The following is a 144,179-nucleotide window of genomic DNA, read 5'->3' on the forward strand; positions in this document are numbered from 1 at the left end:
CTCTCTCTCACTGGTTGTTCCCTGAGTCAGCACTCTGCCTCAGCTCCAGTTTCTCTACCCCGGCCCGCCTCTGCCCGCCTGCCTGCAGGACACTATTAGGACATCACTGTGTGTGTGTGTGTGTGTGTGTCTACGTGAGCTCATGCTTGTGTGTGAGTGAGTGAGTGTGTGTGCCTTTTGTGGGAGAGAGCTACTGTTGCATTTACGTGGTCAGGTCCTTTCACCATCTTATGCAATACGATATTTTTCACTTTGCGAGTAACCCTGGATATTTCTGTCTGCTCCACCGAATCAGCTATTGTACCAGTGCACCATAAAAGATGCACTTCTCCTCTCGCTCTTCCAAAACACTCCCAATGGGCTTTGCATGTTGTAGTGAGTGTGTGTGTGTGTGTTTCTGTGTGTGTGTGTGTGTGTGTGTGTGTGTGTGTGTGTGTGTGTGTGTGCTGGATACTACTAGTTCTGCTAACATGGCCCAAAAATAGCAAACTGGAGAGGTGTGAAGTAAAAAAGGAAAGGACACTTTAGTAGAGGAGTAACTGACACGGGGTGAGTCACTTTCACACACACACACACACACACACACACACACACACACACACACGGTGTGCTCATCCAAACTCCTGCAGCACACACGCATATACAGTACATACAAAAACATGTAACTCACACAAAGAACTGTAAAATTTTCTCACAGACCGAACACAAGGCAGCTGAGACGCATCGCTGTTCACACCTGTGTTTATAAAGTATCTTCAGCCGATCGCTTGTGTTCAGATTTTGTTACTGCCTACATCACTTAACTCTAGAAGGTCAAAGTGCCCAGAGCGCAGTTATTATGTTCACACTCTCACTGGTCATGTTAGTGGTTGTGTCGATACAGCTGGAGATATCGCTGTCAGCGGAATCCAACACGTTACCTTCCATAGGGCAAAACAATGAATGGTCACGCAGCACTTGATCCAACTTGTTGTAAAATGGGCAAGTTTCAGAGCGTGGGTGGGCTGTCAGAAAACCACCACTTCCTGCAGTGATGCTATTTTCCTGTTACGTTCTTGCTCGGGGTGCATTAGGCTGTATTAACCTGGTCATACACTGAACAGTTTGAGCCCTTTCTGACCCTATTTTTGAACCGCATTTGTCAGATGTTTTTTGCTGTGTAGTGTACAAGGGAGCGTGAGGACCAGTCATAGCCCGATTAGCTGCTCCCAACCAGCTGGAGGATGTTCAAATAAATTCCTGAAATTTTAGTCAGCCACTGTCAGGCTCTCGCACAGCTGAAGCAGACCAACAAATCAGTTCCCAAAGGACTGTGCCTTTTCTTTAACCCAATTGATTGTTTAGTGCATACCCAGTTTGTTGTCTCTGCTAACTTGCTAACTCGTGTGTTTGTGTGAGAGTGTGAAAGAGAAGGAGGCCCAGACAGAGAAGGAATCAAAACTTACACTGACCCATTCTTGCAAAAATTAACATTCAAGCTCTTTTTGGGACATCTGTCTCAACATTATTGCAAGCAAACAAACTTCTACATGCCCACAGACCCTGGAGCTTTCAAGCAAATCTTTATTGACAGTCCTCAAGAGCACAACGGGCTGTTTTATTGTCCATTACACACACAGTGTAAGCACTCAGGTCGTGACTTGATGATCCGACCGCACAGTACAAGCACATAAATTGTGAAGCTTGACTTTACATCACAGGTGATTTACTTGGTAGTCAGAGTTGAAATTAAATAATTTTAAATCGTACCTAAACTATACAATGTATGCCCAGCTTTAGTGTTGACACTACAAAAAATATGTGGTCAAATGTGTCTCAGACGACCTCAGCAAGTGGTCTGAGTGATCTGATCACAACACATCCTGGTGATCGTTTACACTTGTATTTAGTGCTGTCTACTTGTGATCCGATCGCTAAGCCATATATCAAAACCAAGTGTAAACAGGGTCACAGTTGCTTTGTGACTGCTGAGTGTGTGTGTGTGTGTGTGTGTGTGTGTGTGTGTGTGTGTGTGTGTGTGTGTGTGTGTGTTGGCAGGAATGGTTACTGCCATTTGATTGACTCTTTTTCTCAGTTTGTGTGGTTCTATTTGACAAGATGGATTCCCCATCTTTGGCTTGAGGTTCACATACTTGCCGTGCCTTTATAAGCTCAGTTACCTTTTTCTCAGTGATATTTTCATTATTGGTTAATCTGCTGATTATTTTCTCCATTAATCAACTGATTGTTCTGTTTCAAAAAATTCTGGAAATAGCGGAAGATAGCGTCACACTTTTCCAGAGCCCAAAGTGACACTTTCACAATGTTTGTTGTGTCCAACCAACAGTTGAAACCTCAACATAAGAATTAGAAATAATAGGGGCATTGGTGGCTTAGTGGTTAGAGTAAGCGCACTATGTACAGAGGCTCCGTCCTCGCTGCAGCGGCCCAGGCTCGAATCTGGCCTGCAGCCCCCCGCCACATGTCTGTCAATTCAATAATTGAGTCATAGTTTCAGCTATACTTCACATGTTTTGAAATCAAAGGCTTAATTTGTAAAGTAACGAGTAACGCTACGTAAGTACGTAAGTAAAGCTGTCAGGTAAATCTAGTGGAGAAGAGGTAGACGGTGGCACGAGAAGAAAAGACTCAGATTTGTATTTAAAGTAGCTGAGTAAAGGTGTTTAGTTACATTCCACCACTAGGTGCAGTTTATATTATCTTTATAAGTTTGTGAGTATAACTTGACCTGTGACTTGCTTGACTTGACTTGCTTGATTTTCACCACAGTGACTTGGGACTTGCTCAAGAATTGAAGGTTATGACTTGAGACTTGCTTATGACTTGCACATGGGTGACTTTCTCCCACCTCTGGATTAGAGTTCTGTGTCAACCTGTGCAGTCTTCTGAGCTCTGTGGGCCACCATAGAATCAGAATCAATCTGTGACTGTGTGATGGCCCCTGACCAGTCCATTGGCATCTGGTCTCTTCCTGTTTATGTTCTTGAAAGTTGGTCAGTTTCACACCCAAGTGCCACACCAATCACGCTATCCACACATGCACTCATTGACTGTAGATCATTGATAAATAATTGTTTTTGTTGGTTTACGTTCCTACTTTTTCCTACTTTACTCACATTGACAGACTTACATCCTCCGGGGGTTCCTGTGCCTTTTTCGTCTGAATTGTTCGTGTATAGCTAAAGTGATTTGCCATTATTGGCTCTCTGACTCAGCAGTATCATCAGTGACCTAAAGAAACACGAAAAATAGGGTTATGTTTTTTCCACAACTCTCATTTTTGATCAATAAACAAATTTTTGTTGGGCGAGCAGCGCAATGTTTTTTCCCAGTTCTATTTACATCAATGTTTATAGGATGTTGTAGTGTGAATGCAGAAGTGAGAACGGGAGAGAGAGAAGGAGAGAGGAAATGATACTAAGACGTTTGGCCTGTGCAGTGCCTAATGATCACAAGAGCAAAAGATACACGCGCGCATATGAGCACACACACACACAGACACACACGCACACACCATGTGATCTCTCGATTAGTGCTGTAGTCACACCCTCCCACTCTCTCTGCTTGTTTGATCACAATCTCCCTCCTACTCCTGGCTCCAGTCAAACAGAAACTTTGAAAAGATAATGCTTGCTCGACATGAAATCAGTCATGACCTTTGTTGAAATAACTTAATATACTTATTTTTTTATGTTACGTGAGAGCGTTCGGCTGACAGTGAACAAAAAATGAATCTCCTTAAGCATATGCATCTTTACGTCTGTAAAAACAGTCGAGAAGTATGTATAGACATTTCAAGCTTGTGCCTGACTCAAGATCTGAAGATGTACTAGCTTACAATAGCTCTGACTATTACCAGGCTGATTAAAAGAGAATATGAGCGATGAAGGTTATACAGTTCTCATGAAGCTGTAATCATGGCTCTGACACTTTTGTTTGTGCGAAATGGCTCATCTTATCTTTATTTTTAGAGTTACCCAACTGAGCCTGATGATATCTGTCAAAGCAGAAAAAATAATGAACTATAGTAATAAATATGAGAAAATATAAGTCATTTTTAGTCATATTGCTTAATTAACAGAGCGTGAGCATTTTTCCTGACTGATACAATGCTCCTTTTTTTCTTTGTATTTTTGTGCATATTAGGGGTTGTTATATTGTCAAGGGTATCCTCACGTCATCGCCAATCCCTTATATTGATTTATGATCAACAGCCATGACGGATGACTGGATAAGCTTACCAGGCACAGGCCCAGGGGCCCACAGTGTTAGGGCCCCCCCTGGCCTTGACCTGCAAATTGTGACTTGATTTGTACCATCCAGAAAGAGACTCAAAGAGATCACAAAGAGACACAATAAGAGATGCAAAGAAACTGCGCAAGACACAAAATAACTACAAAAATGGGCAAAACAACCATAAGGAGACACAAAAATACTACAAAGAGACACAAAACAACCTCAAGGAGACACAAACTGATTGAAAAAAGACAAAACATCCAAAAAAGACACAGTTACATCGAAGAGACACAAAACAACCACGAGGAGACACAAAATAATAACAAAAAGACAGAACAACCACTAGGACTCACTAAATAATGACAGAGACACAAAAACAACCACAATGAGACACAAAATAATTAAACAGACACAAAACAACCAAAAAAAGACACACAATTACATCAAAGAGACACAAGACAACCACAAGGAGATGGAACATGGCTCCAAACAAATATAAAAATACTACAAAGAGACACAAAACAGCCACAAGAACTCACAAAATAATTGAAAAAAGACACAAAACAACCAAAAAAAAAGGACACACGATCACATCAGAGACACAAAATGACCACAAAGAGACACAAAACATTCACAAGGAGACACAAAATGGCCAGAAAGAGACACAGAACAAACACAAAGACACACAATGACTACAAAGAGACACAAAACAACCACAAAGAGACACAAAATGACTACAGAGACACAAAACAAACACAAAGAGACACACAATGACTACAAAGAGACACAAAACAACCACAAAGAGACACAAAATGAGTACAAAGAGACACAAAACAAACACAAAGAGACACAAAATGACTACAAAGAGAACAAAACTACCACAAGAAGACACAAAATAATGAAAAAGACACAAAACAGCCAAAAAAAGACACAATCATATCAAAGAGACACAAAACAACCACAAGGAGACAGAAAATTACTATGAACAGACACAAAATAACTACAAAGAGGCATGAAATGACCCAAAGATACAAAATTACCTGAAAGAGAAACTGAACAACTGCAAGGAGTCACAAAATGACAATAAAGAGACACAAAATTATCCCAAAGAGGCACAAATCAACCACAAAAACACACAAAATAATTGCAAAGAGATGCAAAACAACCAAAGGGACATAAAATTACCTTAAAAAGACACAAAACAACCACAAGCAGACACAAAAAAACTACAAAGAGACATAAAACAATCAAAAAGATACAAAATGAGTCTGTGTGTCTTGCTGCCATGTGGGAGAGGTGGTGGGGCCTTTTCCATATCTGTGCCCAGGGGCCCACTCATGTTCCGCCCATGTCAACAGCGTGTAATGTACCCAGAACATAATTTACAATTTGTAAGTAGATACACATTTAAAAAAAATCATTATAACTATATAAAAGTTTCAGAGTTGCTGCTTCATGTGCCCCTAGGAAGCAATGTTTTACATACTTATGATCAAGTATTTATTTATTCAACATTTTCCATTCCCAAGTTACATAACCAATAACAACAAAAAGGGAAATAAAATGACTGTGAGAAACACAAAGATTTTAATAGTAAAAGAAAGGAAGGATAAGCTTGATCCAGCAGTTGATCGCAGGAAACTAAAGATCCACTCAACTGCAGGTCATAGATTCCAGCTCCCTTTGACATTGTACCGTAGAGAGATCCCAGGCCGTGTAAGCTGCTCATGTGACTTGGCCTGTCCTGTCCTGACACTTCCAGCTCTGGACCTGAGTCAAATGTTTTGCCCATGATGACGAAGGGAAAAAGATAGTGAAAGGGCTCACCCAGGTGCAGCGTAAGGTGTCAAAATAAATATGAGTCAGTGAAATAGAAAGTTAAGATATTAATGATATTAAGAGTTCAGACACAGTTGATTATGATTTAACTCTGATAAACACTTTAATTATAATGTCGTCTAAGAGATTATTATACATGACAGATATTTAAGCCTCCGTCTACGGTTTACGCCGGGTCATATGTGATGGGAACTGGGGCACGCCGTACAGTAAAGAGAGCATATGACTTATTGCTTCATACACACAGGACATTCCCATACCTCGCAGTGGTTTCACAATAATAATGTGTGAGTGGTCTTTTGTGGTTTCATGCTTGAAAGAAAAGCACATGATGCCACCGCACGCACATCATGACTGAGTGATTAAGCCAAAGCAGAACTGACTCCTTATGACTGTGATGACACCCTCAGTGTGTCAGATTTGACCAGGCTGGTATTACGCTTCACCTGCCCTAACATGTCAATACTTAGTGATTATGTTTAGCTCTCTCACCTACAGTACTGTGTGCCTGGAGAGCACACCTTCCCCCCCCCCCCGCCATTATCCCTGCAGGCTGCGATTGGCTGGCAGGCTAAGAGGCTGAGGTGTTGCAGCAAATAGCACGAGCCGTGGGCCGGTCCATTCTGCAGCTCGAGGGAGGTTAATGAGTGAAGCCGCTGGGCTATCAGCCAAACAAGAGCAGCAATGCTAAGGCTCCCACAATGAGCCTGACTGTATTACCACTGAGCTCTGTCTAATTATACACTCCCAGAGAGGGAGAGACAGAGAGGGAGAGGCAGCATATTAGGCAGGGGAAAGAAAAAGTTATCAAGTGTCACTGTGTGTCAGAGAGACTTACTCAGAGGGATGAGTGTAGATTGAAGTTGTAAGGGTGAAGAGATAGAAGGTGTGTGAGCGAAGGAGAGAGAAGGAGGGAGGGAGGGGGTTGGAGAGATCAAGCAAGCCGGGGAGAGAGAAAGAGAGCGCACTCACGGGGAGATAGAGGGAGAGAGAGCAAAGAGGCGTTTAGAGAGTGAGAAGGAGGAGAGGCAGGAATAGGATGAAGGGAGGGGAGGCTGAGCAGTAGAGAGGAGGAAGAGACTCGCAGTCTCAAAAGTGGATATTCCTACGTGCCTGCTTGCCGCCTGATCCAATGAGTAAACTCTCTGCTACCTGCTACGCAAAGGCACCCGGCGAGGTATGTGACCACACCGCTTCCTCCTCTGAGCGTGTGTGTGTGTGTGCGCGTGTGTGTGTGTGTGTGTGTGTGTGTGTGTGTCTGTGGGAGAGAGGGAGCGCAGGTGTGTTAGCAACTTTGAATGAAGGGATAAACACACCAGGCTGTGTGAACGCTCTGAGAAAACAGGTTTAGGAGTTACAGTAGGTACATGTCATCCTGTGTGTGAGCTGGGTTAATTATAGGGAGAAAATATGTCTGAAATGTGTGTGTGTTTGTGTGTGAATGAGCGTGTGCTATACGCTCATGTAAGTCGGCACCTGTGTGTGGGGGTGTTTGTGTGCGTGGAAGGGCACAACAGAGAGAGTGTGAACAAGAGGGAGAGTGTGACAGATCCAGAGACAAGGAGCGTGTGAGGAAGACGGAGACAGACAGACAGACAGACAGACAGACAGACAGACACACACACACACACACACACACACACACACACACACACACACAGAGGAAGAGAGAGGTGGAGGTTCATCACTCAGCCTGACGGCAGATCAGTACTTTCAGAATTAGAGCAGTGGGCTTAAATAGCCCTGGTCCAGAGATAGCCAGGGGCCCTGGAGGAGCCCGCTTAAACTGGGAGGGATGGATATGAGATTGGTGAGGGTGGGGTTAGTCGAGTCGGGGAAAATTTGGAAAGACACAGAGTGAGGGAGGAGGAGGAGAGAAAATAGGGGGTGCAGATGTTGGGGGCAAGTCTGGAAAAGATCTCATGCAATCAAGGGGAGGATGTGCAGGTGTACAGGTGCATTTGTAGTCTTACTTCATATTCATCACAAGAAAACACGCACAGGGAGAACTTCCAATGTCACGTTTAATTTTTAATCACAACTTTGCAACCACAATTGGTCAAGGACTAAATGTGTCTGTTTCTGCATCCCTCTGTTGGGAACACAGAGCTATGTTTGTGGTTCTATTACCGGCTCTGCTCCTTGTTTCTCGCCATTCTCGACGGAGAAATACTACGCCAGCGTGCACGATTATGATTTCTGTGCGTCTATTTCTGCTCCAGCAGGCGCTGTCCTTCTGCTGCAGTGATACCCCATATGCTGCATATAGGAACACTTCACAGGTTCAAACAGTTCTTGGCTATAGATGTCTTTCAAGCGAGACGTACAACATTTGTCCCCGCTGACTTAATTCACTTATTTCAATTATGGGGACGAGCTGCTGGAGTGCACAGGAAGTCTTGTGTCACTGAGAGATTGCTTCAAGAAAAAGCTCGTTTGGAGTGCACAATTACAAAGTGCACCTCGTGTGCAAAGGAGCAATTTTTTTGCTTGGCATTTCTGGTACCAGTCACTATCTTGTCGAAGCAAGGACTCTGATGTATCAGCGAGAGTCTGTGCCAAGGCTTCAGCTGTAGTCAGGTGGCTTCAAAACCCGGATCTCCTGTGTTTAATATATGTTTCATAGTAACGTACTGATATAAACCTGGAGCGTTGTTTTATGACTGGCTATGTATCAGAGAAGTGCCCTCATGAATGATGTAAAGAGAGAAACTGAATGTAGGTATGTTTCGATGTCTCGTGGGAAACAGAAATACAACTTGTCTCTGTGGGCTGAATGAGAAATACAGCATGTTTTCCCATCCCATGTTTCTTAGAGTACTGTCACCCTGAAGAGCAGAACAGGCCTCTTGTGGGAGAAGGTTGAGTGGCTGCTGGCCCTTTAAGAGGTCTATTTTTACAGGGGCACACTCATGCATGGAGCGAGGCGCACAGAGGAGGCAGTGGCACACGGAGACTCTATCTGCTCTGCCTCACTTCTGTGACTCCACACAACACATCCTATAGGACCATAACCTTGTCACCGAGCAGCTAAAAGACAGATTCATAAAACTCGTCCAGCCCATAGATGGGCTTTTTTTCCCTCTTCGACGCAAGCTCGAACATGAAAATCATCAAAACTTGGAAGTTACGAGGTTTGCGCCCGACAAGGAGAATCAGCCCCTTTCAAGTGGATCTCTCTGAAGTCTAAAAGTGATAATGAGTGGGAGCTTGCAATAAAGCCACCCTTATGCACACTGTACACAAATGTGCCAACATTCCCACATACTTGTTTTGATATGCAGATAGCTATGAAAGAAATCTGAAAACATTCATGCCCCCTTCTTACAAACACATAATACACTTAGTTTACTTACACCCACACATTCCTCGAAAGAGACCACAAAAAATGAGCACATTTCAGAAGATTTTTACACAAACGCACATCCTTGCACTTAGAGATGCGCATGGTGCTGTACACCCACGTAAAAAAAATTACTTATACATCCTCAATATCTGGACCTAAAATAATCTTCTCCTTATGCAATCTGCATGTTATATAATGCATGGCCTGTCATTATCACAGCGCTCCTTCACGCCCTGCTGTGCCTCTCCACCTACAGCACCACACAGACAGGCGCACATACACACACCCTGCACCTTGTGTTGACAGTCATATACTCTACTCTAGCACTCTCACCCACGTTGAGTGTGTGCTCTCAAACAGCCAGCCAGTTGAGTGAAAGGGAAAGACAGAGAGGAAGACAGAGAGTGGGTGGGGAGGGGGGACTGAAAGTGAAAGAGACAAAGAGGGAAAACTTAGAGTGAAGTGTACATTCAGAGCAGAGACTACGCATTTGCATGATTACATGACTTTGTGCATGTGTGTGTGTGTGGTTTTTTGGGTCGTATGTCATGTGTTTGCTCTGAGAAAATTCCCATCTTTCACCCGATGAAACCCTTTGTGGGCGCAGCAGTTTAGCAGGTATTGGAGGCTGCATAACCTCATATAACCTCACTCGTGCATTCATTTTCTTTCACCACTCGGCTCCTCTTCAGGGTCTCAGAGAGCAGGGAAACACTCACCAGCTCACTGCTGGATGTGTGATGGATAATCACTCTCACTGTCACTCAAAGTCACACCTATGGGAAAACACACACTTGGATGTCATCCTCAGAACGGAAAGGGAGTCGAGCATCTGTCCTTCTTGGTGTTCGGCAACATTTCTAAAAACTATGCTGCCCTTACATGAGCTCGCCCGTACGTCATTTAATCGAAGCTACAGCTGGTAGCTTTCATGAAAATAACTTTGTGTCATATTTGCTGAAACTGTCACTGTATTCGGATGGAGTACATGAGACCGAACAAAATCATGTCCCTCCTCCTCTTCCCACTGCTTCTGATGGCATTCACTGGAATTGTCCATAGGCGTGGCGCACTAAAAACAACCAATCAGAGGCGAGAAGTCTCTAATGGAGTTGTCAATCATGTCAGTCACTGCTCGTGGACTGTGGTCAAACTGTCAAACTAGGCAGCAGTGATCAAACATGAATCAAGAGTCTGTTACTGCATTGCCTAACTCAGAAACATATTTTAGTGTACTGTCTAGCTGTAACATGACGACGTTTATGACCCAGCCGACATGTTGGAAACGGTCGACAGAAGCTGGACCAACTTTCTCCTTGTACAGCTAATCAGTACACTACAACAGTGTTCTTAGTCATTGGTTCAAGGTCCACACAGTCGAATATATTCAGCGTCATACTTGTGTTTTGCTAGTTTGCTGTCTCTGCTAAGTAGCGGCCCGTTAGTCACTCACTCTACAGCAGGAAACGGCACTTCATAATGAAAGCTCTGTGCCAGAAATTCGCTGTACTTAAAAATAAAGTGTGTTTTGTACAAACTTGACATATTTGAAAGTCACTTGCGGCCCATTCAGAAACATTTAAGGTGAGAAAGAGACACTGCAGTAACAGGATCTTGATTCATATCTGATCAGTGGCGCCTAGTTTGACGGTGTGACCACAGTTCACAAGCAGTGACTGACATGATTGATGACTCCATTGGAGACTTCTCGGCTCTGATTGGCTGTTTTTGTTCATATCAGTAAGGCCGTTGGAAGCACTACAAGGCAATGGAGCAGACAGAGTATGATTTTTTCAATCTGTCTCATTTAGTTCTGTGTCAATGTGGTGAGAGTTTTGTAATTTTTACCAGTTGTAGCTTTAATGTATGTGAGGTTTTAGTTATTCTACAGAGCACTGACAAGTCAACACAGGCATATAGAGCTTCACATCCACTGCCAGTTATTTAAGAAACAGTAGCAACTAAATGGTACTGCACAAATCTCTCTAAAGTACATGCTGATCGTGAGCTAATTCTGCGTTTACGGCATTTTTGAATCAGTCAAGGGGACCTCCATGCCTACTGTTCCCAGATCAGCACTCTCACAGTTGAAGGGTATGAGAATTGGCTTGGGAGCTCAGCCGAGGAGCCAGGAGTGTGATGAATAATCCCAAACACAGGCAGGTGTTTGAATACAGTTGACACCGCGCCAGACTACTTTAAGGTGACAGACACACCTGTCAGTGGGGGTGTCCCGAGAGAGAGAGAGAGAGAGGGAGGGAGGGAGAGGTGCAGGAAGTGGTATTTCATAGGATGTGTTTACATTCAGACACAATTAGGGGTGAGGTGATGATGTGTTCATGCGTGTGTGTGTGTGTGTGCATATGCAAACATGCACATACAATCTGTCAGTTATCTTTTCTTTGCTCTTTGTGTTCACACCGATCGTTTTCTTTGGCCCTGACTCGCTAACCCTTGTGTATGATCAAGCAGAATGTTCTCCTCCTCCTCCACACTTCATCTACAATAGGGGTCAACGACCTTTCAACCCTGCCACCCACCGCTTACACCCACAGTTTTTCAGCCAGGCCTGCATCTCTGCCTGCCGGAGCCCAGCAGATCAGTATATCTGCTCCCTCGTACAGACGGACCCAACGTGCACAAACACAATATATTTCACAGTATCGGTTTTGGTATCACTGTACAGAAAGTGTAACATCTGAGACATCCTGTAGCCTATAGCATCAATAGTGTCCTGAAAGCTTGTCCTCAAGTTGGATGTGTATTACCTTCCCTACCCTTGCAATGCTCCCGTATTATCCATTTCTTTTTTTATCCTTCGCTGAATTAAAATCTCTCAGCAAAAACATCTGTCTCTAATTTAATTTGACCTCCTTTTTTTGGCACTTATTAGCAGAGATTATCAAATAGCTGCGTGATAAAGGTTCTCTCTCAAGTGGGACTCTCCCTATTTTCATTTTGAAAACAAGCATTAAGCCCACTCAATCCCATTTCAATATAATTTGCAGTACCCTCTGTAACAAACAGCATAAGCCATGTGTTGAGTAAATGGCTGTGACCGTGTGTGGCTGGCTGGGCAGCAGATTTGGTGTGGGAGGGGTTGTAGAGCAATAGCAATAATGGCAGTGTATAGCAACGTTGCCTTGAATACCAGCAGTGATAAAGGTACTCCAGACAGTATCTGTGAAGCCAGTCTAGACAGTCTCTCTAAACATGAATGGCACTTGAGTTACCAACGGGAGACCTGGCCATGGTCTCTCAGTGGAGAAGTCATCACCATGTTTGCTTACAGCTTGCTGACATTTTGCTGCTAAACAAGAGAACCAACAGAAAACCCGGTTTGACTGTCAGTCGCCAGGGGACACCGCCAAAAACAACAAATCTTTGGAATGAAAAGTAATCCCCCCCCCCCTCCTCTTTCACACATGCACACACACTTGTCCTCTCTCTTTCAAGCTGTTTCTACCCCGTCACACTTTGTCTTGCTTCCTCTCTTTCCCCTCTCCTCTTCCCCGCAACCCCCCCTTTGTAAGCTACTGATCTCATAGCGTGAGAGTACTACTCGCATCAAGGGCTCTGAGTTGGGCTAATCGTGTCACAAACTAGTGAGAGTGACTGCTACCTGTGAGCCAGTGAAGCAGAGCATGTAAAAAGTTGGGAAACTAATTTGGGAAAACAAGTGAGCTGCACAAATTGAAACACAAATGCATGACTGTGCAGCAGCATTATGTGACATCACTACAGTTGCATAAGAATTGCTGTCACCTCACCAGTAGTGCCACATTTGATGCTTCTGTCATGTCTGTTTTTTTTTAACGTCTTGGTGATGCGCACAATGCCAGCGAATTGAAACCAAAGTCATCTCTTTGTGGTTGAAAATGTAGCTAGTGCAGATGCCGCATAAGAGGCATATTATCAGATTGACACAGTGGAAAAGTGCAGAGATGAAACTCCCATCAGAAGACGCTTAAATGTCAATGAATGACAACAACATAACACCCGCCTTTGAAAATGTCAGCCACAAGGTTTGCAGAATACCTGTTAACTGTTCCACTTGTTCCCTGCTGACCTCAGTGTGCACACTAGTATATGCAGTGTGTGTGTGTGTGTATAAGCAGAGAACACTGCGGTAGTCTGCCATGGTCAGAGGAAGAGCAGAACGAGGTGGAGGAATTTTTGCTTCTGCTGACTGGCTGACCTGCATGTAATTAGTCAAGTCATATTTTTAACTGATATTGCGTAAAAGCCAGCTTAAGGAGCCATAGCTGCCCTATTTATACCCTAGGGGCTAATGGCCTGTACCACTACACAGGGGGATTTCCTCCCAGAACTATACTAAGCCTTCCTTAGGCCGTACCAGTTAGGATTCACAGGGATTAACCCAGCAATACATTACAGGCGTCACCCTCTTGTCTGCATCACTCACGCTGTTCTACTCTCCTCCAATCAGCTCTTTTCTCACAATGTTTAGCATACTCTGTTTACGACTCAGCTTTTTTAAAGGTGTTATATTCCTCTATATAGTTGCTGCACTTATGGCACACACTGTTGATCTTGTTCTTAACCCAAAATCAGGAGACATTTTCATCGTGTTGTGCAAGTCTGTCATGAGTGAGCACATTTCCACAGAGAGTCAATGTTAGAATGAGTCTTTGCGTGCAGGGCTGCTGGCTCATCCTGCTGAAGAATGGGCCCTGAAGGCTGACCTGGCCTTCTGCCCAATAAGCTATCGCCCGTATCACCCTGTCCTTTTATCAGCTTAGCCCGGCTCCTTGTGGAGTAAGCCACCACACACGGCTAGTAGTACTCCCCTCCTCCCCTCCTCCCCTCCCGCCACCACTCCAGCTCTCTATTAAGACTGCCGATTAATCTGTTGAGTATTTCCTTAATTACCCGATTGGTTAATTGGTCTATAAAATGTCAGAAAATGTTGATCAGTGTTTCCCAAAGGCCAAGATGACATCTCCAGATGTCTTGTTTTGTCTACACCCCAAATATATTTAGTTTACTGTCACAGAGGAGTAAAAAAACCTAAAAAATATTCACATTAAAGAAGCTAGAGTCAGAGAATGTTCACTTTATTTTTATTGAAAAAAATACTCAAACAGATTAATCATTTATCAGTTTAGTTGCCGATTAATTTTGAGTCCAGGTAAAGCAAAAATAAATGCGTTCTGAGTTTGTCACATCACAGAAAAGTGTGTTATTAACCAACTAGCCGAATTTGAATGATTAAAAAATTGCCAAATATTTAAAATTAGGTTTCAAAATCATGAGAAAATAAGCCGTACTAGGTGCGTCCGCTGAAGGTGCTGGACTGAAGATCAAAGCCACAGACTCTTATTAGCTGTTAACATAGTAGCACACACACACACACACACACACACACACACACACAGATTATTTTCTTGCTTGATTGATCAGTTATTTGGTCTATAAAATGTCATGAAATTAGGAAAAAATGTCAATCATTATTTCCTAAAGCCCAAGATGATGTTCTCAAATGTCTTGTTTTGTCCGTAACACAAATATATTCAATTTACTGTCACAGAGGGGTAAAAAAAACCCAGAAAATATTCACATTAAAGAAAAAGGAATGAGAGAAATTTGACTTTTTTTCTAAAAAAAAAATTACTAATACTGATTATTAATTAAAAATTAGTTGGAATTTGATTTAAAGTCTGGGAAAAGCAAAAATAAATATGTGCTCTGAGTTTGAGTCAGAGTATTTTAACCACCCAGTTGAATTTGAATGATTAAAAAATTGCCATGTGTATAAAATTAGGTTTCATGAAAGAATAAGCAGTATTCTCTGCGCTAAGATGCTGGAGGTGTGTCCACTAAAGGAGCCAAAGAATGATCTTGGACACGAATATCAAAAAAAATCTAAATCACTGATTTTACTTTAACTGGATTTTTAAATTAGTTGTCAACTAATCGATTAATCATCGCAGCTCTACTATCTATCTATCTATCTGTCTATCTATCTATCTATCTGCTCTGTCCTCTAACCCCCCCTCCTCCCCTCCACTCTCCTCTACTCTCCCCTCTGTTCAGATCTGTTACATTCAGCAACAAATTTCTGCTGCATCAGACGTCCATCATAGATCCCTCACTCAGCCTGAAACGTGATCAGACACCCCATACGAGGCTACGCATGAGGAAGGGGGGGAAAAGAGAAAAAAGAAAAGCAAAATGCCAGTTTAGATTGCAAAAGGGACAAGAAGCTACGAGAGTTAAACACGTCCTGTGTTCAGCACAACTTCCTGAGGTAGAGGTAGAGAGTGTTACCTGTACAAGTCGTTTGCTACTTAACACTTCCACCACCGTGATTTGTTCGGTGTAGTGTGACTCCTCTGACCTTTCTTGTCTGGACCTGACCCTGTGTGTGTTTGTGTTTGTGTGTGTGTGTGATGGACAGATTAAAGAGTGCAAAGCCAGAGAGAAAGACAGACAGGAACAGCGAGCATGAGTTGGGGAAAGAGTGCGCCAAATGTCTCAGTGGTGCTATAAATGATTGACAGCACAGTGTGACTCCACTGGTGCTGATGTTTGCCTGCCTGTGCGTGTGTGTGTGTCTGTGGAGTGCGTGCGTGTGTTCAATATGCTAAATATCAAAGTGTGAATACATAAGTAGAGCACAACAGTCATTTCTATATCTCTATATTGTAGTAAACACCCTTTTGATGAACCCGGCTCTTGCTCTACTTCCTCCTCTTTCACTATGACTGGACTATTACATCTAAATTTATATCAAATACTGACAAGTGATATGATTTATGGAGATTGTTCTGTTCTAACTGTGAGCACTAAATGCTGATTAGAGGGCAGGGGTGTCTATGCTATTTTGAAGAAAGCCATTATTTTATTTGCTTCACATTGTTTAATTAATTAATTTTTTTACATTTTAATATACAAGGTATGATTTCTCACTAACTTGCGACCTTGAGATTTTTATCGTATTGGTTAAAAAATGTGTTATTTATGTGGGATGTTATCTTGTATAATCATGTGTTGGACACTTTAAATTGCCAAGTCAACTCTGACACCTTGTGAGCAATTAGTCTCTTTGTGTGATATAACCATAGGAACATGTTTATGGAGGCAACTTTATTTTACATGCGGCGAACAGCACACTTTAATTAGTTTTTAACATTTTTTTAAATCTTAACAAAACTAAAAAGGGTGAAATGAGCAATTTCCTGTTTCTAAACTGGCCTCATAAATGAGTCAGAATCTGCAATTCTCAGCCTTTGATCCATTTTATTGGAGATTAATTCAGGGCAGATCTTTAAAATTGTGCCTCTCCAACCCCATAAGGAAAGTAGGATTTTATTTTATTTTTTGTGACATAAAGAAAAAAAACCCAGACCTACCAGAATTTATGTGGAGAGCATCAGAGTGGGTGGAAATAAAAGGGCAAAGGTCATCTGAGGTGAAGTACAAAACAAAAAAAAGAAGAAGATGAAATCTGCTAAATTTGATATTTATTTAGAGAAAAAATATTATTATAAAATTAATAATTATCTTAGCTGAGTTATTCACTTGTGCTGATTTCCCATTAGCTCTTCTTGTTTAGAATAAATATAAAAGATAGTATCAATGATAATAAAATACATACATTTATTTTTTAACGAGAGGTGGTGGGGGTGCCAGGGAAAGTGCACCCAGGGCACAGAATGTGTCAGGTCCAGCACTGTATGTTTGTTGCACTTACAAACAGATGGATTTTTCTTTATTTCATATCATGTTTAAGATTTTTTCTAACTTATTTAATGCCTAACAATTAAGTATTGTTGCCAAGATTGACTATTGATTAAATTCCCATGTGTCATTACCCTGCTGCCCAAAAGTAAATGCTCCAAAATTAAAAAGAAATCTGCATCTTTACTCTAATAATTGTGATACTTGTAATGAACCCACACAAAGTACAGCAAATGCCAGAGCAGACAGTGCTTGTGCCCACACAACCTCAGCGCACATCTTTTTTTTTTCAAGCAACATTCACTTTGCAAAATAAAAAGTAATCTCCTCCTAAATGTCAGAGGAGACTTTCTTGGGACTTGTCCCCCTCACTGTGAGAATGTTTAAATGTGGCCTTCGAGGCTGATGTGTCTGCACACACATCCAAATCTGATTAGCTTTCCACTCCATTGAGGTTGAGAAGTTAGACAAGGTTAACCTCTAATTCATGTCGGTGGATACGAGTCTGCATTTTGCTCTGTGTTTAAAAGCTCGGATGAATTGCTCATAGAAATATGAAAGAAAATAAAGATTGCTTCTTATAATTCACCACCAATAATGATTTGATTGCTTCATTAAATCCTATTTCCCCCTGTGCTCCAATTTATGTTTTCACTCCTGTATTGCATTTCTGCGCTGGTAATTAACATAAGCTTGTTTGAACTGAGGTTTGGCCCTGTTTCTTTGACAGGGGAGCCAGCGGGGTTATTTGCATAGCGTTGCATTTTGCAACCTTGCGCCTGTTTGTTATTTTCTAAAAGGTTTCTATACTGACAGGTTTCTGATTTCTTGCCGTGAATGAGCTACACTGCTCTCACCAATTCAGCCCTAATAAGCCATACCAGCCGTACCAACACACTTCACTTGCACTGACTGAATCACTGAGGCAAATCATTCAAAGCTCTCCTGCAGTCCTCCTGTTAGCGTATGAGAGTGTGTGTTTCTGTGTGTGTGTGTGTGTGTGTGTGTGTGTGCACGTATATGAAGTCAAATCAAATTTATTCATAAAAGCTCTTTTAACAACAGGTTCGTTGCAAAGTGCTTTGATGAGAACAAAGGACACAAAATTCTGATGAAAACTACAGATAAACAAAAAGAACAAGTATGGCGTATTTGCATGTGTGTGTGTTTGCATGTGTGTGCGTGCGTGTGTGTGTGTGTGTGTGTGTGTGATGGATGTGAGGTTTAGTTTTGAGTCAGAGGCAGCAGCAAAAGCCTAAGTCTGAGAGTGTGTGTAGGATGAGCCTCCTACCACGTCCCTCCCTGTCTCTCATCAACTGTCTCTCTGCCTCCCCTCCATCCTTCCCTCTCTTTTATGTGCCAACATGTCTTCAGAAATATAGATTCATGATTTAATGGCTGATTGGCTGATTTATTCATGACTTTTCATGTCAAAAGACGCATTTAAGTGGTGGAACTTAAGTGGAAAGCTCACCTTCAGACAGCACAAAGGCAGCATATAGTCAGCATATACCGCCCAATATATTATCTCTATTTGCTGCATCCTTGACTGTTTATATGTGTGTGTACGGTTGTGTGTGCATATATACGTGTGTGTGTGTATGCATGTTTATATCCCTCACAGTGATTAAAGCAAGTGGGCGGCAGCAGCAACTGGTCTGCTTGTGTGGCTCTGCATAGCAGACATGTTTCTCACTGCTAGATATTACTCATTTCCTCAGCCCTTTGCACACACAAGCACACACACACACAAACGCGCGCACACACACTCTTGACACACACACACAGTCACATACACAACAGACACAGAGACGGATAGCAGGCTCTCAGTTCTTTCCCTCAGTTTGGTGGGCTCGCTGGTGTTATTTCATGCGTACAGAGATCAGAGGCAGTGTGTAGCTGGAGGCTGCTGATATCTGCGGGTGTTGTAACTGGCGGCGGTGCTGTGGAGGAGCAGTGTAGCACAGTGAGGAGCTGAGGAGTGGGTTGACCCTCTGGGAGGACTGGAATATGAATGACTGCCAAGACTGGGACGTCTGCTCAGCCCGCACTAAGGTCAGTCTCACATCACATCACAACAACTACCAACTCCATCAACCTGTCTGCCTGCTCCCACATTCTCTAACTGCTCTTTATGGATTAAAAGAGCCATCTTCTGGTGCACTTAGCACCACTGGACTGTCGGTTGATGTTTTATTTGATCGCAAAAAAGGCAAAACTAGAGTCTAATATTCCGTAGTTCTGTTTTTCTGAGGTTTGCAGTCATGAGAGTTGAGCTGCGTTTGACAGTACTCCTGAGAAATGCATGAAGAGAAAAGGCGGGATGAGGTGGAGCAGTGCAAATAGATACGTCTGATGTGACAGTTACTCAAGAGCAAGTTAAAGACTGTTAGCTTCTTACATTTTCATACAAAAACAGTTTCAGACAGTTTTTATTTTTATCAGTTGTAAGCAAAAAAACAACGAACTGAAAATAACTTTTTATTTAAGGAATTGCATTTATGCTTACATAGCATGTCAGAAGTCATGAGGAGTTTTTCCATTGGAAATAATGTGTGGTATAATTATGCCTGTGATCTGCCGGGTTTTCATATATTTAAATGCTACGAGCACAGTAGCTCCAGCTAAACTCCAGCTCTGTGTGCATGTCTGCACAGTGTAGGAGTATTCTGTTAGAAGACATTTCTCTGCAAACTCCTCCACATGCACAATTGTGTTCTTTGTTTTCTTGTACTCTTTTGGCAAGTTTATATTAGGTCTATTTTGACAGCCCTTTTCATAAGGGCTGTCGAAATGACAAGGGCGTCAGAGTCATTTGAGGACAAATACTGAAACCAGATTTTTTTTTTTTTTTAATGTATGAAATCTGGATGGTACACAAGTTGTCGTGCAGCCAAAGCAGAGTTCTTAAGTAAATAAAATATGTGATGAGTTAGACGAAATCAGACCATTTGAATACTGTGTGTAACTTCAACACTTATTTTGAGATAGATTTTTTATGTGGGATTTTAAATTGTCTTTGTTGCTTCTTTTTTCTTAATTGAAAATATTAATTTTTGATCATCTAAAAAATGTATTGAAGTTTTTTTCTTTCTATTAAGTCGATAAAGTGCTTAGCTGTGTGGGTGCTGCTGTGTTAATCTTATATCTGTCACATTTAATAGATTGATAAGATCATTATAATCAATTTGATGAAAATCCGATTATTCTGGGAAAAATACTGATAGAAAAATATTAATTAAGATATGTATGGATTACATAAGGAGCCATTTCTGATTGTTGCTGTCGTCTGAAGGCTTTTCATCTCAAGAATAGCAGTTTTCACAAACCCCAGAGGTCAGTGGGTGCTTCCAGCCCACAGGAGGCCATGTTACCTTTCACCTGAGCTGAAAAAATATCGCCTAAATTGCACTCACAAGACTTCACATCAGAGCAGCAGCACGTTTGTTGACCTCATAAACATTTCCCACGTTCTCCTCCATCACGCTCGTCCTGTCAGTGTCTGGGACAAAGAATCCCCCTCCTCTTCTCACCACCCAGTTTTCAGTGTTCCACTCAGATGCACAAACAGCTTGCTTCACTCAACACTTATTCTGTTTTTGGACCAAGTCACTTGATGAGCAACAGTTTACCCGCCTCTCCATGGAGTATCCCCATCTAACCTCTCTAACCGAGTGGATGCGCGTGAGTGTGTGTGTGTGTGTGTGTGGACACAGTTGCCATGGCGACTGTGTGGTGGATGGTGAGACGGCAGGGAGTTGGTAGGCTGTTGAGACAGACTTGCGGGTGAGTGCGGGGCTGAGTGGCAGCATGGTGCTGTGGTGTTGTGGCGGCGGCGGGAGCAGCAATGGTGGTGGTGGCGGCGGTGGTGGTGGGAAGGGAACAGCTGGGCTGGCGGCGCGGCAACCATCACTTGAAAAGAGCTCCCTTTAAAACGTTTGGAGGAGAATTAGTAGAGCTCCCCCGCACTTCTCACTGAATGAAACAAGGCTGCAAAATCTCTGACACATTTGAGGACTCAAACACAAACACACACGCACACAAAGACCTAAACAAATAAACACATTCACACATTTCTCACAGAAAGGAAAGAAATTACACATGCACACAAACATGCATGCACACACACACACACACACACACACACACACACACACACACACACAGACAATCACACACATTTCCCCACACCCCTGCTGTGACGCATAATTAATATGCAAAGACACATATCCTGTATCCACAACAACTGGTGGTAATATCAACAGTGTTTCTGTCAGCTTTTGGGTGGGTGGTGACCAGCTTTGCCTATCACTGGGGGAGTAAGTACAGCCGCCTGAGGGAGTATTTGTGTGTCTGTTGCTGTCCGTGTGTGTGTCTGAAAGAGAAGGGGTGGGGGGTGGGGTGGGGGGTGCTAGTAGTAAGCTCATATAGAATACAGAGAACACCCGGGGGTGTCGTGGGGGTGGTTCATGAAAGTGGTACAAAAACATATCTACATATTCCAATCATCCCCTGAGAGTCAGAGATGAAAACTCTCCTGCTGTGAGCACTCTATATGTGTGTGTGTGTGTGTGTGTGTGTGTGTGTTCTTACTGCACTGCCTCTGAACTTCATTGGCTGCAAAGTATATTTTTAGTCCACATGTGGGAGTAATGTGTTTGAATGAAACGAGTAAGTTGGGTAGTTTCAGTCCCACTGCCGTGCACGTAGGTAATGACTAATTAGCGACAGCTATCAAAACGCTAAGAGTTTCTAACCTTTTTAAAGTAGTTTATATGAGAGAGTCGCTGGCTGATTTCTCGCCATCTGTCTGATGCAGCTGAATGTTTGTTTGCATGTCTGACCAGACTGACAGCTTCATCTTAACTACAACTGATGCCAGGACCTAACAGACTGTCCTTTTTCTATGTTCATACTTAATTTCTCTTGTCCTCCTCCTCCTTTTCACCTCCCCTTTCTGTTACCCTCTCTCTAGGTGAGTGGCGCTTCAGTACAAAAGACTCAACAGTGATCCGACAGTGATGCTGTGTAGCAGCCTTCCCCTCTGTCTGCGCCCCTCGTTCTCCCGTGAGGCCCATGTGACCTAGCCTACACCCACACACAGGGGGCCCCCACTGCCGCTGGAGCCCACCCATGAATCCCAGCCCCGACCGCGGCAAAGAGTGCCTCCCTCCCAAGAAGAGGGAGTCTCGGCAAGGATCGGCAGAACACCACGTCCTGCTGGACGAGTTTAAACCCCCTGTGCCTCTCCGGAGTCGGTCCAGCGCAGGGGGAGGAGACGGAGGGAGGGAGGCCGGTGACAGGGACCGAGCTCTGATTAACCCAAACGCCCATCTCCTACATACTCCTCCACCCCTTCCTGTTCCAGCACCAGGCCTCCCCCTGCCCCTACCATGGCACCTGAGCTACTCTCCCTCTGTCTCTCTCCCCCTTTTCCCGGGGCAGGTTGGCGAGCGGAGGGGCTCAGGTTCTCCTGCCTGGAGAGATGATCCTCTCTCCTCACCCCTGCCCCACCACTCCAGATGGCTCAGAGGGGAAGGGCCCCTCTCCTTGCCACCTTCCCCATCTTCCTCCTCCGCTTCCTCCTTTAAGACTCCCTTCCCAGCTGATTCTAGAGAGATATGGTCCTACATTAACAGTGGCAGGCGGGACAACAGCTCCTCTCTCTTCTCCCCATCATATCTGTTTAGCCACCACTCTCCCTTCCCCCAAGATCCAAGCTTTGTTGAAGCCAGACACAGATACCTGAGCAAGAGGCCCAATGGCCTGGACGGACCAGGCAGCAGGACTGCCTCAACCTCCAGGCCTCTGCTCACAGGAGAATATGGGAACGATAGCAGCAGAACACGTCTGGACATTAGTCCACACAGTTCCCATACCAACGGTGGACGGAGACAGCAGGAGGATATAACATCACGCGTTCATTCTGGAGGGCCATTTTTGTCAGACTCTCAAGCTCAGGAGGGCCCTGAGCCACATTCCTCACTGCAGGACAGACATCCGCATGGGATAGGTAAGACCAGCTCCAATTTACTCTCAACCAGTCCCCATCCCCTCGGACCAGTTCCCAGGGCAGGTAGAGGGGGACTATTGGACCCCCTAGGGGCCACACCAGCTGAAGCCCAGATCTACTACTCCTTGGGATCAGTGTGCCACCCCAGCCCTCAGGTCCAGGCCTACCCGCTCTACAGCCCCTCAGGAACAGCTCTGTACAACCTGCACAGGGAGCCAGGACCCAGGCAGCACAATCTAAGGAACTCACCACACTCACCCCTGGGTCTGCCTAACAGCCATGACAGGTCGCAAAGAGACCGGGACAGAGACCAAGAAAGAGACAGAGAAAAACTCCTACAAAGGGACAGGGAGCGAGCTAAAGACAAAGAGAAGCACCTACAACATGACAAAGACCAAGAAAGAGACAGTGAGCGTGAGAGACGACGGGACAGAGAAAGAGACAGAGACAGAGGGAGAGAGTTATCTCCGTCCCATCATCACACCTCACCCCCGGCCCTTCACCCGTCTCCCCCTGCGCTCCTACCTCACTTCACCAAGGGTTCTCTGATTGAGTTGGCCAGCGGGCGGTTGAAGCGGGTGGAGGAGCTGCGGACCGAGGACTTCCTGAGGAGCGCAGATACCTCCCCAGAGTTCCACCTCAGCACCTGCACCGTGCTCCTGATTTCAGCCAGCAGTGCACAGGGCTTCAGCCACCTGCAGGTCCACCTCACAGACCGCAACACTCAGGTCAGCTTTCTCTTTGGATATATGCTTCAGCTTACACTTGAGCAGCATGATCAGAAATAACTTAATGAATAGGTGCATGACGAGATGAGCGTTAATGCAAATCACTCACAGATTAGTCTGTAGATGTTCTCAGGTGAAAACATCGATTTAAAGAAGTACTTCACTCCCCAAATGACCACTGTATATCAGTCACTCACTCTGTGTTATGTTGAATACATGTGCAGTATAACCAAAGTCTCATGTATCCAGTCGTATGCTCAGTACTTCCCAAACAGACAGCCCTTAGCAACGTGAACCTGAACTATGCTCCCTTTAAAGCCAGACTCCATTGACAAAAACAGTAATTTTACCTCACTGAACACAGGAGCTGCTGGTCTACCACTGTCTCAATCTATAGTTTGTTTGTGCTATTATGGGACTTTAATGAATTCAGACCAAGTCGCAAACAATTGAACTGATCAGGGCAGTGGTAGACCAGCAGCTCCGGTATTCAGCAATATAAAATTACTGTTTTTGTCAATGGAGTCTGGTGTTAGATATGAGCACAGAAAAAGTTTACTTTATCCAGTCGTATACTCCGTACTTCCCAAACAGACAGCCCTTTCTGATGGGAAATTTAAAGTAACACTTTTCTATGCTTATATCTAACGCCAGACTCCATTCAGAAAACAGTAATTTTACCTCACTGTTTGCAATTTTGGTGTATTAAAGGCTTACTCTGAATTCAGCAAAGTCACATACTAACACAAACAACTTCAGATTGAGGAAGTGGTAGACCAGCATCCAGCATTGACAAAAACAGTCATTTTTCTTTGCTGAACACAGGAGTTGCTGGTCTACCACTGCCTCAATCTGTTGTCTGTTTGTGTTACTTTGTAACTTTGGTGAATGCAGACTAAACCTTTAATACAGTGAAGTCGCAAACAAATGAACTGATGGGGGCAGCGATAGACCAGCAGCTCTTGTGTTCAGCGAGGTAAAATTACTGTTTTTGTCAATGGGGTCTGGCGTTAGATAAGAGCACAGAGCACAAAAGACTTTTACTTTATTCAGTGGTATGCTCAGTACTTCCCAAACAGACAGCCCTTTCTGATGGGAAATTAAATTGAAAGTAAAAAATTTTCTGTGCTCTTATCTAAAGCCAGACTCCATTGACAGTAACAGTAATTTTACCTCACTGAAAACAGGAGCTGCTGGGCTATCGCTGCCCCGATCAGTTTGTTTGTTGCAACTTAGGTGTTTTAAAGGCTTAGTCTACACAAACTACAGATTGAGGAAGTGGTAGACCAGTATCTCCTATGTTCAGCAAAGTAAATTTACTGTTTTTGTCAATGGAGTCTGGCTTTAAAGAGAGCATAGATGAGCTCAGGTCCCTGTTGGTTAGGGCTCTCTGTCTGGGGAGTACATGAGTTGTATGAGAGTTTGTAAATGGATGTTTTTATGTAGTTTTGCTGGTGTTAAACAAGGACCCACATGACTTAAATTCATCAAGAATTTTATCTGTTTTTTGGATTCTTCGTTCACTGTGGAGGCATACAAGAACAACCTTTTTTTCTTGACAAATTCAATATAACACAGGGTGAGTTATTTATATATGACTGGTCATTTTAGCAGTGAAGTATTCCTGTAACTTCTTATATTGCTCCTGATATTACACACTAAAGTCAGACTGTGTGATAATAAGTGACAGACATGAGAGACCTTCTGGTTGAGTGTGTAACAATGTTGTGGTTTTGTGTAGGAGTTACTGAAGGTCTTGGTGGAGTATCCGTTCTTTGTACAGGACCGAGGCTGGTCTTCTTGCTGCCCTCAGAGAACCACGCAGCTGTATGGCCTCCCCTGCCGCCAGCTCATGGAGGGGGACATCTGCCTGGCTCTCACCCCTACACCCACCCAAACCCACCGGACACACACGCGTATCGGCTCCAGGGCCCATCGCACGCAACTCCCCTCAAGGGCTGCGGGAGAGCCCAGCAGCTCGCACAGGGAGGAGATGCCACCTCCACCTCCTCCTCCCCCTTTACCCCACCACCCGCCTCCTACCGCGCCGGCCCCTCCACGCACTCTGGCTGCGGAGCCTCCCGCTCTCCCAGAGCAGCCGCGTCCACGCAAACGGCGCTGGTCTGCCCCGGATACCCTTTCCTCAACTGGAACTGATGAAAGCCTCTTGGATTTACCTCATGGCTCCAAGCTAATGAAGTGGCAGTAGAAACTTGGAAATGTATACATGCATACACACACACACACACATACACACACACATAAGCACATACACACCCTCCTTGTCTCTGTTGCACCCACCAAGACAAACAATGGAGAGACCTCAAGGTAGGGTTGCAGGGAAGGATTAAAAAAAAAACAATAGAAAACGCAATTTACGGGTGTCCACATTGCTGCCCAAAATATTAACCTCCCTAGTCCACCCTAGTCTGATCCAGGTGCATCCTTTCCTTTCCTTTCCTTTCCTTTCCTTTCCTTTCCTCTCCTCTCCTGTCCTGTCCTGTCCTCTCCTCTCCTCTCCTCTCCTCAACCTTACTTAGCACAGCCCTGAAAGGAGCAGCAGCTGAACGATCCCTGGATGGCTCCTTACAGACACACTGAAGACATTTAGTGAGACAATCAAGCACTTGTCTGTGTTCACTCTGTTTTTGTAATGGTTGTCCCACACACCTACTTACTGACAGTGTTTTCTGCAGGGTATCGATTTTCAATCAGTGTTATGAAAGTAAACGCTATTGAAGAAGTGCAGATATATATGAACAAAAGTTGACTATATATATTACATTACAGATGTTATATACAGTAAATATGCTAAACAGATTTAATGCAATCTCTCTGTCAATTTCGCAATGCATTTTCTTTTTTTAATTTTGTTTTCTTGCTTCTGAGCCGACGTCTACGAGTCGGCCTGGGCAGGCAAGGTGAATGTATGAGCAACTCTTCGCCTTTTTTTATTCTCATCACTGGGAGTCGTTTCAAACGAATGATTGTTCGTCAAGGCATTACCCTCCAATATGTTCTTAACATTATCTCTGAGAAAGGGAGAACACTAATGAAAACTGCGTAACAGACAATCCCACCCACACAGACAGGTCTGTGCCACATCGCCTCGACACTCATGGTGTTTTTCCATTAAAAACTGAATGATGGAAAGAGTAAAAAAGTGCAGTATGGCTGAAGAGTAATGGTGCTAATAACACGTTGGAACATGATGCTTTGTGAATACTCTTGACCCCCTGTGTACTGTACGCTTCTGTTCCCATCTCATTTTTTACGTACTGTATTTGTTTGAAGGCAGGGAAAATGATGAAAGTATTTTAAACTCAGATACGGGTATCTCTTCTGATTCAGCACACTCTCTCACTTTAGTTTTTGTGTTTGTTTTTCTATTTTATTTTCAAAAAGAAAACCTTACCTGTTGATTTTTCTTTTTAAATGTTATAGCTACAAAAATGTATATTTTTAAAAATTGTGAATCTGTTATATGATGTTCGCTAGAAATAAAGGAAAAAAAGCTTTATAGATTTAATTACAGGTGTGAATTTATTCTCCGCATGTGGTAAAAAGTATTATCACTTAAATTATCATTTAGTACAGATGCTTAGCATGAGGTTAAAAAAAAACAACTGCCTTTTTTTCCATTAGTAGAATATTATCAGCATGTCATATTGGGTCAAACAACATTTTTAGCTGAACAAAAGCTGATAGCTCTTGCCAGTTAGCTGCATGATGAACAGGAAACAAAAGGTAAAAAATAATGATCAAGAATTTCCTTTTATGTATTGCGCAAAGGTCTACAAATCAACACCTCCATCGTATCATCATCATATATACATTATCACTGACGATACTCTGTATTGTTTGCTTTGCTCTTAGGATGTCTTTCTTGGTGATGACAGGGCAGGAATAAAGCTTCAGTAATCCACTTGTATATTGTTCATGGCTACCGTGCTGCAGGGTAGCTTTCCCTGTCCTCCTACATCTTCTCTCCCTCTGTGTTGGAGGTGAGAACCGGCCGCTGAATCTCTTCAGTCTCTCCCAAGTTGAACCTCTGCAGCAGCTCCACTGCAAACAAGGGCACCACCTGGCCAACAGGACACACACAGCGTAGTACACCATCAGTGTGATTACAAGGACCTCTAGTGGTGAGTGAGAATACTGCTGACAGGAAGCATTCACAAAGTTGAACACGCCTTTCAACATGTCATAAAGATCACATAGAACTTTGCAAGCTCATGGTTGTTTGGCATTCACAAAATTCACACAGTGGATCAAACCCTTCACACAATGCAACTTTGTCACTTGATAGAAACACTTCAACAAAAGTTCCAAATACAAATGAAGGTATCAGAGAGTGCGACAGGAGAATTTTCGGATAATAAGAATGCACAAAACACAGGTGAATCCTTTTGTGTATGTGCTGCTGAAGAGGAATCTGTGCCTGATGAAGAGGCAATTTGGGTTCAGAGTGCTGAACATTTTTTAATGTAATAATGAAAAAGAAATTCTAAAGGTAGCATTCAACAGTGTTGATAGTCCTTGTGAGGTATAAATGTGAAGGTAACAGCATTTTTTGAACTGAATCCTTGATTTACAGGCAAATATAAAAAAACTGATAATTTTCTAACAAACCAAATTCTACACATATGCATTCAAGGTAAATATACAAGACAAGTTGACGTTAAAAACATTTTTTTAGGCATGTATAATATGTATCAGGCCAGTTAATTATCAGCCAGTAATGGAAAACATCCAAATTATTCCAATAATTAAGTTATATGCGATAAATTGAGACGATATTCAAAGCCGAATTGCTTTGACTTAACAGCTGCAGCATCTATACATTCCCATACAGTTGGTGGCAGTATGCACCTTTAAATCTTGTTTGTGATCCACCAGTTAACATAGAGAAGAAGAAGAAGAAGAGGAAGAAGACTCCGCCTTTGGGGGTCTGATCCCAGACTGCCTGACTTTGCTGGTTCAGCAAACTTTCTGTTGCTGCCGTTACAAAGGTTGGACAAAGTATGTCTGGCAAGTTTTTTGGTGCACTTTACCAAACAAATGGAGCAATTGAAGAGTCAGAACTGTTTTGTTGTGTTAACAATAGTGTTGTCAGTAAGATTAGATCGAAATAGACCGAATCACAGTGTTTACTGCACAATAACTTGGTGGTAGAAAAGTCCCACATCATGTACATAAAATGAAACGACACTGAGCAAACTCAGCCTCAATTGGCTAGTTTTTAGCCACCTAAGAAAAGGCCCACCTAAAAAATCAATGTCAGATAAAGTGTTGGCTGTATTTAAAGTATTTTTACGGCTTTACCTTGGCATCAGGCAGCCCTTTCCAACGGGGAACTTTTGGTAAAGCAGAGCAAATATTGCTCAGCTATTGAGCTGGTAGATTTGGTTTATCAAAGATGACAGCAATAGACCACTGTGTTAATGTTACAGTTATGGCTGAAAATGACAACAGAAATAAACAAGTTTGTCGATTTCACATATCTCTGCAATTCAAAATAATTGGCAGTTGGCTACTTAGAAGTGTTAACGCGACGTCACGATGATTTGGCCTATATTAAATCATACATCTTTGCTCATCTTAGCCTTTCTTTCCCTCAGGTTTGCATAAACTGCATGTTATGAACTTCCTTTTAGAATACAAAAATGTGACATTATCTTATCTTATCTTAGCTTATCTTATCACTGTCAGCCATGAGAGACAGGTAATTATCAGTTGCTTCCCTACAATTTTTGGCTACTTTTCCACCCACCTGCGCCATGATCAGCTTCTTGGTTTTAGGGACGATGGGGTCTGGATACTCCTCTCCGAAGCAGAGCTCAATCTCATAAGAAGGTGTCGGTCCCTTCCCCTGTAAACAGCTCTGGAGCTCTGTACACAAACATTTCATATTGGAATATTCTGATTTGATCATGCAGACATATTGCCTTTTTGAAAAGAGCAAAACAATAAAGTATCCCAAACAATCTGTCTCTCTTTGAATAAATCATAATCTGCTCCTGACAGATGTAAATGACTAACTGGTAGCTTGTTGTTTTTTATTTAGTTTGCATACACTGCCTTACCATTGAGAAATGTGGGTATATCAAGCAGTTTGAAGGTCTTTTCTCGCTCCAGTTTGTTGGGCCGGTCAGTGTGTTGGGCCATGGGACCGCTCCAGTACACCCTGCCCTGGCAGAACCGCTTGATGAACACCCCATCTGGGGCCACCCATAATAGCACACCTCTCTCCAGGTGACAGAGAAGGCGGTTCATTGCTTCGGCCATGCATGACGGCAGCGATACGGAGCCTGGGGAAGGGAAGGAGAGCTGCTGGGCCGTGCAGGTCCCGTAGATCTGCTCGTTTCCCAAGGGGACGCGGCCCTGCAGGATGAAGCACCCTTCTGGGCTGCTGGTGGTCACTTTTATCAACCTCTGGCCGAGGTACAACAACACCACCTGCATACGGAAGTCTGTACACACAAAACGCAGCTTGTGTTCCAGGTCGTACTGTACAGTGCAAAGGCCGGTGACATGTTAATTTGTTGTTTCTTTTCTGTGCATAATCCCATAAGCTTACCTGATATAGTCAGTGTCGGGCTAAGGAAGGTTAGAGGAGTTTTTTTCCCAGTGAGCTCACAGTACATGTGCTCCCTCATCAGATCATCTAAAGCAGAATAGAGACATTTTTCAATCAGCACTTCCTCAGTACCGTCTATTGTGACACCACAGGGGGTTGTTCTTTGTTGCTTTTACATATATGTTCACAAGTAAAATTGCTGCCAACATGTGGGCACAACATGGGGCAGCAGTTGGGTCCTATTTCTACAAACCAAATGTGGTCCATTTATATTTTTTCATTGGAAGTATGTATGCCCATGTCCACCAGTGCTCTTAAAGTGAATATTCCCAAGCCCTGCCCTACACATACAGTACTTAAACTCATGATTAGACCAAGGCCATCTAGCACGGATCCTTATAGAGAAAAAAGGGCCTACTGCCCGTCCCCACAGGCACATGGGAGAAGTTTGTCGATAGGTCACAATATTTCAGGGTATATGTGCGATAACAATATTCTTGACAATATGACAAAATAGAAAAAAAAATAATAATAATTTAAGAACATATAGATTTGCAACAAAATAAGTGATACAGTTTTACAGTTTGCCTTCAAATATTAAGTAAAAACTAAACAAAAATAATCTCTCATTTCTTTAGTTTGAACAACAACAGTAGCTCAGAGTGAGATTCAGATTCTGTATACAATATTAATAGTTCAACAAAATTAAATCTAAACATTAAACAGCTCCCAAATACAAAAAATGTCCTCTGGGATCTATATACATATATATATATATATATATATACAGTACAGGCCAAAAGTTTGGACACACCTTCTCATTCAATGCGTTTTCTTTATTTTCATGACTATTTACATTGTAGATTCTCACTGAAGGCATCAAAACTATGAATGAACACATGTGGAGTTATGTACTTAACAAAAAAAGGTGAAATAACTGAAAACATGTTTTATATTCTAGTTTCTTCAAAATAGCCACCCTTTGCTCTGATTACTGCTTTGCACACTCTTGGCATTCTCTCCATGAGCTTCAAGAGGTAGTCACCTGAAATGGTTTTCCAACAGTCTTGAAGGAGTTCCCAGAGGTGTTTAGCACTTGTTGGCCCCTTTGCCTTCACTCTGCGGTCCAGCTCACCCCAAACCATCTCGACTGGGTTCAGGTCCAGCGACTGTGGAGGCCAGGTCATCTGCCGCAGCACTCCATCACTCTCCTTCTTGGTCAAATAGCCCTTACACAGCCTGGAGGTGTGTTTGGGGTCATTGTCCTGTTGAAAAATAAATGATCGTCCAACTAAACGCAAACCGGATGGGATGGCATGTCGCTGCAGGATGCTGTGGTAGCCATGCTGGTTCAGTGTGCCTTCAATTTTGAATAAATCCCCAACAGTGTCACCAGCAAAACACCCCCACACCATCACACCTCCTCCTCCATGCTTCACAGTGGGAACCAGGCATGTGGAATCCATCCGTTCACCTTTTCTGCGTCTCACAAAGACACGGCGGTTGGAACCAAAGATCTCAAATTTGGACTCATCAGACCAAAGCACAGATTTCCACTGGTCTAATGTCCATTCCTTGTGTTTCTTGGCCCAAACAAATCTCTTCTGCTTGTTGCCTCTCCTTAGCAGTGGTTTCCTAGCAGCTATTTGACCATGAAGGCCTGATTGGCGCAGTCTCCTCTTAACAGTTGTTCTAGAGATGGGTCTGCTGCTAGAACTCTGTGTGGCATTCATCTGGTCTCTGATCTGAGCTGCTGTTAACTTGCGATTTCTGAGGCTGGTGACTCGGATGAACTTATCCTCAGAAGCAGAGGTGACTCTTGGTCTTCCTTTCCTGGGTCGGTCCTCATGTGTGCCAGTTTCGTTGTAGCGCTTGATGGTTTTTGCGACTCCACTTGGGGACACATTTAAAGTTTTTGCAATTTTCCAGACTGACTGACCTTCATTTCTTAAAGTAATGATGGCCACTCGTTTTTCTTTAGTTAGCTGATTGGTTCTTGCCATAATATGAATTTTAACAGTTGTCCAATAGGGCTGTCGGCTGTGTATTAACCTGACTTCTGCACAACACAACTGATGGTCCCAACCCCATTGATAAAGCAAGAAATTCCACTAATTAACCCTGATAAGGCACACCTGTGAAGTGGAAACCATTTCAGGTACAGGTTCAGGTTCAAGTACATAACTCCACATGTGTTCATTCATAGTTTTGATGCCTTCAGTGAGAATCTACAATGTAAATAGTCATGAAAATAAAGAAAACGCATTGAATGAGAAGGTGTGTCCAAACTTTTGGCCTGTACTGTATATATAAATCAACAGGTGATTTCCTTCTTTAAGTAAAAGCCTAAATGATTGAGTTGTTTTTTCCCACCTGGACCTTTATGCTCTGCCATTTCTCCTCTAATCATCACGCTGTAACCTGTGACAGGCTGTTATGATAGCACAACTATCACACATTCACATATGTGTCATTTTTTGTTGAGAGAGGGAGAGGAGAGGAAGAGGTGCTGTGCTGCTGCCAGAGGAGCCGCTGACTGAGTTCCCTCTGAGCGGTAAGTCACTAAAAGAGTCTGAGAAGTCCAGGGCTTCAGTTTAATCGTGAAGGAGATGATATGACACAGCTCTACTCATAAGCAATCAGCTATGAGCCTGATGACGATAAGCCTCTGGGGGCTACAGCCAATATTTCAGGGGAGGCAGTGCATCCAGCAGAATCTGGGGCCAAGAGTCTCTGCAAATTAATGCAGATTAATCATTTTTTAAAAATCTAACAAAAAGCTAAATCTTCGTCAGATCATAGCTGATAGGTTTCTTAGTTGCATTTCAGCCAATACGTTCCACCTCTTTTGACTGGTTGACATGATTGGTCAGGACTACTCAGACTACAGACTACAAGTGGAAACCACAATGCATCCAACGCCCAAAATGTGTTGCCTAAAGATATCTGGTTATAGAGATTATCCCTTTTCCTAACCTTAACCAAGAAATCCCTTTTCTGGCAGAAGCCCCTATAGGCAAACTTCTCCCTACAGCATTCACACAGGAGTTTGTCTTGTTAATGTCTAACTCATAAAAACTCTGAAGCCAGAAGCACAGCAGCCGAGCATTAAACTCCCATAGAAGGCTAGATATAGGTGAGCACTTTGTCTTTGAACCACAAAGGCACCAACAACTAGTCTGCAACCAGGCCATACACCAATCTGTCAGTGACCCAAACCAGCCAAGAATGCAACTAAGCTGAAAGGCTCTCAAATAAAAAAGATGACACCAGGTCCACAGTCATGACAGGAAATCTGTTGTTCCATTCAAAAGCTGTTGAGAGATTTGTGACGTAATTGTGAACTCCATGGTGGCGCAAGAGGCAAAGTCAGAGGATCACCAAAGTTATACTTGTAGCTGACCCTGCTCCATTTAGCAAACCGTATAGGAAACCCCTTACCTGTATGATAAATGTGATGAGGCTCCGTCTGGACTTCTCAAAGCGTAGGCCAAACAACACTATGCCCACATGAATATTTTGACTTGGATAAAAGACTTGAGTTGCTTGAGATCCTCCATAAACATTTTACAGACCAGCACCAGTTTGTGTGTGTAACCCTTACCAGGCAATTGTTTTACTTCTTCTTTATTTGCGTGAAGTGATTCCTTTTGACAATGAGGCTGCAAAAAAACAGAAACCAAAATTAGGCAAACACAGCATAAAGTTTACAGCTATGATTATTTTAAGGATCATATCTATTTTTTTTTTTTTTTTAAATAAAATCAGATCAGTTTGAACTAATTTTTCCCACAACCCAAATGTGTCCCGCATCAACAACACTTGAAGAAATTAAACAAACATTATAGTTGCATTTGAACATTTTTGACTCTTTGGTGACTCACAGTGGTGGCATCACAAAAAGACAAAAGACAAAAAGATTTGACCAGAGACACTGAGAACAAATGGTCTTCCCTTGGCCTTTTCACTGTAGTTGTCCCATTTTTGTTTTTAGTATTGAACATTATACCATCAAAATTTGATTTCCATCCCTGATTTTCACCTGTTTCTAAAACTAAAAAAAAAAAGCTCCAATCAAAAGAAGGAGAAGAAAAGAAATGTGAAACCTATTTGTAAGATCAAAAACTTTAGCTTTATTCAGTTTATTGCTTCTCATCTGTATATTTTGAGTTTACCTGTTTGTCCAGGATACTGGGGCTCTTTGCAGATCGCTTAGTCTGGATGATCACTTGATCTTTTAATTTGGGCAACTCTGAGGAGAGCAACACATGGGAGGGAAATAATTAGAGCACATAAAAGAAGCCATTTAATACAAAAAATATGTCATTCCATGTTTTGTTTGCTTTAATTCAACCCTTTTATTGTCGTGCATTTTTGAGGAGCATAAAGAGAACAACACACTGCTCAACTGCTCAGATATTTAATCAATAAGAACAATATGAAAGGAAGCAGATATGGAAGAAAAGGAGCAGCTGTCTTCACTCTCACCTGCTGGCCTGGCTGACCCATTGTCGTGCTGGATAAGGTAGACTTTATATGGCTCAGTGATGTCCAGCTGGTTGCGTTCAGGGACCTCCTGGAAGTCTGTGCTCTTGTTGAGGGCGCAGCGGAGACGTGTCTTCCACATGGTGGGGTCGGCTTTATCCCTCCCCTCCCTGTACTTGCCCTTGTATACAGCCCAGGCCTGGATTTGAAGATTGAAATATCAGATGCTTATTCATCAAAAAAAACTGATTAAATTAAAAACTGTTTGGGGAGGTTGGAAAATGTAGTTTTATAACTAAGTTTGGGAACAAGGGAGTTAGCACTGTAGCTTGGTCCTATAGCATATTAAGGGCTTTATACAAGGAAGAGGAGCTTACAGATTATCTGTGTGTGATTTTTGTGACAGTTTCAGCAAATATGAAAAAAACAAAGTCATTTTCTATAAAACTTATCTACTAAAATATAAGACTGATATTTTTACTGTAGGCCATATTAAACACCTGTGATCATTGAACAAGCAGAATCAAAATAAAGGCAGAACAGTCTTTTGGCTTGCTTCATTCATTCATTCATTCATTCACTCACTCACTCATTCACTAAAGTTTACCTGCCTCCTAGTGACTGTTAGGAAGCACTGAGAAATCTGCACTTTTAACCCCTACATGCTCAGAACCAGAAAGTGACTCTTACTTTCCAAGTCAAATGAGTAATGACAGTTTCTCTTGACACAGTATTTCCCGCATGGTTAACATTAAAACATGTATTATTCTTGGAGCAGTATCCAACGCTTGCGCAATACATCACTGCAAAGATGAGGTCACTTCTTAATAATAAGAAAGAAGAAATAAAACACTTCTTATTATGAGGATGTGTTTTCCTCTAATCTACGAAGTGACTTAAACGCATCATTCCAGCAGACTTCTCCAATTAAACCACAATATTCAGTTGTATTTTCAGACTTTTGAAAGACATAAGAATCAATATTTTTGGATGCAGGCTCACCTGTTTTAATGGGATACCAAATTAAATTCTGTGAACGAATTGTAAACACTGATGTCTTATTTAAAACCTTTGCAACTTGGAGAATAATCAGGGTTACAAGGACAGACGACAGAGCAGCACAAAGATAGCTGGGCAATTATTGTTGCTTTTGTGTGGGAAATTAAAAATCCTTCTGATTAGAAAGACAATAAACTGGCTAAACTATATTTTGCGTACTAATATGTGATTATAAACCTGTTCCTGAACATGCTACATTGTGCCATATTCATTATTTACTTGTTGTAGATCTTTAATAAATAAAGATAGGCTACAGCCAAAAAGTGGGATGTTGGGTTTATCCAGCTGCCTTTACAACACTCGAGTGGAGTTCCTGGATTCATTTCATTCTCATTACAAATTCAAAAGTATACTTTACCATGACGTCCACATTATGCTGTATGTTACATGTATATGAAACAGTGTCGACCTTGAAGAGAGCTGCGTCCTCCGTCTGCTTGTAGTCCTTCTTGGCTGCGTGCTTCCACGGGATCCTGAACATAGTCTTCTCCTCATCCTCCCAGCACAGTCCTTCATATTTGCCACTCTCTATCTGAGCTATCAGCCACTCTTTCATATGCATCTTGGCTTCCATCTTCAGCACAGACCGATGTCTCTCTTACAGGAACAAAACCCTCACTTTCAAATGTCAGCCATGCATGTGCACAGTGGCTCGAGCACTATGTAATCACACCTACCTGATGAGCGAGAAAATAAATCTGTATATTATTCTGACGCAGGTGACGCTCTTAGGCTGAGTTGAATTATTATGTTGAAGCCATATAAAATAATGCAGTTTATATATATATAAAAAGAAAGTTGTACAGAAACGGACGCCAAAGTTAAATGCAGAAGTCGTAACTAAGATTATGTGCGCTCTTGGAAGTGAAAGCGAAAGTTTTGAGCTCATTTGATACTTTCGGTTTCCTCCTGTGTGCTGAGCTGCTGCGAAAGTTTAATCATTTCCAAGTAAGGTGTGTGTGTGTGTGTGTGTGAGGGGGGGGGGGGGGGGTCATAAACGAGCAGGTCACTGGATCAATTACAGATTGTCTGTGAGTGATAAGGACATGTGGATACTCGAGTAACCTGCAAAAGTCATGTTTTGTCAGAAGGCGAATCTTCACCTCTTATCATGACCCAGCCTCCTAAATAAACATTGCTCACAGTATATGAAAATACTAAATCATCAAAAGCAAACAAAAGGAATGACAGCCAACTTTTATAGTCCTGTAATTGCTAAAAAAATAATATACAATATATATATATATACATATATATATTTTTTTTTAATGGAAAATTCTCTTTTCATTCCCCTCATAGGAGTCAGTGAGCATGTGGGCAACAGGACAGCACCAGTAAACATTAATCACATTGACCACACACACACACACACACACACACACACGCAGCTATACTATCATACCGAAACGTTCTTGTGAAAATGAAAGTATGTGGGTGTAAGGTGTTTTTTTTTTTTTTCATCCATCATGAACTCCTCCTCCTCCTCCTCTCTGCTGCTGACTGAACATGTCTTCACTTCTTTAGATCAGGTACTGATACCGAGCAGGCATACAGTACAAGTCCAAAGCTCATATTACTGTTAAAAAAAAGGGACTCATACTGTAGCGTGTGGACAGACACGGTGTGTAGTTGTCCAGCAGAGGGCAGTGTAAACCTGTGTTGCTGCCTATACACACACACACACACACACTGGTCTGGTTTGTTCCTCACAGTTTTTTGAATGCATAAACACCAACACTGAGTCTCTGAAGCCATTAAAGGGATAGTTCGTTTTTTTGAAGTGATTTTTTTTATGGGGTGCTTATCCATAGTCAGTGTATTACATACAGTCGATTTATGTTGGCACGCCGGAGTACCGCCCAGGAAGCTGAGAAATGTACAGCTGTGGTGGGGTCAGTGAAAAAAAAACAACAACCCAATAACATATTAAGTGTATGCTATATTTAGAATATTTTTATTGCTTTACCTTGCAATCAGACAACCCGCTCCAGCTCCAGTTCTCCGTCCATGCCGCCAGACTCGATTGAAAAAAACTGTAATTTTAGCTCACTGAACACAGGAGCTTCTTGTTTTTTTTGCTGCTTTGATCGGTTAGTTAGTTTGTGTTATTGTGTGACTTTGGTGAATCTGAACTAACTGTATTAAACACCAAAGTCACACAATAACACAAATGAAATAGTTTGAAGCAGAAGTAGACCAGCAGCTCCTGCGTTCAGCGATGTTAAATTACTGTTTTTCTCAATGGAGTCTGGCTTTGAAGAGAGCGATGTACCGGCCTCATTTTCCTGTTGGAAATCACTGTCTGAAAGTGAGGAAATTACTGTATGTAATATACTGTCTATGGATACGTACCCCAAACAACCGCATTTCAAAATGTCTGAACTTTCCTTTTAACACTTGTGGCCAATGCATTAACCAAGGGTGCCAAAGTGAATGCACATTCTCTGCTTCACACTCAGTTTGTAATCCTACAACACACTTTCTGTAAGAGTGTAAAATTAATTCACTGCTTTACACTCTGTTTGCAATTTAGTGACACACTCAGCAAAACTGTGAACAGCCTTTCCACAGTGACACATGTAAAAAAAGACTAATAGTGAGTTCAGTTACAAATCAGAGCTCGAGCACTATAAATAGGCCACAGGGGAAACATTTGGTTTGGACATGAGTGGAGGCCAATATTGGAAAGAGACATGTGGATTAAGTCAGGCCCCTTCACTGTGACATCTCTCCACTTGGTGCATGTATAGGTCCTGTTTGTGCTTGTGTGTGTATTTCGGGCCTGTGTGTGTATGTGACAACAGAGTGAAAAAATTGAACTTCCCCTTGGGGATTAATAAAGTATATCTTCTTCTTCTAAACGGGGTGTAAATATAGACAGTGCAGGCAGTGCAGTTGCAGTGGGGCCTGTGGGGTGGAGGGGCCTGATGGCCACCTGGAAATACACCCGCGTTCAAAGAAGAACATGTTAAATCAAAAATGGTGTGATTTTCTGTATTTGCCCTCAAAAAGGCAAATCCATCTCCAGCATAGTTTTCTGTTTTTGTAAAATAGTATCAGTCTATTCATTCTACATAAACTATAAAAAAACTATAACTTCACTATAAAAAATATCTACTTAAACTCATAATTTCCTAATTTCCTTTGCAGTTATTGTCATGTACAGATATGAAATGATGATTGCTGGGTTATATGTATGTTGTATATCAAGTCTCTGTTTAATCATGTAAAGAGACAATATGATTAACAGCAGCTAGTTTATGTGCAAAATCTCTCATGACTAACAAGCTGGACAAATGTGCAACCAGATAAAGCATAGAAGCCACAGTAAGACACATTGTTGGTAAAATATACATACGCTTAAAGCTCTGTGCACATGTGTGTGTTCATAACTAGTAACTAGGGCAAACTAGAGCCCATCATAACAACCTTACGCCACTGCCCTGCACACAAAGAAGCAAAATGTCTCAAGTGTTTTACATTTATATTATTATGTGTAGCTGGTGCTTCGTCCATCATCCATCCATCCATTTTCATCCGCTTATCCGGGGCCAGGTCGCGGGGGCAGCAGGCCAAGCAAAGCACCCCAGACGTCCCTCTCCCCGGCAACACTTTCCAGCTCCTCCTGGGGGACCTCAAGGTGTTCCCAGGCCAGACGAGTTATGTAATCCCTCCAGCTTGTTCTGAGTCTGCCCCCGGGCCTCCTACCAGTGAGACGTGCCCGGGACACCTCCAGCGGGAGGCAACCAGGAGGCATCCTGATCAGATGCCCGAACCACCTCAACTGACCCCTTTCGATGCAAAGGAGCAGCAGCTCTACTCCGAGCTCCCTCTGGATGCCCGAGCTCCTCACCCTATCTCTAAGGCTGAGCCCAGACACCCCATGGAGGAAACTCATTTCCACCTTTTGTATCGGCGATCTCATTCTTTCGGTCACTACCCAGAGCTCATGACCATAGGTGAGGGTTGGGACGTAGATGGACCAGTAAATCGAAAGCTTCGCCTTCCAGCTCAGCTCCCTCTTCACCACGACAGACCGGTGCAGTGCCCGCATCACTGCAGAAGCCGTACTGACCCGCCGATCCATCTCACGCTCCATTCTACCCTCACTCATTAACAAGATGGTGCTTTGTCTGTTTATTAAAATGATGGTTTCTATTTACTGCACTGATGCAAAGTTTCGGGCAGCACGGTGGCGCAGTGGTTAGCATTGTCGCCTCACAGCAAGAGGGTTCCTGGTTCGAACTTGGGGTTGGGGAGCCCTTCTGTGTGGAGTTTGCATGTTCACCTTGTGTCAGCGTGGGTTTTCTCTGGGTACTCCAGCTTCCTCCCACAGTCCAAAGACATGCAGGTTAATTGGTGTGGGTTAGGGTTAGGGTGTGAATGTGAGTGTGAATGGTTGTCTGTCTATGTGTCAGCCCTGTGAAAGTCTGGCGACCTGTCCAGGGTGTACCCTGCCTCTCACCCAGTGTCAGCTGGGATAGGCCCCAGTCCCCCTGTGACCCCCAAGAGGATAAGTGATTATAGAAAATGAATGAATGAAAATTTTTGCAACAGATGTTAATGTTTTGCTGGTTGGTTTAAGGTTTCGTGTTGAGTGTGTAGTTTTGCAGCCTGGGCCTGTACTTTCAAAGATGGTGTCTGAGCAATCAGAAAAACTATAATCAACCAAAACACTGTGTGGGCTACTAGAGGCAGAGTATGTTGACATAAATTACATAAACATGCTGTATGGAGGCGGATACAAAAACATCTATTTGTTATTAAAATCCAGGGCTCATCTTGTATTAGAGGACCCGATAATTCAATAACAATGTCAACAATTCAGCATGACAAGATAAATGGATACTTAGCACAGGACTGTTGGATTTGATGTACTGAGCCTTTGCTAAAGGAGTGTTTGCAAAATTGAAATCCTCTTATGTCCACAGCAAACATAATAGAACTGTGACTAGCTTCACAGTAGACAGGAAACACAGAGCCCCTGCTTTACATTCAAATGCATGTGCAAACATCCACCCACCCAAAGACAGAAAAAAAACCCACATCCACCTCACAGGCACAAACCACACACAAAACACGCACAAACACAGTATCTAAACATAAACCTGAGGAAACAGAAAAGTTTTCAGTTTGCTTTTGAACGTGGAAACACTCCTCAGACAGATCTCGGGTCAGCAGGTAGAGGATGTTGCTACAATCAAAGCAAATATTTGTGCGGGGGAGCGTGTTCAGAAAGTGCAACACCAGCATGTCGGAGTAATTCTGCTACCCATCCAGATTAAACAACACACCTCGAGGTGGTTTTGTTGCTTTTCTCCCAGTTTATTGTTGTACCAGTTCAGCAGTAAAACATGGTTGAGACATCGGAGCACACCGTAGAACATCTTAGCCAGCTCTCAATAAATAGACCTTTTAAATATGACAGATTGTATTACAGCAGAGGAATATAAACCCGAAAACGTCTCGCACACAGAACAAGATGCTCCGTACAAAGCTCCCTCTCTGACAGTTCAGCTGATTGCTGCTATAAAAATGTGCGTCATATATGGAACAGCTTCGACTGATGAAATATGGAGACATTTCCACAGGTCCAAGTTGTCATAAATTGCCTCCCGCCGTCAGCGTGTAGCGTACACGTGAGGCAGGGAGAGGCGCATCGAGTTTCAGCTCGACGCTAGTGTCAAAGTTGCTTTCTGTCGACTTTGTTTTCGTTCCCTCAGAGTTTGTGTGTTTGTTATCGTGTGAAAGAAAAACAGGCAGCATTACATACAGGAGAAAACACAAGTGACATTCTAGGAAATAAATACACTTCTTGCTTTGAAAAAAACAACAACAACAAATATTTACACAGTATTGTACATGGAAGAAATTCAGAACATCCATCCGGGTCTCTCAGTCATAAAAATATATTTATATATATAATAAAATCTACAGTAAAAGAATCAACTACAATAACAATTATTGAAATAAACAAAAGATTGTTGACTGTGAATGAATATACAGTACAATCACTGCTTTTAATGTCTCGTATACACAGTAGGAAGCACAAACGTGAGTGTGTGTGTGTGTGTGTGTGTGTGTGTGTGTTTGTTTGTGCGTGTGTGTGTGTGCATGTGTGGTGAGGAGTCTGAAACTGATTGAAAGTCCTGCTCAGCCACAAAACATCGTGTTTACTTCAGGACAGCCTTTGAAATGTAACGAGAAAATCATTTGCACAGGTTTCATATGTTTCAAATGGCGCCTGACAGCAAGAAGAAGCCCTTTCTACTTGTGTGTGTGTGCATATGTGTGTGTGTCTATGTTAAGATGCTGATAACCTAGTGGCAGCCACAAGCTCTGACCACCATGTTGCGGTATTTCTTGAGGATGACATTGGAGCTGTCATCGAAGTAGAGCACTGAGATGGCGTGGAGCTGTGTGGGGGCACAACACGGCTTAGGGACCGTCTCCGGGTTAATAAAATGAACCTGGGAAGAGAAGAGGGAGTTCAAATGTTAAATTAATCATTACATCACGAATGAAGTTGACAAAAGGTAAAAAGGATGTATCACACACAGCCCACGGTGCCCCACACGTTTTCCCAATGAATTTTCAAAACTCTTCCACAACTCTTTCAGAATATTTCACCCAGTTTCCATGACTTTATTTAAAGGTCCAGTGTGTCGGATTTAGGGGATCTATTGGCAGAAATTGAATTTTATGTTTATATTTATATGGAATTATAATTTAATAACCAGGTCTGTTTGTTTTGGAGAGGAAGAGACCTCTGTGGATAATCTGGCTTCTGGTTAAAACCTCCTGAACAATGAAAACTGAAGGCAACCCAACAGGGAGAAATTCCAGCTGGTTGCAATCTGCATCCTCACCACTAGATGCTGCTAAATCCCCCTAAATCTTAAACACTGGACCTTTAAGTAGTTTAAAATGGGTGGGCCTAAATAGCGGTTCAACCATATCTTATTACACACTCTTCTCTGGCAATTCCAGATAAGCAAACTGCTCATGCTGCTGACTGTATTTGTCTGTCAGACATTTATGCCAACAACTAGCTGCGTAAGCCAAAGATCATATAAATGGTAATTCAGCAGCTTGGGTTACACTTTTAACAAGCTGACAGGCATTTATTTTATGTTAAGCAAACTTCTGATTTATGGACATGTCTGGTACTTGTTTTGCGACCTTGTCTGAACCTAAGTGTTCATGATACCTTACTAGATTAAGGGGGTGATCACACAGAAATGAGACGCTAGAGATGCGGACGCTTCAAAGACGCTTGAAATGCTGGAAGCGCTTATTCAATGCATGCTAGCTATTGGCGTCTGATGCTCAAAAAGTTGAAGATATTTTAACTTTTCAGCGTCTATGCGCATCTAAAAACGCATGTCTAAAAAGAAGCGTCTACAAAAACCCGTGTCTAAAAAGACACCGGAAAACTGTCCATCTAAAGACGCTTGAATGCCGGTCAGATGCGCCGTATCATAGGAAAACAATGGTTTTACTGGCGTCACGTTTCTAGCGTTTCATCTCAGTGTGATCGCTCCCTAAGGCTGATCGCTTGCCCTGTCCAAGTGAATCAATGACCCAACACAGTGGGCAGATTATTAATGTCTAGAACACGATACCTGGTGATTCAATTACATATGTATATTTGATATGTATATATGCTCAGATCCCCAGGTATCACGAGGCTAAGTGTAAATATCCAAACTGGTAAAAGCAAGTTTGATCTACAGGCTGAGATTTAGTTGGAGACAGTCTGATGATGCTGTGCTGTATGACTGTACTGCAGAAGCCTTAGCCATACATTACTTGTAACTGTCAGCAGGATCATTTTGTGATTCACCACACTGACAGTAAATATTCACACATCTTATGGGCTTCAAATTTCAGTGTGAAAGTCGTGGTTAACTCGCCACTGTCATGATCCTGGGTTTCTGTTTATATTCTGTTATCTTGTGGACTTTGTTTGTGTTCCTTGTTTCATGTTCTTCATTCATGTTTTATCTGTTTCCTGTTTTATTTCGGATATTCTCTCCTTTGGTGTCTTGTCTGGTTTTACTTACTGTCTTTGTGTGTTTTCCCGCCTATTTCTATCACACCTGTCTTCCTTCAGTCTCGTTAGTCCTTCCCTGTTCCCAGAGTCTTCCCTTCACACCTGTTCTGTATAAGCCTTGTTTGCTCCACACTAGTGTTCCCTATCACACCCTTGTTGTCAGCCAATCCCCATTGCCCTCCTTTTGCCTGTGTCCACCTACTCCAGCTGCGTCTTCTTCTTATGATTAGTCTTCTGTTTATATATATGTACCTGTGTGTTTCCCTTTGTTCCTTGTCAGTTTGTGTGTGTTCATCCCTGTGTTCTTTGTGTCATTCCTTGTTCTGTTTCCTGCCTGATGTTCAACGAATTATCCTGGTTGATTTTCAGTTTAGTTTTGGTTCTTCTTTCTTTTGGATTTTCAGTTACCTGCCAGTTTTGGATGTTTTTCTATCAGCTCTATTAAAGGTTGTTTTTTGGTAACCTTCAACCTGCCTGCTGCTCTGCATTTGGGTCCATCCTGAGCTAATGTACGACAGCTACATAACAGCTTTTCGGCATTTTCTTGTTTCTCTCCTGATGTGATAGCAGTTTTCCCCCAACAGGGGGCGCGGCTGCAATGCCACCATGACGCAAAGCTGGTCTGGCCCATGTGTAACATGTGACACTGGTGACATTTCAACCGTCACACGCTATATTTTAAATTAGAAATACTTGTATTGATTTTGCTTAATGTTAGACGTGTTTTAAGATTTTTATAAACACATTATACAACATATATTCAAAACTTTTCCCAAACATCTGTAAACCCAAACCATTTCCAGACCTAGTTAACAGTTTTTCTGACATTTTTTCCAGGAATTTCATGACCGTAGGAACCCTGAGGGTCATACACTGAATCAAAGTAGTGGGGACACAAAGCATGTGTAAAGCCTTATCCTGTGTCACATCACTGATGACAGTTTACTCTAAAGTACAATCTGCAGCTGCTTTGTACCATTAAATACAGTAGTTCCAACAGCGGCTGCATTGTCTTGACAGATGATGAGATGATTAGACTCTTAACATGACTGCTGGGTTTTTTGTTCCCTGCTTTCATGGTTACTCACAAGGGTTTGCACAATGGCATGGTTTGTGGCGTTCATGTAGGAGTTCAGCGGGAAGGCACACTCTCCCTCACAATAGTACGCCGCATATCCTTCTGGAGCGATGATCCAGTCCTGAGAATGGGGAGGGAGACGGAGAGAGATTTAGGGTTGGTGAATTGTGGAAAGGGTATGATGTGCTGGAAACAGAAATACAGGGTGTAAAAGTACCTTGAGTATGCCTCAGTATCAGTTACACTCAAGGTGTGTCTGGAATTTGAGACTGGATCTGGCCCACAGATACAGACACAGTTTTGCCAGTGCATGCATGGGGCCAACTTAGGCTAAACATTAGCTCCAGTTAGCAGCCAGATTTGAGCCAATGGTCGCACATAAGGTTTTAGAAGTGAGGGGGACACATTGAAGCTCTTCTAGGGGTTTATAAAGTTGACACTGTTGGCCCTGCCCCTCAGACAAAATATCTCCTGCACCCTCCTAACACCCTTAGTCATCACACTTAGAGGTATGACGAAGTAAGCTGGGCATACACTGTGGCATTTTAGAAATGTTGTTGCAAAACCTCACAATTTATGTGCTCAATAGACAATGAAACAGCCTCTCAGCCACTGCACACTGTTCTGGCTATTGACAATTGTCAATAAAGATTAGTTTCAAAGCTCAGAGGCAGGTAGAAGTTTGTTTGCTTGCAGAAGTCTGTAACATTACACCAGTGTGACTCACACAGATGTTAAACCGGTTAAGACTGTACAGTGTATGCCTAAATAACAAAAAGAAAATCTCAAAGAATCCCGCAAAATGACTATTCGTATATCGATTACCAACCGCTTTACCTAAATTTGTTAAAGAAAATCTGAAAAACGCAAACAATTAAGTAGCACAAGAGGGCAGCGTGGAGGATATTAATTGAATAGGTGTGGCAACTCAGGCCCCTGGCATGCAGGTAGAGAGAGAGAGAGAGAGAGAGAGAGAGAGAGGGAGAGGGGGGCGGGGGCCTGAGAGCCAGGGAAATGTTTGACGCATCAATGCTTAGATGACTGCAGAGACGCTACTGGTATGCTTTGGATTGGTAATAATTAATTTGATCTGCACAAGTAAAACATATGTTTGTGAGATGTGATGCTTATTAGGGAAAGTGAGCAATCCATTAGTAGTTTCACTTATTCATTCAGTGCGGGTTATTTTTTGGGTTTGTGTGATGGCGTCTCATCAGGTTAAAAATATGTGTTCACCTTATTTAGCCTAACATTTCATGTGTTTGTGGTTTATGTCTGAGTTGTGTGTGGTGGCTGAAGAGTTTAGTTTGTTAATTCTGTTGATGGATTACATTTGATTAGCTTGATAGCAGAATCTATAATTCAGTGGTGTATATATCATTTAAAGGTTTAAGTTGACATGATCCAATTATGAGTTTGTTTTTGTGAACACATGATGTCTGATTATGATTAATATATGTTTTTTTCAAATATGTTTATTGAGTTAACTAAAGTGATGAACATAAGAGATTTCAGTTAACTGATTCTACTGATTGAATTGACTGATTTAATCAACATGATTTTAAGGTGTTTTCTTTAAGGTTATCAACATATTATTGACTGTTTCATGTGTGTGGAAACCAACTGCTTCATTAAGAAAAGGAAAAATGAATGGAGTTGTTCAGTGCCCTGTGTCGGTCGAGTTTAGGCAGACATTGAGGCTGAAAACCAAAATAACTCGACAGTGCTAAAAAAAATTATGATTTGAAACATGTCACTACAAACAGTCTCATGTATGGCAGAGTGGCGCACGTGCGTTGTAACTCTGCTCAGGTGGAGCTCATACGCAGGTGAATGCTCATGCTTTGAAATTGTTTTGCGTTTGGTAAATGTGGACCCCTATGACTTTAATTCATGAAGAACGTTGACTGTTTTTGGATCCTGGAGGCATGCAAAAAAAACCCAACAACAACACCGTGGGTAATTGATACACGATGAATCATTTTGCAGGTGAACTGTCCCTTTAAGCTCATTGCTCTGAGCGTATGGTTACAAATGAAACTGCCTCAAAGTGAGAGAGTAAAAGGACACAGTTCAGAGAGATTTTAGTGAGAGCATCAGGCTGACACTGTAAGAGTGTGATGGACTTGTCCCCTGTGGAAATCATACCCTTGGGCTAAAGTATTATGTGAGCTGAATCTAGTGTGTCATTTATCAGGATTCTGGGATGAGACCTGCAACCTGGAGTGTCTGATTTAGGCCTCTGTCGGGGCGAGCACTTTTGGGCTATCTGGGAGAGGAATGTTTTCCGTACCTGCCACCCCAAGTCTCTGAAACTGACGTAGAGCTCATGCTTCTTACACGCCTGCTTCTGATCAGTACTGCTGTTCTCTGAGGAAGAAGACATACACAGAGAGAGATTATACCTCAACACATGCGCTATTATGCCATCCAGCTACGAGAGTGACTATTTACTGCATTCAGACCCCAATTAGACAGAGATGATAAAGAACAGAGCTAAACAGAATCCTCATACAAAACATCAACGTTTAAACAATGGCTGAAGGAAATCACCTCCAGATACAGCAGCAGTTTGGTAATTGTTTCAAATGAATGGGCCACCCTGCTCAGAGGTCACTGTGCTGGGCTTGAGTTTCCACTGGATGGAACAGATGTGCACACAGAGCAGGCTCGCCCCTTGTTTCATAACTTACTCTCTTTCCTTTCTCTTCACTCATTTCAACATTTCTTTCCCCCTTTTACCCCGATCCACGTGTTAAAAAAAAAAAAAGAATCGTCTGTTTTCTATCTAATGGTATCTCTCTCGCTTCCTCTGGTGACCTCTGGGGCTCTGTGGTACATTAGTTCCTGAGAGTGGTTCACATTGGAAATGATCATGAGTGACTGGTTCTCATCATCCAGTTAAAGACCGCTGGTATCCAAAGTTCCAAACAGGCCCATTTGGTCCATGTGTTGTGGCCCCGGTTGCCCCACAGCACACCGCAGATGTGTTCTGCCATAAAAGCCTGCGCTGCCTTACCTCCATGCAGGGAACTTGGCCCCAACTGCTATGTAATGCTTGTGTAAATAAACAAAGACAGCAGAGGGATATTTGAAGCTCAGGCATTACAGTCTAATGTTTCAGCGCTTCACATAAACACAGCCCGCTCACACCTCTAAAACAAAGGCCCCGAGTATGCATCGCTTGTTTTGTCCTGCAACAATCACATCAGCTCCAATGGCATACTTTTGTCGGTCCGGATGTGTTGTGTATTTGTGGATACATGTGTTTGCATGCCAGTGAGTGCACACTGTATGTTTGGAGAATTCACATATGGTCCGACCAGTCATCTGCGGCCCATTCCATGGATTCCTCGCTCAGCCAACAAAAGAACAACACAACCACATACATCAGTGTAGACTATATACAACACGCACACACACACATTGCGTGATTACCTGCAACATTGGCCACTCGCAGCGCCTCTTGGCTCTTTGTCCCTTTGGAGCGGTTGGGGTTACGCTGCTTGGCCCCCCCTTGCGCTGAGCGGATGCTTCGCAGGTGCACCTCAGTGGCTTTGAAGAAGGCCACCATGAAGGGCTGTTTATTCTGAGGCCCACTGCGACCAATCAGCCCGGCCACACGAGGGTTGATGCTCTCTCCTGTAGGGGGAGACAGAGAGAGCAGCACAACAGGTGTTGGCATCACAGAAATCTAGATTTTATTCAAACAATGCGATGTGAGAGGAGAAAAGGAATGCTTTGGAAATCAAATAAATGTGTGCCCACTTGGTGTGCTGGTGTTTAGAGTTTATTTTGCATGTGTGTGGTCGTCCCTTTGCTCGCTGCAAACACTTTTGTCTCTTTTACAAATGAGATTTTCCTCTGTGAATTCCTTTCCCTTTTTCTCATCCCTTCTCCACCTCTGAAATGCCAAGAACAAATGTAGCACTGAACATCAAAGCCTCTCTCCTTGTGCGTGAGTGCGTGTCTGTGTGGGTGTGTTTGTGCATGCTCGTGCATGTGCTCTCCTGCAGTGCCTATCTACTTCTCACATAGAAGAATGTGTGTCTGATCGCCGTTATGTGGTAAATCAAGGCTTCTGGTCGCCGCTGGCGACGGGATGTCCCGTGTGCCTGTCTGTGCATGCTCACCCATAACCCTTCATACACAAACACACACTCATGGATACAGCCTCTCCAGCACTCCTCTCTCCGATATGAAAGCAGTACAGTGTCTGTTTTCCTCAGCTAACATGTAATATCCTGCCATCCTGTAAGAGATAATATTCTCAAACACACTCTTGTACTTCACACTGTTTGCTGATAAAGTTCTGCACTGACTAACATCCGAGCCTTGTGATGACAAACTGCTGCTGAGATGTTATCCTTTTGATAACACAGTGTATTTTCTGCATGCCTGCTAATGATGCTGAGGGTATGACGGATGGAGACGGGGATGGATGACTGATGATGAATGATGAGGAGCAGGGTTTGATTTATCTTTGCTGTGTACACACGCAAAATGAATCAACAGATTCTTTGGCGTGTGAGAGAACAGCCATGATGTCAATACATGATGTAATTTGGATGTTTGTTAGAAATCCAACAACATCAACTCCACATTACAGTGACACACACAGTTAATTTGGATTTGTTTGACCTCAAGAACAGAGTTAACTTGTTGCATTTACTTGTAAGCTTCTATAAATGCTATCAGCTACACAAATCTAGCATTACGTTTTACACTTTATTTTGCAGTTTTTCCCTTAAAGAGTAACTTCAGTATTATTTTACCTGGGCCTTATTTTCACATGTTTTCTAGCTGATTCAGTTAAAGTAATTACCACCAGCTATCAACCAGTTTCCACTAAGGGATACTTTAAAATGTAATTAGAGTAAGAATAAGCAAGATTTTAAAGGGTACCTCTGGTATTTTAACCTGGACCGTATTTTCTTATGTTTATGTGTCTATCACAAGTCACTTATTTGAGAAAGAGTGATGCAGCCAGCAGTGGCGAAAACCGGCTGTAACGTAACCAGTCGGGGCATTTGTGCACCGTCAATTTACATTCACTTAAAATTTTTTTTTTTTTTGCCAGAGATAGACCTTGTTGTCATAGAGTAAGATCCTTTTTGCTGTACACAAACAGCCAAACCCAACAGATTCTATTTAAATGAACACCAATTTTATCATCGTAAAGCGCACTTAATTTAAAGCTGAGAGAAACAGAATGAAACTCATAAAAGGTGTATTACTTCATCTCTCCACTGTTCCAACAATCACCATCTCTGGTTTGGTTGAAATACAACCTCTGATTCATCCAGTTAGATGTGAAAATATTCTGACTCCATACATGCTGAAATGACTGTTTATTCAAATGGAGTCTGGTGGGTTTGGCGATAGTGATTTTGGGGCTGCTTCTAGTTAAACAAAAAGGATCTGTCTCCTTTGGGATCCTTTCCATAATGTTGTTGGACACTTAAAAAATCAATCTGGCCCTGTCAGTGGCAAAAACAAACACTTTCAGTAGATGTAAACTGACAGTGCAAACATGCACTTTGATTACAGCCTGTTTTCATGGCTGCTGGCTGAAGTTCTCTTGCTTAGTACTGGACCAGTTTAAAAAATCGTTGTCTCCATTAGTCAATTAGACAGTTGTATGCCTCTGCACAACTGTCAAGTTGCACTTACAGTTTGCATCCATGTCCATGAAAACATGGACCCCCTGGCGTCGCAGAAGATCCGCACAATCAGCACAGTTTCAAGGTGGACACCCAAGATTAGTCTCACCAATTCAGTAGCTCACCAAATATCTCCCCTTCTGTTCCTGAGATATGATGCTGAATAATGGCCAGAAAAGTGTTTTTGGAGAACATTACAGTGTTCACAGTGTTTACCTTTGACCTTTTGAAAATGTCAGCATTTCTTCGTTTCATCCTATGAGACATTTTTGTGAAATTTTGTCATAATTACATAAGAATGCTTGAGGTATGGCCAAAAACATGTTTTGTGAGGTCACAGTGACTTTTGATGATGAAACTCAGATCAGTTCATTCTTGAGTCCAAGTGGACCTTTGTGGCAAATTTAAGGAGACTCCCTCAAGGCCTTCTTGAGATATTGCTTTCATAAGAATGAAACATATGCAAGGTCACAATGACCTCGACCTTTGACCACCAAAATCTAATCTGAGTCCAAGTGAATATCTGTGCCAAATTTGAAAAAAAAAAAAATATATATATATATATATATATATATATATATATATGTATATATAATATTAATCCCTCGTGGTGTTCTTGAGATACCATGTTCACAAGAATGAGACAGACAAGGTCACAGTGACCTTGACCTTTGACCTATGACCACCAAATTAAATCAGCTCATCATGGATTCCATGTGGATGTTTGTGCCAAATTTAAAGAAATCTCCTTGAGATATCATGTTCACAAGAAAGGGAAACTGGTGGATAACTGGTGGTTACTACTTTAACTGGTTAAGCTACTTTAATTGATACTTACAATACTTAAATTCAAATGAAGATGGCTCCCATTTACCACTAAGTAAACCTTTGCAATCTAAGTTTAATAATTTATTGTGGAATTCTTGTTTACACTGTCAGAAAGGGTGTTCATTAATCTTGTCACCTTGTCTTTGCACCTTTTGTTTTTGTCCTTTTCTGATCTGTTTTCTTCATCTTCAGCTTACTGTCTAAGTGCCAGGGAACAGACCCATCTGTGTGACACTCACCATTTGTGCTCTCCAGGGCGAGCTGTAGACCCAGGTTCCTGCCAGGGTTCAGGACCCAGTGGTTACTGGTGGCTGTAACATCAAACACCAACCAGCCCTCCTCTGCTGCCCAGATCACCCGCGAGTCCAGCAGAAACAGGTCTGACTCCCTGTAGAGGACACAGGAGATAATAAAGTCAGAGATGAGCACAAGTCAACAGGGATTATATGCACAATTGCAAAAGATAGGTTGAAGCCATGTGACAGGGTGTAAAGCTAAGTGACCGAAGCAAAGTAATGGAGTGGAGAGAGGGAGTCGGAGGAGTGTGACGGAGTGAAACGAAGAGGAAGAGTGATGGAGCAAGAAAGAGAGTGAGGGAGGGAGGGCTCCAGATGGTGAGGCCCAGGGGAACACTTCATTTTCTTAATTGACAATAATGGCTTTATAAACGACCGGTCCTTTCATACACTACACACAGTCCATCACTGGCTGGAATTTTGTGGGAGAGCCAGAAAGCCAAAGACAGCGAGAGGGAGAAAAAAAACACAGCTGCGCACGAGGAAAAAACTGTGTGAAAATTAGCGGGTGAAATAGTGCATATCCAAGTCAGTCCTATTGTCCAACGCTGAACTCTGGATTTTCTACTCTTTCACCATCAGAGACTAAAATCCCTTGTTCTTCATGTGGCCATTCATGTATCCCGACCTATTTTCTGACTGGGCGGATAGTGTGTCACAGAGCTCTGGTTCATTCATGTACCCAGGCCCGTCCCTGGCAGAGGAATAAATGACTGTGTTGTTCCCTCTGGACAACAGAAACCTTTAGGAGGGGTTGAGGAGAGCAGGACATGGGCCATTCCTGAGTTACATACACCTTCAGGCCGGCCCAGATTAGCCACATGGAGAAGCTGCGGTTAAGACCTGCTCTGATTGGAGAAGATTCTGGATAAGGACTGCGATTAATCCTGACATTCATCATTGATAAATATGAAATCTTTTAACTAATTAAGTAATTGTCCTGTCAATAAAATATAAGAAAATAATAACAAATGCAATTATCAAATACCCGGATCCTAAGGTGACTTTAATTTACAAACATTAGTCCAAAATCCAACGCTATTCAATTAACAATAGACCCTTTTCACAAAGACATTTTCACATATCGCAGTAGAAAAAGCACTGATGTAAATACTGTGCTTTCCGTCTATGACAAGTTGAAGTGTCTGCTGTGAAAAAGGCTGATGATGTAAAACAATTATTCACATTTAAGAAAATGGAAATGTCAGCAAATGTCATCTCCTCCAGATAACTAACTTTATCATAAGGAATGTAGCCGGACTGTGACATAGATTTATAAGGGCTCGTACACATGCCGCATCTTTCAAATGCCTGGAAAGCGCGAGGTCAGGTGCTGGGTGCTACTCTTTGTGCCTACTCTGTGCCAACTTTCAAGGACACTAAAGCAGGTTGCATCTGATGTTGCTAAGTGGCCACAGCCAGCACCATATCATAGCCTCCTTACCAGAAATCCTGAGTGCAGAGCTGATCTTTCCTCTTGAAAACAATGAATTTGAGGGCGCAAAAGACGCAGCATGTGCACAGCTCCTAAAGGGAACTGGATACAGCGATGGAAGCAGGGCCTTGATTGTTCCTATGAAGCTGCTCAGTGGCGCTTAAAGCCAAAAAGTTTGAATTTTGTGTGCTTCTGCACAGCATGGCCCATAGAGAAAGCACAAAAGAGACTTGCATAGGCCAAGCACGTAACTTACAGTTTAGCCCTCCACTACCTAATTAAATCATGCAGCTCTTCTAGACTTTCCAAATGCTATCAGACCAAATGGATCAAATCCTGATATTGTGATGCTCAAAAAATTCATCCTCTGATTAACAGATGTGTTTCTCACAATGTAAGTCTATGGGAAAATTTTGTTTTGGGCCCCATGGCATCATGTGAAGCACCTGGAAGTTGTAATTTCACAATTTGGGTATACTTCCGGGTGTGACATTAGTGGGATCTCCCGCATCGTTGGGCCCTTCAAGCAAGCACACTAGGGTTCCCTTTAACTCCGCCTCTTAACAACTTGGCGTCATTCACATGAATGAAAGGAAAATAACTATGTATTCAGATATGAGTAAATTTCACAACTTTTATGACGTAATGATTTAAATATGGGCTATTTAAGTGTTTGCACAGGCGGAGTTGAAAAAAAAAAGAAAAAAAAAATCCACAGACCTTTTTTCCTTTACAGACCTCTCTTTCACAATGTAAGTCTAAGGAAAAAATGTTTTGGGGCCCATGACATCACATATGCCATGGAAGTTGTAATTGCATGGTTTGACCACTACGTCAACTATGTCCACTTGAGGCTGAATCCAAAAAGAAATAAATCCCAATCGACCCCAATGTTAAAATGCCCAACTTTACAGCAGAAATAAACAAGTTACAGCCTGGTACAAAAAAACAGTTTTGGTCACTGAATATGTGAACAATCAGGACAACTGTACGAAGGGTGGAGCTTTTTATAACTCACCAGGTTACATTTTACCAAGGCCCAAAGTTAAACATATTTAAGGGCAGGGCTGCTTGAGTTACAGATTATCTGTGAGTCAAATCCACTCCTTGCTCCTCCACAGCTCTCGTCCAAATACGGTCGTTTTGGCTCCAAAAAACCAAGATGACTATGGCCAAAATGTCGAACTCGAGGCTTCAAAACGGCAGCCCACAAACCCAGAGTCCAGCCCATGGGCGGCTGTGGCTCAGAGGTAGAGCAGGTTGTCTACCACTTGGCAGTTCAATCCCTGGCTCCTCCAGTCCACATGTGAAAGCATCCTTGGACAAGATACTGAACCCCAAATCTCAGTGGCTGTTTCATCAGTGTGTGAAAGCATGTGAATGGTTACTGAGTAGCAGGTGGCTCCCTGTATGGTAGCCTCAGCCATCTGTGTGTGAATGGGTGAATGTGATATGTAGTGTAAGGGTGCTTTAAGTGGCCAGAAGACTAGAAAAGCACTATACAAGTGCAGTCCATTTACCCAAGGGTGACATCACAGTAGCTACGTCGCTTATTTATACAGTCTATGGTGTGAACGAGCTTGTTGGTTTACAATATTGAAATATACATTGTTGATGCACAAACATTAAACCATAAACCCATGCTTACCTATCAGAGTGTTCCTCTAACACCTGGTAGACGCTGATGCGGAAGGTCTCGTTATCGAAACGTTCGTGGATGAAGTCTTTGTATATACGAAACTCGGCAGCAGTGACCGCCTCGCCCTCTGGGATCCGCGATAGGTCGAATCTGAACTCTCGGTGATGCCGCCGCACTGGTAGGAACTCCTTATCGTGCTCCACTGCAAATAAAAAGTAAAATATTGGATCATCAGACAGATGGTAAGTTAGCAGGGAATGTTTCTGCTTTTCACATGAGCTCTTTTCTTCCCTCGTTCATCAGCAGGGATACACAATACATGCAGGAAGACACGGAGGGTTGATGCGGCTTCATTTGAAACATAAATGTTTTTTTGTGTGGTATTGAGTTTCATCTTTAAAAGAAACAAAACATGTCTGCAAAAGAGGTCAAGAACAAACTTCTTTTCTCTCTGATTACCTACTATTTATTCTTCCTCTACAGTCCATCAACCCTCAGTTGTTAGCAAGGAGCTGACATAGCTTGTCAGACTCGGGGCCAGTCCCAGATTAAAAACATCTATAGATATGCAGTACATATGTTGGCTTATGATTGAAACATTCATGAGGACTAGCACTAGGAGCAGTGCATCTGGCGCACACTGAGCCATGATAGAGAGATGCAGGCGGACTCTGACAGCTTTATGAGCCCCTTTCTTCTCCCTCTCTTCCTCTCATAGCCCCAGAGAGTCATCCAGTCTGCCCTTCATCTGGTTCTCATGAGTTGGGGGCTCCATGTTTGGTGTACCCCATCCCCTCTTCTCTCTCATCCCATCATCCCAACCCCAAGACGTGCCCCCCCGACCTCGCTCCTCTCATGTCCCAGCAGGACATCCCAGGGGTCAGCGCCTTGTCTCTCATCATCTCCTGGCTCACCCTCCACCTCCCTCTTTATCAACTGTCAGGGAGACCGCCCACACATACTCGCATCCATACAAACACATTCATACACACAAACACACTTAATGCTTTTTAAGTTTGCAACAACCATAAAAGCAATACTTGAGCTACCCTGACCCAGTGGCATTTTGGGCAGTTGTTTTGTCTTGTCTTGATCCTGTCCTCTTTCTATGCACCGTAGTTCAGAGTAGAGATTGTGAGATTCCCTCTCTCCCCTAATTATATAGCACTTATCAGAACCAGAGATAATAAAGTGCTTGATATGTCATTGCAAACTGAATCTTAAGGTTTGGGGGTCGGACTCCCCGAACATTCATGTATCCAAAGATGAACTGATTACATGAAAGAAAACTACGAGTCAACAGCCATGCTAGCAGCTCTGCAAGCCTGTAGGCACAGCGGGGTTTTAAACTGAATGCTGTCATCAGCATGCTAACATGCTCACACTTAAAATACCAGCATGCTGATGCTGAGCATAGTGTTTCAGCATTCTAACATGTGGTACTTAGCGTTAAAAACAAGTGCAGGTATTTGGTCATAAACCAAAGTATTGTGTAAGTATTGTATGTTGGCCTGATGATGAAGCAGCATAGGATAACTATGGCTGGGTAATGTTTAAAAATCTAAAATACCAATACCAATACTAATAGAGTACTTCATTTGATACACATAAGCCCCTTTTACACCGCCAGATTTTCCGCGAATGTTGGCCCGTTTTGCCGGCAAGCTGCAAGCGTTTAGACACACAGAGCCGGATTGGCGAGTTGATCCGAGCTGCCCAATTTTCCACCTAGTAGGGTAGACATGTTGGCGGAACCCTGTTAGTTTAAACAGACCAAGGCAGCCTTCCGCAATGGGAGGGGCTGTTGAAGACGCGGCACATGCGACCCACTGGCCATGGATAAACAGGAAACAGCTGATAGCAGGAGTTAGCGAGCAGCTAGTAGCAAGAGGGAAACACAAACCTGACAGACACTGTAAAGATGAGCAACTGGGGAGACAAGGAATTGTGCGCCCTCCTTGCCCTCGCAAGCGAAGATGCCGTTAACCGTCAGATGACGGGGACGGTGAAGAACAGGCCAACTTACAAGAGAATTGCTGAAGGACTGATCAGCCGCAGCTTCCCTCCCACGTCACTGTTTATGTCACACGCTGAGCTACACATTTTGTTACTTGCTCACGCCCCCCCATTGCCCCGAAAAAGGCGCATTCTGTATGAACAAAAGTAGGTAGGTGGCATTTTGCTGCACTCCCCGATTTTGTTTTTATACTGCCAATGCTGAAAAAAGACTGATTGGGCTTTCCTGCAAATTTGCATAATTCCTGTTTAAAAAGGGCTAGAGTTTGAATGGAGTGCTTTATAGTTAAGCAATACTTTTAGCATTTTGGTGGCATCTCACAGATTGTATTAACGGTAGCTGCTGGTGCTGGAGTGTCCGTGCAAGTAGTATGAAAAATGAAGCCAACATGGATCTTCCAAACACTGCAGTTCTTTGAACGGCCACTTAATGCTGGCTCCAGAAGCCAGTCGATCCCCATAGACCCCCCTGTTAAAAATGAAAATACCCAACTTCATAGCAGATATAAACATGTTTACAGCCTATAGGGGTTAAAGTTAAGCGTTATTAAAGGCGGGCTGCTTTAAATGACAGTCTGTCTGTCGATAGTGTCCTTGGCTTCTCAGATCCACCCCTCGCTCCTCCACAGTGCCAGCCTCTTGTTTAAATGTTGTCACCTCTGGCTCCAAAAAAACGAGATGGTGTCAGCCAAAATGCCAAACTTGAGGCTTCAAAACAGGAGTCCACAAGCCAATTGGTGATGTCATGTTAGCTAAATCCATTATTTTTACAGTCTATGGCTCCGTGCCAAAGACAGCTGTGAGAGTCCACCCAGCCACACACACACAGGACACACACTTGACCCACTAACTGTTAGCATCACATTGCTAACAGTTTACCAAGTTTACCAACAGAGTCCAAGCATTTCAGTGCCAGTGTGAGTTTACTGGTGTCGTGTAACAGCACAGTGTTGGATGCTGGGGGTTGTCTCTCATAAAGGTGTCCACCTCTGCCTCTGGGTCTTTGCTTGTTGAGGGGCACTGTAGTCGTCTCTCAGGAACAACATCATCGCATTGCCCTGGCGGTATCGTACATCAACCACATGCCCCTGCAGGGCTGAGTCACAGCTGGTGACAGAGGACACTCCTCTCCAGCAGCACCTCTCTCTGCTGTCTTCATCAGCAGCCATCCATCAGCCATCCACTGTCACTTGACAATCCTTTATCAAAGTCGACTGCCTCTAAACTCGGCACAACTTTTATTGGATCTTTACCGAGCTATCATCTCACTTATGGACAACACACACACACACACACACACACACACACTACAATTCAAAAGAATTTCTGAAGGCAGCATACTTGTTCTGCACCAGCTGTTTGTAATAAAAGTGCGCAATGATGTAAATGTTATGCATGTTTCACTGCTAGTGCGAGTTATTTCTTTCACTGCACACCTGCCTCTTTGTCCTCCTCGGCCCTGTTTCCCCTCTTCCCTCTTATGCAGTTTTCCCAGTGGGCTCTCTAACCTACACCCCCTTTCATTTATGTCTCTATTAAACCCAGTTGCTGAAGGACATTATACAAAGGCAGCACTGTGAGATGATTGGCCAGAGCAGGAGTAAAGAAAGGATCTAATTACTCTTCAGTGAGGGACAGCTCTGCTCTCTGTTGGCCATTAGATGGCCTAGCTTTAGGCTCCCATTGTCCTCGATCTGCTGCGGACACACATTGGACCAGTTTGAAAAGCTGTTTGAGTCTTCCTGAAAACAATGGAGGTAGGCCTTTATCAATTTCACATCATCTGTGCTGCAGAAGTCTAAAGCTACACCTGAAGCTAACCTCACCCTCCACACTCCACCTGACTCTATGTCACTGTATTCTCGCCCAGTGGTTGCAACCTTTTGGGCTTCTGACTCGTTAAAGTGTGTAGGATTTAGTGGCATCTAGCGTTGAGGTTGCAGAACTGAAATTTCCCCAGTGTCCAATGCATGTAGGAGAGCATAAAAACGTAAATGTATCTAGAGCCAGTGATTTGGTTTGTCCGTTTTGGGCGAACAACATGGCAGTGGAAGAGGCCCCACTTTGTATGTAGATATAAAGGGCTCATCCTACAGTAACAAAAACACAATGATTCTTATTTTTAGGTGACTGTACACATACAAAAATAACGCTATTAATATTATATACCATTGCTGCCAAAAGATGCCCTTACATCCTACACACTGGACCTTTAAAAAGCGTTAGTTTTATTTCAACAAAAGTGAGGACTAGCGTTTTTATTTTCATCGATCCAATTACTTCGTGTGTTGTTGCCCTTTTGCACATTTTTATTTCTCCTTCACATCTCTCTGCTCCAGGGCCTGTTTTTTCTTCCACCACACCAGGGACCTCTCCCTCCTCCTGCAGCCCAGCGCAGGTGCACTCCCTCTGGGGAGAAAGCCAGACCTGTTCTTTAGCCTCCGGAGCAGCCGCCCGCCCCTTCACTGTAAAAGCTCTTTATCTCCGCTCGTGAGAACAGCTGGATGCTGCTGTGAAACTCCCACACTAACTATTTCTCTTGCACTGCTTTCCATTTCCACTCCTCAATGCACAAATTTCATGTAAGAGAAAATGAGAGCAGCCTACAGAGTGTAGCTTTAGCCCGTGTCTTTGTCTCTGTGTTTCTTTCTCTGTCTCTTACAGGCCATTACAGCAGTATGGCAGTCATTAGATGAGGGGAAGAGGCACAGTCAAAGCCAGGCGGGTGCATTTATGACTTCCTCTGGGAGGAAGTGAGTAGCCATCGCCCCACCTGTGTCACAAACATACGCACACCACAAACATGGGGAACACACCCTCTCATGGCTTATGAGCCCTTCATTCTGAGGAAGTCAGCTGCTGCTCCTCTCACACACACACAACTATCACAAAGTGTTTCCTGTGAAGCGAACGGTCTTGTGCGTCACAGCACGGTAACACAATCATTATGGGTTTCTGTAATCCATAATTAGAGATGCAACAACACACACATGCAAAGAGACAAACACACACCAGCACATAAACATACACGTACACAGTGAGCTGCTTTTATCATTTGGTCCGACGTCTTATTTGCTTTTTATACAAACTGCTGAGGATGCACAGTCATCCCACATCATTTGACTTATGCGGGCCACACACGTGCGCAGCAGCACACATCAGAGATTTCGGGATGATAACGACTTCTCCCACCTCCAAACCTTCTGTGCACCTGGCAACCAGAGTTGCTATGGTATGAACACTGTGTTAGCATCTTTCAAGATTTATGCTTCCCAACAAGGCGTACGGCTTCCTTATCACGTCCTCCACTGACAGCCTGCTAACAGCCAAAAACTCTGATCTTTATCCAGAGAATGATCAGCTGTGATTTAAGGTTCACTTTTTACAGCTATGATCTCTCAATTTCATTTCATTTACCGTATCATTTACCAAATATCATTTGTGTAGCCAAAGCTGGATATACTTAACTTATCAAACTTATCTTATACTTATCAAAGGTTACATGTTCCTTTATTACAATGAACAGTAGCACAGCAGTTTATTGTGAGTCTATCCAACACACATCATCCTGCCACTGTAAATACTCGCAGCTGAGAATAGTCCCTAACAAACTCTAGGCCTGGAGCCATACACTCTTTTTTTGGGCTCCAGTGTTTCAGTAGTAATCAACAGCGACTGTTCAAAGCTTTTGACAATTACGATAAGAAACATTTTCCAAAAACCTTGGTGTGTTGTATGCACATCTTAGTCTCAATGCGTCTGGTTACACAAGGTCATATCATGCAATTTTTGTGACATAATAACAGACAATGAAACAACGCCCACAAAGCTGGGAAACAGTAGCAGATGCTCAGAAACAGCAAACTAGCTCCAAGATTTGAGATTTGTAGTTGTGAGATTCAGTGTTTCTGTTAACACAGATTAGACACAGCAGTTCCCTTGCCACACTCTACTCGGCGAATGGTCAGTTCAACATCTGTCTGCTAAGTACAGGCTTACACAGAAAGCTGCAGCTAACATCCAACACAAAGATATTAAATTGTCCCAAATAATGCCAAGCCCAAAGACTCGGCACCAGACTTTAAAGAAAAACTGACACAGTGACCAAACGCTGGAATTACAACTTTGTCACGTGATGCCATGGAACCCAAAACGACTATTTCCCAGAGACTATCATTGTGAAGGACAAGTCTGTTAATCAGGGGATTCATTTATCTGAGCATCATTAACACCATGAAATGACCCGTTTCACTATCAGGATTTGATACATTTGGTCCGATAGCATTTGGAAATTCTACAAGAGCCAAACGATTTAACTATATTATCCCAATTCAAGGTAGCGGATAGGTAAACTGTAGGTTATGTGCTTGACTAGTGAAAGTCTCTTGTGTGCTTGCTCTACAGGCCCAACAATGCAGAGGCACATGGGAGTCGAATTTTTGGCATCATGCACAACTGAGCAACTTTCACAGATATGAACAGGGCGCAACCTCTGACGCTGTAACCTGTTCTCTTTATACATCCATGACTCTCACCAACACAAAATCGTCTCGACCCCTCGTTAAACCCGCATTAACAGTTAGTTACAGTTAGCTGTGTGACGCTAACAGTTAACCCTGTCACTTTGCATGTGCAGGCAGTGTCTCATCAACCTTCCCAGCGCAGAGCAGAGCTCAAAAAACTAGTAAATCAATATGTAGCAGTCAAAGTTGATATCTTGGCATGATATAAATCAGTGTATGGGAAACATTAAGATTTATATTTATTACGTGTTCTTTATTGGACCTTTTTAAATGGAGAATATCCTAATCCCAGAACTGAAAATCATATAGCTACCCAGTGAATGAACAGTCAAATATTCGGCCCTGACAAATACACTATTTCCTCCTGTTTGCTGTGTGAGCGTGTTCAGATATGGACGAATGCACTGTTGGTTTTAGTGTCAGGGGATTTGTTGACAATAACAAAAATACAGAACATCACCAGCCTTTAAAATCTTTGTGTCTCCTCTTGCATGTCCCTCCCTTCCTTCTCCCCTCCTTTCTCCCTCCTCTCCCCCTCTCCTGCCGGGCCAGTAGACCTAAAGACACTTCTCCGACACCTCAAGCTCCGGAGCAGCAGCGGCCAAAGCTGACGGCTCGAATTAGCCCAAGCGTCTGTTCGGCACCCTCACACCCCTCAGTCCCGCCTTGCACGCTTCCGCTGCTCCGCAGGGGGGAGATCTCACCCCTGGCACCCCTCTCACTTCTCTCAACCAACAGCTTAAGCTCCCCCCCTTCCTCTAATCCCACCTTCAGTTCTCTTGAGATAACTGTGCAACCATTATCTGCACCTCACTCTGCATCCCTGTAGAGTCCATTAACTCCAACAGCACACCTGATTCCCCAAACCAGTGACTAGAAAAGCAGTAAGTCAAATGAGGGTCAGGTCACTTCATCTGGAAGTAAATGAAGGGGACTGCAACACTACATAGAGTCATGCAAAATTTGACTGATGCACCATAATGATCTGTCTCTTTCTGTTGCTCTTACTTCAACAATGTTTTAAGCACAGTACTGGGAACAAGTAAGTCATAGTTTCCGAGCGTTAAAAGGAGCGAGAGGAAGAAAAACGGAGTGCAAGGAAGGGACAGATTGCTCAAGATGTTTATCCTATAAAGAGCAGAGAGGGTTTGATCTCTTGGGTACCGGGTGACTACCCACAGTAGGGCGATTACCACGTTAGGAAACATCCTGCCCACTGGCGACTACTGATGACATCATGCCTGTGTGATGTATTTGTACTGCTGTAGGCCCTGACAGCACTGGCTCCCTGGGAAAGGGTCAGTGGAGTTTCATGCTATAACTTACTCACACTTAACGATCATTAACTCACCACAGAGTGTGTGTGTGTGTGTGTGGGTGTGTGTGTGTGTGTGCACGATCACGTACACGTGCCTTTGAGCCTGTGCGCAAGTAAAGGCAGTAACCACAGGAAGAAGAGTCTTTACATTTAAGACCTGTGGTCAGACCAAACTTTTCTGCGTTCTCTAGCTCGAGGGCCACAGAGAGGTCTCAGATTATACTCAGCAGCTTCGTTGACCTCTTTCTCTCCCTCTCACTGCAGCCATCAAACATGCTTGCCCTCTGCACCCGTAAACTGTAGTGCTGGGTTCCACCTCATGCTTCGCTGGGCATCATGGACCAGAGATTTATACTGGATATGTAACAGCCTGGAACTCACAGGAATGCATCTGACTGTAAAGCCTCTCTCTGGCGCTTACAAAGCACCCGCGCAGCAGCTGTGCTGAAGGGTCGGTTCATCCAAACTACAAAATCACCTCTACTGGTATTGAACCATGCAGGTATATTTGGTTTGAAGGTATAGTTCAACATTTTGGGAAATACGCCGATTAATCTTCTATCGGAGAGTCAGATGAGAAGAGCGACTCTCATAGGTATATCACAATATCAGAAATTTAGCAGTTGATACCAATACCAGTGAAATTCCACGATTCTTGACACCCAATTAAAAACCACAGTAAAAATCAAAAACAAAACAATAAATCCCATGTACTATATTGTATTATTAATCCCTGATGATCTGCGTGATTACTAGTCTGTGTGGGTTCATGGGATTTTGTGGGTGAGGAAACAGTCTACAGTGTATTAACATACTTTTCCTTCATTGCTGTTGCTGTTCAGCACTTGTACATATAAAATGTAATGGTTGGTCTATGTTGTAGGCTACTTGTCCCGCCCCTCCTCCACTGTGATTAGATGGCTGGTTAAAAAGTGACAGGGATGTGCGCAACATTTTTCAACTCTCAGCAACCACAGTAGACGCTCAATGCCTCCTCACGCTGCTGGAGTTTGTAGCATAGTGTAAATATGCAGTGCTCTGATTGCAAAGAATTATTAAGACGCTGGCCTCAGGAAAACGCTTTTCTTTTTGACGAATCGAAGTGAAGCTGTCGCTGCAGCTGCACTTGTCGCTATCTTCCCGGGCCCTCAGACAAACAACCCAGCCTGGCAACAAATCTTTCCCAGTGGTCACTGGTGGTATTGCAACGAAAAAAATCCCCTGCAGCCCAAAAAGCATTTTCCCCATACACCACCATTGTAAAAGACATATGACAGGACACCTTGAACCATAAACAAGGTCAATTATGACTTTCTATTTGGAATTTTTGAGCCATGGTGGTTTTATATTTGTTAAACTTTCCTCAAGATGAGAAAAGTGATTTAAAAATCTGTGACGTCATCACAATGTAGAGTCTTTCAGTCGAGCAGGAACTTGTGGGAGAGGCCAGTGGGAGAAACACTACTGCACATATTCAGTGGGCTGCATAACTCAGGAGTAAACCTGAAGGCTAGAAAACTTTTTTGCCATTAAAATAAACAGGTGCCATTTTGGCATCTGGTATTTAGTTATTATTAAAATGTATGCGTCTTCCACCCGTCTTCTATCCTCTTCCAGTCCTTCACTGCTGTTCTTCCGTGTTGACAGGCGTTCCTCTTCTTCCTTTGGCATTCAGCGACAGACTAGAAATGTTGTTGGTGCATATGCTGCTCCGTCAGTACCGTCTGTCCCTTTTCAGGATTTTTGAATCGACTTGGTATTATATCGGTATCACTTCTCATGTCATCCCTACACTCTAATATCTGTCCATTACATATGCAGCTGGAGCAGCTGGTTAGCTTAGCATAAAGACTGAAAACAGAAGGAAACAGCTAGCCTGGCTCTGTCCAGCCTACTTAATTTAATATGTGCATACCTACCTACAGACACAGCTGGTCTAGGTGTTTCCCTCTGTTTCCATTTTTGTGCTAAAAGTTAGCTGAATGCTGGCTGCAGCTTCGTATTTCATGGACAGACACAAGGGTGGTGTCGAGCTTCTCGCTTAAAGCTAGGCAAGAAAACGAATAAATGTATGTTACCAAAATGTCAAACTATGCCTTTAAAGTGGAAAGTTCTTGAAATATCTATCTCTGAGCTTTCTGTGCCCACCCAATTTAATTTGCTCATGGTGCTCACAACATGGAAAATTATATTTTTAAAAATGATCACCAGATTCAGTGTTACTCAAGAAAAGACACACCATCTGGTACAATTTCTTCAGTACCAAAAGTGGTACGTGAGATTTACAATGTTTATATTTTTTTATATTTATATTTTTATATTTGGGATGAGCCTCTCTGTGAGCCACAGTGGTGAATCTGAGGAGCCCACACTGCAGTGATTGAAAGTCCTGCAGGACAAATTGAGTCATCTCCGAAATTGGAGCTTAGACATCATCATGTTTCCTCAGAGGTCTGTCAAGAGAGACTGCACATCAGTGAAAGGCAACGGTGACAACAAAGAAACCACATCCTAAATCTTCAGCGGTCATTGTTCTGCGGTGTGATATAATGTGTTGAGAGACGGGGATGGAGGGGTGTGGAGAGATCTGTGCCAGGCAGTGAGGGATCTCTCTGCACTAATGCCACATTAACCATCTGCACTTCCTCTTAACTGCAGGATAAAACAACTCAGAGACGTGGAACCACAGCCATTCAGTTTCCCCCTCTCACTCTTCCCCTCATCCCCTTGTTTTTATGTTCTTTAATTTTGTGGCCACAGGGGCCACACCCTCCTCGACCAGCCAAGCCGCCTCTTATTATAGACCTCAGGAAAATTCACATACAATACGCACATTGGCACAAAAAGACACACAGATTTCCCCGGTGTCTACATAAAACTTTTTACAATTTCCTCCTGCATCCCAGAGCGGCATCTTACGCACACAAGATGGGCACATTGGCACCCTGATTTTAACAGCTTGTTGTTTATTTTGTTTAATTACAGCCCCTTGCTTTTTAAAATAAACAAAATAGCTGTAGAGGAAATACAAGAGAAACACAGCTGCAATGCTTGCCTAGATAAATAGAAACTTGCCACATGCAGTTCATATTCAACGCTGCACAGATGCAAAAATTTCATCACTTATCATAAAAACACTTGCATACAGTTGTTGCTTGGCTTTTTACAAGCTTTGATTTGGCTGTTGGAACCTGTTGAGGAATCTGGTCAGTATTACGGGCTTCCGCTAACGCAATCTTCCGCTAGGAGAGCTAACACACATCACACAGTGCAGCTGGTGACTGGGCAGGGTGAGTGGCTCGAAAATAGTGTTTTACTATGCACAAACACACACATAACTGCCCTAACACGAATGCTCTGAAGCACAGTATGTTCCCACAAGAAAAAGGAATAAAGAAAGAAATGCACTGGGTTTAAAGAAATGCACGGCATCCACTTGTGATCCACCTTTCCCGTCTCCTTTTTCCTTTCCTTCTCCTCTCATCTCCTTCCTCCTCTCCCATCTGCCCTGTCAGTGCCCCAGTACCAAGCAAAGAGTGCTGTATTTGTTTTTGCAGGAGCAGAGCTGTTGGTCCCAGGATCTCTGGCTGTGCTCTGGCCCACATCTGCTCTCTCAGCTTCTCTGCTTGGTACCCGCCGTCATTGAAGTGCAAGGGAGTCTTATGTGCTGCCGGTCACTGATAAGGCAAGGCCAAAGTAACCCAGATGAAAGAGAAGAAGCTAAACGGGTGGAAATATGATTCAGTCTGTTATCCACTGCACTTTTTATAATCACACAGCTCACTTTAATGTGTCAGTTATTCCTCCTTCTATATGCATTTCGCAGTAGTCGCATATCTAAAAGGCAAATTGTGTGAGTTTGTTGGGGGACAGACAGAAAAGAGAAAAAGTCAAAATTATTAGAAAAACTAAAATGAGACCAACATTCCTGGCAAGGAAGGAGCCCCGTCCATCATTATAGCCGAGTTAGAACACCCGCTGCTTAGTACATCTGGGCCTTTTGACCACTCGCCACATTGTCAAGTCCCACCCGCAGAGTGTTTCATCATCCCTCCCAGCAAGTGCCTCAGCCTGGCCAAGAGCACAGAGCCTCTGCTATGTACATCCAGATGTCATTCTGGACTCCTGGGTTCAACAGGTGAATCTGAGAGATAACAAATGGACAAAAAAAAGACAAGATTCTTCTGGGTCTCTGCGGCTGTGGGCTTTGTAAAGCTGCCTGAAGCTTAAGAGGAGAGATTCTTTGTCTCCATTTGTGGTATTTATTTACACACCAGACCTCGGTGTAATACATCAAACCGCGGAGAGCATTAAGAGAAATTACCTGACAGGAAGGCAGGGCTATCTGTACCAACTGTTACATTCCTCTGCTTCTGCTCACTCCCTGTCCAGCAGAAGGCAATAAAACATGCACTCAATAACACTAATTAGCTCCAGAAACATTCCTCTTGGGTAAAAAAAACACTAAAGTGTATGTGCGGTTCTCTTCATACACGTATGCATGCGCTTACGTACACTTTCAGTTCACTGGGAGTGTACACAGAAGCGATTACATAAATCTACAGGAGGAAGAAAAGCGTACTAACAGTGTCAAAGACAAGCTGTATGCACACAGAGGAATGACTCGCCCTCAACACATACTTGTGTTTTAATTTTCTGGCCCTCGTGTGATGAGAAGTCTCCTCGGACACATTTTGGGAAGCAGCTTCTAGTGTGAGATGGAGAGACCGAGATGAATCCATGAAATTACAACTCAACTATGGACAAAAATTATGTGTGTGAAGGAGTGAGAAATGTAGTAGAGAGAAGGAAAAAGCTGTGTTTTGGGCTCTGAGAAGGTGTGTGTCTGAGTGTGTGTGTGTGAGAGAGAGGTGGGGAGTGGAAAAACACACAAAAGAACTTGAGAAAGTGTTGAAATGTTTTATGTCTGGAAGCACGGGAGGTTGAAACCCCTGGAGGTGAGGGCCAGAGCAGGAGATTGGAGACTAAACACCACACAACACCACTGGGACCATATGATAACTACCTAATTAAAACTAGGAGGCCAGTGCTGATAATCAATACTGTTGGTTCAGGAGGGTAGGGAGGGAAATTTGGTATCAGATGGACCTGCGTGTGGGACAGATCGGAGACAGGGCCAGACATGACGGTGGAGGTCGAGATGAGGGGACTTGTTGGACTCTGAAAAGATAAAGTTTCTCTGCGCAGCTGCTTTGGCCTGCAGACACAGGGAAACATCTGTATTAACCTCAACACCATGGGCAGCCCACTGTGAAGAGGAATGCAATAAAAGAGGAGGGTGGGGAGGGGCTGAATGAACGGGAGATATGTTTTTTTTAAGGGAGATATTGAAGGTATTCATTTGAAATTACAAGCGCGGATCTCTCAGCTTCTCTGCTATCGGCTATAAAAACTAGAGCTGCGTGCCTCTGGCGTGACTGCAGTGTGACACAACTGCTTCCGAGCATGCGGCTGTGAGTGTGTGAGCCGGTGACACAATGCTGTCTGAAAGCCAAAGCCTCTCATAAATCCAACCTAATTTACCAGTTAGACATTTCTTCCCTTCTCTGCTCTTCATTACCTTCCTATTAACGCGTTCTATAAAGCAGAGGGAACTGGCAGACAAACTGTGTGGCAGCTCCTATTAGGGCCGTACCAAATAGCTTCATTCATAACACTGACATTCAAATTTCTAAGTCATTATTTGAATGCCGTACAGCCTCCTTATTCATTCTGTTTAACCTTAGCATTTCTGCACAGCTGCAGATACAGATCAGGCTGAAAATTAGGGGTGTATATCACATGATATTAGTCAGTTCTCTGGACAACGATACAATATTTGCTGGTATCACAAAGGACAAAGGACAATACGATTTCGCTTCAAATCAATTCAGGGCCTGCAATCGATATGAGACGCTCAGTAAATATCCTCATTGTCTTATTCTTGGCTGCTTACCAATGCTGCTAGCACTGTTAGAATGTTTAGGAAGGTGGTATGCCATGGGAATTTCAAAATAAACGCGTATGTTAAAGATAACGATATGCTTTGCCAGGAAATAAGCGAGAAGTTCCAGGTACTAGCGGCAAGAGTGCAAGCCAAACACCCTCTGCCCGCACTGCGCTGACACAGAGCTGATTTAAAATCAGCTAAGTTTCCCTTTGATCTGAAATGTTATAATTAAAGTTAAAAGATTGACGATATGAAAGCTCCCAAAAAGTGACGCCAAAACATCTCAAAGGCCCCCTGGTGGCTGGCTGCAGTACAGGTCATAAACCCCGCCCTCTCCATGTTAGCAGATGGGACAAAACTCAATGTACAAATCAAATAAATTCATCCCAAAGATGGTTTCTGTTATTTTAGGTAGTTCTTATCACTCTGATGTATGATCAAGTATTCGTTTTTTCTGATAAGTTTTAAGTGGTTATTTAATGCTATAAAAACCTGGTTGGACATCACTATTGACAGCTCTGTGTGCCTAATGGTGTGCTCACGATCACTGTCACTGGTCAGATGGGTATATGGGCGGGAGCTCAATAGTGCAGAGATTGCTACTGCATGGACTCTGGCTCCAAATGAAGTCACTAGAGTGTCACGCGATGGTGGTGACCGTATCTGGGATATTTGGTGTCACTGTGTTATAGTAGTAGGAAGTGGAGACATGCTGTCCATCTTTATATACAGTCATTGCTATAAGATTAAGGGCATGGTTATAATTGTAGCATAGTTTTGGATTAGCCTGCTTCCTGCATGTGTTTATGTTGATGAAACAGATGAGTTATAATCATACAAAATAGCCGATTTCATAAAAAAAGGCTGACTTATTTAATGTGATGAATCACTTCATTCCAATTGAGGATTCTGTCTTAATTTTGACGTCATAAAATATGACGGCAGCAGTTGAAGCATCACTCGAAAACCTTAATAGGAAATGTAAGAAAAAAGACATTCAACACAGCCCTAAGGGAGCAGACAGAGGGCCGTGAATGGTGGAGAGCCAGGTGGTGCCCTGTCAGGTCACCAAGGTAACGCAGTGGATAATTACCAGCTAGTGCACTGACTCACTCAGCCAAGTCTGCAACGATACCTCTCCCTTCTCTGATCACAGCCTCAACTCGCTCCTTAAATATAGGCGACGCATCGATGTGACACAATACTACTAAAACGGGTCACCACGTGCAACATGACGGCTGGATGTGGGTGAGATAACGACTACCAAAATGTTCCATGTAGCAAAGACAGAAGGCAGCGGAGCTTTGTTTGTGTACTGCTTTTCAACTCTGTTTAGTGAAATGTGTCACATCTGGTGCAGATTAACAGCAGCAGAACACTGAGCAATTAAATGCAGCCTGGTAGCACTTTTTTTTTCATTGGCTTGATATTTTTTTCACTTTTATCGATGCTTTTACTGAACAACACCAACTCTGACGATTTTAAGAACAGTAAGCCATGACAGTGTGACAGTGGGCCGGCACACAAAGTACCAGGACACTGAAACTGAGCAGCTATTATCAAGACATTAATGAGAATATGTCATGATGCTATTTATCATTTTATGGCAAATGTGTGCAAAATCACTGATAAAATAATCAATTAAAGCAATCAAAGCAACAAACTGTCTTACTGTTACACATTACACCAGTCTAAAACTTATGTCCACCGTACACAAGAAGACTTTGAAAAGACTTAAGTCCTCTCACATCTAAAGAAACAACAAGATTTTGCAAAGACAGGGGCTCTTGCAGCGTCACTGTTTGCAAGACTAAAACCAGATTCCTCTTGAGATTATTTTTCATCCTGCTCCTGGTGGAAAATATTACACCAAAGTCCATTTTAGAAATGTGACATATTAACAATTCCATGTGTGTTTGCAAAGCACACAACTCTAGAAACACATGATAAAAGGCGTCATATGTCAACAACATTCTTGTCAATTCATCATCAATGTAGTCTGAGAGGGTGGAAGTTCGCTGCAAAGATCAGCCTCTCATTGGGCGGAACGAGCCACCCGCTGAAATCCCGCCCTATCACCTCCGGTTGCAGTTTTCAACACGTCCTTTACTAACTTTTGCGGTGTTTGATCTTGCGGGGATGTAGCCATTTTTCTGCCATGGTTCGCGTCCTGTAGGCGATCTTTTTGTGGGCGTGTTACACCAAATCCTGTTTCCCCCCGGCAATATTTTTGCAAGCGCACCGTTGCTGTGGCACCGCCCAGAACGATTGTGATTGGTTGAAAGAAATACAAGCAGCCGGGGCGTTTTTTTCTCCAATCTTAAAGTGAGAGTCGGCCCAGCCAGACCTTTCTTTTCTTGAGAAAGGTCTGGTGAGCGAGACTATCATCAATGTAATCCATAAGACTCAACTATTTGCGTACAAAGTGAGATTTCCACCTCCACTCACTAACAGCCTCCATTGGTTAGCTGTTTCAGTGGGAGGAGACGGTTCGTATGAGAGGCAAACCACTTTAAAAAGTACGATTTCTCACTAAAAGAAGTTCTAGTTGGTGGATCAGATACACACTACATTAAACACCGACCCTTGTTCATGCCACAACTCCACCAGTTTGTCCTCTTTTCCTAAAGTGCAAGAGAACCAAGCCTTGCTCAAGTTTTTGCGCCTTCTTCTGCCTTCGCTTTCTGCTTGGTGCTGAAAGGAGCACATGTATTGGTTGTTGACAATTTTCTCATCACTGAACCAAAACTAAAAACTTGTGCTAATATCAAACACATTTCATTTTACTGGAACGTCAAGACGAGAAAAAGACTGACTTAAGCCAGCTTGGACTGAGATTTATAACCATCTTACACCAAACAATCAAGAAAAACTCTCATGATTTTACCCCGACAATGGAAAATGTTTGCAACAGTGAAATCACTTCAGAAGTTGTTTGGTGTACAGCCAGCTTAATTGTGTAACTTTTGAATGCCTGTTAATAGTTTTGAACATTAAAAGGATAAGATTTGCCCGCGTCTGAAGGAGCCAGTGACCTCAGGGTAGAATACCATGGACAGAGCAGTGACACTGGAAAGTATGAGGAAACTGACAATATAATCATATACATATATAATATATATATTGTTGGTTTTGTTGACAGTTAGAAAAACATCCCTCTTGTCCTGTAACTTAGCATAACATCATGATGAGACTGTGTCATCACAATATGAATCTGCTTTGGATAAATAAACCATTATATTAAATTACTGCCTGGCCCCAGTGTACACACACACACACACACACACACACACACAAACACACACATGGACAAATATCGAACACAGAGTTGCCTCTTCTCCTCACACTCACCTAAGGCTACGTTAATCCCCGCCAGATTGCATGACAAAATAAGGAAGCGGTGACTAACACACTTCATAACATTTTACAGTAAAAGACTTCAGCCCTCCCTCTTACACAAACACAGGTGATGATGCTGCTACTGTTTCAGTCATTCAGGATGCGAATTGCAGACGTCCAAGTCACAGCCCTTTCCTGTGGTCTGGGAAGTGTAAATTGGCATTTCGGGTTGGGCATTAGGAGTGTTTGTGTGTGTGTGTGTGTGTGTGTGTGCCTGGATGGCTGAGTGTGACCAGCCTGTGTGAGAGTTTAACATGAACTGAACTGAACTTGTAGCTCAGCACAGGCCAAAGTAGCGGCCAAAAGCCCTGGAAGCTGTGGTTTGTTAAAGAGGAAATGCCTTAATTCACGGTGGCTGAGGGCTAATGCTGCCAGAGACCGCTGGGACTACATTAAATAATAGTTACAGAAAAGATGTGTGTGTATGACTATAGATGTGTGTAGACAGAAAGACAGTTTATACAGATGATAGCACGTAATGTTAAAATGCACTTTTTCGTGCCTCTTGTGTTCTTGTCTGTTGCCACCTCTAGAGACAGCGAAAGCGTGCGTTGCGTTCCCTTGCTGGCGTGTTATCACGGCATGTCCGGCACACACCCAGTGCCTGGGTGACCTGTGTTTCGTGTAGCAGTCAGTGTACATTCTGAATGTATGCTGTAAGCCATTTACACAGCTGGGCTTTTAAACTTAAGTGACTCATTGAGAGGATGTCCCTGGCCTGGGGTCTGTCCCAAAGCCCACACCCGCCCATGCTGGCTGCACCAGAGTCATGCAACACTCACACAAGCCGACAACAAAGTGTAGCAGCTCCCCTGAGTGGCAATCAGGAGGGACGATAAACAGCTAGTGTTTTTTTTTTATGTCAATATTAAGTATTGTGCGCTGACATATGTTCTTTGACTGCTGTCACTGTAGCTCTATGGTGCACCCGCAGTAAAATTAGACACATTCTTGCTGCACAATGACAAAAGTATAAACCAATGCATGAAAACAGGCCTCTCAGGAAGCAGCGACCAGTGTGCAAAGTCTGACTAATGTACCTTGGCACGGTAGTCATGGAGACATGCAGAGCTTTGAGGGACAGTTTTTAAATAAAAGCCACACTCGTTTTCTCTCTCAGACAACCTAAATAAGAAAACAAACCCACAACGAGCAAATGTGGAAAGAGAGGAATTTGGAGAGGAAATAGTCAATCCATTTGATAGCCATCACTTACTTCTCTCTCTCTCTTTCTCTCATGTGAAGGATAATGAAACAGCGTACTATCTGCTGTTTCCAATCAAGCTGCCTGGACACATATTTGATGGTATTACATGAGGCTCGGGAAGAAGCCTAACAATGAACCCTGCTGACAGATGCAACATGTGGCACATAGCACACACAACGCAATGACAGATGCCCACTTTATATCCAAATGAGCGACACATTTGGAGACACTGAGCCACATGGAAGACTCAACCTGGACAAGTGCCACCAGTAATTGCATTAGCCACAGAACTTCAGGAAGGCAGTGTGACTTTCATTCCATGAATCCTGTATTATATTAAATAAAATGTTCTCTCCGTCTGATGTGAACCATCTTTGTTTAGATTTTTTTTTTTCTGTCTGCTTTAAGCATCATCCCTGCAAAAGAAATGGACCGAGTCCCGACCATCTCACGTCCTCCTTTCTCTCTCAAAAGCTCCCTTCTTCCTCGTCAGCTCACTGCGAACCTCGGCCCTCGACTCTGCGAGGCCCTTGACTTTGCGAGTCTCTGTGGTCAAATCCATCTGTGTCACAGCCTGTCAAAAATAGTCACAATGCAGCAGCTCCCACAGTAATTACACAGTGCAGTGGAGGAACCAGTGTCACCTCCCTCTCTCTTGCCAAGTCGCTCCAACAATGATCTTTCCAGGATTGAATGTAAACTTTCAGCTCCATCCAGAATGTCACTAAAATGTCTGGTGGCTTGCAAACATTTGAACACAGTACGCCTGCTCTGAATTTCATTTACTATTTTCTCAGACTCCGGCCAAATTATGGTAAAGGTTAATACGCTAAAATTAAACCCAGCTACTCAGCTGAAAGATAAGCGGGGCAGTTGCTGTGACTGCATCATTTGTTGAGCAAATTGAATTATAACGACGTGTTTATCTGTCCATAAATCTGACACCGCCTGCTAATGTTGTGATTATTTGCACTTAACAACCTCTGATTGTTACTGACAGCAATAAAAAAGTCCAAGACTGGTTGATTTCATTTTGACTGTCCAGGGAGCAACATTTAACAACCAAGAATCAAACAAAACTATTGGAGTGGCTTGTATCCTACAAGACAATGACTCAAATAAAACCAACTGGACAAAGTCTGGCTCATCACTGACTGGCACTATTTTCTGGCCTATAGTGTCCATAGGGATGTCTCCAGATTAGAGTGAAGGGAGGACCCAGTGCACTTTGGACCCATTCTCTGCTGTTGACTTACTCATTCTTTAGATAACACATGGTTGACATATTAGCTGCTGGCTGGTCCATCATCCACAACTGGAGCACCTGAACATTAGCTGGTTGCACAGCTGTTTAGCAGAGACGCACACTGGAATGTGACACTCCTGGTGTTAGCTGGAAAAGTGTGCATAGTTGCATGTAAACATGGTTATTGTGCTAGTCTCCTGTATGTGTGTGTATGTGCATGTAGGTGTGAACATTAGAAGAAAATACATATGCTGCTCCTTAAGGTTAAGAAACAAGATAAAATCTTCAATGATTCAGTCACCATTGATTGAAATACTCATGATGGATCCTAAAAGTCAGCAGTGAGTTGCAACAAGTGGAGGGCAATATGGAATTATAGCATTCACAGACTGGGGTTGTCACGATACTGGAATTTCTAATAGCTTGAAAAATATCGATATTCAATACCTTTTTTGATTCTTAAGGGGAAAATTGAAATTAAGGGCATATGAATAAAGACTTTTATATAAAGATAAATATAACAAGGCTGTAACATGACAACACTACGACTTTTCTTTTCTTGGTTAGTAGCAGAAAACAGCAGAATGACTATAGTAAACGTGCAGCACAGCTGGTACCGGTGTATCGATACTCCGGAAAATGAGTACTGAAACCGTTTTAGGTGTTCAGAATTCATATGTATTGATGAATTGATATTGTTGACAACACTACCACAGGCCTACAGGTGATCACTTGACCACAGCGACAGAAAGTTCAAACCAAAAATGTGTGAAAACTGTGTGTCTCCATAAGAAAAGTGACCTCTAATGTCTGTCAAAAACAATCACCAAATTATATCACAGAAATATTATAATCAAAAGTTTGCACAGTAGTGATTTTGCCATTGTTACAACATGTGTATGAATCTTGTAAAACTGTAAAATTGTGAGAGAAAAAGGTGCCTACCCAGATTGACAAAGCTCATGACCATGTCTGCATCGTTCAAGAAGTTGTTGTCTTGCAGGCTGGCTATCGGGGGCCCCTGGGTGGTGAACACAGGCTTGTAGGGGTACGAGTATCTGTCCTCGTCCCCCTCCGTGGACATGGCGTTGTACAAGTCCAACATAAACATCGGGGCAGCGTTGTGCTTTCCGTGGAGGTGGGGTCGCGGCCGGTGCGGCAGCCCCAGGATCGACAGGATCTCCCGCTGCATCTCTCTGCGCTCCTGGCTCTTCAGCCGACGGTGGATGAAACTGGAGTGGAACTCGTTGTCCAAAGTAAAGTTCGTAAAAGCGGTATCCGCCAGGACGCAGTAGCTCCAAACCAAGAGCAAAGCCGGGGCACGTCTATCCAAAATCGGTGCCATGGTGGTGCTCGCCGTGCGTAATTGCGCCCAGTTCTGTTCGCCGAAACTCTGGAGAATGGATATTGAACTTGTAGCGACAGGCAGCCTGTGTTCAATATCCAAAGTCAGGTACGGACCCTCATGTTGAGGGAGGTGCTCCCGAATGAAACATCAACTTAACTTGACGGATTGTGTTCGCGCGGACCTCTGTCCTCATCCACAACCTGTGGCCAACAGCTACCAACTGTAGTGCAGCCTGCAACTGCAGAGTGGAGGCTGCGAGCAGACGCGCTTCACCGGGAGAGACAGGAACAAGTTGTGAGGAGGCGCTGTGTGCTGGGAGGAGCTGGAGAGAGGGAGAGAGGGAGAGTATGTTGTGGTTTCTAATGGGGATTGAGCGGAGTTTGCCTTTGTTACCAGTTGGAGAAATGCTTGAGGCTACATGTGCAAATACAAAACGGATTAGGACGGGATTTGTATCGTGATGCTTCACTTTTATGATAAAGCACATTTCGTCATTCCTTTCCCACAATCCCCAGTGCCTGTATGCTTGTGTGGATTCAATAATGACAGATGTCCAGACAGTGACAATACGCCTTTCAGTGTTAGTGTGCTTATGGAAAATAACAGACCTCATATCAAAGAGTGATTATTTGCCTGTGTGGGTGAATACTTTAATACTGTGGGAGAGGTTGCAACATGCAGTTGTAATGCTGCCACTATACTCTGCAGGTGCACTCTGTGAATACCTTGGTTCACATGGCTGTGAGTCCTAAAAGTCGGTTGTCTTTTGAAGTCAAAGAGGAAGCATTACAGCCTCACAACGGCCATTTCATGCTGCATTTTTGAAGATATCCAAGCTTTCTGCTGGAGCAGGAAGTTTGTGACAAAGGCAGCGGTGCACAGACAGAGAGCAGACTGCGAAGGAGGGGTGCAGATGTTTGGCAGCTGCGTCGTCCCTCCATCTGCCCCCCTGGCCCCAGCACCTCTTAAACACCACACTTTAATGGAACGCTCCTGACCCTCTTGTGCGCTCTGCTCTCGCTGACACAGGCCGAGGGATTTTCAGATGCACCAGGAACGACCGCTTTATCTAGGCAGGCCTCCTGAAAAAGCCTTTTCGCTGAGCAGAGAGTGGAGTTTTAAAGGCCCTGTAGTTAAGATGTCTTAGGGCTACAGCTTGCCAGGTGATTTTTATGACAATAAAATTAGACTTCAATGGCACAGCAAGAGAGGCTGCCAGACAGCTTAAGCTATGATTGCAAACAGAGGAAGGGAGGAAAGGAGGCAGAGCGTGTCTTGGGGTCTTCTACACTTAGCTCACCTTCCTGCCCATTTAATGTGGTTGTTCTTGTCTTCAAAGGCGTTCCACTCCTCTTTTTCCAATGACAATTCAACATGGCTTAAAGCCTGAAAGCTTACATCGCCTGCCACTACTCATTGTGTATATCTAATCCTCTATTTGCTTTTAAATGGCCTTTCAGTAGTAGCCTGTAACATATAAACATTTCTATCCGGTGCCTCAGATAGAATCAGCTAATGGCCGCAGGTGTTTACATTACAGCAGTTTCCAACAGGGGGCTTGAAAGGGTCTTGGTTTCAGTTATAACTATACATCTTCCTCTCTTTCTCTCGGTCTCACTTTCCTTTCCCTCTTTCCCATTGTCCTACACTCACTCTGTTGCTCTCTTGCCCTTGCTGCAAGGTTGGTGAGGTCAAACCCCCCGGTGCTCCTCCAACAACCCCCAGCCCTTGGCTCAGTTTGTGCCCAGAGAGGGGCTGACAATCCTGGGCAGGATAATAGGAACAGATCCCCCTTTGTTTGTGCCTCCATGGGCCTGATGACAGTCACAGTAAACAGTGGGCACAGGCTGAGGCCAGGCTGGGTGAGCTGCACTGAGGGGCCTTTGACAAGGAGAACCAAAGCAGAAAAGCAGAACAAATAGTGTTTGAACCTTCTGTCGACGACACACACATAGAAAAAAAACCCTGCAATACAAATAGTCATCATTTTTCTCATGTATTTAACGCCAAATTTAATATGCACAAGATACACAAAACCAGTTAAAATTGAGACAACTGGTGATACACACTGTCCAGGCCTGTACCATTACATTACAACTACATTTAAGATGATTAAAGAAGTATGTCACTGGTCTTTTCATAAAACTGGGATGCCTGTGCAGTAGACTGCTGCAAAAACTTATTTTGAAAATTGTTGCAACTTGACCACAGGAAACACAGAAATAGGGCCGTGGCATTTGCTTTTGCTCAAGAGGTACAAAACGTACAACTAGCAGAATCCACTGTGCCACAGCGGACCAATAAGTACTCCCACTGGAGGGTGATGTAATGCAAGCTTGGCCATTTTGACACAGGAAACAATATGGCAGCCAGGTGGTGACAAATGATCTTTAACTACAGGTAAACAGTGCACTAAAATACCATAAAACCTGAATTAGTAGCCCGGGCTATTATTTGATTTAATGACTGAAATCAACAGGCCTATATTTGGGACAAACCTTTAACTGATGTCACACAAAACTGTTGCTCAGCAAAGATCTGGAAATACAATCAAATTGCTTATTTAAACCAGAATGAATACTACTTGTTAGGCTTCAGACAACATATCAATTATGAATCATTCAATTAATCTTGCTGAGTCTTGCTTGAGTTATGGCACTCAAGGATTGTGGCACCCGGCATACTAAAGCACCACTTTATCCTGTTAAAATAATTCTCACAACTTGGATTAATTCTTATGAAAATCCCTTTTGATTCTCTTGATTTTAGGCACACTTACAAACAAAAGGAATACACAGGATAATCGAGGAATGGACAAATAATTTGAGGTAACCAACAACCTGGTTTTATACACCTGAAGACCTGAAGAACTTCTATAAAAAAAAAAAAAAAAGAACTGCTTGGCAACCAGACCAGCTGTCTCAATGAGACAGGCATTTATTTGTCAAAATGTATAGCCACAGAGGGCTAATAAAATTGACTTGGTGTTTAATTGGACTAGGCTTTTAATTGAAGTTTTACAGTACGTTTCTGAAAACATTTGAGGCAAGAAATGGGCAATGCAGACACAGAATCTTGGTTCATATTAGACCAGCACTGCCTAGTTTTACTCTTTGATCTCAGTTTTTTAAGCCTACCATTTTACAATACAGGAAACAGTACGGCGCCCACTTCCTGTTCCCAAATTAAAGCGAAACAGTGCACTAAATATGTTTCTGAAGACATGTTAGGCGGGAAACAGGAAATACAGTGACCGAATCTTGGTTTATATTTGATCAGCACTGCTTAGTTGTATCTGTGTTTGAGAGAGGAGGGGGCAGCTATCTATCTAGATCCACTTCTATACTCTTTGTGTCCATGATGGCCAGCATACAAAAATGAAGGAGTACAATCTGTAGTTCAAGCAGCAGCCCTAGAGCCAGCGAATATGAGCTGAGAGATGAGCAGGGAGATCTGGTCATTGGTAAGATTAAGGGAGGTTTACCACAGTTCATTTATTCATAATACCCGCCTTGTTATGACACAAAGGTGGCTGATAATCTGCAAAGTATTGCTTCAGAGTAGAAAGACAAAGTATGGATTGATAGTGCCTGTCTGGCCATTGAAGAGAATGGATGTACTTCTGGCAGCGGGGCCAGTATACCAGTGTAAATCACCCAAGGGCAGAACTGTCGTGAGTTGGACAGCTGTACATCCATTACTATGATGCATTGTACTATTAGAGCTCACCAAGGTGAACTCACAAGATCTTAATATGTCGTATTTATAGTGTATTGCTTCTTCCTGTTCTCTGTTTAGGCAGTTTTAAAGTTAAAATTTGATTTTGTTCAAATTCAGCTTTTGGCCTAGACAACTCTGAGTGCACACACACACACTCTTCCCACTATGATCTCAGACAATCTGCACTAATACACACCTCCCCACTTGAACAGGTTGGAGCATGATACTAAGCTCCAAAGAAGACCACACAGGGGTCCAGGGAAACATCCCTGGAAACTCTTTTAAACCCCACAAGAACACAAGAAAACACTGTTCATCTCTTCATAACCTCGCTCCCTCTTTCCCTTCCTTTTTATCTATGGTAAGAGCTGGTGCTCTTTCCCATCTGCCTGCTTATCTCTATTTAGGAGCTCAAAGCATGCGGTCAGAGGTCAGATTAATATTTATTTCATGTGTTGCCTCAGAGAGCAGCAGGCAGCAGTCCTTTGAAGGCCTGCGTATGCGGGGAGGCGGATGAGGTTCGGCGGAGGGGGGTCCGACCCAGCAGACCCACAGACGATACAGTAAAACTTTTTGCGGGGTAAACTGACCCTCAAATGAAGCAGTGTGGGGTCGGGGTGCAAGGACAGGAGAGGGTGGAGGCACATTTTTTCCCCTGTCCCTGCCTCCACCCTCTCCTGTCTGCCTGTCCTGTCCGCCCTTGTCTATGTTTTTGGCGTAACCCCACTGTGTGCACTGCACAAACCAGCGGCCTGTTAAAACAGCCAAACCAGGTGGAGCTGAGCTATTGCAAATGTTCCCCTTCTGGTGTCTCACACTTCCAGGGGCCTCAGGAACATATGAGACACAGCTGTGAGACAGGCAGAAGAAAGAGAGGGGGGTGGGTATATGAAACAGCTTCAAAATAGTTCACTTTGTAAATCCCATTTAGGTTTTGGGTTTGATAGAATATTACACAATGTGGATCCAGTGCTGAATTATTGAAGCCAGGTGCGTTCGATTCCCTTATCAGATCTATGTAGTTTTGCATTTATTCAAGTTGCACATCACTGAATGTTCAAGAACTAAAACTTTTTTTAAGATTTTGCTAGATAGTCGTTTAGCTAAATAAGTAATCTGTTTGTTCATTTGTTATTCATTACACTCTGACCTATGATGAAAATACGACTTGGAATTAAACACAAGTTGGAATTGCCAAATGCAATCTAATCCTACCTAAACAGGGATTCCAGACAGTTTTATCAATGTTCTTTCAAAACTGTTCCATAATATTTTTCCTCATTTCCATTACTTTATTTAAAGGTTCAGTGTGTAAGTTTAAAGGGCATATATAAAAATGGAATATAGTATACTTTAGAATGAGCTGTTTATATCTACACAGGGAGCAAAGCGTGTCCTCGGAGATCACCATATTGCACCAACATGTTCCCACAATAGCCCAGAATGAACAAACCAACCACGCCTCTAGATAGGGCCACTGTTTCATATTGGTCACCATGGTTTTCAGCCCCTCTGTGATGAGAGTGTCAGAAAAACACTGTTTTTTTTTTGGGTGAAACAGCTTTTTCATTGTTTTTGCCAGTTTAAATCACTGTGTCCGTTTGTTTTGGAGAGGAAGAGACCTCTGTGGATAATTGTGAAAACCTCCTGAACAATGAACACTGAAGGAACTCTAACTGGGAGAAATTTCAGCTGGTTGCAATCTGTAATCCTCACCACTAGATGCCACTTAATCCCCCTAAATCCTACAGTGTTCCATTAAGTAGTTTAGAATAGGTGGGCAGATCATTGGCTAGTGGATTGGCTGAGTGTTGGTTGACGTTGTCTCACAGCTGCACTGATGCTTGTCGAGCTGGTAAAAGCGGTAGTTTTATGTTGCCTGGCTACAGCAGCCGTTAAATTTGTGCTAACACTGGAATTCTGTTAAGCGACCTTTTGGTTGTCTTGATGCTTTTTCCCTGTACCATGTTGCCAACGTCAAAGATTTTGGTGCAAAGCCTACATTTAGTGAGGTATTCCCACCATCAACTAGCTGCATACGCCAATGTGCATCACACAAGCGGCAACCTCCAGGGCTTAAAAATAAAGTGAACGCAAAGTGCCAAATATTGCAGTTCCTCAGATGGCCACTTGAGGCTGGCTCCTGAGGCCAGTCAATTCCCACAGACTCTCATGTTAAAATGCCCAACTTTACAGCAGAAATAAACATGTTTACAGCCTGGTATAGTTAATTAGCTAATTTTCCCCTTCATGTCAACTGTACAGGGAGTGATTTTCTTTTATAACTCACCTGTTTATATTTTATTAAGGCTTCAAGTTTTGCACAATTAAAGACGTGGCCAGTTTAAGTGACAGGCTCTCTGCGAGGTGTCACCATGATCTATGGTTCAGAACCAAGCCTTGCTCCTTCACAGCTCCATGCTCTCATCCAAATATGGTCAGTTCTGGCTCAAAGAAAAACAAGATGGCAAAGGCCAAAGCACCAAACTCAAGGCTTTAAAACAGCAGTCCACATACCAATGGGTGATGTCACCGTGGCTACATCCATTTTTTTTATACAGTCTATGTTATCACATGATACTAGCGACGTTTCAATGGTCTCACAGCACAGCACAAGATTTTAAATTAGTAATTTCCAGGCCTGTTAAACATTTCTTGAATTTCATACCTTTTCTGGGAGTTTCACAACCATGGGAACCCTGTTTAAATAAGTTTCCTGACAGAATCAGATGTCCAAATGTCATGCAGAGATTTTCTGCCGAGGGATACACGATTATCTGATTTAAAACGCTGCACCTTGCAATCCTCCTTGCCATCACTCAGTACCTACTTTCGCCTGTATCCTGTCTGCCCTGTCACTAATGCTGTCTGCAGCCGGATATGGCACTGGGGAACACCCGAGTAGTTTGGATGTGATTCATTGCTCTCAGCAGTCCAGCCAGACCCATCAGTTATAGTTGGTGTCACTGGCAGTCAGAGATACCGTTTTAGCTAAGCTTTCCACAATGCCTGGCTTAGTCGAGCTTATCCGTTGCAGGATGTTATCACTCAGGCACTCTGTCACTTGTGTCATCGGCACTGAGTCAGGGCTTGACACTGAGCTGGTCTCCTCACCCAGCCGCATACTTATCGGCATCCATTACTGAGGTGTGAGGGCCTGATAAAGGTCTGCCCAGTTCTGTGCAGCTGAAGGCAGAGGTCCCATTTAGATTGTTGTCTCTGCAGAGAGAGGCCTTGCCCCTTTGACTCTTGCTCTCATCACTCCATAAGGCTGTGTTGGTGTGTCAATCAGAGAGGACCCTGGGTGATCAGTCAGCTCCTCTTTAGGGGATGCTGGTCTGAGGAGCCATTAGAGAGGAGGCAGCACAGCCAGACTGGCCCAGGCCAAAAGCTGATGAGAAACAGAGGAGCAGGAGAGCCTGAGGTAGAAAGTGGGGGGGCAGAGGAGCAGGAGGTGGATGTGCTGAACTATGTGGATTGTGAGGGGAGGGCAGCTCTGTTTTCTATTTGTGAGGATTAGGTTGACAGATCTGTATTTAGTTTCTTTGGGCCTCTAGCTGCAGCTAATCCCCCTCACCTGCAGCGAGTGCCCCCACTCTCTTTCCTCTGACCCTGCAGCTCCCTACTTCCCCCATCCCCCCCCCCACCCAGCACAAACACTCATCCCGAGACAAGCACATGACTCGTTGCACTCTGTCTCCTCAGGTTAGGGCCTCACACTCGACACAAATCTCTCCCGGGCCAAAGGAACAGCAGGGGTCTCATCCTTTCTGGAACAGAAGAAAAAGGACCCCCTCAACCTGTGGGCTTCCACATGTTATTTTTTTTTTTCAGCTTGGGTGAGTTGGGTTGTCCCTCATCACTTAGAGATAGCAATTACTCAGAAATTAAGAGCCATTACTACGGAAGCAGCTTGTCAAAGCCACTCAGTGGAAAGGGGGACCTTTGGTAAAGCTGCACATTAGGAAATATTCAGGGTCAGGTCAGGGGCACAGACCTCTTCTCTTTAGATCCTGGCTCCCACACACTCCAACCAGGCCTTCACACTGTGAAAGAAAGATCACAGTGCCTCCACAAACACACACAGCATGCCTGCCAGCAGCTCTTGAAGGTGGGGACTCTGGATGACCTAATAGTTTTAGAATCTAAGCACATTTCTCTGTTTAAACAATAGAGTGACATGACTGCAACATGATGCAACACACAAGACAAACAGGTTTTGAAAGGTTGTCGATGAAGCAATATGTGGGATTTCCTCAAGGCGTCGTATTCATTTAATGTCATTTTAATGTTGGGAGTTTAAAACAGCTGTAATTAGTCAACAACTGTCTAATACAGTGAACTAAACTGCTACACAACAGAATGAGCAACATTTATAGCATCTCGCTGGGCCCTAAAACACATGTTGGCCAGCACTATCGTTACACACAACCATCATCAAAATTATATCTAAAGATCACTTCCACATGCCTGACAGATACAATATATATTTGGTGTCTCTGGGACTCTAACCACAGCCAATTACACCCCCCACCCACCCTACTGCAAACCACCACACACACAAACAGAAACACACACATACAGTAGACACACCTTTGGACAAGTAGCAGCAAGCTCACATAAAGGGTCTCATTACTGTTTGCCACAGAGGGTGCTAATAGGGATTTTTCTTAGCACCACCAACACAGGCCTTCTACCTTACACCAAAGAGGTGCTAACTGGCCCACACACATTACTGCATGTTATTAATGGACGTAGCTTGCAAATCTGCACTGACCTTTAGCTTGAAGAGGAAGACTGATGGCTGGTTGCAGTCATTTCCAGACTGCTGTGTGCCTGTAAGGACAGCAGTACTTTTTGTAGGTTATTTAGTCTGGCATTTCAACCTTGGCAAACCTGAACACACAAGGACAGAGAGAAGAGTTGGCACATAAAGTCAAGAAGCAAATCACAAGAGAACTGCTTTAATTCAGATGCTGAATGACTGAAAGTGCACATTTGTTAAGTAAAACCAGCAATACAACCATGTAAAAATACTCCATTACTCCAGTGTATGTAGGCCTATACAGTGCAGTATTTCTTATATTTCATAATGCGTAGAACGATCTATCAAACTACATCACATTTCATAAACTGCCAGGGGTTTACTGACTAAATATTGTCACGTATGGTGTACATATATGAACCCTGCTTGTGCCTTTCATGCAAGAAGTACTCAGATCCCTTCAGGCTCTTTGCCATGTGGAGCAGGTGAAAGAGCGCACAAGAGAAAGGGAAAGGTGGAGCTGAGCAAATTACAAGGAGAAAAGCCCTGAGGAAAAGTACAGCTAATTGCTGCATATTTACAGCTTTGTTTGAAGTGATTGAAAAAAAAATATAATTGCAGCAGAGCCACCGTTAGCACATCATAAAATCACAACTACTCTTTCATAAATCTGTGTTTTCAAAACTATTAAATGGCATCACAACTCAATCAAGCCATGCAAGGAGATGTGCGTGAGTGGAAATAATATTGAAAATAAAGACCTGTTTACTCTTTTCTGTCAAGTGGACGCACCTTTAGTTACTCAGAGCTACCAGAGCTTCATGAGAATCAACAAAGTGAGGTTTGAGCTCTGAGGAAATAACAAGTGCAAAAAAATAGACACTCCAAAAGAAAAAATATTTATTCCTGAAGCCTTAATTATGGAGGGGCAAATGACTACACCTTGAAAATGAAGACACTTGCCAGAAAAATATTTTAAGAAAATGGTCATAGTGTTAAGTAGTTTGTTGTGTATGTGTTGGCTTGGCCCAGTCCGGCCCTGGATCCTTTATTTAAGTAAAGTAAGTAAAGTTGTTGATGGAAATTGTAAAAATACTCCATTACAGGTGAAACTCTTGCATGCACCTACCAATAAGTCTTTCTTTTTAAAGGCAAACTAAAAATGTATCTTTTTCGCAAGCTTTTGGTTAGGTTTGTAAGTGTATTTTTATTTGTTTTAGGAATTAGTATTATTGTTATTATCTCTCCTTTTATAAGAATAATGAGAATAATAATACCATCTTATTTTGTTTGTTTTCATCATGTCCTGCTTGTTTTTATTTATGTAATACTTTATTATCATATGATATTTTATGTTCGTCATGTATGATGTATCTTAAGCACACTGAGTTTATGCTTCTCATATGAAATGTGCTATAGGCTATAAACAAAAATGACTTGACCTCCTGGTGTGCAAGAACTTTGTTGTAGCCTTATTATTAGTGCATTAACTTAAAAATGTAGTTGAGTAAATCAGTATTAAGTGGCAGATATTGTAGATAATCAAGTAAACTACAAGTACCTCCGAACTGTACTTAAGTACAGTACACTTTACTTTCACCATTTAATGTTTGAGAGGAACAAACGAGGGCTATTCTGTTAGTAAACATGTTTGAATTTTCTACCTGAATCCAATTTAGAAGCACTGAATATATGTATATATGTATTTAAACATGTCATAGTGTTAAAATCGCCTCACCATGTAAATATTGTGGATGTAAAGTTTTCATAATGTTGAGTTTTAGTGGTCTTCTCATATCCAAAATGATTTAGTAAGGTCAATTCTTCCGGGTGCAAATTCAGCCAATCAGGCGGCTGCACAAATCTCGCGAGATTTCCATGAAATCCTTTCGCGGTAACATTGTGTATGCAATTTCTTTACATTTAATCTGCATTAATGTGATAAAGACGATGGGAACTCGTTTTACAGAGCTGTTTTTAGAAATTGACAAGCTCCGTGCTGAACTACTGAACAATGTCGAAGTCATGACAAGCTGTCAGCGCGCCGAAGAGGAAATCAGCCAGTAAGTTCCGCTGCTAGCTAACGTGATATCAATTACTCCGGGTTAGCTAGCGTGTCATTTCGGTTTAGTGGCACCAGTGAAACAGGTGCCATGCCGGTCCTGTGGTGTTTACCAGCAGCAGAATGACAGGTCAGTGCAACTGGTGTTTGACTTGCGCAGTTATAATGTAGCTATAGATAATAATGATTGATTAGTTTGTCAAAGTTTTTTTTTTTTTATATATTTCACCGTAATTACGTTCCCAGAGTCTGTGTGCGCTATGCTAACGTTAGCATGTGCGCTATGCTAACGTTAGCATGCTAATAACGTTGTCACAGTTGTCTATCCAGGATGAAACACCAATAAGGGACTGTGTCTTAAGGCTTTTGCACACCTGTATAGAGTTAGTTAAGTTAAGGAGCATTACAGGTACATTTGTCCCTCAATGAACTGTATTGGAACCAATGTAACAATTGTACAGTAAGTAACAGACACATGCTACTTGTATACAACTGTATAACTTTACATGTATGTATTTATGTTACTACCCGTACACACTAATATGACAGAGGGGAGTTGATAAGATTAAGTTTATTAATGCCACATCAGAAAAAATAACATTGCAGCAACAAGAGACAAAAGCAAAAAAAAAAAGAAAGGGATAACTAAACATGAAATAAGGTTCAAAACAACAAAAAATACAAATATGATAGAATTAATAATAATATAAAAGCTATATACCACATATACTTATTCACTAATACAGATACTGTATGTCCATTAGGGATGCATGATAATATTGCCACGTCATCAGTATCAGCCGATATCGGCTTTAAAATGAACTATTAGGCCAACGTTCATTCATTTTCTGTAACTTCTTATCTTGTTAGTGGTCGTGACATTGGGCGAGAGGCAGGGTTCACCATGGACAGGTCACTAGTGATGGTGTGATGAAGCCCCGTGAATGTGTCGAATCTTTCAGGCAGATTGCCTCGCCAAAAGGCCGATCACACGAAGCCCCATTTAACAGCTTACTTAGGAGTACTGACATCTGCTGGTCATTTGATGTACAGCAGTCCTACTGTGATATTACATGTGGGCTACATGTCAGTGGATTTGGCATACACATAATGATGCTTAATGATGATGATGATGACGTCAGAATCCCCCTATGAGGTATTGTAAATCCAGATGAAATAAATCTATCCTGAACGTGGTATATCAATAAAGTGCATACACACACACACACACGTGTGTGTGTGTGTGTGTGTGTGTGTGTGTGTGTGTGTGTGTGTGTGTGTCCACACAAGGTTAGAGTGCTTGTGTGACTGAGTCACTCAATCCTCTGCACTTAACGATCTTCAGAATCACCTCGGATCACGCAAAACACTTTATGTATTTCCCGACTCGAATCACACAACAAGGCAGTCACGTGATTCCAGAGAAACGGGGCCTCATTTGTCTTTGGTCACGTGATATCCTGAAAAACGATACGGGCTTCGACACGAACTTCATTTGGACACGTCCCCTTTGCTCGACACAGGCCTCGGGACTGCAGTATCAGCTGTAACATCACTACAGGTCACCAGACTATCATAGGGCTGACACATAGAGACAGACAACCATTCACACTCACATTCACACCTACGGACAATTTTAGAGTCACCAATTAACCTGCATGTCTTTGGACTGTGGGAGGAAGCTGGAGTACCCAGAGAAAACCCACGCTGACACAGGGAGAACATGCAAACTCTGCATGGAGCTCCCACCCAGAGGTTTGAACCCCCCACCTTGGGTGGAACCAGGAACCCTCTTGCTGTGAGACAACAATGCTAACCACTGCTCCACCATGCACAATGAATGAATATGATATACACTGACAAGCTTTCTGTTTCATGTCCCCATCTGCTGGTGGGCCATCACGATAAGAGTATGCATGCACATAATGTTAATTCACCACAGAAGAGACTTGATGATCACCAAAATTTGGTGGGAAAAAAGTGTATATACCAATATTGGTTATAGGCCAAATTAGTTGTTATATATTGGATTTAAAAATAAAAAATAAAAATCTAATATTGTGCATCCCTAATGTCCATGATGGATGATTGCACAGGACACTTGTAGTAAACACGCACGGTGGGTAACATTGAAATATAAAACTTTATAAATGCTATTGGACAGTAAGCAGTGAACAGTATGGAGGATTGCACTGGAATGTTGTACACTGTAATTATATATGTGTATGTATAATCTGTGTGTAGGATATATTTGGATGATAAAAGAAAGGGAGAAATGAATTAATAAGGAAGTATTTAAATATGTCTTTGACATGGATAGTCTGCTAACACAAGTTTGGGTTCTGTCTTGTAATTTTTTTTATTTATAAAAGAATTTGGTAAGAACAAAAGTTAGATTAATCAGGTAAAACCAAGAGCAAGATTTCCTGTCATACTCAGTGAATCCAAAGTATATTTTTTTAAGTAAATAAAATTAAAGGTAGATGTGATCAGCAATAATTGTTGACACTTAACTGCAAAGTTGTTTTGTTTATAGACATGATCAAGATAAATGCGCCACTGTTGAGTCAAATTAAGTGTCAGAGATGTTTAAAAGAGTATATACTGTGGGACAGTAGCAGACTGTCCTTTTTATATCTCTGAAAATACCGGACCATTGTGGGCGGTGTTGCACATTAAGGAACAGCACTGCTTTAGGGCGACATTGGAAGTACCTTGATTTATCACTATTTCATTCACTGTATTCATTCAGTACTCAAAAATAAATAGTCCTGTTTTGTTATTTTATCCATAAACTGTTTCTCAGATTTTCCAGAAAATGTAATATACTCTGTAACAGTATATATTGATATCGGTGAAGCCGAAGTGTCATGAGCAAAATTCCGAACCCCTGTGCTAGGTTTTTGCCAGCCCATATTCAGAGCCCTCTATCTTTATTCCCAGCAGGGAAATTTTGACCCGCATTGAGAATGTAATCCACGGAATAGTGACCAGTCTTTCCAAAGATGAGGCCCCTGTCCTGGCACTGCCCAACAGATCCAGCTGGGCCAACATCAGGTAACTTTATTTAAACATACTGTAGCATGAAAAAGTTTTTTTTTACCCGCCCTGAACACTGCAGTCATTTTACAGCCGGACTGTGTGGGATCTGTGTGAGCCGTGTGACCTTTAAAAGATAAACACCAGCAGTCATGTTGTGTAAAGAAATAAATAAACATTTACTTACATAGGTTTTTTGTGGGAGGTCAGGCCACACAAGATGATCACATTGCTGTTTAATACACACTTCAAGTGTGTCTGAATTTGTTTAAGGGGTGTTTTAAGCGGACTGCACGAGCAACCAGGTGGTAGAGGAAAGTAATTTCCAAGTTTTCTTTAGAGAGATTAAAGTTGAAATAACTTCCTGCTACTAAAAAGATGACAGAATGATAAGGAATTAAAAAGCACTGGCCTACACACACACACACACACACACACAAACACAAATTTACGAAGGGCTTTAATGCAACTAGGCTGCGGAGACCTTCTGCACAGAACAAAGCAGACTGTCTGGTCTTGTTTGGATCAAACCTTGCCACAGCTTAAAGCACGTTCTGTCTCAGCCCTTTCAAATGTGAGAATCCCACAGATTGAGCGCCAAATGTTTCACAGAGGAATCAGGACGGTGAGGTACGGGGGGAGGTCTTCTCACAGGTAGCCCTCAGGGTGTGGGGAATTTCAGATGGCTTACAGGTGCGGGAGCTGATTTTCAAAGCTAAAAATAAATGTAGCATGCATAATCTTTAAATACATTCTTTGACGGACACTTTTCCTCCCCTCTTTTCAACTTAAGTTTTTCTTTCATTACTTCTCATCAAGTTTTGACAGTGCCGTCGGGCTTCAAATGAGACCAGGAAGCTCTGTCACTACCATTAGGAGCGACTGTCCGTCATCTGTCACTAAATTTGGTGAGCAGATACACACACCTCTGTTTTTGTGTTTTCTTTTTTCTGTTCCTGACAACGGACATTCCTTTTAGTCAAAAAACCTTTACGGTTGTACTGTACTTCATGTGGCTTTCATTTCTATTCATTGTGAACACATGCATAAACGGCAGTAAAAGTCAGACTTAGTTTTAGGTGACAAATTGGCAGAGACAGTGTATGTTGAAAGAGGCTTTTAGGGATCGGTTTACCACATGGAAATTCTAATTAAGAACAGAATATGTGTTTTTTTTTCCTACTTCAGTTCCTTTTAAAGATATCCTAAGTGAATATAGTGTTTATAATGATTGATTTTGTTTTGTGTGTTTGTCTGTTTGAAGCGCAAATTCTCAAGATTCTCTTGGTCATCTACAGACTCGTGCAGAGCAACTCCTATGCTACCAAAAGGTTATTTGTCTTGGATTGACTTTTAATTAACATTTTTGAATGATAATTAAAGCTAGTTAAATAATTCATGTTCTTTACAGTTTTTTTGTGAAGTTTTGTTTTGCTGAGTTATTTCCTGTCTGGAAGATTTACATTTTGTTTTCACAGAGACATCTATTACAACAATACGCAGCTGTTTGGTTCACAAAAAACTGTTGATGATATAGTGGATGATATCTCCTGCATGCTAAAGGTTCCTCGCAGATCACTTCATGTGGTAAGTGTGTCTGTTCACAGTGTTCATGTTGTGTGATTGCATGGTAGAAAAGACACCTCGGAAAAACCTTGGAGCAAAATTCAGTTGGATATGCTTCGTTGTTATTAGTTCAGGTCCAACAGATGAAATCTGTTAGTTTAGTGCGGTATTTTCAGCATTTTGTTCTGCTTCATATCTGAGGAAACGTCGGTGGGAAAGAAGGTTCTTCTGATCAAAGAGAAATTAAATTAAAGTTGAATTCAGTGAGGTTGTGTCAGAAATATGTGCGCATCTGCGTGTTTTAATATGAGCGTGTGTTAACTTGTGTGTGGAAATTTTATGTCACCAGTTGGCCACGTCCAAAGGATTAATCTCAGGTGATCTGTGTTACATGGAAGAGGATGGCACGAGAATCGACTGCCGCTCCAGCTCTGCTGTAAGTTCTGTCAACAGCCTAAACTCTCTGTCTGTTGACTGAAATGTCCTCATGTTACTATACAGAGAAAAATAATATCAACTGTGATGTAAAGGGGGACACCACCCAAATTAAGAATTCCAGTGTGTTATTTCCATGGCTCTTAAAGCCCGAAACCAGAGAAGTAAGTCTCAAATTTGTGATGTCATCAAATTAAAGTCTGGAGCTGCTCCATAGACAATAAATAGGAACCGATTTTATCAACCCACACAGGCTTTATTCTGTTGTCGTGTTCTCAGCTCTGAAGATGTGCCCATATACTCAGAACTTTCCCCTGGGTGCTCTCAGTGTCGTCTATAACATCTTTCCACAATTCATTGTCTATGGAGCAGCTCCAGACTTTGCACCCTGTGACATCAGGAATTTGAGTTTCAGCACCCTAGTTTTTGGATTTGGGAGGGTTGTTCATGTTAACTAATATATTTGGACTGTCTTAGACCATAGGAATAATGTGTAAATTTTGAAAATGGGCGTAGTTCCCCTTTAATGGTATCCTGATGAGTTTTCATCATTTAAAAAAGTAGCAGGAATATCTATGTTTCTCATCAAACACATTGTGTCAACAGCTCCACAGAGTACCTTGTGTTTACTACCAAACCAACGATTGTGTTTCAAGGCTTATAATAGAAAGGAATACATTTAGACATCCTTCACCAGTTGAATCCATTTTTATGGCTGTGTTTTGTTTTAGGCTGTTGCTGTTTCATCGAACATCGGTGGGATCAGAAGTATCCTTTATGATCTGTACAAGTACACTTGACCCCAAAGTCTATTTCGTGTGATAAGTGTGAACACTGTGTACCATACCTGGGCACCACACGCTGATCTATACCTGAGTCCACTCACACTTGAGGTGGTCTCAAGTGTGGTTTATGTGTACTCTGGTACAGGATGCATCAGATGTGAACTCCAACTGTACCAAAAAGCACTAGTTTTTAACCGGTTGTGAAACAGTCTCAATTTAATACTAATGCCTCTTTATCAGAGGGCAGACAGACCCAGATCCGCCTTCGCTGCTGCTCTTGACCTGCAGTCAAAACTTCGGTGGGAGGCGAAGAGCTCTGCGTACGACTGCAGCAGCTCCTCCTCAGGCCGGGAGCAGAGCTTCGCCTCAATGCTCCATTGGTACCTGCTGATGACGGTCTGTCTGCAATGCCATTTTCTACACTGTGGCACAACAAAAATATCACGTAGATCAGTGATTCCCACGGGGTCCAGATTTCTCTTTAGTCATTAGTTCAAGGTTCACACAGTTTAATATATTCAGCATCGTATTTGTGCTTGGCCATGTCATTGAGCTAGTTTATCGTCTCGCTGTCTGTTAGTCCTTCACTCTACAGCAGGAAATGGCACCTCAAAATAAAAACTCTGTGCCGGAAATTCACTGCACTATAAAATAAAGTGTGTTTTTTTACAAACTCGACATGTTCGTAAGTCACTTGCGATCCATTCAGAATGGACCCGTGACCCACCAGTTGGGAACCACGTATATGATGATGGCGCAAGCTTACGGAACAACATAACTAAAGTGAAAGCTGAGTGGCGGGAGAGTGGAAATGTGGGACAAATGTACTCTGGCATGGTGTGACTCAATCATATCTGATGTGAAAATGCCCTTAGATACCTCTGATGATGTCATATTTAAGCAATATCACACGAGAGGGAATGATGTTGTACTGTGATATCGTCACGGCTGTGATTCGGTCGTAGGCATGAGGGCGCAGGCAGAGTGCTGAAGACAATCACAGCCGTGACGATATACGAGTATAACATCACGAGCTCGAGTGTGATATTGCTTTTATACAACAGTTCAACAGTTAAATAAGCAAGGCTGATTAAGAAATGTTGAAAAATGAGGACAAAATAGATAATTTAAGCATTTTATTTGTCTTCCGCCAACAAAAATAGTTCCCTCAGGACTCTGCTGTCACCGTTGCTATGTAACGCAGACATGGTGCGCCAGGCACTTACTCTTTATACACATTTATCTGCACATTTCCATTAATTGTGCAGCCGGTGAAATAAGTCTCTGATGACTGCATGGTGGACTGTCGCTTCACAGGCACAGCCGACTCTGCCTTCTGATCTGACAGTATGTTGCTTTTCTCCAAGTCATTGAGTTCCGCTGATGAAACACTGACAGGCCTGGATGTGTGCTCAGATGGATTCAGTTTCTCCTCTCCCTCATCTTCCTCTGATGACCATTCATAGTTCAATTCAAAACTTATTTTAGGAAATAAATCCATATTTTTGGCTGTTTGACAGTGGATGAATTAATTAGCCTACAACGCAACTGCTGACCTAACTGACACTAACCGTCAGTTTTGATTTGATTGTTGATTGCAAACAGCTGTGAGGCGGAGTGATACATACACAGTGAAATAACCGGTATGTTGTACTCCAATATCATCACGGTTTTACTGTCTCTCGACCAATCAGATTGCATGGCTGGAACTAACTGTTGTATAATGTAAATTATATATGTATTTCCTTCTGTGTGGGGATGACACTATATGGTCGTGGGGTCTGTTTTTTCCTTAATGACATACAGATATTGTGTCATCTGCTAAATTTGTCATGATAGTTGAGAAGGATGCAACGTTTCAGAGACTGCTGGATGATGACTTCTGCACGAAGCTGTCTCCTTGCATCATGATCACAGTGCGTTTCCTTTTTTAAAAACATGACTTAAATCATTAATCAGAATTTCTCAAAAAGGGCAGTATTAGTGTTCAGTGTGCATAACACGTGTGTGTCTGTGTGGCTCCAGGGTAAAGGCGTGCCAGATGTGAACAGCAGGTTGATGGTGAGAAAGCTCTGGGACACGCTGCATGTCCCCATCTTCGCCCTGGTGGATGCTGATCCTCACGGTAACTCGTCATCTGCCTCGAGTGCAAACCAGTTTTACCTCTCACACATACCTCACATATTTCCTCACATTTAACAACACTTGAGCGCCTTTTCATCTCCGCACACACACAGTAGGATTGTATGTTCCACCAAGGCAGCAGATGTTCGCACCTGTCCGCTACGTCATGGTGCCTGGTCTGACTAGTATTTCCGTTGGCGTGAGTTCGTCCTGGCAGGATGGCCCGGTTTTCCATCAGCCTCCGTACCTCTAAACCCTTTTTCCCAGTGCATGGCGAGACACATATGTCATGCTTTACTTTGTTCTAAGCTCCGTTACACATCTCGGAGGATAATTGCTCTGGTATGTCGGTGATTGCAGTGTGTCTCTCTCCCTCTGATTTTCCCAGGGATTGAAATCATGTGTATCTACAAGTACGGATCAGTGGTGAGTCCCGCCATGCCATTTATTCCTGCACTGTATATTATCCGATGTGGCCTGTTCAGTGTCTCTCTGTTAGCAATATGTAATTATGCCCGTTAAGTTTAAAAAAGTGGACCAATCATCCCGCTCAGAATATTTAAACTGACATTGTATGGAGTGAAAATGTTGAGTGATTGTGTTGCAGTGTCTTTGTTGATCTCTGTGATGTTTGTGTAATCATCCCTGTGTTTGTTAACTTCATTGTGAACATGTGTTGGGCATAACCACATTATGCATGTGCAGTGCTGATTGGTGTGTTTATTCAAGATATATTATGTGTATAAGAGGTTTGTGCATGTGTGTGTGTGTGACTGGATTGAGTCACACCATGCATGTGTGTGTGTGTGTGACTGGTGCGTGGGTTTTTCCACAGGCCATGTCGTTTGAGGCCCACAGTCTGACCGTCCCCAGCGTTATGTGGCTAGGCCTCCTCCCCTCTGACCTCCGGAGGTTTGGACTCAGCATTCGCTACTTCCTACTTCCTCCTCCTGCCTCTAATTGGGATTATATTCTGGGGACATTTAGATTGTTTGTTTTGGTTTCTGTTGCTGTCGCCCTCACTTTTTTTCCCCTTCAATGAACTGCGTCTGAGAGCATATTGAGTTTTAAGTATATGTCCCCCTAAACAAATTTAGGCCAAAAGGGCTTTTTGACATACATTTAATTGCAGTGTGTACAGTTTTTCCTCTGTTTCCCCCTAAACATACACATACTAATTCCTCGATGTGAGTCTGTTGAGAACGGGAGGAAACGTACTGTAAGGGCGACATCTATCAAGAGAAGTGACTGTTGGCAGTCGTCAGAACATCAGTTTGGCTACGTGTAGTAAAATCAACATTTCATTCTTCAGGTTGAGGGTTCCCGAGGATGCCCTGATCCCCCTCACCAAGAGAGATGAGAACAAACTCAGCAGCCTCCTCAAAAGGCCGTACTTAAGCAGCCAACCAGACTGGCAGAAAGAGGTGAGAGGAATGTGCTTTGAAGTAGGGTGAAGGACAGAGGTTGCATAGAAATTTGTGAGATAACATGCAAATGTGCAAAGACTTTTTTATGCCTCTGTGCCAGAGACAGCCGTGTTGAGGCATTTGTGTGTTGTCTGTTCAACCATCCCATTCTCATGAATGCCATATCTCAAGAACGCCTTGAGAGAATTTATGAGATTTTAGTGGTCAAAGGTCAAGTTAAAGTTCACTGTGACCTCATGTCTGTCCCAGTCTCATGAATGTGATATCTCAGGAATGCTTTGAGTGAATTTCTTCGAATTTGGCACAAAATCCACTTGGACTCAAGAGTGACCTGGTTACAATTTGGTGGTTAAAAGTCAAAGTTTATTGTGAACTCACAAGGCACATTTTCCGCCATAACTCAAGAATTCATATGCTAATCATAACAAATTTGACACAAATGTCTGAGAGCACAGTCAAGCGAGCAAATGCAGGCAAGTGATCATCGCGTGCCAAGGCAATAACGTGAGCAGTGTTGGTTGTGGCGATAACAGAAAGCTACCATATCATATCATATTTTGCTGTATTTATTAGCAAACTAGCTAATGTTAGCTAGTTTGCTAATAAATACAGCGAAATACAATGATATTTATCCATTTTGTTACATTCCTCACCTGTGTCCTGACTCACTGCCAGCTAGGCAGCATCTGTCATATGGGTTAGTTTGTATTTTCATTGCCAGTGTCACAATGCTGGTTAGACACAACAACAATCAATGTCTTCACTGCGCATATTCCTTTGCTATACGTTAAGGCTGTGACTGTCACCAGTCAAAGCACCAAAGTGGAACTCCACACGATGTGAAGATGCAAATTTGCTTTGTCATGCGAAGCAAATGTTTTATTCGCCCCTTCAATTGTATTGAATAGAAGTGCACGGGAGTCGAATATTCGCCAGTGTTAATTTCGCTTCTCATGTGACCATGCCCTGATAGAATGAAATGAAGAATCGATGACATTGTATATCCAAAAGGTCAACTTAACTGTGACATCTGCAGAAACACTTTTTCAACACTGTAACTCAGGAACACAAGGGGAGACATTTGGTCGGATGGTGAATTGGTGTTGATCGTGTAGATCTTTGCTGCCAGGTTGAAGATGTGTCTGAAGTATCCATGTTTTAGAATATGTAGCTTGTTTGGATCAATGTCCATATTTGAAGCACTGTCAGCTAGAGATGTGTCATATCATCTCATTCAACATAATACCAGTATAATTTTTTATGTGATATGAAAAATTCACATCATGATACTTGCAATATTTCGACTTGTTGACATATTGACGTCATACTGTTACCCACGGCAACAATAAGCATGACTGAAAGCAAAATTATTACCAACTCTGCGGTGGTTCCAAAAAAGAGGAGCAGCTTCAGCAGTGTGGAATAAATCGTGGCATCCTGAATGTTTTATGAACAGTCAGCAACGGACTTCTCAGACTCTTTTAGTGAGTTACCGCTCAGAGGGAACTCATTCAGCGGCTCCTCTGGCAGCAGCACAGCGTCTCTCCCTCTCCTCTCTTGCTGTACGCACATGGGAGTTGGTGTCTTCAAGTGATTTTGTCATAAACCTTTGGTAATGTAAACCTGTGTGATGCTTACGGCTCAACAAAAAACAACATATATATTAATATATGATAGTTGTGGTATCATAACAGCCTATCACAGGTAATGAAATGAGAGATTATTTTTGTTTAGTGTTTACTGAATATTTGAAGGCAAATTGTAAAACTATATCACTGATTTTACTGCAATGCCATGTTCTTAAATTAATAAAATATTATTTTTGCTCATTTGTCATGTTGTCAAGAATATCCTTATCACAAAAATACCCTGAAATATTGTGATATTATTTTAGGGCCATATCGCCCTCAGCTATTGTCAACTGTCATGGCTACATATGAGTCTGGACAGACATGGATGTAAACGGCAGCTTGACTGGTTGGTGGAGGCCCACAGTGCAAGGCCGTAATTCTAATGCTTTTTTGAGTCGTGATTAGTTCTAATGAAGCACCAAAATATTTGACTTGAGTGTTAACCTTTACCATGTGATTTTGAATAGTAAATATTGTCTGTAAAAAGAAACTGCTGTGATAGATAACCCTGACCTTCAGTACCACACTCAGCCTACTTGGTAAAATGTTGGTCTGAAGCACCTTGTTCCTTTTTGAAAAGGCAAATCTGTTCCTCTTCAAACGTTTACACAGTTTTAACATCTTTGGTCATGTGACACGCAGCGTAGGAATGTGTGTGAGAGGACTCTCAGCTCGCTGGTATGGAGGAAACAGAAGAGCCTCTCTGTTGTGGAGTGGCTGTTGGAGATAAACACCTGATGATTTATGCTTGTTTGCATGGCTTCCTCTCACATGCTCCTTAAAGCTGTGTTTCTGCTCTTGTTGTAGATGGAACTGATGCAGCAGAGTAAAGTCAAGGCTGAAATACAGTCCCTAGCAGCCATAGCTCCTGATTTCCTCACCAGCATCTACCTGCCCAATAAGCTGCGTTATGGAGGCTGGGTTTGAGCACAATGCTGCCACCCAGTGGAATAAGAAGGGAACTGCTGAGGCTGCTGGCACAACTTGAGAAAGCTCTTCCATGTAACTGACCTGCCTGACCTTGTCAGACACAGAAGTATGACATTAAGTTGGTTTGTAATGTTTGCATATTTGTTAGTGACTATGTGTGTTTATGATTTCCAACTGTGTTTCAGAGACGTCTCATCCTGTAATTAAAACCCTGTAATTCCACCGACAAGTCAGAGCATGTTTCTGGTCTGTACAGTTACTTTGCCTTTGTTTATATCCCCAAGATGTTTGAACCTGCTGGGGCAAAGTCACCGAACACGCTACGCTGATCTGTTTCATTCATGGATTTAATTATTCTACAATTGTTTCAACATTGTCTGCGTGCTTTACAACCACTGAACACCGCTGTGCATGCTGGTGCAAAGACTGTAAATGAGCAGATGAGAAGGAAGATTTTGTGGTTTGGAACTGGAGTATCTGTGGCTGTTCATTCATTAATGCACAAAGTACAAAGACTCACACTGCTGCTCTTTGTGTAATCTGTTCCCCAGCAGGTGGAGACAGCGCTCATTAAAAGGGGGGAATGGGGCAATATTGTGAGCCAAGACCCCTCAAAACCATACTCATAATGTGGGTAAATTATCTTCACAGACACATTTTTGAAAAAAAAAACACTGCTTATATGTTTTTGAACATAAAAATGGTCTTGTGCTGAGTAGAGCAACTTTCAACTATTATAGGTAACATGCATCACTGCTTGTCAGCCAGGTTTAAGTCTTCTTTTTAGAGCACTGGTTCCCAAGGCGGGGGTGCCGAACTCCAGTAGGGGTCGCCAAAGCTTCAGGAGTTACTTAACCATTTGAAACATGGAGAGGCATCACTTTTCTTGTGCTGCTTTCAGACGCCTTTCGCAAGTATTCACACCTTTGAGCCTTGAGCAAATTGGTGTGATTTCTTTGAATAACACAGGAACAAAGGCAACAAGCAACTTGGTGAGAAATGTCCCACAAATGAAAAAAAAAGCTAGAGAAAAACTGTATTCATAATTATCATTACATATTTGAAATTATTATATTTTTTATGGTCTTTTACCAGGTCTTTTCTTTTTAATGTACTAATTTTCTTGTATTCATTTTCTCTTTTTGATGATTTCTTGCAAATTTTTGGGGTCAATTCTGTTATTGCCCATTGCCTTCTTCCCACATTGTTGAGAGAAATCAAGCCTACTTACCTCCTAGGTTTGGAATCAATGTAGAAGAAGGCCATTTCATTTTCATTTTTTTCTGTGTTCGTCCTCTTTACGTGTTCATTTATAATTCTGTAGTTTAAAAAGTTGAAGAAACATCTGTTGTTTATGAGATCAAAAAAATGGTTGCTTTCAGTAAATGCACAGGAACAGTGGGTCAAGAACCCCAGCAAGACTAGTTACAGGCTCTAAAAGCTGCCCTTTACCACTGGAGGAAGAGGTTGAGCTTATTTGAACTGCATTATATATGTTTATCCAGTCAATCTATATCAGGGGTGTCAAACATACAGCCTGGGGGCCAGAATCGACCTGCCGAAGGGTCCAATCTGGCCCACTGGATGACCTTGCACACCTAATAGTGATTCCAGGAGCAAGTTGAACTTTGAGTTGCTTTTTTTTTCATGTAAGATGCCAGAAACCAGAATACAGTTCTTTTCTTTCACTTTAGTTTGGTGTGGTGATGTCAGGATTACCACACAGGAGGCGAAATGTACAGAAAAATGCACATGTAACGACAGCGAGTAGTCGACTGAGACGTGTTGTTGAAATTGCATTTATTCTTTTGAAGACATCACAGGCTGTTTGTCATCTGTTTTGTAAACAGATCAGCGTTTTTAGAATGTGCATCTTTAAACAACAAAAGAGACAAATTTGGAGGTGTTTGTTATTTATGGGACATTATGCAAATCGACTGTATGTGGCCTGTGAACTAAAATGAGTTTGACACCCCTGATGTATAGCGATGCATCATACTGATCACAGCTTATGTTTTTTTAGATTAACTCATAATCTCAAAAGTGGGTTTAAAAAAAAAGATAGCAGTGAAATAAATTCTGTAAAGTAAAATGTAAAGAAGTATATAATTAAAAAACAAAACAAGTAGAGACACCAAGTAAAATACCTCAAACCTGTGCTCAAGCAGCCTATAGTACTTGGGTAAATGAATTTAGATACAACCTCTTAACTTACTACAACTCCACAGCACGGTAGGCTAAGCAAAAACTTTTTAAAGCAAGTAGTTTTGTGTGTAGTTTAACAGGCGTAGAGTACTTCCTGTTAGGAATAGACGATCTCTGGCGGTATTACATGATCGCTGGTGGGCGTGTCTCCATGATTGTGCAACATACTACAGCTACGTCACCGCAGTGACTGAGGTGTTGTAATTTCTCCAGTTGGAGTTTCCTCAACGTTGAAGAAGAATCGTCCTTGGAAAGCGGCCGAGGAGCACGAGACTGAGCTGCATTTAAATTATAGAGGACACAAATCAGGTGGGTTAATGTAAGATCTGAGTGAGTGTAGATACAGCTGAAGGGGGCAGCATGTCATGTGGGCCTGTCTCATGTCCAGCTGCCTGAGGATAGCATAGGAACTGTTGTGTGTGACCCGGCCCCTGTTTGGTAACACATGAGAAGATGGGGGCTCAGTCTGTGACAGTTCATGTATGTTTCATGCGAGCAGCAGCTAGGTGGCTCCTCGTCTCCTTCGTTTTAGGTAAGACCGCACAGTTATGGTGGCAGGATGAGTCCTTGAGAGGCCTCCCACTTGTCAAGGACAGCTGACTGCAGAAGAGGGTGAATGAAAGTAGTCTCTGAGGGCTTTAAACGTAATATACGTCTCCGGTCTCACTGTGGAATCAGTCATGTTTCGCAAGACGTTTTTCATCTGTTCCGTCAGGGTGGACTGGGATGTGTTCAGGTAAAGGATAATGACTGGTGTGGCACTAGACAGCTGAGAGACAGGGAGTATTTTATAGGATCAGCTGTGGATGTGTGTTCTGCTTTCCTTCAACTTTTTGTTGACAGATTTTTTTTCTCCTTTAGGTCAAGAGTATCTCACATGGACGCAGTGATCCGCCGGTGCCCTTTCCTCACAGTTGTTCCCAGTGTTGCCCTGCAGCTGGCCGGGAAGTCATCACTGCTGAGCTATGCCCAAAAATGCCCCGTGATGATGGACCTGGCCTCAAGACCTCTGGCCAGAGCTCTGTCCTCTTCAGCTTCAGCTTCCAAAGGCACTCCAACAAATGACGGTCAGTCTTAAACCATCCTGTCATGACTAACTGTGATTTGGACGCAAACAATTCTTATTCAATAGACAGATTATAATTTAGAAATGCACTCTCATGTTCTGTAGATCCAAAGCATGAAGTCAAGCTGCCCCCGGGTCACATCAAGCCACCTGCGGGCCAGGCTGTCGGCTCCAAATGTCCTTTCCTGGCTGCAGAAATGGTGCAGAAAAATAACGGGGTGGTAAGAGAGGCCAGTATGGTGCTGCAAGAGGACGTCCAGGAAATGCACTCTGTACGCACAGGTAAGCAACTGCACGGCCACACCTGCAACTGGAAACCCATACAGTAAGTTATTTATGTGCGAGATCATTAAAAGCGTGCATCTTTCTCAAACAGGGAAAAGAGATACGAGTCTGTCAGTTATGGATCTTATCGAGGCAGACAAAGTCAACTCAGGAGCACCAAAAAACCTTCTGAAACCCACGTCTTCCAGAGTGTCTCACCTGCTGAAGGACAATCTGCCTGAGGGTAAGAAAGACACACTCTTCTTCATAAACAAGAGTTCTCAGAGGGATTTTGTGAAGCTTATAATCCTCCTCCTATATTTCCTTCATCAGCTGTTATATTCCAGTACGACAAGTACTTTGAAAAGAAGATTGAAAGCAAGAAGGTGGATCACACATACAGGGTTTTTAAGACGGTGAACCGATGTGCCCCCTCGTTCCCCATGGCAGACGACTACTCAGAGTCTCTCCATGCAAAGAGGGACGTGTCTGTGTGGTGCAGCAACGACTACCTCGGCATGAGCCGTCACCCCAAAGTCACCCAGGCCATCATGTGAGTGGGCTTACTGATCAGCAGTCACCCATAACCCCAAGATGGCCTGATGAAATATGAGAATAAGCTACTTTACAATAATAAACTTGTTTTTTTCTTTCAAAGGGAGACTTTACGTAAGCACGGCGCTGGTGCAGGAGGCACACGAAACATTTCAGGGACGAGCAAATTCCACGTGGAGCTTGAACATGAGCTAGCTGACCTGCACAATAAGGATGCTGCTCTTCTGTTCACTTCCTGCTTTGTAGCCAATGACTCCACGTTGTTTACTCTGGCAAAAATGCTACCAGGTACATTCAGCTAAGCGTGGAAATATTTAAACATTTGACTTAAAAGTTCAATTCCTTTGCTTTGATTTAGAATTGTAGTGCATTTTATCACATATTTTCTTGATTCACACTTAAATCCTTAGCAGATAATTGATTTTTTTCATTTGCTTTCTCTTCTAGGTTGTGAAATCTACTCTGACGCCGGCAACCATGCCTCAATGATCCAGGGTATAAGGAACAGCAGGGTCAAGAAGTTTATCTTCCGTCACAATGACGTCAGCCACCTGCAAGAGCTGCTTGAGAAGTCTGACCCCTCCACTCCAAAGATTGTCGCCTTTGAGACGGTGCATTCAATGGATGGTGAGTACACAGCCTTTCAAGTGTCAGTCTTATTAAACAGGGCAAGATTTATCATTTATTTATTCCTAATTGATGTGTCTTAGTTAATTGTTAGGTTGCAAATGACGACATACGGGAGTCATGTACAAAATCACAAAAGTGTTAACAGTATTTTTCAAACTTAGTAATGAATCACCAGTGTGTTTACAAAGCTTTACCTAGCAAGCGTCACATTCATGCATTTGCTGCCCAAATGGAAATGTAACATATGTACATGTATTAAATATCCATGTATGAAATATGTACAAACTAATAGAAATATATTAATATATGACTAACTTATACAAATATTTTACTTAATGTATTTATTATACATTTAACATCATATATGTCCATATACAATTATTTATACACAAATTACACATATATATATAAATTTAACTGAATAATAATTAGTTTGAAAAACACATGTAAGCATAGACAATTTTTATATATATTTAGTTTTCATTAACTCGCCTATATGAATTAACATATATGGTCACAACATAAAATACCGTATAAATATGCAACATATCGATATTTTTAATATATATACATATATAATATATGCTTATATTGTAGACATATATGTTATTTACATATATATCCATCCTAAGCCCACCAATATATGTTAATATTGTATATGTTAATGTAGAAGACAGAAATGTCCATCAAAAAATAATAAGAAAAACACATATAAGCACAAAGAATGTTCGAATATATGTTGTTTTAATAAAGTTCCATATATAATTTGAATATATATTATTAATATATAAATAACACTGTATAAAAACGTATCATGTAGATATTTTTTACTACATACATATATAATGTATGCTAATATTTTAGACATATGTTATATGTTATCCATCCCAAAGCTTATCAGTAGATGTAATAAAAACAATAATAATAATAATAATAATAATGATAATGTATGTTGTTTTCATACATTTTCATATATAAATTAAATCTATATTGTTAACATATAGGGTAGCAACAAATAACACCATATAAAAATGTATTATGTAGGTATTTTTATGCACATCTACAAGTTACACTTTGGGTATTTCTTATATGTTAGAACTTAAATCTTCATAAATCCAGATGATGTATGAATATGATGATAAATGTTGCCTTGTAAGTAACATATATGGCAACATAACTCTTGATATAGGAGCATATTCTGTATGTCATATATTATTATTAGTATTATTAGTATTGTTGTTGTTGTTATTGTTTGTTCTTTATTTTATTTGATAGGGACAATTAGATTAAACATAGTTCCAATCCAAAGTATTAGTAGAAATTATAGCTGTTGCTAATTTTCAACTCTTGTCCCTAGAGGGGCTTTTACATGTAGGCCGAAACTGTTATTAAAAAAAATGACATTCCCATATGGGTATGAAAAGATAAAAAGTATCTGTACTTTTATTTTTATAAATTAATTTAAATAACCTAATAAATGCTGTGCTCTTTACAGGGGCGGTGTGCCCACTAGAGGAGATGTGTGATATTGCCCACAAGTTTGGTGCCATTACCTTTGTGGATGAAGTTCACGCTGTGGGCCTGTATGGGTCCAGAGGAGGAGGGATCGGGGACAGAGACAGAGTCATGCACAAGATGGACATCATTTCTGGTACCCTTGGTGAGTAGAACCCCTCACTGCTGAGGGGAAACCTCTCGTAACACCTTCAGTGACATATGTGCCTCTCTGACTTGTTATGGGTTCTGTTTCCAGGCAAGGCATTTGGCTGTGTGGGTGGCTACATCGCCAGCACCAGCACCCTGGTGGACACAGTGCGCTCATACGCTGCAGGCTTCATCTTCACCACCTCCCTGCCCCCCATGCTGCTGGCAGGGGCCAAGGAGTCCATCAAGGTCCTGAAAAGTGAGGAAGGCCGGGTGCTCAGGAGGAAACATCAGAGGAGCGTGAAGCTGCTGCGACAGATGCTGATGGACACGGGCTTTCCTGTGGTCCACTGCCCGAGCCACATCATTCCTGTCCGGGTTAGGAAATTTATCATTTATCCCTCAAAGTGTTCCACGGACTTACTTGGGAATCTGTCACTGGCATAGTCTCTTTGAAATCTGACATATGATGTATCTGTTTGTCAGGTGGCGGATGCAGAGAAGAACAATGAGATCTGTGACATCATGATGTCTCGTTACAACATCTACGTCCAGGCAATCAACTACCCCACTGTGGCCAAAGGAGAGGAGCTGCTGCGCATCGCCCCCACACCTCACCACACTCCCCAGATGATGTTCTACTTTGTTGGTATGTCCAGTATAAATTATGATGTCTGTCTAATGACTCAACAGTATTTTGTGTTTGGTTGAGCAGTCATAAACTCAGTTAATATTATAGTTATTAATATTATATATACAGTGAGACAAGTATTTCATTTCAAACCCAGCACAGTTTTAAGGTATATTTAAATCCATAATTTATTGCAAAGATCCTCAGCTGTTCCTTCTCTACTCCGTCTCCACAGACCGGTTGCTGAAGACGTGGAAGGAGGTGGGCATGGAGCTGAGACCGCACTCCTCAGCAGAGTGTGACTTCTGCCAGCAGCCTCTTCACTTCGAGCTGATGAACGAGAGGGAGAAGTCGTACTTCACAGGCCTCAGTCACATGGTATCAGCTGTAGCGTGACATCACATGTAACACTAAATACCAACAAGCCCCACCTCAGTCACAGCACACCCCACCTCGTAATATTCAAGCTATTTATTACATTTACATTGAACATATCACGGCTAATAAAATGTTCTGTGTCAGCAATAAATTTGTGTGTAAAATCTTAATGTTCTGTGTGTGTGTTCCCTTTTAAATGTGTTGATTATGACTCACACAGGAATCACTTTAATTTATGTGTGAAAATGACTGAGTGATAAAACCAGGTTCTCTTTGTGGGTACTAAAGGCCCACATCTTCGCCCATCACTTACACCTCAGAGCGCTGCTATCCTTGTTATTGCTGTATCCCAGGTGAGCTTCTCTGGAAATACTGCGTATATTTTAGAGAAATGCTCGCAGCGAAATCATCTTCTTAGGAAACTCAGCAGCCTTGGTGTTAGATTTTAAGAATTAGTGCACCAAACTATGGTTGAGAGTGTTTTAAAGTTTATCTGTACATCCAAGAATTAACTCTCTAGGATTGCGAGGGTCATAAGGACAGAGGGATGTTGTATGCTGTAAAGCCCTGTGAGGCAAATTGTGATTTGTGATATTGGGCTTTATAAATAAAATTGATTGATTGATTGATTGACAATAGCAAAATAGTAAAATAGTTGGCAAGCCCCTGACCAGAGATGGGCAAAAATACATCAAAATGTATTGTACAAAATACAAAATAACCCTCAAATAAATGTATTAAAATAAAATACAAAATACTGGTGCCAGAAAATGTATCAAAATAAAATACATGTATTTTGTATTTTCAAATTCAGAAAATACTTTTTTTCTTTTTCTTTTTAGCAGCGACCCGCAGCTCTATAGGTCACTCTGTCGGTCGGTCGGTTGGTGAGTCGGTCGGTCGGTCAGTCCACAAAGCTTTTCATGAATAACTCAAAAATTCATTGACCAAAAATGCTCAAAATTTGCACACTGCCAACCAGAGACCATGAGTAACTATACCAGAAAGAATGTCCACGATTCGTCCATAGGTGGCGCTATACTAACCGATTCAAATCTTTTTGTGAATAACTCAAAAAGTCCTTGATCAAAAAATAATCAAAATTTACATGCTGCAATCAGAGACCACAAGTAACTATGCCAGAAAGAACAACCATGACTCATCCATTAATGGCGTGATAGTAGCAAATTTGGTCGCAGCTATTGCAAATTTGCACTTGTTTTCTCACAATTTGGTGTAAAAATATTGTTTATTGATTCAGATTTAGATTCAGACAGCTTTGTTGATCCCACATGAGGCAGTTCATTTGTAGCATACTCATCCCAAGCATCAACCACAACAACATACAATATCCTATGTTAGCACTAGGTCCGGTTTAAAAAAACATAGATAAAAATATAAAAGAAAAGAAAAAAGTAAAAAATGTTGTTACATCCAATATTATAAGAATGTGTAGCCTTCGTGGAGAAAGTATTTTGAGTATTTTAAATACAAAATGACTCCACTCAAAAGTGGAAAATTGTTACAAATTACATTTGCTTTTTATCAGCCTTATCAAATACAAATGACAAAATACTCAAATGTAAATGAAATACATATTTTAAATACAAGTAATAGATATACTGCCCATCCCTGCCCCTGACCCAACGCTTTACAGAAACAACGAGGAAGAAAGCAAGGAGTATCTAGACTCTCACCCTCTCTTCAGCCAGTTTGAGCTCCTGAGCTCCAGGAGGCACTATAAAGCCCCTCTGGCAACCACAAAATGCATTTCAGAGGTCCTTGATCAAAAGTGCCATCAGTATCCCTAACTCAACAAAGTGACTCATGAGTTACAAACCACAGACAAACAATGAGCTGATCTAATGTGTTTAAGTGTTTTGTAACAATGCTCATCTTACTATCTGTCTGCTTTTTTACATTGTTGTCTTTTGTGTTTGGTGAGCCGTACACAAATTTCCACCCATGGTGCACAATAAAGATATATTCTATTCCAAATGGCACTCAGTCACCAAAACTTTGAGATCCCCTGATGTAAGATTTTAGTTTCAAAATACTGTGAGATGGTTAGTTTAGCTGTTGAGTTTCTAAAACTTATGTTCATATGTGTGTAACATGCTTAATTTACATCAGTAAGTTGTATAAGACACCTCTATTAAAAAACAGATGCACAACATTTGACTGAGGCTTTTTATATAGCACTAGATTCCAGAGCATCTAAAGGTTAAATTAACATTTTCTTACTCCTACTGGTTGTTAAAGCACTGTGTCAGTTAGATTTTTATGCTGCCTTTCTGAAGAAAAATCCACCTTTCCTCTGGTATTATTACTCTTCACTAGCAATGACCACGCTACAAGAGTATGTCGTTTAAATGTTTAATTGAAGACCAGGAGGTGTTAGTTGTTGAGGACTGGTGAATGGATGCAAGTGGGGGTGAAGGTGGAGGAGGGATGTTTTCTGTTAGGTTGATAAGGGATGATGTACTGGAGATCGGGCAGAGGGAGACTCAGTGTGGGAGGTGTTTTTCCACCCATTTACAGACCTCCCAGAAGGTACCTAGAATGAGACATAGGAGAGGTATGCACCAGAATGAATAAGAAGAAAAGAGGGGAGAAGGGAAGAGAGAATGAAGGAAGGTGGGTAGGGAGGATGATGGATGAAAGGGAGGGTGGGTTGAGAAATCTGAGACGAACCGAGCAGAATGGGTTGACCAGGTATAAGTAGGCTTGGCAGGTAATCAGAGGTGTGGGTGAGGCATGGCTCTGCTCCTGAACCTAAGTTTACAGATTAACTTCATTTATTTCTAGGTGGGTCTCCTTACTAATATGTTGCAATGCATGTTATGTGTTACGCAAATATATTATCTGAATAATCCATCTAAACATTTCATGCTAGAATAATCTTCACATATGAAGAGATAGCAGATGGGATGACGCATCACACTGACTCCAATCCAGTTGTACACTAAACACACAAGATCTCAAATCATTAACATGCTCCTACCATGTCATACATAGTCATTTAGTGTGTTATATTTATCATGACAGCCAGGATATTTGCTGCAAATACATGAACTGTATATGTAAACCATTTAATCACATGCACTACTCCTGGCAGGGAGATAATCTCTCATGTCAGTTATAACATATTATAGGCATTGCTTCCTTCTGTAGATTAATCGCTCAAAGGTCAGGATTCATGTCAGTCTTAATACAAAAGTAAATATTGATTGTAATAATGTTCTGCCATAAACAATATGACAGGCATGTTACTTAAATGCCCCAATAACTATTTGTTTTCTTATTTATTTTATTGGAAACCAGGGTTGAGTAAAAAGGCAGAGATGCATCAAGTAGTGGTGTTCATGGCGTTCTTGGTTTTCACCACACGGAGGCACACTGGGTCTCTTGTTTGGAGCTGTGAAGCCGTGACGCCAGACACCTCCTTCCTCTGCCGATGACTCATAGATGGTGCCGCAGCTTTCATGATGAGCCACTAGATGGTATCAGCAGAGAACAGGATATTGTGTTTCCTATCTAGATAACATGGGAGATCTTACTGGTCGTAATAAAATGCAGCAAATACACTTCAATGAACCTCACAGTGTGTGACAGTGTTGCAGACATGAGGAATCAGAGATTATTGATTTTTTATAAGGAATATGTGTCATCAGTGTATCAGCCTGGTTATTTTATGTAGTTTATCATCATGCAATATATAATCTTTATTGATGTTACACATTTTTTATCCTGTGGCCTATGATCTTCATATTTACATAATTAGTTTAATAAAAAGCCCTTTACTCCCACACGCAGAGAAACATCAATGGAGAGGAAGCTCTCCTCCCATCTGTCTCATCTCTGAATGCTTCCCACTGTACATCTGCACGTGACAGGGGTGTGTGTGTGTGTGTGTGTGTGTGTGTGTCTGTCGGGTATGCGTGAAAGCCCTCAAAGCACCACTTGACATGCTAAACCTGGGATTCTGTAAATCAAAGACCATAGTCAAACCAAAGCTTTCTCTCTTCCCTCCAAGAGAATTACCATGAGCTCACGTTTGTAGCACATTATGTAATCAAAGTGTTGGTGGAAGTGGGGCAGTCAGGTGACCACCACTGTTGTGCAAATCCAGTCAGCTCAGAACATGAATCAATACTCCAGTTAAGTGGTGTGTTAAGTTTAATTCATATTTTGAGATTTATTTTTATACAGAAGCACCACGTACAATAACTCTTGCTTCATACGCTGAATCCAGTAAATCTACAAAATGCTGGGAAGGTGTTGTTGGCAGGAAATATTCCTTTGTGCATTGTTTGACATCATTGTCACGCACTATTTCCTCCATCCATCACTGTCTTCTGTCAATGCAGGCTGCTCTATTGCAAAAAATCTGAGAGCAGGTCCAAAATCTCTACACTTCCTGGATGAGAGTTCAACTGGAACAGCAATCATGTGGGTATGAGAGGCCACAGGTGGTGTTTGTGTGTTGGTTTACAAACTCTGTATATGGTTGTCTGTTGGAGGCAGGTGCTGAAATGGTGGTGTGGTGCAGTGTGACGATGATATTATGCCTGTTGCTGTGTGTCTGATCAGTCCATGGTTGAGAGCATTTGTGTGTGTGCAGGTTTAGCTCTATTCCTCATTCTGTGTTAATCCCGATGCTCTGCACATCTGTGTCTCCCCCACTCACGTGTGCAGACAGATGAGCTGCGTGGCTGGATTCTCACTGCACGCATCTCGCTCCTCTCTCCCTCTCTTACTCCTCCACATTCACAGTTCACTTGCATTATTATACGCATCAGTAGTGGACCATGGGAACATTGTAGTTGCACTCTAAGGAAGGACACTCGTGCACAGCGGCATGCTTATGAATTCTCTATTGTGGTCACCATGTAATATAGAATAGGAAAAAAAGGCTTTCTTGATACACTCGTAAATAAAATGAAAATTGAAGAGGAGGGCAATTTAAAGGGTACGCCTATATTATCATGATGAAGGACGACAACATAATGGAAAACAACATACAGAAAAATGCATGACCAATTCAGAGTACTCTCCAAAGTGAGTGTCGGACAGTGGAGTTTGCCCCCACAGGAGGAACTCTAATGAAAGCAGCCCATTTGTTTGTTTGTGTACTAAATGGAGGGTGTGATTTAACTGTAAATATTGCAATGCACTTGTAAACCTTAGTAATAAACTGATGGTTGTTGTACTATAACTAGTATTATTTTACATATTTTATATAGCAATGTATAGTATCCGATGCTGGCTAAAATACAGTATATAATAGCTTCGAAAGGGTTGATTGCACTTCAGAAAAATGCCCCACAGGTCAGGGGAATACTGCAATAATAACGCATAGTATGTGCCAGGGCTGTAACCACTGAGTCGACACAATTGGTGTGGTGTAGAAATAATAAGTAAGTTTACCATCAACAACTCATGGGAACATAAACAGAACCTAACTTCATGCAGAAATCACAAGTGCTATATGCTCTCAGTGTATGGACTGTTTGCTAGCAAATGCACAGAATGTGGCATTTTTTTTGTTATGCAGATACGCAATGATGATTGCTGGGTAACATGCATGTTGATGTTATCCAGTGTCAAGTCTCTAATCATGTGACGAAGTAGAACATGCTCCTGGATCAACATCCCACATCCTGTTCCAGAACTAACAGTGCAATCAATCAATCAATCAATCAATCAATCACAGCCCTCTGACATCATCAGTGTGCTGCTCCTTTGCTTCTGTCAAAATACCTTTGTGCTTCTTCAGAGCTAAGCTAGTTTTCCAAATTGAAGTTAATACAATTAAACAAAACCCTTATATGCAACTGCGGGGTTTATGAGTTAGCTTGCTAACTAGGCAGGCTATGCTAACAAATAAACTTGAAAAAAGAGGGAACGCCACACACTCAAATATATAAACTTGCCAAGAGACAAGAATTAGTGAGCTAGCTCGCTACAGCTAGGCTAAAGTGAGCTTGCCAATAGGCTAAAAAAAATAGCAAGTTAGCTTGCTAAGTAGGTAGTCTATGCTAACAAATAAAGGTGCGTGTGTTTTGTACTCGGAAGTCGGAAGTGGGAATGATGTCACCTCCAACAGTTTTTGCATTCTAATTGACAATGGTGGACAAGTCGGAAAAAAAACATAGAGGCCCGCAAGAAAACCTTTGTTGCCCTTGCACTTTCGGAGTATAGACAGCTTCAAAACCATCATGCACTCCAACTGATGAACGCCGCAGATGAGGCTGACACAAAACAAGTAAGATAAAATTGCTATAAACAGTACTTTAGCAGAGTGTTTACTCACTATGTATGTGACCAGCAGCCATCTTGAATTCGTAAGTCGGGGTTGAGTTTCCGAGTTGGAAATCCGATCTCGGGGTGCGTTCGAGTTTAAACTTCTGACTGGGAACTGGGAATTTCTGACCTCCGAGTACAAAGCGAATGCACCAGAAGTTTGCCAATAGACAAGAATTAGTGAGCTAGCTTGCTAAGTAGGTAGGCTATGCTGACAAGTAAGCTTGCAAGTAGGCTAGAAAAATAGTGAGTTAGCTTGCCAATGGGCTAGTATATTGCAAATTCCTGTAATCAACACAATTTCCCTGCTTTTTTTCCCATCTTGATCTTGGGTAGATTCGATTAGGTTTATCCAGGACCATCATCATCATCACAACATCAACCGCACACTGATGATGTCAGAGAACTGTGATTGGTTGATTGCGGTGTTGGTCCTGGACCAGGATGTGGGATGTTGATTCAGGAGCATGTCCTACTTGGCAAAATCACTGTGCACAGTATGTGCATGATAGGGCGCACTGGGGCCCATCATAACCACCTTAAGCAACTACAACATGTGCAACACATGTTTAATACACATTCAGGAGTGGTTACGAAGACATCCATGTGCGGGTAGATGCTGTGCAGTGGAATAATTGCTCATAGTAAAGTGATAAAATAAAATAAAGAATAAATAAAAGTTACATGAGGTTACAGGGTTATTTGGTAGTATTGAGCAGAACACTTCAGTCCATAGGAAAAGGACTGACAGTTATAACAATCCCCTTTAAAGTTAAACTTGCTATAATATCACAAACAGTGGTTTATAAATATGATGATAGTGACTGACAAAATTGTGATGGTAAAATGATTCCATTGAGATTGAGTGATGTAAAACTTTGATATTTCTGCTATGACTTTAAATCATAAGGAATAAACTCCTCCCTCTTGAGTTGCTCTACTGTCAACTAAAAAAAAGCCCTCCCATGCATCGGAATGGTACAACGAGAATGTGCATGGAGGACCCTGGTACGATGTGGAGTAGCCGAAGTTGATGAAGACATTATTGGCTCTAAAACATTCACGTTTAAACTCGTGTGTCGTAAATGAAAGTGTGAACAGTTGTCCGGCAGCCCTGGGGCAGGTCAGACTCACTGACTGATGGAAATAGAGAAGAGGAAAAAGGGGAAATCTCTTCGCTCAAGCAGAAGCGCCATGCACTGGCGGGGCAACATTTAACGCTCCTTTTTTTGCGGGTGAAAAAATGTAGTTTACCGTCGTCATGTGGACCATGTAGTAAGTGTTTGTGCTTGCGTGTAGTATGATATTGAGTCCGATATGTCTAATGTGACGCCGAGTAAAAGCGTGGAATGGCTGCAACTCGAGTTAGAGTCCGGAGGCACTTCTCTGCTCCTGCTGGACTGCCGTTCACATGAGCTTTATGAATCATCCCACATAGAGACCGCCATAAACCTGGCCATACCGGGGCTGATGCTCCGGAGGTTCAAAAAGGGCAACATACCTATCCGGACTATCATCCCCAACCACGAGGATAAGGAGAAGTTCATCAGGCGGTGTAAGACGGACACGGTGGTCCTGTACGATGAGTGCACCGTGGACTGGCAGGACAGCGGAGCTCCAGCTTCGGTTTTGGGTCTGCTTCTTCAAAAACTATGGGAAGACGGCTGTAAAGCGTATTACCTGGAAGGTAAGGAGTTTAAGTGTCGAATTAACACTAAAAAAAGACTAAATTACACACAAGTGTAAGAGTCAGGTAACATAGTGTGACTGCCAGGGAGTTTATAACGATAGAAAACGTCTAACTGACGTCGCTTTATGTTTGAGCCGTTAAATATCAAGCTAGTTTTGCGCATTGATAGCATAACCTTGCATCTTTAAAACTGTAATAGAGGCTAGCAAGTGTTTTAGGAAGATACGTTGCTATATAGAGGAGAAGTTTTCACGGGGAAACGGTTTTAAACTTTCAGATACCGAGTTATAATACATACGAGCTGTAACATTCAACTTTCATCTCGTTAGTTGTGTTAAAACGTTACAGTTGACGTTACTTAAGCGCCAACGTTCATCCTGTGTTGTGGGTTTGCGGTTTGTAAGCTGTTCAAAAGTTTGTGTGTCACTGAGATTCTCAATTAAAATTCCAAAATGGCTGCGCCATGTTTTGCTCTAGCAGGAACAGGCATGCATTTCATGAATGGTTCTTTTTGGGGGGAACTTGAGCTGCTTCTTTACACACAGCTCTGTGTCAATACTCAGCAGCCCTTTTGGTATTTAAAGTATGATTCAAATAAACAGTTTATATCAGATGTAGGTTTCATTTAAAAGTTAATCAACCCTGTTGGTGTGACTTTGTTCATTTGTGTCTTGGCTCTTGTCCAGGTGGATTTGTAAAGTTCCACACAGAGTACCCAGAGCACTGTGAGACCCTCCTAGACAGCTCCTGTCCCAGCTCCTCTCCTCCGCTCTCTGTCCTGGGGTTTGGAAACCTCCGGATCAGCTCAGATTGTTCTGATGGGGAATCCGATCGAGAGCCGAGCAGCGCCACAGAATCTGAGGAGAGCCCCATCCCCAGCAATCAGCCCGCTTTCCCCGTCCAGATCCTACCCTACCTTTACCTGGGCTGCGCCAAAGACTCCACCAACCTAGACGTGTTGGGCCAGTACAACATCAAGTACATCCTGAACGTCACACCCAATCTCCCCAACATGTTTGAGCATGACGGCCACTTCAGGTACAAACAGATCCCCATTTCGGACCACTGGAGTCAGAACCTGTCCCAGTTCTTCCCAGAGGCCATATCATTTATAGGTGAGTAGGTTGATAATGGGCTTTGTTAAATTTAAATCTCACAGACACACTCGCACTTTTAAGAGAATAAATTTGTGCCTGGTGTGTGTGTGTAGGTGTTTGTTTGTTTTGTCACAAGGAGTGTCACTCTATAGTAAGCCTACATGGGCTGGGCACCTTAGTCATATGACACTTAGAAATTAGTAGTAAATAAGTAATTGTTCACTAATGATGTTAAATAACAATGCAGTAATTAATATCTCTGAAAGAATTATTGGTTACAATTGTTTGGTAAACAGGTTTGTGACTGTTCGTGGGACAGGTGGGAGTTGTGGTATTTTCAAAAGCAAATATTGGTTAACACGTAGAGCCACGATAAACGTCCCCTCCCTAACCACTTGTGATACAGCTGTTTTCAGCAGTATCATTGAATTTCTTTGACACAGAGAAACAAAACATCAATCTTGAAACTAAAGTTAACATTTTGGTGTTTTTGGTGGCACCACAACATTATGTTTCAATTTCGCTTTTGATTCGCCGCCTCTTGCCACGACTGCACCTGAAACCACAGCTTGTTGACTTGTTTGTTTGGTGGTTGCAATGCTATGCATCATGAACTAGTTTCCAAAGGGTTAGGTAGAATGAGGAAGGAAATGTTGTTTCCACTCTCTGAGGATGTGCTTGAATGCAGCTTCACAAGTCGAGTATAGTGTTGTTTTGTTGACAGTTGTTTGCTAATGTGTGTAATTAACTGTATACTAGGTACACTGTTTTCTAGATCAAGTGAATTCTTAAAACAAAAACTCTACTTCTCAGTCAACTATTTGGGTTACGTCTGTCAATTAAGAGCCAGAATCACATAAGTTAAACATTGTAGTACAGGAAAATATTATTTAGAACAACAACTTTCTCCTGACTGTAGTTTTCCCCTCCTCTAACAGATGAGGCTCGGTCTAAGCAGTGTGGCATCCTGGTCCACTGCCTGGCCGGCATCAGTCGCTCAGTCACTGTCACCGTGGCCTACCTGATGCAGAGACTCAACCTCTCGCTCAATGACGCTTATGACTTTGTCAAGAGGAAAAAGTCCAACATTTCCCCAAACTTCAACTTCATGGGTCAGCTCCTGGACTTTGAGAGGACGCTGGGGCTGCACAGTCCCTGTGATAACCGTTCCACCAGCGAGGAGCAGCTCTTCTTCACCACACCGACCAATCACAACGTCTTCCAGCTGGACACGCTGGAGTCAACATGAGGATCGATTGGGCAGCCTTTTTTTTTTTTTTTTTTTGTCATTTCCTTTGGTGTCTCTGAGGTCTCTCTCAGCCTGTCAGATGCCTAACTTGCTGACACAAGCAGTAAGTCAGTTACAGTATTTTGTGCACCAAAATGAACACTGATCTGAGAGACCGCATTACAGAGAACATGCTCCATTAGATCCTCTCTCAATGCCTTAATTTCTAACACAAGGATGACTTTTGCTACCCCACCATACATGGCATTAATCAGTGGTCACGTACGACCATAATAGCAGGACATTTCATAACTTTTCTATTAAATCTAGGATTGTCATTCGACTGTTATCTGTTATTCACCAGCTGTAAAGCCGATGTTAATGTATTTCTTTGTATCAGTTGTGATTATTGCCTTGATGGTCTGAAAGGAGTCTTTGGCCAATCAGAATGTTTTCTGGGGACCAATCGGAGATGTCTTGATGGTACTCTAGCTGAGGGAAATAAGCTACTACAGTGATCCGGCCTTGAGTTATTGTCCTGTTTTTCTTCTGATGACTGTTTGCAGCTCATTTGTAGCAAAATGGAGTTAACACAGAAAGCATTATTTACCTTCACTAATGTCTAGTAAACACCTCGATGTTAAATAGTCCTTTAAATGCAAGACTGAGTGGCCGCTTTTTTTGTTAAAATATCAAAGTTAAAACATATTATGCCTCAGACACACCCCTGTACATTCTGTTGCTTATAACTGCATTATTTGCATGGGATTTTGTTCTACCGTGGACCTTGTTTTTTAACCTTTAGGTCACGTTTCCTGTCGTTGTTGAGGCCTTGACCATACCTTAACATGAGATTGAATGTGTCAGTTACCAGGCCGAGGTTTAGTGTATAGAACTGGGTTTTGCGACGATGGAAAGGAACAAATGTGTAAGTAATCAGTGTATAAAGGAATGGATGTTGACCTTTTTTTTTTACTCTAACAGTCTTCAGTCTGCAGCTACTCCTGCTTCTGTGGCACAATAATGTTAAGGGAAACACGATGTGTAATTAGCTGTTCTCTATTGCCAGTCTCGTCTCAGAACAAATGAGTGAGTTTGATGTATGAGAGGGAATGAAAGGAAAATGAGTTTGACAAAAAAAAATGTGTTCTTACCTCACAGAGAGACATTTTCAGGGATTTTTATACAAGGCATCTGTATCTTGTCATGGCCTCTTAAAGTGCATCCAAGGGCTGTTTTGTTTGGTATGTTTGTAAAGATGTACATAAAATGTGGTTGTCATGGGGGACATTTTCTTAAAATCATGAAGGATGCGAAAGTGACCCTATTTTGACCCTTATGTATAGTATATGTAAAGCTAAATGTCCAAGACATTCTGTACAAGTTTATACAACAAATATATTGTATATTTTTACTTGAATACCTTTTGTTTGTCTTGTTTACAGTTCTGTACTGATAGTACTCTTTCATTCAACAAAAACAAAAGTGGTTAGTCAGAGAGTTGCTAGTAGTGACTGTGTGCCGTCTAGCCCCAAGGCTCTAGGTGTGGTCTGATGTCCGTTTTCTGTCCACTGTGATGTCTGACTTCCTGTCTCCCACAGGCTTTCTGACACAAAGACAAGTGACAGGGCCAGATCTGTCAATACCACAGTGCAGACACACCCACTACCAGTCACTCAAACCGCGCTTAAAGGAAGAGGAAGATGACACAGCATGTACTCGACCGCAGATACTTCCGACAGCTCTCCTCTGCAACGCAGGGAGTGACCAAATTTAATACTAGTGTTGTGCAATAGCTAGTTCAAGCTTATTAGACACAGCCTGTGGTCTTTATTATGATTTTCTAACATTTATTAGCAAAAGTGCAATATCCTGTAAAGCTAGAAAAACATGCTTTACAAAAGAGGAAGTGAGAGTGTCTTAATTTATTCGCATCCTGCTGCTATTTAGAGAGGTACATTCACACCATTTATCTGCCATACTTGCACCATTCTCATGATTCAGTTAAAGGAAGTATTAACACCAGAGTTGAATGAATGTATCACTATATTCAATTCATAGGTCTGCAGAAAACAGTGAATCTTAAAGTCCTGCTCCAAACATGCTTTTAAGTTGTACAAACATTCTGCTATGATTAGTATTGTGTTTAACATGGTCCCCCCACGTATAAAGTAAAGAAAAGAGGCACATCTACTCTTCCTCCCTCATTCAGAAGTTCTTGATTTGGCCTGTCACAGCACTACTTGCAGTATGCTGAGCGGTATAAGAGCAGTACGTACAAGGTGGTTAGCATCAGAGGAAACAGATTCAGCCACACATGTTGGGCCTCAGTCAGACTCAGATGAAGAGTGTTGTGTCGGCAGCTGGCAGAAATAACAGAATGGCAAGAGTAGTTAGAATCTTCTATTTGTTTATGTTGCTTGTTAGCTTGTAGGCTAAGTTGCAGTGGCTGAAGACAGAGTAGTTGTGCGCACATCCAATCCTGCTTTAGGTCAGGTGCTGGATAATGGGGGTCCATGCAAAAAGCAACGTTTCGACCCAAACGGTCTTCCTCAGGCAACTTCAAAAGAATTCAATGGAATTCTTTTGAAGTTGCCTGAGGAAGACCGTTTGGATCCAAACGTTGCTTTTTTAGTCATTAAAAACTTACTGGGAGCTCTAATTCAGTGTGCGGATTTTCTTCTTCTTTCTAAGTTGCAGTGGCTGACACAGCCTTAATGGTTGTGAAACATAAGAGTAATGTCTGCCATGATGGGGTTTTTGGGAGATAGTGAAATGAAGCTCCAGGGTTTACATCCAAAACTGCACACTCGACCATATTTGCTGTCAAAACTTATATGCTATTGCAAACTCTCGTGCTTTGTACTGACAAATCTGCCCTGCGCTGGAGGTTTTAGGTTTTTTTGTGGGTGTTTTGTCTAAGTCTGTTACGATATGTGTTTCTAGTATAAGACAGCACCTGGCTTTTGCATTAGTGACGTACTTAATCTAGCGTGCCCGGCGTACATCGGAATCTCAGATTTTAGGGAAGTGCACAGACATCGCCCCCTTCTGTAGAGCAGTGGTCCAGATTTTTTAGTTCAAGGTCCACACAGTTGGATATATTAAGGGTCATACTTAAGTTTGGCCATATCATTGAGCTATTTTGCTGTCTCTGTAAGTCTAGAGCAGGAAAAGGCCCTTCAAAATAAAAGCTCTGTACCAAAAATTCACTGTACTTCAAAATGAAGTGTGTTTTTTTACAAACAACACATCTCCAAGTCACGTGCGGTCCATTCAGAATGGACCCGTGACCCCATTTTGGACTGCGACCCACTGGTTGGGAACCACTGCTGTAGAAAACACCTCTCTATTAACAACATTTGCGGTGATACCAATCAGTATAGTTGGCTTCAGATATTTTAGAGACATAAACATAAGAGAAAAAAAGTGAGTGGAGGGGGACTTAAAGAAGCGATCTAGACTCGTTTTCATAATCCCAGGAAGAATAAGATTCTGGACCACATGTTATTTCCAATAGCAGAAATAAGTTGTGCTTTCTTTGCCTTATCACCCAATGATTAGACTACACAAAGTCTGGACATTTCCAAAGTTGCTGGAAGAAATATGTGTTCCCCTTCTTAGTGTTACCTCAGATTTATGCTTCATTCCAGTTCTGTCAATGCTCGCTTGCTTCAGTATTGTTTCTACCTCATCTGGGAGATTTATTCATATGTTCTCCTCCAGATGACAGAAAAATGACGACGTGAATTCCCTTCCCTGAAGAAATTATTTCATGAACTGCAGCCAAGCTTTGGAAGTCAGGAAAGAAATAGGTGGAGGGAAATGTTCTGCAGTTGATCTGTGCAGCAGTTCACGGTCCAATAACTGTCACTCTGTGGGATTTAATGACTTAAATACTGCACTAAAACACTTTTAGCACCAGCTTCAGGGGCTGAGATGACTGAGAATATTGTAGCAGGCGGCTGAAACTAAAATCTTCAACTTTCACAGCAGCCATACGGCACATGAAGGGACTTGCCTAGCAACACTTTGCAGTTGTGATAATAAAAGCTGTTGAGTGATAGGTTTTCCAGCATGACTGAACCCGGCTAGCCACATACCTGCAGGGCAAACCTATGATTAGGTCTGAAAAGACACCCACGTTTAAGGCAGAGGCAAAGTGTAGCTGCAGTATATGAAAGATAGGAGCACACTGCCTGGGGATGATGGGAGTGAAAACCATTAATCACAGAGAGGTCTTATCTGTAACTGCCACTGTACATCTACAGTATATCAGCAGCACTGTACAAGAGTAATGATTTATACATACATACTTTCAAATACCAGTTTTTATTGTGGCTTCAGTCTTCAAACACTTATCTTCAGATACACAGTAGCTGTTCCTGTGTGGGATTCCCTCGCAGCTTCTTTTTGGCACCAGCCGCGTGTCTCACCTGAGAGTTAAATATAAGTCTTATTGCATTCTGTAATTATAAATCATTTTGCATCCCGTTGCCAACTTCAGAGGCAACGTGTGGGGTCTTAACAGCTCCTGTTTTCCCCGTTACTAGGTTACACAAGAAAATCAGTAGGAAACTCACACATGTAAATTACAGAGAAATTATTGTGAACTGTGGCAGAGAACTTTTTAATTAAACGCTTTGATGAGAAAAAAACAATAATTTCCATATATAGAAAAAAAAGGACGCCTGTGTGTGTGTGTGTGATTCACAAGCTTTTTGCCATCACAATGTTTTGTGTGACAGATAAGTGGAGTATTTTTGTCCTGTTATGATCTCCCATGAAGGGAAGCAGAGGCTAACGCGGTGCTTACTCAGCAGTAGTTGCTGGGGAAGCAGATGTGCATGAGACTGGCAGGATTTTAGCTTGGGGTGGAGGGTGCGGTGGGGCGGAGGGCGCATGTGTGTGTTTGCAAGCATGGTGTATTTGTGTGTGTGTGTGCGTGTGGCTGAGCAGAAGCCAGTCAGAGCTGGTTCACACCTGCTGTGGTTATGAGAACATACTTAGCATACTGCATGACTGACAATAATTTCCCAGCTGCTTCTGTGTCTGATGCACAATAACTGCAATAGTTCATTTATTCAGCTCGCTGAATACAGAGACTTTCAGATGAGAACCGATTCACCTTGTCGTCCCAGTAGAATTAATTAGTGTTTTTGTATTTCCGTATAATAATAGTTTTAATAGTGCTGAGAGGGTCACTATTATCCTATTACGGATGAATGTTTGGCCATCATGCAGTAAAAGCCACTCTCATCTGAATAACTGCCATCTACTGCAGGGATTTTTGCTCCCAGTGCTCTCACTGTTTGTTTACAGCAGATGTTCAGGGCCAAGGAGAATAATCCTAATCTCAGCATTTTGCTGAATGCCGTCTCTGACATCATGTCACTGAGGAGGGGATGACATCATGGTTGCTGCACTTGTTCTCTAAGACATGCTGTCTTTATTTCTGAGAGAGGAGACTTCAGATTTCAGCGTTTAGATGGAGTCATATGTAGAAGCACCCTCAAAAATTTTTCATAGGGGTGGCCAGATGGGGCCACTGAAAGTCTAAGGGTGACACACCAAAACCAAAAGCCTTAATTGTATTTCAAGAATTCACGCATGCTGTTGTAGTATATACAGTAGGCTAGTTGAAGCCTATGTCAATATGGAGAGTTAAGGAATCACATATTGATATACTTTGGTCTCTTATATTACTAATTTTTTTATGTGCCTAGACTAATACTGGCACACTCAACATGTTGAGTCCCAGATCAATCATTTTATAAGGTGTATCTCAATTTTCAATCCGTTTTATTGATAAAGCCCAATATCACAAAACACAGCATCTCTCTGTTCTTGGACCCTCCACAATTTAGTCGACATACTATACTATGACTTTTTTTAATCACATTTTAGTCGACATACTATACTGTGACTTTTTTTTTATCACATTTTAGTCGACATACTATACTATGACTTTTTTGTCACATTTTAGTCGACATACTATAGAATGACTTTTTGGTCACATTTTAGTTGACATAATATACTATGACTTTTTTATCACATTTTAGTCGACATACTATACTATGACTTTTTTGTCACATTTTAGTCGACATACTATACTGTGACTTTTTTTAATCACATTTTAGCTGACATACTATACTATGATGTTTTTATCACATTTTAGTCAACACACTATACTATGACTTTTTTTTTATCACATTTTAGTCGACATACTATGCTATGACTTTTTTTTTATCACATTTTAGTCAACACACTATACTATGACTTTTTGTCACATTTTAGTCGACACAATATACTATGACTTTTTTGTCACATTTTATTCGACATACTATTCTATGACTTTTTTTATCACATTTTAGTCAACACACTATACTATGACTTTTTATCACATTTTAGTCGACATACTATGCTATGACTTTTTTGTCACATTTTAGTCGACACAATATACTATGACTTTTTTGTCACATTTTAGTCGACATACTATTTATTCTATGACTTTTTTATCACATTTTAGTCAACACACTATACTATGACTTTTTTGTCACATTTTAGTCGACATACTATGCTATGACTTTTTTGTCACATTTTAGTCGACACAATATACTATGACTTTTTTTTATCACATTTTAGTTGACATACTATTCTATGACTTTTTTTTAATCACATTTTAGTCGACATACTATACCAGGGGTGGCCAACCAGTCAGAGACCAAGAGCCACAAAAATTACCGTGGTAGTACAAAGAGCCACATCATACACCCTGTGCTTACAAACGCACTCCCTCTCTCACACAAACCCGAAATGACATAAAATCAAAATCCATACATTTCCAATTTTCAAAGCCAGATTTATTTATCTCACACACAAATGAATAACCATGAATAGAGATACACACAAACACAGTCTCTCCCTCTCATACTGTCTTTCTCCGTCCCCCCTCTGCACCCACAGTCTCTCCCTCTCCCACTCTCTCCACACACATCCACACAGTCTCTCCCACTCTCATACTCTCTCCAGATTAGTGTTGTCACGGTACCAAAATTGGGACCCACGGTACGATACCAGTGAAAGTACCATGGTTCTGAGTAGTATCAGGATACCACAACAAAAATGAGGCAGATGTGCCTTTTGTCATTTATAAAAAGATAAATCACTTTTCTATAATACATCAATGATATTTCAATGGAATAAATTACTTATTGACTTATTCATACTTCAAAAACAGCATCAATAAGTGATTAATATAGGGGGGGATCAAAATAAAATAAATAAATGAAATAAAAATCAACCAGCCACCCTCCTCCCCTGACAAGTAAAGAACAGTCCCTAAAGTGCGGTGAGGTTTGTGGGCCTTTACCTGACACAAAGAGAAATGTGAACGGCTCGTTTCTCCTCTGACACGCCACATACCTGTGTGCCACCACAGCTCGGCTGTTCAGGTATTTCTGAGCAGTCATGACGCCAATTTATTCACCTGGAGCCGGGCTTCTCGGGCGCCGGTAAGCCATTATCTTGCACCGCGGAGCCCTATGGCCATTATTGGCCAGCGCATGGACACTCACCCTCCTTTGATTGGACTTTGAACTTATCCCACAGTAGTGGCACCATGTCATGTACCGTGGTGTTTAAGTAGCAGCCTACTGCGGTCTACCGTTGGTACCAGTATACCGTGCAACACTACTCCACACACATCCACACACAGTCTCTCCCTCTCTCATTCTTCTCCACACACGCACATACACACACAAAGACACGCATTTCTGCCCTGACATTTTTTGTTGTGCGATATCGCCACCTCGCTGCAGTCCTGCATTCCTCCCGAACTCCACACCCTCTCACCTGCCTGTGCGCACTCCACTCTCTCTCTCACTCGCTCCACGTAAGCCTGTTACATTTCTTAAAGGGCCATATGCACTCATAACAATAAATTGATTTTTTTATGACGGAAGAGCCGCACGCTGATGGTTTTAATTAATGGATCGAAGAGCCGCACACTGATAGGCAAAGAGCCGCATGCGGCTCGCGAGCTGGGGGTTGGCCACCCCTGTACTATACGATGACTTTTTTTTTTATCACATTTTAGTCGACATACTATACTATGACTTTTTTTTATCACATTTTAGTCAACATACTATACTATGACTTTTTTAATCACATTTTAGTCGACATTCTATATGATGACTTTTTTTTAGCGCATTTTAGTCGACATACTATACTGTGACTTTTTTAAATCACATTTTAGTCGACATACTAAACTGTGAGTTATTTTTTTTATCACATTTTAGTTGACATACTATACTGTGACTTTTTTTATCACATTTTAGTTGATATACGATACTATGACTTTTTTTTATCACATTTTAGTTGACATACTATACTATGATGTTTTCATCACATTTTAGTCAACATACTAAACTATGACTGTTTTTTATCACATTTTAGTCGACATACTATAGTATGATACTTTTATCGCATCTGAGACGACGTACGATACTATGACTTTTTTTAAATCACATTTTAGTCAACATACTATACTATGACTGTTTTTTTATCACATTTTAGTTGACATACTATGTTATGACTTTTTAAATCACATTTTAGTCGACATTCTATACGATGACTTTTTTAATCACATTTTAGTCAACATAGTATACTATGACTTTTTTATCACACTTTAGTCGACATACTATTCTATGACTTTTTTTAAATCACATTTTAGTCGACATACTATACTATGACTCTTTTATCACATTTTAGTCGATATACTATATTATGACGTTTTATCACATTTTAGTCAACATACTATATAGTATGACTTTTTTTTATCACACTTTAGTCGACATGCTATATTATGACATTTTTATCACATATTAGTCCACGTACTATACTATGACATTTTTATCGCATTTTAGTCAACATACTATACTATGACTCTTTTATAACATTTTAGTCGATATCCTATACTAAGACTTTTTTTAATCACATTTTAGTCCACATACTATACTATGACATTTTTATCACATTTTAGTCCACATACTATTCTATGACTTTTTTTTTATCACATTTTAGTTGACATACTATACTATGACTCTTTTATAACATTTAAGTCGATATCCTATACGATGACTTTTTTTTATCACATTTTAGTCGACATACTATACTATGACATTTTTATCACATTTAGTCGACATACTATTCTATGACTTTTTTTAAATCACATTTTAGTCGACATACTATACTATGACTCTTTTATAACATTTAAGTCGATATCCTATACTATGACTTTTTTTTATCACATTTTAGTCAACACACTATACTATGACGTTTTATCACATTTTAGTCAATATACTATGACTTTTTTTTTATCACATTTTAGTCAACATACTTTACTATGACTTTTTTATCACATTTTAGTCAACACACTATACTATGACTTTTTTTTATCACATTTTAGTCAACACACTATACTATATGTCCGAATATATGGAACTGCGAGCAGACCTCCACGGGCTGATGATGCGAAGGTAGCCTGGGAGGAGGTCACCACAATTGTAAATCAATGTTGCGTTTCTCTTGTGCGCGTGCGCTCTCTCGTTCTCTCTCGCAGTCTTACTCGGTTTCTTTTCGTTTGACTTTTCTAAGATGACCGATGCTGAATATATACTTGTGGTTGGCTGAGAGGGATGTGAACTCATTAGTTTGCAGGCTGTGTTAATCAAATCAGGTTGGGTTTCCATTACGCGTGCCAAACGAAACCAATCCCCTTTGATCTGACATCAGATGTGACGGGACAGTCGATATAGAGATATATTTATGTGCTGATTGCAGATAGTTGCATTGAATAGTGGTTCTGTGGCTATTTATTGCATTGTTAATGTGCCTGATATTCTGGAAACCTGCCTGTGAGGTTTTGGTGACGTGTGCGCACTGTCCACCAGTCAGCCAAACTTCGGCTTACACCGGCTGCGCTCCCCCTGCGCTGACAGTAGACCTGGTTTCAGCTGGCGAGCTTTTAGTGCACCTTCGGCGAAGCCTTTTGGCACGAAACTGTCACTGCGCCAAGCTGGATCTGTCTACACCTCCCCCTGCTGCGCCGCCACACCCATCTCAGCGCACATCGGTCTGCCAAACTACCAAACTGAGCGAGCCTCGGGTTGCGCTGCTCGAAACTAGCTCTGCGCGGGGTTCGCCACCCTGCGCCACCTGCGCTGCGCCAGGAAACCAGAGCCCACTGTGTGCAGCTCTACCATGAACTGAGATTTTACCCCTTTTCAGTTGTCAAATTTTTGACAACATTGTGGTGGTGGCACAGAATTCACAGGGATTGGCTGAATTTGTGTTAACTGTTGTGGTTGCAACATCCATGAATGACTGAAATACACAGCATTAATTTGAAGTAGTACATTGATATCAGGAACAAAACATTCACTGGGAACAAGCCTACTCAAGTTTAGGGAAGACTTGTGGGTACCTATCAAACCCATTTTCATTCAGATATCATGAGGTGAGAGTTCAAGGAATGCCTTTGACAGTGGCTATGCTCGTTGTTCCCTTGCTAAAAGCTAGCCTAAAATTGTTTTATTTAGCCCCCTTCCTGTCAAGCTATGCCAACATGGTTGGTACCAATGGATGGTTTAGATTATCTAGTTTCACAAGATACCACCTTCATGCTAGCTTATGCAAATGCATGCACCACCGCCTTTTAAAGACAGAAATGCCTTCAATTATTTTTTGCCAGCGGGGGCTCCAGCAAATGTGTCTGGGTGGCCATGCCCTCCCTTTGGAGCACCACTGGCCATATTACAGGAATACAGTCTATGCTTGTTACCAGCAATGACGATGTACATTTTAAATTTTAAATTCTTCTGAGTCGGTGAGTTAATGGTAGCATTGAAACATGGAAATTCCCTTTAGCCTTGGCTGTCATGAAGCTATGTGGGCTACAACTGTGTTGGAATGGCATGTTTCATAATGCCAGTAATTTCATCTCCTGTTCGCAGGGGATTGCCATTTGATTCTCTGAACTTCTGAATCACATCAAAGCCATTTGCAATGCTTCCTACTTCCCCATATTTGTAATGGAATCAGCATAGATCCAAAGTTAGACAGGCTCTCACAGACGCAGAGAGGAAGGACACATTTAGAAGCTGAGTAAGGCTCAACTGTGTGGTTTGTCGCATTACTGTAAACTTCACAACGAATTACAGCAAAATACTTCAAATCGTATGCTTTAATGATCTTATTTGCAATGCTGTCACCAGAGATGATTCAGATGTCTGCTGTTATGACATTCATCAAGTCACACTAGGCTTTCCAGCTATCTTACAGAAAGTATCTTATCTCTCCAGGAACTCACTACTGATATATTATCTTTCCACAGCTCCATCACAACCCTCCTAACTGTGAGACATAAATCTTCTCTGAGAGACATGTATGTCCTCCGATGAGGAAGAAAAGTGTGAGTTTTGGCAAGCAGGATACTGGGTCATGTGTAAAGCACAGCCACATGGAATACTAGTGACAGAGCGAGGCAGCCATCTGTTAATACCAGAAGTCTCTCATTTCGTGGCCAACTTCACCATACGGTGATGTACAGTAGCCCGTGCTCACCAAGCACAAGAACAAGGTGATGTTTGTTTGCAGTTTAATCTGTGGCAAAGTGAATGAAAGGGGACATTCCTCGTGTCTCACTAGACCCAACACGAAGTAAAGGTCATCTGTCTGTCATGTGTTCTCGCTTGGGAACTACAGAGGAGGCCGTGCTGGGAGCTGTCTCGCTGTCTGGTATGCCATTCACACAAGGCCATATGTTGCTTACAGTACAGTAATTGCGGAGCAGGCCAAAGAGCACGTCTGTGCTTCTGCAACATCAGTGACCAAAATCATGATGTCATAGCGCAGAGGAGAGGAATCTCCAAGAGTCTGTCACTTAAAACAAACAAATTAACAGTCAACAAGTCTGCTGGAGAGAAAAAACTCTGAAGATATCTCCTGTTTCTCCAGCTAGACATACAGTTTTATACTGTAGTGAAGTGCAGCAAAGTACATTTAATGAAGTACTGCACTTGAAGTTCTGCACTCCTTTTAACATTATTGAAGATAAAACCAGAATATGATTTGAGGGGGTACGCTATCCCCCTTGTTGGCAAAATGACCAAAACGAGTGCCCGTTGTTAACCTAAAATCCCTCTTCATCTCCTGGGACCAGACCCAGACACTGTCCCCAGACCTATAATCAATAAATTATTCAGAATAATTCAGATTTGACTGAGCATTTCTTCTTTATTAACCAGCACAGCATCCTTAGCACTGGTTGAGTGGACCAGGACTAAATCAAACATATCCAAAGTCCGACCCAGGGGCCAATTGTGGCCCATGGACCAGCTTTAAACAGCCCGCAGCATGTCTTTCAAAATATACTATATGTGGCCCGCTACATGATATTGATTGACCAAACAAGTTTACTTTGCATTTTTTCCATTCACTTCATGATGGCAGCGCTACCATACAGTTAACTGATGTGCACAAAAATGCTGCAAACAAACAAACAAACAAACAAACAAATGTATGGTTATATAGAGACATATGGAGCTCCACAGAGACAGACATTTCTGGCTAGGCAGCAGACATGGCCACAGCAAAGAAGCGAAAAGTCGACAGCGATTAAGGAGTGGTGGAAAAACTTTTTCACTGGAAGACGAAAAAGTCTGGACACCCCTGTATTTAAATGTCACATGATGCCACTCAGCCAATCAAATCTGTGCATTCTGATGAGCAATGCGACTCAAGTCAGCGGGATACACAAACGAGAGAGACATGACGAAATGACAGAAAGAAATAGGTGAGGAAAAGTAATTTCACATGGTGTAAAAAAACACGTCCTCCTTCAATGGGGATCTTTATTTTCTAAAGATGAAGCAGATGCATGGCCTCGGCCCACCGACCTTTATCAGGTAAAGCAACAACTGTCACTACTACTACAAAATGAGGAACAGGAAGATGATAGGCTGACAAAGAGGGTGTGTCGCTGTGCTACTGGTTGATTGTGAATCAGCTTAAAATAGCTGATGACTCAACTGACCTACCCAGAAAATGACAGCTAGAGATAATGAATGAACATGCATGCAAGGAGTGAACGGCAGGGTGAGAAAGGAAACTTACAGCCTGAGCATGAAAAGCGTTGGCTTCCTGACCGAACTTTCGCTTTTGCATCTCAGGAGATAGTAGAGACCAAAAACGGAGCTGAACATGAATCCTGTTGAATGCTAATATTGTTCTATACCTGGTTGGTAGGCAACTTTGTTGCGTTCGCCATATCAACTGAAAAAGTATTTTATCAGTTTGTAAGATGTTCAAAAGTACTTTCATGAGCTACGACATCAAAATGCTGCTTACATGTTTGTTTGGTTATGATCTGACTCAAAGGGCTGCAACAAAATGGAGACACACCATCGCAAAGTTGAACAAAAGATTTAATCAAATTAAACCAAATTAGGCTGATCATGTGTTTTCATGAGGGGAAAATGTGTGCAAAGTAAAGAACTAAAGCTACATTAGCAAACCAAAGAAGGGCAGAGGGACGCAGAAGCAAAGTGGAAGGTCAGCCAGAGACCGAGCGACCAGCTGCACACAGACTTAAATAACCTGGAACACCATCAGGTGTTCCCAGTTGTCCTGACGATCACATGTCTGCAAAGAAAGAGTACACAGAAAGGTAAATCAGACGACACAGAGATGACTCCCCGGGGGTCATTAGCTTTCTTTATTAGGATCCTCATTAGCACCGGCATAAACACTGGCTACTGGGTCGACACACATACAGTCATAGACAATAGCTAAATACACACAACAAACAAAACAGGTCATCTCATTGACAATCAAATATATTGTCTGAGTGACTGATTATATTTTTATCCCTACTGTCCTTTCACACATATTATTCCAAGACCTTTCTCATTCTCGACAAAGGGAGAATTCTACTTTTACCCAAGTTTTCATCGTTTACACACACACATTTCAGTTATGGTTCCTGAAATGTTTGATGATATGTGTTTATCTTAAGCTTATTAATGTACCCGGGTTTTTACAAATCTGGGGAAATCTGCTTTCCCCTACTGTGCACCTTGGATATGGAACAATTTTCACAAAGATCTAAAATTCTATTATTATTATAAACACTTATCCATTGATGAATTTAAGGGCATCATAGAGAACGTGGTGACAGAGACATGTGCTTGTTTTCCTTGAGAGGCCACTGTGTTTGAATTGTTGTTGTTTTATTGTGGATTTTTGTTTCATATGTTGTATTTGTTGCATTTTAAATGTGTTCTGATTGGCTGCTTTCGATCTCAATGGGACGTCCTGGTTAAATAAAGGTTAAATAAATAAATAAATAAAATCCGTTCATAAGAATTCTCTAATAATATCAGATAATTTAACACAGTTTTGGTTAAGGAGCACTTTTAACATTAATGCAGAATTTTTACTTGTAGTGGAGTATTTTAAAGCTGTTGTATTGCTTTACTAACAATATGATCTAAATACTTGTTCCACCATTACACATGCAAGTTTCCTTTTTGAAAGTGGTAAAAATAGATAAACCCTCCAGTGGTGCATTAAAACAAAACAATCGCCGTTATTCATCTGATTCAATGAATAGTTATTGCGGAATTTGAGAATTCTGTGTCTTGTAGTCTTGCTATTCTATGGGCCATTATGTGCGGGCAGTCCAGAAACAGTACTTCAGTGTTCTCAGCAGCAGAAGTGGGATGGAGCATCATGATACAATATTCTGTCTGTTCAAGTTTGATTTGCAGTCCTTCCACTCTCTCTTTGTCTAAAGCGTTCCACTTCCTCATTGTGTATTTATGGCAACAAAAACAACCTACCGACTGCTCTCCAAAAAAACAGGCAATCATCTGACTTTCTGTATCTATTCAGAATCAGATTATTTATGATAATGCCATGGTTGCTTTTTGTTTTTTAAGAGGGGGGAGGTTGCTCCGAGAAGGCAGCAGAAAATCATCCTTTCACCCTTCAGAGCTAGAACACCAAACATAAGAAATCAGTATACATGACCTAAAAAAGAATAACAGCCAACAATGAATCTAGAGATTTTGGGAGCGTATACTCATGTGTTTTATGTCGTTGTGAATGGTGGCGATTGGAGATTAAACTGTGATATTCAACACTGGACAACCTCCAAGACCATGTGATGTGGAGAAGCAAGAAAAACAGGAATCCTCTAAACCCAAAAGCCTGCTGGCTTCAAACAAGGTCTGCATGCGTGGGCCGCAGAAAGATTGTATGAGTAGTTAACGCCTTCCAAAGTCTGAACCATGTCCGGGGTATTCCTCGCTCTTCCGGGGATTTTTTACATCTATAAATCATACTGAGCTGGGGAAAAGGTTATGAAAACATCACATTGTTGGCATAGCTTGGTAACACGGTTTTAGGACAATTTCACAGTGGATCATGACTCTTGTGTGATCTAATGGGAGATTTATACATCAGTAAAACAGTGGAGCAGTGTGCATGTGTGTGTGCACTATATACAGCTCCACATCCGCCTGACTCACTCTTAGCCAATGGAAGAACCAGTTTTCCTCAGCACACACACACACACTGGTAGAATAAAACTGAATGAAGCCAGTTACATAATATCGATAGCTTACTATTACCTATGCAAATCCCCTCTATCTCAGCCACTCTCAGAGGTCAGTGTTACAGGGGCGTGAGTCTTACACACAATCAGGAAATGGGTCTTATGGTGGCTTATGTGTCCCTGAAATCCACATTACCAAAGGTGGTTCAAAACCGCAGTGTGTGTTAATAACAGCAGGCATGAGTCATCAGGTCTGTCTTACGTAACTGCGTCACTTCTCCACCCAACTTGCTGCTAGTGCGCCACACCCCAGATTCATTCACACACTGCTCTGCTGCTGCCCAGCCTCCCATTGATGGCAGGGAGAGCACTACTCATCCTGTTCCACACTGCTGCAGACAGCAGCTTATAAAGAACTCAGGCAGCAGAGCAGTCTAATCTGTGCGATAAAAAAACCAGCATGTCAAATTGTATCATGACATCTTTTCACCTCATATTATCACTCGGGCTTAATGCTGTGTTTTTTGGTTGGTGCAGCTGGACTGGTGATAACTAGTGTGTTGTATTGTCCGACTGCTGAGATTGGTCTGGCAGAGCAGCTGTGCTTCGCTGCTGATTGGGGTTTAAAATCCCATCAGTAACACAGACCATGAGGACTGGATGGAGCTAACAGGACCCTCAGGGACACAGAGAGAGATGGAGGGAGGTGGGGAGGCCTTTGGACGCTGTCATCAGTCAGGCCACTGACGTCACTCGCTCTCACAAAACACAGTCCATTCCATTTCACAAAAACAAAACTAAAGAAAAGATCAGTCCCACAATTTCAAAACAGTGGATGCTTTTAAAGAATGATATATACTAGTTTTGTAAATAGTCTGGATTTTTTGTTTCAAATGTACAGTGGTGTATATATGGTCATTTTATTTTAACCACTTAGAATATCATTTATACTCAAAAGCATCAACTCTTTTTCAGCTTGACTGGTGAGTGGCTAAAATCTGTCTTTGGAGAGAGTGGAGCTGTGCTACTAAATCTCCTCATCTTCTGGTTCCTGTAACTGAGCCAAATAAACAGATAAGACTGTGTTTTCCTGCTGACATCAAGTGGCCACAGTGCTTACTGCACGACTCCTCTGCTGCTACAACGGCAGCCTGTTCACCCAGGAAGGATGTTTTATACAACTGTAAAAAATAAGGATGTGATGTTTAGGTTTTTATATTGTTTTGTTGAGGAACTCCACTGTATGTGGCACCTAAATCACATGGAAAAAATATTTACTTTTTTATAATTTAGTTAAATGTATTAAATGTATTTCATTTTATTATCAATTTTATATATGTATTTGTTTATATTTTATTTTTTTACTTTCATTATTTATTTCATTTTATATAACTTATTTATTTATTTTATTATTTTCATTATTTAGTTTATTTGATATGAATTTATTTATTTATTAAATATATTTCATTTTATTATAAATTTATTACTTTCATTATTTATTTTATATAACTTATTTATTTACTTGTTTATTTATTTATTGTTTTAATTATTTGTTTTATTTATATAACTTATTTATTTATTTTATTGTTTTCATTATTTAGTTTATTTGATACAATTTATTTATTGAATGTATTTAATTTTATTGTTCATTATGTAGTTTATTTTATATTACTTATTTATTTACTTGTTTATTTATTGTTTTAATTGTTTTATTTTATATAACGTATTTATTTTATTATTTTCATTATTTAGTTTATTTGATACAACTTATTTATTAAATGTATTTGGTTTTATTGTTTATTTTATATTTGTATTTATTTATATTTTTTATTTAATTATTTTCATGATTTATTTTATTTAACTTATTTATTTACTTGTTTATTTATTATTTTAATTATTTGTTTTATTTTATATAACTTGTTTATTCATTTTATTATTTTCATTATTAGTTTATTTGATACAATTTATTTATTCAATATATTTAGTTTTATTGTTTATTTTATATTTGTATTTATTTATATTTTTTATCTAATTATTTTCATTATTTATTTTTTCATTATTTGTTTAATTTCATATAACTTCTTTATTTATTCAATAATTTATTTATCTATTCATTCCTCTCAGATTGAAATACTAAAATGGTTGTTATTGTTTAAGTATTAAATGACCCTTTCTGCTCTAAACGTCCTGATACTTTCGTGTGCGAACACTCATGTCAAAATGAAAGCTGCTTTAACAATAGCACTGTTATCTCTTTGTAGTTAAATAGCATTCTTAATAAGGACAAAGGCATCTGATTGTCAACTGGTGTCGGTCAATCCAGATCCCCTAACATGGGCACTAACATGATTAGACATAAATAGCTCCTGTCTCAATAGACCATGTAACTAGACACTTACACAGCAACCATGTGAATAGTTCACATGCCGCAGACAAGAGCCACTACAGAATACAAATCGCACAGATAAATCAAAATTTACGGTAGACAGCACCGTTTCACACAGAAGTATCTTGTTTTGAGGTCGCATCAGTGATATTTTGGGCTTCCTTTGCTTGTTTATTTGCTGTGTGAACAGCAGGGCAGGGCACAGAGGCACGCATGTGACCAGCCTGTAAAACACAAAGACCAGCAAGGCAAATCAGGAATGAGACAGTAAAATAAATGTTGTTTGCTCCTTGGTAACAATAGCTGAAAAGCACTGACCTGAGGCCAAAGACCAAACTCTTCTGAAGAGTCTCAACTCTGTTCTTAAAGTGAATATTATGAGACACTGAAATAAGTAAAGAAAATGGACAGAAAGACTGCTCTGACAAATGCATCTTGTTTATTACATGAGTGCACATTCCAAACAGACTTCTCATGTAGAAATGTGCTGGTGTTTCAGCGGCATGAGAGGAGGATAAAAAGTCCTGAGGGTATCTTAAACATACAGAAATGTACACTGCATGCACACCAGAACATGTACAGTATACAAACTGGATCCAGTACATGGCTCTGACAGTGTGATAAGTCTACCAGAGCCTGGTGTAAAACTATGTTGACTCATGAATATGTTCTGCTTTGTGCACACATACATTTTCTGCCCAGCTAAACAATATCAGCCTCTCAGTAAGAAGATCTGTAAACTGGCTGTGTCACTTCAGAGATAAGATTTAGTCGGAAATAAACACAAACTTGATATTTCGCACAGCCAAACTTGTCCGCTGTGTGGCCTGTGTAGAAAATATAAGTAATTTAGATACATTTACACAAATTCTGTATACATGGGCACCAAAAAGTAGTTACAAACTGTATTTACAACGATGCAAGAGATGGTAGAAAAATACAGAAACATTCAGCTACAGAATCTTGCAAAGTCGTTCCATTGTTTCTATCATCCGAATCAGCTTCCGGTTTTTTCGCAGATGACCGTGGAGCCACAGAGAAATACAAAAATAACACTCTGGATCTTCTCTTGTTCGGGATTACTCCACTCCTTTCATGAACTCCAAGAACTCTGTGGAGTTAAGGAAGACATAGTCAGCTTCTGAGCCCACGACAAGACGCCTTTATCAAGCAAATGTCTTGGTTGGTGTGGATTTTGGTGGAGTGACAGATCAGAGAATTTGCTCTACATATTCATTTCACTCTCACTTTCACACATTTCAAACCTCTCACCATCATAGTCAATTTTGCCATCGTTGTTTTTGTCCCCGTCTTTCATCAGCTCCTCGATGTCGTCCTCGGTAATCACCTCTCCTGTAGATTCCAGCATCATTTTCAGCTCATCCAGGTCAATGTAACCATCTGCGTTCCTGCACAATCAAAGGAGTGAAACACATCAATGCACATAATAAAAACGTAAGTTGAGCTTCACAGATGGCAGCGGAGGAGGTGGTGTGTTTGTGTGTGACATGTGACTGATCATATCTTGCATTTAAGTGTTTGGGGAACCATCATTGTGAGAGCGAGAGCGAGAGGAGGGGGAAAAAAAAGAAGTTTGTTCTTTGATGCTCAGACGAGGTGTCTGGCTTACATGGAGTGGGTGTTTGAAATATTCTGTGCTGTCAAAAAGGATTATGGAGCAAACTACATGCTGTACTCTACAGAGCTACTTGGCATTTTGTCAGTACACATAATTGCACACGGGGAGCATACTTTGCTGGAAGAGCAATTTTATTACTAGTCTGGTGATTTTCAGATGATAGCACCGTTTCGTCGTAGATATTTTGTCAAGTCTGCCATTAAGTTACATGATCTGTTCTGTTAGAAGAAAGTGCCTGTGAACCTAATTCTTCTAATTCAAGGAAACCAACTAGAAAGGGGGTTTGAACATGAAACTCACTTGTCAAACATGCGAAACAGCTCTGCCAGTTCTTCCTCTGATTTCCCTTTGCTGTCGTCCTTCATGCATCTCACCATCATGACCAGGAACTCGTCAAAGTCCACCGTCCCACTCCCTGCAGACATAATATACTTCATCACATCCGTTCAGTCCACACTGGATAGACTTTTATATTATCTAACCACCAGAACTCTAATGTTCTGCGTAAAGGTCCAATGTATAAGTATAATGTATCAAACCACAGCATTGGAACCTGCAATGACCCATACATTGATTCAAAAGTCTTTTAATATGGTCTAAGTTACAAATACTTTTGACTTATTTATACAGAGTTGTAATTTTCTTTCTAATCCCAAAGATATCTGTAATTCATATGGGCAAAAAATACAGATTGGGCCTTTAGACGTCTCATTATGTGGCCTTTGTCATGCTATTTGACAACATGACATATACATTGAAGCTTTATCAAGCAAATGCAAGACGCTACTTTTTATGTTTCATCATGATATCACATAGAAAATTCAAGATGACTTGCGCATCATCTCATACGCACTTCCTTTTAATTCACCCTGACACATCTCGCTGAACGTAAGACCCCTTGACTATCATCTGACATTAAGTTCAGAGGCTTTGAACTGCACCACACGACTGGGCAATGATGGATCTGCCAGCTGCTGTGCAAGAGGAAGAGGTCGACGACAATGAACCGATCACTTGGTGTCTTGTACTGTAGCGCAGCAGCGCTTTGATTTACCGTCTTCATCCACCTCGTCAATCATCTCCTGCAGCTCCTCTGGTGTGGGGTTCTGGCCCAGCATCCTCATCACCTTCCCCAGCTCCTTGGTGCTGATGCAGCCATCCTCTGCATCTTGTACGAAGATGTCAAAGGCGGCCTTGAACTCTGTAGCGCCACAGGAGCAAACAGGGAAACAACGAGTGAATAGTGCATCACACTTTAAACATTACGCATAATGTGCAGATGATGACATGATTAATGTTCCAGCGTGTCGGATTTAGGGGCAGAAACTGTATGTAACATAACTATGTTTTCATTGGATTATAATCACCTGACAATAAGAATTGTGTTTTCACTACTTTCAAATGAGCCATTTTTATCTACACACGGAGTGGGTTCTCTTCCATGAAGTCCACCATGTTGTTTCTACAGTAGCCCAGAATGGACAAATGAAACACTGGCTCTAGATAGGGACATTCGCGTTTTTGTTCTCCTACATGCTTGGCACAGGGGAGAAGTTTCAGTTCTGCAACCTCACCACTAGATGCCACTAAATCCTACACACTGGACCTTTAATTCATATTTGATGAAAACGTTTTTGATGACTTTTTGATGCGTACATTGTGAGATGTGTACAGTGTGAAAGAGTTTGTAATTTACACACCATTTTTCTGTTCGTCTGTCAGCTGCTCAACCTGCAATAAGTAGAAAGTTGAAATGCTTTGGTTACCTGATTGTATGCACCAATTTGGGTAATTAGTATATTCTGTACTGTCTGATTAAATTTCTTTGTTACTCTTAAATCATTATCCATTTCATACCAATACTCAGATAAGCCATATGAAGTGTTTCACTTATAGAAATGGGTTAATATATCCTTCAGATACCAGCCTCTGAGCTAGAATATCCCATCTAATTTGATAACATTTCAGTCAACAGATACTTCCAGACACTGGGTCATCCTTGACGAAACACAGAACCTATATGTCGTACGCGAGAGCCAGTAAGAGGAGGAGTTAAAAATAAACAGACAGGATCAGGAACCACAGATGAAGGACACAATACACAGTGCTTTAAATTAGCATAGCTGTGGATCTGGCCCAACAATGGAACAGTAATCCTGGAAAAGCTACCACGAATGAGAGAGGGAGACAGCTGCTTATGTAAGAGTTATTGTCTGTTGTCCACTATAAATTAAACACACACACATGCATTCATACACACACACACTTACACTCATCTGGTGATGATATATGAAAAAATCCACCTAAACAAACACATGTAATGCACATTCCTGCGTGTGTGTTTTTACTGTCTCAGCTGCACTGCTCACTTGGGGTGTGAGTGGACAGGACAGCCGGCTGACCATCCAGGCCGGAGGGGGACAGACAGCCACAGGCACACAGCTTTCAGGCTCACAGATAATGCTGGAATTCAGCCGTGGGGGGTTTATCTAAACCTGAAGCCCTCCTCTGGCACCAGAGAACCACGGACGCAAAAGCGTCAACTGGCCAAAATTAGCCATGTGAAGTGGGACAGTTCCATTTGAAGTCATGAATGAAGCAGCACAATGCGGACCAGGGAGCTGTCCTGTCAGTGACCTCCTGAGTGGCTCCTATCAGCTCTGATTGGGCTGAAGTAGGAGAGCATCTAGAGACGTATATGGTGTCAAGGCTCTTTTGACATCAGCTGGTGATGGTGGCGATGTGCTGCGTAAGCCGCATCAACAGGGATTTGTCAACCATCCAAGTAATGTCAGATGTCAGATGAACAAACTGATGTGGGACTTTTTCACACAACAAATACACAAGAGCCAGAACGTTCCATATGACGGCCACTTAAACAAGACAGTTTAAAAGTATATTCTAAATCTCTGATCGTATGTCACAAACTAATAATAAATGTTAGGGATTATGGTTTGTGATCCAAAACAATATCACCCTCATACCAGATTTAGTTCACACAGAATTTTTGGTGAGCATCCAACAAACTAAAATCCCTCCATCAGAGGAAGCCAACTGCACACTTTCTGCTGTATGAGTTGTGAGAGGACGTACCGCTGCCTTGTAGATGTCGTTCATGTTGGAGGCTCGTCTGCTGCCTGTCCTGACGGCGTCCTGGCACAGAGGAAGGAGGTACTGTCCAGCTCAGGGCAGGACACTGGCCTCATCCTGGGAGGGTTTTATAGCCACAGCCTGGCGCTGTCTGGTCCCTCCCCGGGCGGACCAGCCTCCCCTCTGTTTGTGCCTCGGCGTGTGTCCACGAAATGTGTGTTTGTGTATGTGTCATTTGGCCAATCTGTCACAATCACCGGGCTCAGATAAAAATGCAGCAGCTCTTAGGGGGCATACTTTGGAATGGAATGAAGTGAGGGGGGCATGGTGAAGCCTAATCTCCAGGGAGGGGGCTATAGAGACACTCAACATTCCTCGAGACTTGGAGCAGAGACGCAGAGGGCTCAGGAGGTTGTGTGAGCATGTGTGTGTGTGTGTGTGTGTGTGTGTGTAGGGCAGGGGTGGCAGAGGAGGTAAGAGGGTGGAGGCCAGGATGGGACAGACGCAGGCTACAGCCAGCAGACCATGAAGGGAGGAGAGAGAAGGAGGGCAGATCTGTGGAGTCAGAGCAGAGGAAGGTGTGAGGGGTGTTTCTGTGGCTCAGGCAGACCTGATCATACAGACAGATATGTGCATGGGTGCACTATCATGGCAGACATTTTGACTTGTCATACTAGGAGACACACAGTGGTATGTAATATCATCAGTGATGGTTCCATTCCTTTTAAAGGAGCAGTGTGTGAGCTTTAGGTGGCATCGTGTGGTGAGGACGGCAGATTGCAACCAGCTTCTCCCACTTCAGTGTTCATTGTTCAGGAGGCACATTCATATATTGTTTACATATCTTATTTTGCTCTTTACATTATATTTGGAACTATTTAATATCATGCACCTTACGTTCAGGTAATGGGAGTTATGATTAATTTTGGCGGAGTGATATATATATAAGATGTGAGAGGCCACTATTGTTGTCGATGTTCAGTTGTCCTACGTTCTTGGATGAACATTAAAGTGGATTGAGTTACATGGAGAAGCTGTCCCCATGCTCTCACTTAACCCGCAGCCCTTTGAAAGTTAATTCAGTAACTAGTAAGTTTATGGGTAAGGCATGAGAGACAAACCTGTCTTACACGACCTTGGAAATGAGAAAACATGAATAGCCTTATCCAGAGCCAGTGTTTGGTTTGTCCATTCTTGGCTGCCGTAGGAACATGGTGGTGCAACATGGCAGACATTGTAGATATAAACAAGCTCATTCTAAGGTAACAAAAACATAACAATTCTTATTTTCAGGTGATTATACACTAAAAAAAACACACTTATTCCGTTATATTCCCTTCCTGCCAGTATATCCCCCTAAATCCTACACACTGGACCTTTAATATAACTCGATGACGCGATGACATGCTTGATGACATCAAATATTTAAATTTTAGCACTGTAGTTTTTGGATTTCGGAAAGATGTTTTCATGATCACTAATATTTTTGGGGCTGTCCTACATCATAGTAATAACATTTATGAATTTTGAAAAAAGTAGTTCCCATTTTAAGGCTTCTAGTAAGTACAACACTGGGGCCCTGGACCTGTAACACCTAAATGGAATGCAGCCATTGTTAATGTCACACCCGTGCTTTTACTACTATAACAGTAAAATAAAGGTTAAAATGTCTGCCATGGAAATGAACAATTAGGTGAGGCGTATCACCTCTTGTGAAGCTGACAGTATATTCTGATGTTGTAAGCTGTAGAGATAGAGACAAAAAACAACGAGAAATTAAAGGACCAATTCACCCAAATGAAAAAAAACAAACCATCATATTCTTCCACGTACAGTACAGGCCAAAAGTTTGGACACACCTTCTCATTCAATGCGTTTTCTTTATTTTCATGACTATTTACATTGTAGATTCTCACTGAAGGCATCAAAACTATGAATGAACACATGTGGAGTTATGTACTTAACAAAAAAAGGTGAAATAACTGAAAACATGTTTTATATTCTAGTTTCTTCAAAATAGCCACCCTTTGCTCTGATTACTGCTTTGCACACTCTTGGCATTCTCTCCATGAGCTTCAAGAGGTAGTCACCTGAAATGGTTTCCACTTCACAGGTGTGCCTTATCAGGGTTAATTAGTGGAATTTCTTGCTTTATCAATGGGGTTGGGACCATCAGTTGTGTTGTGCAGAAGTCAGGTTAATACACAGCCGACAGCCCTATTGGACAACTGTTAAAATTCATATTATGGCAAGAACCAATCAGCTAACTAAAGAAAAACGAGTGGCCATCATTACTTTAAGAAATGAAGGTCAGTCAGTCCGGAAAATTGCAAAAACTTTAAATGTGTCCCCAAGTGGAGTCGCAAAAACCATCAAGCGCTACAACCAAACTGGCACACATGAGGACCGACCCAGGAAAGGAAGACCAAAAGTCACCTCTGCTTCTGAGGATAAGTTCATCCGAGTCACCAGCCTCAGAAATCACAAGTTAACAGCAGCTCAGATCAGAGACCAGATGAATGCCACACAGAGTTCTAGCAGCAGACCCGTCTCTAGAACAACTGTTAAGAGGAGACTGCGCCAATCAGGCCTTCATGGTCAAATAGCTGCTAGGAAACCACTGCTAAGGAGAGGCAACAAGCAGAAGAGATTTGTTTGGGCCAAGAAACACAAGGAATGGACATTAGACCAGTGGAAATCTGTGCTTTGGTCTGATGAGTCCAAATTTGAGATCTTTGGTTCCAACCGCCGTGTCTTTGTGAGACGCAGAAAAGGTGAACGGATGGATTCCACATGCCTGGTTCCCACTGTGAAGCATGGAGGAGGAGGTGTGATGGTGTGGGGGTGTTTTGCTGGTGACACTGTTGGGGATTTATTCAAAATTGAAGGCACACTGAACCAGCATGGCTACCACAGCATCCTGCAGCGACATGCCATCCCATCCGGTTTGCGTTTAGTTGGACGATCATTTATTTTTCAACAGGACAATGACCCCAAACACACCTCCAGGCTGTGTAAGGGCTATTTGACCAAGAAGGAGAGTGATGGAGTGCTGCGGCAGATGACCTGGCCTCCACAGTCACCGGATCTGAACCCAATCCAGATGGTTTGGGGTGAGCTGGACCGCAGAGTGAAGGCAAAGGGGCCAACAAGTGCTAAACACCTCTGGGAACTCCTTCAAGACTGTTGGAAAACCATTTCAGGTGACTACCTCTTGAAGCTCATGGAGAGAATGCCAAGAGTGTGCAAAGCAGTAATCAGAGCAAAGGGTGGCTATTTTGAAGAAACTAGAATATAAAACATGTTTTCAGTTATTTCACCTTTTTTTGTTAAGTACATAACTCCACATGTGTTCATTCATAGTTTTGATGCCTTCAGTGAGAATCTACAATGTAAATAGTCATGAAAATAAAGAAAACGCATTGAATGAGAAGGTGTGTCCAAACTTTTGGCCTGTACTGTACCTCCAGATGTTTTTGAGGTTTCCACCCCCATTCAAATACAACAAAAAATCTCCACAAACATCTTTTTCTAGAGACAATATCAAACTGTTATTTATTATCAAAAAAAATACATTCATTTTTTAATTTTCTATAACCGCTCATTCTGTCCGTGGGGGTGCTGGAGTCTATCCCAGCTGACATTGGGCAAAAGGCAGGGTACACCCTGGACAGGTCGCCAGACTATCACAGGGCTGACACATAGAGACAGACAACCATTCACACTCACATTCACACCTACGGACAATTTAGAGTCACCAATTAACCTGCATGTCTTTGGACTGTGGGAGGAAGCTGGAGTACCCAGAGAAAATCCACGCTGACATGGGAGAGCATGCAAACTCCACACAGAAGGGCTCCCTCACCCTGGGGTTCGAAAAAGGAACCCTCTTGCTGTGAGGCAACAATGCTAACCACTGCACCACCGTGCCGCCTAAGAGTAACAGTGACACCGTTTGTTGAAAAATATGTTGATGTTGAATTTTCTGATTTAAAAGTTTCAGTGACGTGAGCATCAAGATATAAAATTATCTTAAACCCATGGGAGACAATGGACCCCTGAGCCCAGACATGCAAAAGGCCCCACCACCTGTCCTGTTTGCAGGTTTTGCATCTTTTTGTTGCTGTTTTGTGCCTCTTTATTGTTTTGTGTCTTTTCATGGTCTGTGTCTCTTTGCAGCTGTTTTATATCTCTTTGTTGTCGTGTTTTGTCTCCTTGTGGTCATTCTGAATCTCTTCCACAATTGTACGTTTCTATTTGAGTGATATTTTGCAGGTGAAGGCCAGGGTTAGGGTTAGGGGTTAGGGGTTAGGGTTAGGGGTTAGGGCCCCTGCCTACGTATTAACTGCCCGAAGATTACATGCACAATGACACTGATATCATACACATAGGATTTAGCCTGTGAAGAACACAACTCAGGCAGTTCCCACTCTACATGATTCATGAGGATTTTAATTCTTAGCCTTCGTGTGTGACACAGATTTGGGCAGCAGGGGGTGCTGTTCACTATATATCGACTAAATTAAATTGTTGCGCAAGCCTGCCTCCGGATATCCAATTTATCAACAGTGGGGTAGGTGAGAAATCTGGGTCAAACAAACCAAACACTTGCAGACACATTTAAATTGAATTGTACACAGTGCAAGACTTTGCAGCATTTTTTTTCCATGTTCTTTTGAAACAAGGCCATCTCAATCACTTGACTGTGTGATTCACACACACACACACACACATACACACAGGCTCACACACACAGGCTCACACACGTGCTCTCACAAAAAGCTCACACACACACAAGCGCGCACACACACACAGAGCATGCTGTGGCAGGCATTCTAAGTGACGAGTGATCATGCTGGTTTATAATGGGATGCTAATGGGGACTGGCACAGCTTACAACCATCATACAGCCAGTCAGAGAGAGACAGAGAGCTCACACTGAACAGCATACATGTCCTACTCTAACACAGATACAGACACAGATCTCCTGACAAAGACCTCACATCGGTGCACATCAGTCACATGCAAAGGTGGAGCCTCCATGAAAATAGACAGTGGGGGAGGTGGGTAGGGTATGTGAGGATGGGGGGGGGGGGGGCATGAGGCAAAATGCTGTTTTTCGACATGTGTTTTCTCAATCATTCGTCAAAATTTCATAATCAAAACACACAGCACTGCAACGTACGTTTCTGCTGGAATCAGGGCAGAAATGAATCGTCATCAATGGCACCGACTCCATCAGCTGAAACCCAAAGCATACTGATGAGTCTACATG

The 144,179-nt window shown here is 42.0% G+C and overlaps 7 protein-coding genes across 12 annotated transcripts; 4 read left to right on the top strand and 3 right to left on the bottom strand.

Annotated features, from left to right (window-relative positions):
- Positions 1-414: 414 nt before the first annotated feature.
- Positions 415-27,275, top strand: LOC117258696 (uncharacterized). Of its 4 annotated transcripts, XM_078169905.1 has the most exons (4): positions 6,761-7,252; positions 18,191-18,266; positions 22,101-23,866; positions 25,608-27,275. In XM_078169905.1, exons 3-4 carry the CDS (start codon positions 22,259-22,261, stop codon positions 26,073-26,075), a joined length of 2,076 nt encoding a protein of 691 aa, XP_078026031.1. In that variant the 5' UTR covers positions 6,761-7,252; positions 18,191-18,266; positions 22,101-22,258; the 3' UTR covers positions 26,076-27,275. The 4 variants fall into 4 exon arrangements, with proteins under 4 accessions (XP_078026032.1, XP_078026031.1, XP_033485682.1 ...); XM_078169906.1 differs by lacking the exons at positions 6,761-7,252; positions 18,191-18,266 and adding an exon at positions 415-549; XM_033629791.2 differs by lacking the exon at positions 18,191-18,266.
- Positions 27,276-27,382: 107 nt separating this feature from the next.
- Positions 27,383-36,860, bottom strand: irf10 (interferon regulatory factor 10). 2 transcript variants are annotated; one of them, XM_033629794.2, is made up of 8 exons: positions 36,400-36,860; positions 34,935-35,130; positions 34,622-34,698; positions 34,051-34,108; positions 30,447-30,533; positions 29,953-30,339; positions 29,640-29,758; positions 27,383-27,950 (listed from the first exon to the last, which is right to left on the bottom strand). In XM_033629794.2, exons 1-8 carry the CDS (start codon positions 36,562-36,564, stop codon positions 27,843-27,845), a joined length of 1,197 nt encoding a protein of 398 aa, XP_033485685.2. In that variant the 5' UTR covers positions 36,565-36,860; the 3' UTR covers positions 27,383-27,842. The 2 variants fall into 2 exon arrangements, with proteins under 2 accessions (XP_033485685.2, XP_078026033.1); XM_078169907.1 differs by having other exon boundaries at positions 36,349-36,860.
- A 4,434-nt stretch (positions 36,861-41,294) lies between these two features.
- Positions 41,295-76,264, bottom strand: bmp7b (bone morphogenetic protein 7b). Its single transcript, XM_078169908.1, has 7 exons — positions 75,590-76,264; positions 54,995-55,187; positions 51,855-52,003; positions 48,563-48,766; positions 47,418-47,494; positions 45,135-45,245; positions 41,295-42,460 (listed from the first exon to the last, which is right to left on the bottom strand). Exons 1-7 carry the CDS (start codon positions 75,987-75,989, stop codon positions 42,311-42,313), a joined length of 1,284 nt encoding a protein of 427 aa, XP_078026034.1. The 5' UTR covers positions 75,990-76,264; the 3' UTR covers positions 41,295-42,310.
- Positions 76,265-86,364: 10,100 nt separating this feature from the next.
- On the top strand, positions 86,365-98,990 carry spo11 (SPO11 initiator of meiotic double stranded breaks). Its single transcript, XM_033629848.2, has 13 exons — positions 86,365-86,540; positions 89,483-89,596; positions 90,398-90,486; positions 90,843-90,909; positions 91,057-91,165; positions 91,494-91,580; positions 92,311-92,347; positions 94,171-94,280; positions 94,390-94,489; positions 94,877-94,914; positions 95,324-95,400; positions 95,801-95,912; positions 98,354-98,990. The coding sequence occupies exons 1-13, from the start codon at positions 86,428-86,430 to the stop codon at positions 98,471-98,473; spliced, it is 1,173 nt and encodes a 390-aa protein (XP_033485739.1). The 5' UTR covers positions 86,365-86,427; the 3' UTR covers positions 98,474-98,990.
- Positions 98,991-100,836: 1,846 nt separating this feature from the next.
- LOC117257833 (5-aminolevulinate synthase, non-specific, mitochondrial-like) lies at positions 100,837-106,016 on the top strand. Of its 2 annotated transcripts, none has more exons than XM_033628174.2 (11): positions 100,837-100,990; positions 101,543-101,748; positions 101,853-102,029; positions 102,124-102,255; positions 102,345-102,564; positions 102,670-102,854; positions 103,014-103,193; positions 104,692-104,856; positions 104,950-105,218; positions 105,327-105,489; positions 105,707-106,016. In XM_033628174.2, exons 2-11 carry the CDS (start codon positions 101,559-101,561, stop codon positions 105,865-105,867), a joined length of 1,842 nt encoding a protein of 613 aa, XP_033484065.2. In that variant the 5' UTR covers positions 100,837-100,990; positions 101,543-101,558; the 3' UTR covers positions 105,868-106,016. The 2 variants fall into 2 exon arrangements, with proteins under 2 accessions (XP_033484065.2, XP_033484063.2); XM_033628172.2 differs by lacking the exon at positions 100,837-100,990 and adding an exon at positions 101,313-101,417.
- A 7,099-nt stretch (positions 106,017-113,115) lies between these two features.
- On the top strand, positions 113,116-117,590 carry LOC117257702 (dual specificity protein phosphatase 7-like). Its single transcript, XM_033627977.2, has 3 exons — positions 113,116-113,842; positions 114,532-114,960; positions 115,881-117,590. Exons 1-3 carry the CDS (start codon positions 113,473-113,475, stop codon positions 116,189-116,191), a joined length of 1,110 nt encoding a protein of 369 aa, XP_033483868.1. The 5' UTR covers positions 113,116-113,472; the 3' UTR covers positions 116,192-117,590.
- A 17,007-nt stretch (positions 117,591-134,597) lies between these two features.
- Positions 134,598-139,043, bottom strand: tnnc1a (troponin C type 1a (slow)). Its single transcript, XM_033628133.2, has 6 exons — positions 138,908-139,043; positions 137,515-137,545; positions 136,869-137,015; positions 136,115-136,229; positions 135,448-135,584; positions 134,598-135,286 (listed from the first exon to the last, which is right to left on the bottom strand). Exons 1-6 carry the CDS (start codon positions 138,929-138,931, stop codon positions 135,255-135,257), a joined length of 486 nt encoding a protein of 161 aa, XP_033484024.1. The 5' UTR covers positions 138,932-139,043; the 3' UTR covers positions 134,598-135,254.
- Between the last annotated feature and the right edge of the window lie 5,136 nt (positions 139,044-144,179).

This window comes from Epinephelus lanceolatus, chromosome 8, assembly GCF_041903045.1.
Source record: "Epinephelus lanceolatus isolate andai-2023 chromosome 8, ASM4190304v1, whole genome shotgun sequence".
NCBI classification, from domain to species: Eukaryota; Metazoa; Chordata; class Actinopteri; order Perciformes; family Serranidae; genus Epinephelus; species Epinephelus lanceolatus.

What these genes read in the sequence shown, in the direction of transcription:
- LOC117258696 (XM_078169906.1), top strand. Translation starts at nt 22,259, where the DNA reads ATGAATCCCAGCCCCGACCGCGGCAAAGAGTGCCTCCCTCCCAAGAAG. An exon ending in TCACAGACCGCAACACTCAG is followed by an intron (nt 23,867 to 25,607) that starts GTCAGCTTTCTC and finishes GGTTTTGTGTAG; the next exon opens with GAGTTACTGAAGGTCTTGGT.
- irf10 (XM_078169907.1), bottom strand. Translation starts at nt 36,564, where the DNA reads ATGGAAGCCAAGATGCATATGAAAGAGTGGCTGATAGCTCAGATAGAG. An exon ending in AGAAGTAAAACAATTGCCTG is followed by an intron (nt 30,534 to 34,050) that starts GTAAGGGTTACA and finishes ATTCTGCTTTAG; the next exon opens with ATGATCTGATGAGGGAGCAC. An exon ending in CCCGACACTGACTATATCAG is followed by an intron (nt 30,340 to 30,446) that starts GTAAGCTTATGG and finishes TTGTGTGTACAG; the next exon opens with ACTTCCGTATGCAGGTGGTG.
- bmp7b (XM_078169908.1), bottom strand. Translation starts at nt 75,989, where the DNA reads ATGGCACCGATTTTGGATAGACGTGCCCCGGCTTTGCTCTTGGTTTGG. An exon ending in CGCCCTGGAGAGCACAAATG is followed by an intron (nt 48,767 to 51,854) that starts GTGAGTGTCACA and finishes CTCCCCCTACAG; the next exon opens with GAGAGAGCATCAACCCTCGT. An exon ending in ATGCCATTGTGCAAACCCTT is followed by an intron (nt 42,461 to 45,134) that starts GTGAGTAACCAT and finishes TTCTCTTCCCAG; the next exon opens with GTTCATTTTATTAACCCGGA.
- spo11 (XM_033629848.2), top strand. Translation starts at nt 86,428, where the DNA reads ATGGGAACTCGTTTTACAGAGCTGTTTTTAGAAATTGACAAGCTCCGT. An exon ending in ACTGCCGCTCCAGCTCTGCT is followed by an intron (nt 91,581 to 92,310) that starts GTAAGTTCTGTC and finishes GTTTTGTTTTAG; the next exon opens with GCTGTTGCTGTTTCATCGAA. An exon ending in GAACATCGGTGGGATCAGAA is followed by an intron (nt 92,348 to 94,170) that starts GTATCCTTTATG and finishes AATGACATACAG; the next exon opens with ATATTGTGTCATCTGCTAAA.
- LOC117257833 (XM_033628172.2), top strand. Translation starts at nt 101,362, where the DNA reads ATGTTTCGCAAGACGTTTTTCATCTGTTCCGTCAGGGTGGACTGGGAT. An exon ending in GAAGGACAATCTGCCTGAGG is followed by an intron (nt 102,256 to 102,344) that starts GTAAGAAAGACA and finishes TTCCTTCATCAG; the next exon opens with CTGTTATATTCCAGTACGAC. An exon ending in GATGATGTTCTACTTTGTTG is followed by an intron (nt 105,490 to 105,706) that starts GTATGTCCAGTA and finishes CCGTCTCCACAG; the next exon opens with ACCGGTTGCTGAAGACGTGG.
- LOC117257702 (XM_033627977.2), top strand. Translation starts at nt 113,473, where the DNA reads ATGTCTAATGTGACGCCGAGTAAAAGCGTGGAATGGCTGCAACTCGAG. An exon ending in TAAAGCGTATTACCTGGAAG is followed by an intron (nt 113,843 to 114,531) that starts GTAAGGAGTTTA and finishes GCTCTTGTCCAG; the next exon opens with GTGGATTTGTAAAGTTCCAC. An exon ending in AGAGGCCATATCATTTATAG is followed by an intron (nt 114,961 to 115,880) that starts GTGAGTAGGTTG and finishes CTCCTCTAACAG; the next exon opens with ATGAGGCTCGGTCTAAGCAG.
- tnnc1a (XM_033628133.2), bottom strand. Translation starts at nt 138,931, where the DNA reads ATGAACGACATCTACAAGGCAGCG. An exon ending in GACAGACGAACAGAAAAATG is followed by an intron (nt 137,016 to 137,514) that starts GTGTGTAAATTA and finishes GTGGCGCTACAG; the next exon opens with AGTTCAAGGCCGCCTTTGAC. An exon ending in CTGTTTCGCATGTTTGACAA is followed by an intron (nt 135,585 to 136,114) that starts GTGAGTTTCATG and finishes TTGATTGTGCAG; the next exon opens with GAACGCAGATGGTTACATTG.